Source organism: Chanos chanos, chromosome 2 (assembly GCF_902362185.1).
Source record: "Chanos chanos chromosome 2, fChaCha1.1, whole genome shotgun sequence".
NCBI classification, from domain to species: Eukaryota; Metazoa; Chordata; class Actinopteri; order Gonorynchiformes; family Chanidae; genus Chanos; species Chanos chanos.
Window position 1 is genome coordinate 15,987,707 of NC_044496.1, and position 143,565 is coordinate 16,131,271.

Sequence of the window (143,565 nt, forward strand, 5' to 3'; positions counted from 1 at the left end):
GACATGCATAGACGCACAGATACAAACACTTGTTGGGTAAAGTTCCGTTTTCTACAGAATACATTTATGTTACACACATGAACAGCATATACTGATAATGAATATACTGAGCATCATAGAACATGTTAGTAAGATACATTCTAGGGTTGTGTTCCCTACAGTTTGTTCATTCAACACTTTCACTTCCGAGAAGCAGCAGAAGTGTCACGTCACACCTTGGGGTTCAGCACAAAGCCCATTGCTCTCTGTCTAGCCATTACTGACCATTCTCATCGTCTAAATGCAGTAGTCAATACTATGGTTTCTACAGATATGCATAGTATCAGCTGTGCTGCCAAAGCTCAGGGTTGAGCAGTGTGTCATTATCAGAGAGCATTTTGCTCACTCCCTCTGTTAATTTCCAATTCTTACACCAGTTCACTCCCACAACAGTTTTAACTACTATTGTAGCTCTGGTCATACATCCCTGAGGCTGAAAGCAGAAACTTCACCATCTACCTAGCCCATTAAATATTCAAATAGTTTCCCTTCCTTGTACAGACATGTTAGCATTTCAGTTAATTCATTTTTCGATCTCTCTAATGTTGCAACTGGATATCATTTGCATGAAGAATCAAATATATTTTGTAATATTGGTTGGTGAGTCATCTAACTGAATTCTTCCTTCTTCCATGCTCTTGAATACACAATACTACTACTGAATACACTGGCAGAGACAACAATTCAGCACCCTCTCCTGGTTAAAATCCAAGAGACCACTTGTTTTCACTCCATTATCACAAGTCCAGGGCAAAACAGCACAATTTGTCATCCTCCAATGGCCAACAGTCATCTCAGAGATGCATGTTACTTTGGTTTGAAAGAAAGAAAGAAAGAAAGAAAGAAAGAAAGAAAGAAAGAAAGAAAGAAAGAAAGAAAAGAGTATAACCCTCCTCACACTAAGCAGGAAACCTGATTAAGAATTTTGCTGTTCAATACATTTCAGTTTCAAGCTTCTTTGCGAAAATTTCCTTGAACACTGTTTTAAACACAACCCTTCAGTTTACTTTTTGACAATTTCACGCAGGGCTATGTTTTGTCCTACTGACACATCATGTTACTTAGCCATGGTGTTCAGACAAGCTATGGCAAGATGAACAGCACATGCAGGGCAGACCTGGAAATATGTGCCTGCTTTCAGTTGTAGTAAGAACTGTATGGATTGAATAATACCTGTAACATGCAAATACATTTAAATGTTGCAAACACATTTTTGCAGCATAACGTATAAAAACTTTGTGAAATGTGAACTGCCTGAGCCTAACTAAATGTTGCTATAACATGTTTTTTTATAAAATGGTTATATGGTTAATGCAGCTACCATGTAAGGATTGTTACAAAGAAAATAAAATATAAAAAATATCATTCTTTATCATATTTATTATGCTCAGTGAATGTAAATGAAAGAAATACTATATAATGCGTATGTCACCTCTGAGACATTTATAATAATGCACAATATTGGAGAAGTAACAGACAATGTCTGGTAAAATGTTATTCATAGGAACATTAGTCATTAGTCATTAGTTATTGTGTTAAGCCAGTGTCATTTCTGATTTTGGGGAACTCCAAGCCACCAAAAGCATCTGAGTCACTTACTGAAGAAATCAGTAATATTAGAGACCACATATCATCAAGGAACACAACTGGACATTCTTCTCAGTATTTCTTACTAGTCGTACCAAGAATTGGGTTGTTATCAGTTTCAAGGAATAGAGCCAAAGATATGTAACCTACAATTTTTTATCTAGTCACAAATCATTCTAAGGGGAGGAAACAGGATTCAGCCAAAACTTAATGTGATTTAAGAAGAACTCTAGTCTCATTTTTTCTGTTGCTACTGCTAATTCACACCAAAGCCTTGATACTTCAAAGAAAAGCCTTCTGTCTCCCACAGAACCCTTGCCTGTGGTGTGACCTCTATTCTGAAGTGTTGAGCAGAGCACTTGAGATGCTATGTAAGACTTCATGCAGGATATACAGACAAGCTTGACAGACTGTCAATATCCACCATATCTCCAGCGACACACAGCCTGCCTAGCTCAAGGCAGAGTGCAACTATGGATGTCTCCAACTCTTCTCTTATTCATCATGATAACAGTGCTTATCCATTTGACTTTGAAACCTTGTCTGAAGAAGCTCATGCCACTTCAGATGTTAGATACTACAGTGCCTGCATAAGCCACCTTTTCAGTGAACTTCTCATCTGTCCATGATGGTGTGAGCATGGAGATATCACATTTTCTCAGATTCAGTGATTACAGTTTACAGGTTAAGAAACAGCCAAAGCCACTGAACAGGAGTGATAACCAAGGTCTAAATCTCCTGGGAAAGATTGTGAGAATGCCAGTGAAAGGGAAAGGCTGACGATTAGGGACATGATCAAAGCTCTTCATCAACTTCAGAGCCTCCTGCCAACCTCTGTGGCTTCTGCCGGACAAACCTGAACCAAGATAGAGGCTATGCATCTGACCACCCACTACATGATACTTCCATAGATTCAAAGTCATTCACACTTTGGATTCAACCAGGATTATTTGCAGCAACTACTTTCTACGGTCAATGTAGACAGAAAATAAGATTTAATGCAGTTAATCTCAGCAGTGTTCCTGAGACAAAGCTTATAGCAAACACAACTTTAAATTATGTACATAAAATGTCATTCATTTATTATATTTTTATACTTGAGAAATGTATTTATAGCACAGTTTCGGACATGTGGGTTAGAATAAACTACATCACATGTATACATTTGGATGTATTTTTGATTATTCCCTCAAGTTTCATTCATGTTACCAGTTCCATATGAATTTTACACAATGATATATATATATGTGTGTGTGTGTGTGTGTGTGTGTGTGTGTGTATATATATATATATATATATATATATATATATATATATAAACAATAATACAAACCAAATAAACCACACCACACCACAAACTTCCTGCATCACTTCCTACTCTCCTGCCAAATACATATGCATCCTGTCTTCCATTTGTGCCATCTGATTGTTTCTTCACCCAAGTCTTTGATCATGAGACAGTCCCTTTCACCAACTTTTACTAAACTCAAACTGGAAAGCTCACACAAGTAAGGAAGTTCATTGCAAGTCATTAAAGGTTTGTAAATGCATACATTATTGTTAGATAAAAGAAAGGATAGAACTCTTATGTCCTGAGTAAACTGATTGCATTGATGTAATGCAAAACAAAATATCAAAAATAAGCTGAGACAAAATAGAAGATAAATTATAATTCTGTACAACTGCATCAAATGTAAAGACATCTGTTAGACATCTGTTAGAAAATGCTGATAAAGACTATACTGAATCTGTACTTTTAAAAAAATCACCTGGAAATCTAAAACTGATTATGCCCGATATGGGAAACTTTGGGAGGCTGTCATGCTGTTTCTGATATGAGCCATTTCATGACTTCCTCCTTATTCTCGTTCACCCATTTTATGTTGGCTTTGGTTGTCTCAATGGCCTGTTCAACTGCCATTGTCGCAGAGCCAAATCCAACCTGGGCGTTTTCCTCCTTGAATTGTTGTAGCTGTCAATGGTAAGAGACAAAGTAGTCACCTAATTTTATACATTTTTAATACTGTAACACTGGTAGATAATAATTTCTCATTGATAATAATGACAATTTACAAATGAAATAGAACCCAGCTCAGCAAACAGACAGCACAGAGAGAACAGACAGTAATTCTTAAACTACAGGCTGATATTTTCAACAGTCACTTAAAACAACCCTGATCATTGCAGGATGAGATCATCACATGTTTTAAGCGATTAGAATAAATTCAAACTCACAAGTATTGCTTTTCAGCTTACCTGCTTAAGCTCAAATTCTGTGGAGAACCTTTTTGTAACACCGGTAATAAGCCTTCCAAATGAGAGTGATCCACCGCCGTAGCTAAAGAAAGGAGATAAAACATAAAACAAATTTGTGAATATATTCAAAATATCTTTTCATCATTTAGAGATTGCAGATTGTAAAGTAGCTCCAACTTACTCGCTAAAAATATAATCCCAGTTTGCTCTGATAAAGTCCCATGCTAATGGCTGTCCAACCACATTGCCAGCAATGTACACAATGGCGAAGGTTGCATCTTGTTTCCTTATTTTCGTTGGATCCAATGTGTAGTCCAGGTACCTTGACAAAAACATTTTTCATTGGTTTTGCAGGTATCATTTGAACTGACTTTTCTTTTCTTTCGTTTTTTTATAAGTGTGTGACTATAATGGCAGATTCGACTGCAAGAGGTCAGTGTGATTGTTTACCTGTTCAACAGCCATGGAACTTTAGTGCATGATAGCCCATACATCAGCTTGTCGGCCTCTGCTGCAATTGTAGAATTTTTAAACATCATCCAGCCAAAGTCCCATTCTTCTACACCACCAGCAGCAATAGCATTGCAGTAAACAGTTGATTTGAGGTTTGAATTAATTCTGAAAACCAAACCACACATAGGCAAGAATGTTTATGAAGGTTTGTGAAGAATTCATTAATGGGTGAATACAGAAGAAAAAGGATGTTGCACCCACGGGTTGCTGTCAGGGTTCTGCATCCATTCTCTGTACCATCTTGTTGTCAGATCTGTGCACTCCTTCAAACCAGTACTACATGCTAGTGAAATGGCATTTTCCTGGTTGTATCTGCGGATGACCAGACACTGAGGGTTATATATGTATAAGCAAGTACCGGATGATGAATTTTTAATGAATTTTTTAAATCCATTGTAAAATACCTAGCTCCAGTAGGTGATTTGTAAGGGGATGATGGTGATGCCATCCCCCTTGTTAGCAAAATGACCAAAAAGTATCACCCTTGTTAACCTGCCCTCCCCCTATATGCTCTATAGAGTAGTGTCAGTGACCATTGAGCCATCCCCCTTGTTAAAAAATAACAAATCACCTACTGCCTAGCTCTAATATAATTACTATGTAACAATAAACAAATAATTTGTGACTGTACCAGAAGAGATATTATGTCATTATAGCATTGTAGGGTAGCGGCTAATTTAAAAAAAAAAAATGACAAGAAAATGTTATTAATTACTGTTCAGTGTGACTTGTGGGAATATTTGTCCAGTTTGATGTGATATCCTTGAAGTGTTCAAATAAAGGCGAGACTTTTCCTTTGAGATAGTTCTGAAAAGAAAAGCTGAGCATCAGAAGTTGACTTGGCCATTTTAGGTTTCACTCATAGTGTATGCCTATGAAACCACTCAAGTATTTTCCATGTACACTAATAGTCCATTGAATCCCGTCCTCTATTTGCTCACAAACATTTTCTTTTCTTTCTTTCTTCAAAATGGGCTACATTAATGTCAAATGTCGACGGATGAGAGTCATCTCTTCAGAAACAAATCCCTTTTCTCAACAACCATAATAGAGGGGCTCTTTCAAATCATACCCATATGTGCTGCTGATATTGATAGTCACTGAAGGTTTCAATGGAGATAAAATGGTCAGGAAATTTATAGATTTTCCACCAAATGACCCTTTCTACCAATCAGTGTGCTGTATACATGATTCTGTAATAGGCCTAAGGACAAAGTGTTAAACAAGCTCCTGAACAACTGAACATTTATGATGAAATTCATTTAAAAACTGAATATTTAAAAGAAAGCATAATTCACAGCATCAATAAAGTTATTCCTTGTAGAGATGATGAAACTTTGTCTGCCACAAGCGTTTTCATACTTGAAACCTACATTGGACACGCCATTATACTGACCTGCATTGCCCCATAGACTTCAGTGCGATCAAACATAAGAAAGAAATAACCCAAATTGTCAATGGCTGATTCCCATGGCATGTAATCCTTCTCCTCAGATAAGTACTTTGTTGTACTCAGGGCCAGTGTTGTACTGACAATCTTTGCTCTTGAAAGAACAAAAAGAAAAGTCAAAAGGATTTACACAAGGGTCATCTGAAATCCTAGAGGGTATGTATTTGGAGCCTTACCTTGCTAGATTAAACGCATCATCTATTATTTGAGCTCTGTTGATAACCGGAATCATCTATATGATAAAAAGCAAGTGTGTTTGTAAAGCTGGCTGATAAGATGTTGAAATGTAATATCAAGGTGCTGACCAATTAAAACAAAACAAAAACCATAATGCAGGATAGCTCAGAGAATTACAGGTCAGAGGACATTTACCGTGTGGTCCGTGCTTAATTGTGTTAGAAGGCGCTGCCAGTTGCCCTCGTCATAGTTAACTCGGTAGTATCCCGAAACATTAAGATTGGCAAGAACCCAATCATTTGTTTTCATCGGGTCATTCTGAGCTGTGTGATTAATTACATCAGAGTAAAGGGACTGAAAACACAATCTATATGGGTCTTTAAAAATGTCATACTGACTGGATTGAATCAGTTTAATGTCATTTTACACAGATCTATCCAGACTGCCCAGTTATCAAAGAAAAAATGCTATACCTGTTTCTTCAAGCAGCCAGTGTTGTCCCTGATCCATTCCATTCTTCATCCATTTTATAGGCACAAACCATACATAGCTGAAGTAACAAATGACTAAAATTAGCACAGCAATACTTCCCACATACCTGATCATCTCTTTTTTGACAACCTAAATTGTTCAGCAAAATTGATATTCTGGGTGATACAATACAAACAAATAAGAACTATTGTGAAAGAGTAATGGAAAACATTTCAACCATACTTGTACTGGGACGGTCTGTCCACTGGCGAATCTGGGTCTAAGAGGAAGTGCTTTTGACTAATCTGTCCTGAGGCTGTGTTAATGGTGACGACTGGGAAGCCCATCTGGAGTATCCAGCGATTCATGATTTCAGTTACACTGCTTGGAATTTGCAAACCTGGAGTTGTGTCCACTGCCTTTAAAGTACATAAGACATTTTTGAGAATGATACAGAAGGGTCATTATGGTTTGAATGGAGTTACCACAATAATACAATTACATAGCACTGACTGACTCACATCTTGAAGATGCTTCCAAAGGTCTGTATAAACTGTGTTGCTGTAGGCAAACTGTTTCAAATAAGCCTGCAAAGAAAGAATTTAACACGTTGACGGCTGTAAAAAAAACAAACAAGGGGTAACGTTCAATGTGCTGTACAATCAAAACTCCATCAAGTGCAAAGGAATCAAAACTTACACTAAGTCCCTTGACAAAGACAGGCTCAGACAGAAATTCAGACAGCATTCTCAGCACAGCTGCACCCTGTATTTATGAGAAACACAACTCAGTACCAACTTATCACCCATCAAACACTATGCATAAGGTTAAAAATGATGGTACCTTGCTGTAGGTGATAGAGTCAAATAGTTCATTGATTTGCTCTGGCCTCATTATTTCATCTTCTGGTGAAGACAGTGGGTGCGAAGAGGCCAGGGCATCCACTGCAAACACCTTATGAACCTCATTCAGCACCATCAGGTCTTTCTGCAAGGGAGAAATGTACAATTTTGTTTTATCACATGACTGTTATAAAACTGAAATTTGGAATGAGAGGCACAAGATACCATCAGCATTAAATATGTAAGACTTACAATAGTCCAGTCAGGTTCAACATCATTCACCCCAAGATATGAGACATAGGTTGCAAAGCCTTCATTTAACCATAGGTCATTCCACCACCTCATGGTCACAAGGTTTCCAAACCACTGAGGACAATTCAAATGTAGTGTTAACACAATACACATTTTAGATATTCTATATAAAATATAAGAAGTGTAAATATACCTTCCACTCACCATGTGTGCCAACTCATGAGAAATCACAGTTGCTACCCACTCTTTGTCTCCATTAGAGGACATGTTGCGATCGTAAAGGAGTGCTGTCTCTCTATAGGTGATGAGACCCCAGTTCTCCATGGCTCCAGCACTGAAGTCAGGAAGAGCTATTTGGTCTGGTAAGGACAGAGTAATTATAAATTCTCCTCAAGCTGGTGAAAGACCTTCAGGTTGACTAATGGTACATAGTTAATGCTCTGTACAGAATCATAAGAGAGGGACACAGCCTTGCACTTGCTTTTTTAGTTTGTTTGTTTCATTAACTATGAGGAGATTATTTCAGTTAGCTTGATCTTTTCATGTATAACTAACCTAGACATTGTCTGTGTTCATTACAGTGTGGCGATAAAACCATGTCTCCCTGTAATAAAATATTAAACAAAAAAACATGGCGTCTGCATACGGGTCATGTTCATTGTTTACAAATACCGGCCAGGTGATATTGCGCCTTCTCTCTCACTTCCTCTACCTGTTGTGTCGCACCTGAGCGCTCCTGGCTCGCTTACATGCGTTGTCCGGACGCGCTCAGCAGGTTTTGTGTGTCCTGGAGACAGCGGCTTTTTGTCCATACTGCGGCGTTTTTTTTTTTAAAACACACCGGTAAGCTCCGTGTTAACGTCTCTGCTTCACATTTCAGCTGTGAATTGTTTGACCATTTTTAGCAGGTGACATGGCAGCGGTCTGTCCGATTTTGTACTTTTACCTCTTTTGGCCAGTCAAGTCGCTGACCGTACAAATAGCAGGCTGAAAGCCTAATGGGGAGGATTTTCTTTTGGGAGGGTTTCCGTCGGTTAATTGTTTTATTTCCTGCTTATTCAAATTTTTATCCTATTTTCTATTTTCCTTTGGCACCCGGGTTGCCCATGTATATTTCGCCGCTGAAATTAATTGTATTTAATTTAGTCCTGTAGCTGCGTTTTCCTTAGTATGTTCATTTTTGTTTGACATTGTTTCTGTTGTAAGCAGGCGACTCGAAGCGGACTGTGACTGAAGAACACTTTTTTTTCCTTTCCCCTTCCTCTTTTACTGCGGCTACCACAGTCCTTCCTCCGAGGCGGAGGACCTTTATTTAAACTTAAAGGGACTTTGTTTATTTATTTATTTATTTATTTTGCCGTTAACCGAACAAGGAAACACAATACAACACAACACAATCTATTGAACGAATCTGGTCTGAAAAAGTTTTTTTTAAGTAAATGAATTGTTGTGTTGAATAGTTTGTCGTGCTTGGTTTACTCTACCTAAGGCCAATGGAAGTATTATCTTATAATTTTATTCATCTATTCATTTATATATTTTTACCGCTCTGTCTGAGTGGCGGTGGATATCACCTGGCCCTGGAACGATTAAAACTGTCCCACTACCGCCACAACAGATTGGGTTTACATTTGGAATTTTGATAAATATTGGTCAAAGTTGACAGGAGGACAAGCAGCAGGTGACACACTATCATCTGGTGTGTACAGCACATTTTAACTTGAACATGTTAACTTGAGTCATTCATCAATATATTACTCTTCCCCACTGCATCTGTTCTCTTTTTCTTTCTCAGTACATGAATAAAAAAGTTGGAAAAATCCTCATGACTAATGAGTAATGCCTGACTCTCAATTACAGAAAACCATCATACCAGAAAAATATGCCATCTATTACTCATAAGGGAGGCGAAGGAAATGATACATATTTGGATGCCTTGTTTTGCAGAAGCAACTCCGTAAGTGACAGATTGAAAAATCTTCCAGTAAAGAGTAGTTACGACTAGCCAGTGTTACTTTTTGCTCTTCTTTCAAGTTTCATGAAATAAATAAATCATTGTGCTTGCTGCTGTCTTCATTTTGTCTCCCTTACCTGATTTTTTGAGAGGATACGGAGAATTGTAGTACTTTTCAAAAAATTTGAGAATGGGCAGGGTTTTACTGAGGGCGTATTCTCCTTGTCCAGCTGCAATAGCTTCTTTTCGAGCCCAGATTCGGATCTAGGAGGGAAAATATTCTCTCAAATTAATACCATCAATTCATTTTACACGGATAAATAGTTAAGTGCTTTTGTAAACAGACTGTACTCCTTATGAAAAAAGAAAATTGATTGAAGTCTTATTATGAAACATTTACCAATACTTCATCCGACGGAGGTGTTCGTATAAAAGTGAATTCGCTAACAACAAAGGCCAACAAATAGGTTGACATTTTCTCCGTAGGCTCAAATCTAGTCCGGGAAACCTCATGACCATCTACATTGATGTTTACGGTCTCTGAAAACAGGTAAACATAAATTATAGAAGATAAAATGATCAAGAGACAGATGCTTTTACAAAAAGTGAACTGCTCAAAATTCTGCTCAGAATTTAGGTACTCCTAATAAGATAAATGTAACACCAGAACCAGTTCAGCTTTGCCCGCATTATGGTGTGAAGAATGGCTAACTTACCAATCTCCATGCCATTTGCCAGAGCAACAGTTCCACGAGGGTGAATGAGAGTCAGGTGAAAGATGGCTTTCATTGCAGGCTCATCAAAACAGGGAAAGGCTTTCCTAGCATCTGTGGGTTGCATTTGAGTTGTGGCAACAACTCTAACAAAATAATAGTGATATCAGTTGAAAGCTGAATAGTATGTAACTGTCATAATAAGAGATACATGCTCTGAAGTTTGTGGTGTCATATTACACACTTTTGCTTGACTTTCATTTTTCCTCACCAAAAGTATCATATGATGCAGGCCAAAAACCTCATATAAATCATTATTATTATTTATTATCATTACATTTCTAATTTGTCAAGTATTTATACCCAAGCATTCCTTACTTTTTCTCTCCATTCTCATAGTATTCGCTCCTATAAAATCCTCCAAGGTCGTCAGAAAGTTCTCCTCGAAATTCCATGTAGAGCCAGTAAGATTTCCCAGTTTGTAATTTACCATTCAGCTGAATGACTAAGTACTGTGTTTTTTCCTGAAGCCACGTGCTATTGATGGTAGGTGCTGTTGTGCCATCCATACCTGTGAGCTGGGCATGGTGCCCCTCTTGCATGGTAAAATTCAACTTGTTAGAGTGAATAAGGATAAGGTCTGTCTCTTTAACACATCTGAAAGCAACACCAGATTCTCCTGTGAAGATGTACATGCCATGTTCATCCATTTGAAGCCGTGGCCAGAGAGTCACATTGTAATACTCAGGTTCCAATGTGTCAGGAAGCCTGTATTTGTCCCAAGGTTCATTGGATGGTGTCGGGGTGGTGGAAGCATGAGGTGATGGAGTGGTGGAGACCTGAGCAGTTGTCCCTGCGCCATCCGTAGGTTTTGGCACATTTTTTGATTTTTCTTGAGAATATACAACTGACAGAGCAATTATAGTGGCAGCCGCTGCAACTCCCACCACAGTGAGAACAATTCCCAAAGTCTTGCTGATGTAGAAGCCTTTCCCCATGTTGAGAAGACCCTGTGAAGTCTGAGGGAGAGCCTATGTCTATTGTAGAGTCTTTAAAGATATTCGTTCAAGTTAATAGTTGACTGCATTTGGGAGGGTACGTTCATGTCTATCTCTGTTGCAATAAAGTAGAAGTGATAACAGAGTGCTGACGATTCTAACCTCAACCCCTCCCATTCTTTCATTGAGAGATCCTGTTTTTAACTTCCACATTGCTCAGACATTATCATCATATGACAAGATACAGAGTTCAAAGAATCTTGTAAATGATATCTCATCCGCAACCACAGAACCATGTTGGATAGATCATTTGGTTTGTCAGACTGAAGAGTATCACTTGAAAATCATTTCTTTCATCAAAGTAAGTTTCCGTAGCTCACGTCCCTTATTTGTTTTGTGTGAACTGTGTTTAGGACTATATGTTAAATTCTTGTGTAGTCGCACATATCCCCATAACAGTGCATACATTTACAAGAAACAAGTTCATATAATCATCAAGATCAGTTGTTTGAACTCACTCAAATGACAACACCTGCATAATCTCGTGTTCATAATGATAAGACACATGGTTTCATAACCTTGTCTTTACAATAAAAACATCCAACTATCTTCCTAATGATAATACACATGCCTTCACAAAGACAAAAAGGGCAGAGCAATATCTTCCTTGAAAAAAAGAGTACCGAATAGGAATCTAAATCTAAGCTTCCATTTTTCTCTTAAAAAGTTGCAACCAGGAAAAACACCTGTGGTAAGGTTGTGTCCTGCGACTTTACTATGCTGTTATGGCCCATGTGTCTAAGAGTCCTTGACATTACAGTACATTTTGTGCAGAGCACTCCTATCAGCGTGTTGTGTTACTTAAAGCTGTGACACAATTTGCAGTGTGGGAGGATGTGGTGCCTGTGTTTGCACGTGTCTGTGGAAACGTGTCATGCTTAACTCTCCTTCATTCAGCTGGCTGTTTTACAAGACAGTGATATCAGAGACTATTATCAGAAGATTACCAAAAATGGTGATTTATAATAAACAGAATACAACGTCCAGTAACAAGTCACATTTCATCACAAAATGACTTTATTGCCAAATCGGTCTTCCAATTGATTTGACTTATGCTGTAGTCGCATAAGATTTAAAAAAAATCCAGTGTTATGTGGGCAAACATGAATCTAGTTAGTTTTAGTGTGTGTAAAGCAAAATATTCAGAATATAACCGACAACATTATATAAAAAAAGTAATATAGTAACCGCAATAAAACAAAAGAGTACAGGAAGAAATGTGTGTATAACAAGAGTGATGACAGTTTTCAAGGGTATACTGGACCAATCACCAATCATTTGTTGTAACAGATTAAGACAAAATAAAGGCAATTTTCCCGATGCCTTTGTAATAGCTTTGCAAAGGTCTCGAAAGACATAAAATGTTCTTTATGCCGATTCTGTGATAAACCACCGCAGGACCTGCTCCTTGTTAGCTGCCACCCATTTCATATTGACTGTGGTCTGTTCAATGGCTTGCTGTAGTGCCAGTGTCCCTGCAGCAAAACCCACCTGGGCATTGTCTTTCTGGAACTGCAGTAGCTACACGATAACACAAAAGGAAGAGGTACAGAATGTCACATTACAGAAAAATGCTACATGATTGTTTCTGTAGAAGTGTTGAAATGATTTAGATGTCATAACTTGTTCTAAAGAATAAGGTGGGTGTCATAACTGCTTGTGAAAATTCAATTTATTTCATAAGATTTTGGGATTTTGACATTTTTTTGTCACTCTTCTGTCTCTTTGTTTTGTCTAACTTTTTAGACTTAAAAGACTTCTAATTTTTCCACACTTCAGAATTGATCAGTATCTTCTTCCCCTTTATGTTCTTACCTTAAACAGTTCTTAATGATGGTTTGATGCATTTCGTTCATTGGTCATAGCTGAGTTTTACAATGCTAATATTATGAGCCTGAATATGTTTTACTGACTGACTTAGGTAGGATTTTGTCCCATTTCCAACCAAAATGGCTAACTGTTTTCACCTAGTTATCACTGTAAGTGGAATGTTTCAAAACTTGCTTTTATTTTAGTTGTTTTATTGTTTATATATCTTAAAGTGTAAATATTAATGTGGAAGCAGTGCTGAGAACAATGACATCACTTCCCTGCCATGTCAGCATTATGTACGTGTACCTGGTTGAGATCAAATTCCGTGGAAAATCTTCTGGTTATGTCTTTAATGAGTCTGGAGAATGAGAAGGATCCATCCCCATATCTAACAGAAAGGACAGAGAGACAACACGATTTTTGTATGAATGTTAAGTATGAATATTATATGAATTCATAAATGGTACACATGCTAATTTAGTTGCAAATACTTCACTTGAGTACATGACAAAAGAAGAAGGCGTATTATGTATTTTATGGCATTATACAGAACAGCCAAAGTAATTTGGCTAATATAAAACAGAAGGTGGTTTCTGTGTATGAGTGTAGGTTATGGAGTTCAAACTACTCTGGGACATATTTTATTGCACTTACGTTTTAAAGATATACTTCCATTTTGCTCTCACAAAGTCCCAAGCCAAAGGCTGACCAACAGCATTGCTTGCAATGTAGCCTATGGTTGATGTGGCATCCTGCTTGCGGATTTTATCAGGTTGCAAGGTGTATTCAAGGTACCTTTTTAAAGGATTCCAAGAATTTCATTACCAGTTCACTTAGGAATAAACGGTTTCTCATTTAAGTGTTATCAAACTCTCTATAATATGTTTAAATAGGAAAAGTACCTGTTCAGTAACCAAGGAATTTTGGTACAGGCAAGAGCAGACCTTAGTTTCACTGCCTCTGTAGCTACAGCGGCTTTTTTAAACATCTTCCATCCAAAGTCCCACTCTTCAACACCTCCTGCAGCTATAGCATTGCAGTATACTGTAGATCTCAGGTTTGGATGAATCCTACCAATCACAACATTATGCGTGAATGCTGGATATGAGATTTAACACATCTTTAGGTATCCAGAGGCCTCACCTCTATTTTGAGCAGTAACATGGCAGATAGGAGGATCTTGGCTGACTGATGTACTCACACATTGTTATCTGGATTCTGCATCCACTGTCGGAACCAGCTCCTGGTTAGTTGCCGGCACTCTTCCAGATGAGAGCTACATGCAAGTGACACTGCAATGATCTGAGTGAATCTGAGGATGCAGAGGAAATAGTAATGTGCAAATTACTGTTAGTCATGGAGAGGACAGAAAATGACAAATTTGTGAGGGAAGACTTTGATCCATTACTGGTCAGTGTGGCCAGAGGGTACCGTTGTCCAGTTGGAGGTGTGAATCTTAAAATACTCGAACAAGGGTTTGACTTGTTTCCTAAGGTATGCCTGGGACGAAAAAGTCAGTTGAAGTCAGTCTCTTGAAGTAGCAACACGTGGTAAACTTTGCTTTTGAATATTCACTTTGAGGTTGTTACCTGCATGGGTCCATAAACTTCACTGCGGTCAAACATGAGAAAGAAATAATTCAAACTTCTGATGGCAGATTCCCAGGGAATATATTCTCTCTCATACAAAAGGTATTTAGTCATCCTCAGAGCAAGTGTTGTGTTTATGAGGGACGCTCTAGGAAAAAGAAAAATTGTAACAACAACATGTCACAGAAAGAAGAGTCCTGGACAACAGAGGACACATGCACTGCATAGAAAAGAAAATGTACATCCATAGTTGTACATAATGTCTGAGCTGAACTCACATAATTTGGTCTGTCAGCAAGTATAAAAACAAACCTGTTTACTTGCTTCAACTTTGCTCCAGGAAAAAGATTAAGAAAAAAGCAGTAATAACAAGTGAAAGGCCCAGAGAAACATACTGTTACATTGTTCAAAATGAGAAAACAGCACCATTCAGGAAATGCTGTGCTTTAACATGACTTACATTAATGTACGTACCTAGCAAGACTGAGGGCATCATCCAAAATTTGAGCCCTATTCATCAGTGGGATTACCTGTTTGAGATGTACAGGAGAAAAGGAAGGGGAATGAGAAATGAACAGCAAGCCACAGTGAATTCATTATGCAGGAAGAAAGCCTCCAGTGTGTGTGTGTGTGCTTTTTTGTCCCACAGGGGCTTTCCAAATGAAATTTGAAAAGACACGTCCAAAGGCATGTGTACTCAGTTGTTCTCAAATAGATAACATTAAAAAAAACACACACTTCAGTGAAACAGTTGGTTTGACAGCTACCACCAATAACTTATTTTTTTTGACGTACTGAAATAGTTAAGTACGTGCAGTTAGCTTTCACTTAATGTGCTTTACCTTATGGTTGGACATTAGCTCAGCGAGAAGGCGCTCCCAGTTTCGAGTGTCATAGTTCACCCTGTAGTATCCAGAAACATTGAGGTTGGCCAGCAACCAATCATTTTTTACCTTCATTGGTTTGTGAACAGCTTTACAAAAGAGAGAAGAGAGAAAGCGTTTGTGTCATATAATCTACACATCCGCTCATTTTCACACCAACTGATTATTAGTGGGGGTTTTTTAATTTATTTGCACATCTTGGGATGGATCCTTCATCTTACCAGGTGCTTGGGTAGAGAAGGAAGGGGTGTTACAACTGGTTTGACATTACATACCTGTTTTATGAAGAAGCCAAAACTGATCCTGCTCCACACCTGATTTCATCCATTTTATGGGAACAAACCATTCATAACTAAACCAATGAATGAAAACAGAAACATCACCAGGTTTCATACTGCTATTAGCAACTCAACGTTGTCCATGTTCATTCTCGGTATGAATGGTTGTGTTTACAATCATACTTAAATTCAGAAGTCCTGTCCACCACTGAGTCTGGGTCCAGGAGAAAGTGCTTTTGGCTGACAGTTCCGGTCTGTGTGTCAATGGAGATCACTGGGAAACCCATCTGGAGAATCCATCGATTCATTATGTCGTGGATTTTGTGTGGCAGGTGTACTCCCGGAGTTTCCTGTACTGCCTGGTAGAGACATAATGAATTGAATCATTCCCAAAATTTCACAATAGGACAGAACTTTGAGCAAAGAGATCTACAACAGCCTAGAAAAACACAGTATTTTTTCCAATGTGGTGAAATTCCACCCTGTTTTGGAACTTACCTTTTCAAGATGATCCCAGAGGTCCGAATACACAGTGTTACTGAAAGCATATTGGCCCAGGTAAGACTGCAGTAAAGGAGAAAACATCATGTAGCAAGTACTGTTCTAAATAATTTTTATCATGATCTCTGGTATGTTTGACTTGTATGAATTTAGGTGATGGTAAGACTCACACTAAGTCCTTTGGCAAAAACAGGCTCAGTCAGAAATTCAGACAACATCCTCAGCACTGCAGCACCCTGTCATTACAGATGTTTCATTAACTAGTAGCACAGAGTAATATCACATCACTGAGGTTCTGGGTGAGATGCCAGTAACAGATGCTCCTTAAATGTTGTAGTAAAGTAGCAAAACATTGTAAATGTTGTTAGCAACTGAGCAGTGAATCAGCTGCAAAAGCAATCAAAAAGCAGCAAAGGTTTTCTGTGTTAAGAAAAGAAAAAAAACCATGAGCCTTTTGACGCAAATCTAAAACATTAGTTTTGTGTACGCTCCTGATACATTCCAGAACACACTAAATCATAAATGAACCCTGAGAGAAAACTTCAGGGCACATAGCCTGAATCGATAAGAACACATACTGCCAAATACGATTTGCAAACAAGCTGCTCCTCTCTTCATCTTTACTGACACTATCAGTAGTGTCTGAGATCACCTCAAAACAACATCAGAAGCAGTTAATGGATGTCAAATACTTCTTCCTTTATAACTGATTTTACTTTACATTATTATCTTGAGAGTTAGAGGATCTTTAAAAAAGAATACTTCACCTTACTGTAAGAAATAGTGTTGAACATTTCACTTATTTCAGCGGGCTTGTTGACTTCATCCTCTCTGCAAGAGAGAGGGTGAGAGGAGGCGAGGCTGTCCACAGCAAACGCCCTGTACACATCATATAAAATAATCTGGTCTTTCTAAGGAGAAGGGGGTCAGAGAGGGTGGGAGTGAGAGACAGAGCTGAGTTACCATCAGTAGCTATCAAAACACTTCACAGAGGAGTGGCTACATCATTTATTTGTCATATCATTTTAAGTGGGTCTGTACAGTTTAAAATGTGACGTCCCCAGTTTTTTTGTTTTGTTTTATTTTGGGTTTTTGTTTTTTTTTCCATTTCTGCCTGAAAAAGATGATCCTCTTACGATGTTCCAAGTTGGCTCTGCATGATCGGCACCAAGATATTCAACGTATGAGGCGAAGCCCTCATTTAACCACAGATCATTCCACCATTTCAGTGTTACAAGATTTCCAAACCACTGAAACAAAACAAACAAAACAAAATGTAATCAGCTATTTTGAGGAAATGATTCCTGGAAAATATGCCATTCTTTCTATTGTGTCCCACCATGTGAGCAAGCTCATGAGAAACCACAGTTACAATCCGCTGTTTGTTTCCATTGGCAGAAGTTTTGGGGTCATACAAGAGTGCTGTCTCTCTGTATGTGATGAGACCCCAGTTTTCCATGGCTCCTGAATTGAAGTCAGGAAGAGCAATCTGGTCTACAATGAGCAGAACAGATAATATGTGAGTTAGATCAGAGGGGCATATGTTCTAAAATTTATGTTTTGGAGTCAGCTGTGCCACAGGATAGTATATGTTTTCACCTGACTTTGACAGTGGATAGCCAGTGTTGTAATATTTCTCAAAAAATTCCAGTATTGGCTGTGTGATACTGAGGGCATAGTCCCCTTGTCCTGCATTGATGGCCTTTTTCCTTGCCCAGACTCGAACCTATTAAACAGTCAGAAAAAACAGAACATTTATGTCAAATATCATACTGTCAAGTCAGTCTGTTCTGATGGTGTAGTCATTATTCATAATTTAGTCTTGAATTCAGACATATGTAATGGAGGTGGACACTGAATTACCAGGACACCATTGCTGTCCTCTTCGGTCTTGAAAGTAAAGTCACTAACAATAAAAGCCAAAAGATAAGTCGACATTGGTTTTGTAGGTTCAAATGTTGTCCTGACAAGGTCAGCTCCCCCAATGTTGATGTTACGTGTCTCTGAGAGAGAGAATGAGGAGATACTTCATTGGATTTCTATAAACAAATTACGTAAGTACAAAAGTAAAAAGGTAATTCCTCATTATTTCCTCATAGTGAATAAATTCCATACTGGCACAGCAGAATACGCACTCATTCAGAACCTAAAACATTTCTACTAGTTTGTCAAGTTTTTAAGCACTTCTGATGAGTAGTTTAAACATCCTGTATCTTAAAACTACAGCACTTTTCACATTTTAAAACTACACAAACAGAATTTTTTAGCAATCATATTTATTCACAAAGTTGCCTGTATGACTAGAGAGTATCACCATAACTGTCTGGTCAATCACTCCCACTGTGGTAAATCACTAATCCACACAGCCCTGTGGCAGTAGTCGCAGTTCACTTGGAGAGAAAATACTCACATACTCACTTTAATTTCCAATTACCTATCAATATTTATGTTAATTTGTGGTGATGAAGGCCTTGTTTGATCCATTCTTGGACATTAAGTCAATGTGTTTTCAAATAGACAATAGTTTCTAACCAATATCCTGGCCATTTGATAAAGCAACAGTTCCAAGGTCATGGATGATAGCAATATGAAAGACAGCTTTCATGGCTGGTTCGTCAAAGCAGGGGAAAGCTTTCCTGGCATATGTCGCCTGCATTTGGGAGGTGGCAACAACTCTGGAAAACAACGTGAAAGTAACAAAGTCAAAGTAACACAATGAAAATGATGAGGCAATAATTAATAGATAATGATGTAGTATGAGATATGTATGCTAAAGTGAAATAAAAAACATTTTATATATGATTAAAACAAGGATGTCTATTTTGCATTTATTTCAATGCATTATCAGATATTGGTTGCAGCCATATAAAACTGAGTTGCATTGTGTATTTGTATTCCAAACACATAACTGTGAATTTCTCCTCACTTTTTTATGCCATCTTCAGTATATTCACTCCTGTAGAAACCTTGAAGGTCATCAGCAAGCTCTCCCTGAAATTCTGTGTACAGCCAGTAAGATTTTCCAGTTTGTAATTTACCATTCAGCTGAATGACTAAGTACTGTGTTTTTTCCTGAAGCCACGTGTTCTTGATGGTAGGTGCGGTTGTGCCATCCATAACTGTAAGCTGGGCATGATGCCCCTCTTGCATGGTAAAATTCAACTTGTTAGAGTGAATAAGGATAAGGTCTGTCTCTTTAACACATCTGAAAGCAACACCAGATTCTCCTGTGAAGATGTACATGCCATGTTCATCCATTTGAAGCCGTGGCCAGAGAGTCACATTGTAATACTCAGGTTCCAATGTGTCAGGAAGCCTGTATTTGTCCCAAGGTTCATTGGATGGTATTGGAGTGGTTGAGACAGGAGTAGCTGTTCCATGAGCAGACTTAGCTTCATTTTTTGACTTCTCTTTACTGTACAAAACAGATAATCCAATGATAGTGGCTAGAGCCACAGCACTCACGACAGTGGCTGCTATTGCCAAATTCCTGCTAATGTAAAAACCTTTCCCCATGTCAACTCAAGACCAAAAGTTGGATAATCAGTGAGTGTGCTGACTTTTTCTTGTTTCTTCTCCACCTTGTTAGTGATTGATCTTCTATACTAAGTCACAAAACATGTCTTTGGATGGACTAAAACCACCTATGTTGATAACCAACTATGTTGAAAAGAGGAAGAGCAGCTGGAAGGAAAAAGAGAGGCAATATAATTATTTCAGAGCAGTTTAAACTATGACCATCCTGGAGAGTATATTGTCAACATTTCCATTAGGGACTTCTGAGCAAGTTACAAAAAAACTAGCAAATGGAAGATGTTTCCAAATACAGCCAATGAACTCAGCTGTAATGTTACTGAGGAACTTTCTTTTATAGTCATTTGTGAACTTCTTGGCTATCACATTTTCACTTGATTTGATTTAGTTTAAGAGGCTGACAGAATGCAACTGAGAGTATGAGTCACCTATCAATACCAACAGCTAAGGTTTTTTATGTTTCACTCTGATAAGAACTTCAAGATTGGTCCCCATAAAAAGCAATATCAGACTTTATGAACTCGTTTATTTAGTGCTCAGCTAATCATCTTCGCATTCACAAGTAGATATCCATGAGTCTGCAATTCTGGATAAAAACAAGTCACTTTTAATAATACACCAAACCAAGATTTAAAGATTGCAGCATAGTGTAGGCAAATATGAATGCAGAATGTTGCATTACTTGTTGCAACCTCAAGTGTTTGAGAAATTATGAAAATGTTTCTTTTTGTCTGCCCTCCCCCTTGCTCTCTCTCTCTCTCCCCGTCTCTCTCTCTCTCACACACACACACACACACACACACACAAACACCTCATGCAACTTCTCAACACCCATTTTGTTCTGATACATGCAGAATGACGTTGCACAGTTCAAAGGTATTAGGAATGTCAGAGATAGTGCAATCCACAGGGTGATTATAAGTGTGCAAAGTCCACCCTATTTTACAGGGACACAAAAGCTGCAATGTCATTCATATAATGCATCAAGTTATAAAGTGGGTGAAACAGACAGTGGGTGAATGAATGAAGCTGTACAGTGTTATCCTCATGGGGTGCTGATGTTAAAAGCAGTCCTTATTTCAGGAACTTTAGAATAATGTTGTATGACTATACTGACACACTAAACAGCATGAATATCATATGTATTCATTCATGAACATTTAAAACATACAGTATATAGATGCATTCTTAGGGGCATGAGTTTTACTATTTGCCTGTTTTTGTTAAGACGGCAGTCGAAAAATTAAACACTGAGTAATGTATGGAGTCAGATTTCTCAGAAAACCACTACACAGATTTGTTGTAGATGTGTGTGAAAGTTCGGCACACAGGTGCAATGCTGAGAGAAACAGGCCCCATGTAGGGCCAGTTAAAGCATAATAAGGATTATACCAACAAGCTTCACGGGACAAGTCGTACTACATATAGGCTTCATTACTTTAACACTGACAAGCACGTCAAGCCCTCTGAACAAACTGGTTTCCCAAACACTCAAACAAAACATCAAGAAAAGCATGTTATAACGCTGTGGAGTTTTCTATGTCAGCATCAATGCTGGTGTATTCTAGAACTGTGGAAAAATTCCATCACACCAAAGACAGTGTAGTACAGTTTTTCCTCAGGAAAAGTATTTGACTTAGATTAAAAAAAAAAATTAATTGTGCTTTGTCTATAACTGCAAACATATGGACTTCAGCTGAGTAGCAAACCACAAGTAAACAAACCATCAAAAGGACTATTTCCTTCCCCCTCCAGTTATAGTCATTCTGAGAATCTCAGAAACTAGAAAGCTGCCCTATTCATACTCGACCCAAAGAAAAGTCTCCAAATAACCTTTCAAGCACTGACATTATGCAGCATCAATCTCATCAATCAAGGTTTTAGTAAAGTTCCAAATTATACTGGAATAAAGACAGTACAGTAGTACATACCAGGTCTCCATGGAGAGTGTACAGAAGAGTTAGTTTGTTAGAGACTTTTGTAGCTGATGAGAAACACACACATACTCACCCAGTTCCCATCTGGGATGGGGGCGGGGGCTTACTCAGGTTCTTCTGTCACACTCACAGTGATTTCTCTGAAATTTATCCTCAATACAACTGAGCAACGGGGGTGGGGAGCAGATGCTAAATTGCTTAACCAAATGTGTTTAATGTTATTATACAATAGTAGGGACAATGCTGTTGGTTTTGAAAAGAATCTGCAGGTTTGATACACCACACATTTGGAGATAATGATAAAGCTCAGAAAGTTGATTTCACTCTTAACGTAAGACAGCGTGACATTTTTGTCAAAACATTCCCATTTCCAGCAAAAGCTAAGATCAGTTGTCAGTGTTAAGAACAGCGGAACAAGCACACCACCAACATGACTCCAAACAGCGCACAAGTGGCAAGTCAACAGAAAGCCTTATCAGCCATCTGAAAGAAGCACTCATTTTCTTTACATTTCAGAATATTCAACTCTGTGAACTCCTCACAAACTCAGACTCAACAAAGGGATTCATTTGGATACGTTAAAAAGTACGCTGTCTTTTGTCAAAAGAATCTACTTAACGACTTCATAAATTATTGTTCTGTTTTGGGACTCTCAGACATTTTTCTAAATCTCTGGCGAGAATTAGAAAATAAATATGGGACAGACACTCAGGTTTGATAGTTTTGGCAACCATGTGAGATTTATCACAAAAAAAAAAGAAAATCATCCTACTTCAAATCAGCCAAAAAAAATTGCCATTTGTAGTTGTGTCTGTGTGTGTACCGCAATTATACTTTAAATACTGTGCTATGAAACAAGTCTAAATACAAGTAAAGCATGTAATCATAGTTTATTATTATATGCAGCTGAACCAGTAATGGATTTTCCACAAGAGGATTCCCAGGAATGCTGTCTGAGAGAAAACGAGAGAGGGAGAGAGAGAAACAGCTTCAAAACTAGTTTGTTTCTTCTGTCTCTCTTCAATGTTTTCATATTTTGTTCTGGGTTGTAATAAAAATAGGATTGGAGACAATTGTACTAACAGGAAATGAAAATTTGGTCTGTATAAAGAGGAAAAACTGAGCAAAATGTTGAAATATGTTCTGTGTAGACAGTTATCCTCCCCCAGCCAACCTTAATGTGATTGTCAAGAAGTTGGTACGGGTTGTGTGCAATAAACATCAAAGCCTATCAGGATTCTTGATTGGTTTTTCATTACAACAGAGTATTCCACTCTCATGTGATGGAAAGAAGTATGTGGATTTACATTTTACTCTCCACTGGTATTCAGAGTGAGACTGTGGATGCCTCAGGATATGGGTGCGATCCAGCCAAGCTGTGGCTAGACACATGGCTCACTTGCAAGCATGTCAGCCCGCCACCTAACAGCCAGAATAAGTTTCACAGAGCTTCTCTGAGCTCTTCAACCTCTAAAGCAGGACACAAAAACTCTGATATTAAACTGTAAGAGTGTATCATTAACAACACAATGTAGACATAGACACACACACACACACACAAAAGACAAGATATTCTAAGTGAATTACTTTGCTACAGCATAACACATATTGCATGAACATCAGATGAACTCACTTTCAATAACTAAAATGTCAGGCCAGGTTTTTATTGGCCCTGATATCATGTCCACTTTCAGTGTTTTAGATTTTTAGCTACATTCAGTGTTCAGCAAAATAAAAAGAACTCAGGAGTCATGTGACAGATTGCAGAATTTGTTTGTACAGTAATGCTTGCATAAAACAACAAACATGTTTTCCTGTCTCTTTTATACCCTTTCATGCTTCCCAATCACCCATTTTCAGACAAATTATTATGGTAAATATTATCATGTTTCCCAATCACACACTTTCAGACAAATTATTATAGTAAATACACTGATGTATATTATGTGATTAGTCAACCATAGTGTTTAGCTGGTCCATTTGAGCCCACCTGAAAAGAAATTTACCAACATCATAAATTGAGACTCAGTGTATTTTCTCTGAATCGTTCATCCTGCTCAGTTTAAATACCCAGGCAAAAACACACACAATGACATATGAATTTAATTTCCTGAGAGAAAATTAAAACAAGATGTCCTTGCAGGCCATAAATTGCTTTGCTCAGCCCTCTAACTTTCTAGAATGTTAAACAAAACACTACACGACTGCTCATGTGCACTGAGAGGCATGAGTAAAGGGTTTAACCCAGTACAGTGTCAGATACAAGTCCTTTTTCAGAAAAAAAAAAAGTTTTCTCCTGTCTAGTTAAGTCTTTCAAGAAGACGGGGGCGGTGATTATTTCTAAAAAAAAAAAAAAAAAAGCACTGACAATTCCCTTCTTATTTACCATATACTAATAGTGTATAAGCTTGAGGGGCTAGTTTCTATACAAAGTATAGGAGTAGACAAAAATGTGGAGGCATCAGTCAAATCATAAATATGTTAGTGCTCTACTCTGACTTCAAAGTAGCTTTTGTCCTCATTGGAATACTTTCTTCAGAAAAGAAGTTTCCAGCTTCCATGTCTTTAAGAGAACTCACAGAACTTTAAAGAACACATAAAGATTAAATAAACTTCAAAATAATGTTAAGAGCAGGCAACTTAAAATTCATGACCACAACTTCGCTCTCTACAAACTATAGATAGAGGTCAGTTTTGATGTTCTGCAATGAGCTGAGACTTTGTTGGCTATGTATGAAATTGTTAAATTCTTCAAGCCCAGAAAATGTACAATGACAGAGCCTGTTCACTTTGAGAATGTCTTTAATGCAGTGCAGACTATTCATACAGTCATGTTTAACCACTCTTGACTTCAGTATGTTTGTGTACATTGTTTCAAGCCTAAAGCAAAACAAAACAGCATGAGTAATTCCATTTTTCAGACAGACTATTTGAGCCAGTGTTTTGCTGAGTTTTTAGATACTAGCCTACCAACCAACCCACTCTGCCATTTATCTAAGGACCATTTTTAACAGATAAATATTTTTTGTAAGACAAGATCGCAATGTGGTTAACACTAGAATGAATCTAGGAATCAAACAAGTCTTAACCCCACCTTGAGTAATCTTCGATAATAATTCAATGCAAATCACAGCTTTTGCAGTTTCTCAAATGAACATACAAACTGTGCAGTTGCATACTACATTGCATTTCAAAACATTCAACTCATGAGTTCCTCTTAGGACAGATGCATACCAGTAGACAACCACATGTTCCATTCTTGTCAGCTAAAAGTAAATAGTGGTTAAATTGGGAATGTAATCACTAAGAAGAGACCATCAAGGTGTGGAGAGCCATTGCCTGCTTCAACAGATCGACGTTCTTTTTGCATCATACTATTGCTGAGGTCTTCATCTGACATAAGTACTAAGTGTCCACAGACTCCACCGGCCTGCTGTGAACGGGCACTGTAATTGCAGTAGTAATGTTTCCTGGCACACATCAGAACCTATGGTATCAACTGGGCAAAGTTCAAATGCTACAGCATATCTACACTTCTTATAGTTCAGCCTTCAATACACAGATACTTCCAGCAATATAAAGTTCCATGTGTCTGTAATGTATTCTTTACTTTAATTTTTTTAATACTCGGAGTATTATGCATGATACCTGCACTTCCACTGGAAACTGAGAAAAAGGTCAGAGGGCATTAGGTGATTAAAGGTTATTCTTTGACGATATGGTGTTACGTGTGCTTAATTACCTACCTTTCTGTACAGCAGGAATACAATGAATAAACACACGTGGATACAACTTCTGACTCCTGTATCACGAGTAACAATGCACATATTGTCTCAGAATGCTTTCATGAACATGACAGTGAATTCATCTTAATTGAGTGGCAAGAACAGTCACCCATCCCCAACTCAACACAGCATTTTTGGGATCATATGAAACTAGCTGATTGCAGCATGAATGTAACTATATCCAGCCAGTGGCAACTGTATGACGCCATCACATCAGCAAGAACCAGCATCCCTGTGGAATGTTTCCACCACTGTTACCACTCCCATAGCGCACTGTGGTGAGACAAGTTCTGTCAAATGATTTACTGTTAATGCTCTCAAAGTGTCACACTGTATTCTGTGATCAGCATATTGTTCTGGTGAAAAGATCTGATTTGCCTTCAGATTAAGCTCACTTGACACTCCAATGATGTTAATCTTAACAGGAACTAATTTTCGACAACAACAACAACAACAACAACAACAACAAAACAGTAGTTCAGTCCTGCAGAGAATTCAGCTACAAAATAGTCTAGTCGATATTTGTGAATTAGGCTTGAAATTCTTTCCCAAGACAGTTCAAATTATGCAGTGGTTGGTGACTCCATCACCTTTCCAAGCTTTTTTGGTGAGTGACCAAAATGCCCTATTTTTCTGTATTTTTTTTTTTTAAATGAAAAATTCATTTTATCAAAAGTATACTTTTACTCCTGCTTGATGACTGATTGAACAGCAGGGCAGCATGTGATCATAATATAAAACAGCTAAGACTTCTCAGTTTACTGTGACATTCTTAATTTCACAGAGCAAAACCGGTATGCTTTCTGTGCAGTAGCAACTACCCATTCTAATCTTCAGACAGAATCACTATCACTAGTGGTTGCCCAATTTGGAGTAAGCAGTTTTCTGCATTATAATCGTGAACGCACCATCGTGCGATGTGTTGCTTTCAATAAACGCCATAAGTCGTGGTGGATCATTCGTTGTTTGATGACTAACCTGGTGGATATGATATACATAAAACAATGGTGACATACGAACATAACCTCATAGCGGCACATAAAACATGCGCTGCTGTGTTGAATTGGGGCAAAAGTAATAAGAATGCAAATATGTGCCTGCTGGAGATACACAAAGCCTTGAGGACCATAGACGAGCATCATTTTGTAGCAGCTCGTTAAAAACATGCTAGCGTATGCAACAGGAGGAGAATATAGGCTAGGCCGGGACATTCTAACGCTTTCCTGAAAAAGCTTAACGTGGCTTAAGGTTCCAAAACTACGATCAGTGATCACCAGATTTCTCTTCGACATCTCTTGTCATAAACACTTCCACCTGTCAAAAAAATCAAAATCGAAATCCTATGAGTAGGCCTATAACGCGTTATCTTACATTAAGTGTTTTCCTCTCCATTGACGCCCATTATAAAGAAAATGCTTAACGGGGCTTAAGAAATTTACCCAGCTGTCCGACAATATCTGTTTTTCTCAAAATTGCACTTAACAAGAGACTAGCGAGTAGCATGAATATTCAGTTAAATGTTCCAAAATAGCGTTAAATGATCACCAAAATTCTCTCGGACATGTCTTGTCATAGACACTTCACCCTGTCAAAAAAAAATAAAAAATAAAAAATTAATCAAAACTAAAATCCAAGGAATATGGTTGTTTAGCCTTACTTGATGGACGTTAAGCGTTTTCGCTCCATTGACGCCGATTATAGGGGAAAAGCTTAGTACACCAAAATTACAATCAAAGATCACCAGTTACCCCTTTTACTGGATCGTAGTTTTTTTTTTTTGTTTTGTTTTGTTTTTATAGGACATAGTGTTTATGACATGTGAGTTGTTAGACCAATTTGGTAACCACTGATTGCTAATTTGGGACATAAAGCCATGTTAACCTTTTTCCTTAAAATGGGCGTCAATGGAGAGGAAAACGCTTAACGTGAGACAACAGCCATACTCATAGGATTTCGGATTTGATTCTTTGACGGGAGTAAGTGTTTCTGACAAGAGATGTCCGAGAGAAATTTGGTGATCATTGACCGTAGTTTTAGAACATTAAGCCACGTTAAGCTTTTTCACGTTAAGTGCTTTAGAATGTCTCTATTAGTGTGTATTGGAAGGAATGTACTAATCAACCTGTCATAAGCATTTCTCTAGTTGCACATGTATCACAGAGGTAATCATAATCATCAGTACATCATATATAATATAATATAATGCCTACTGTATATGACTTACTGTGGGATATCGCTTACATCTTATGGGAAAACAGAGACCATCATAGTTGAATTTATGGACTCGGTCACCCACCGCTGGGACACCTACACTGAACAGCGAAGAGGGGTTAAACCAGGGGTCTCAAACTCTGGTCCTGGAGGGCCAGGGTCCTGCTGTTTTTCTTGTAGATCAACTAAATAGAATCTCTGATTGGCTGAAGAGTGTCCACACCTGTTTTCAAGGTGAAAATCAACAGGTAACTAAGAGGTGAAAACAAAAATCAGCAGGACCCCGGCCCTCCAGGACCAGAGTTTGACACCCCTGGGTTAAATGCTTACACCCTAAATATGCAGGGTAACGTTTCAATGGTGAGTGGGGAAGTCCAAATTTGGTCATGTGCAATCGCCAAAACCGGTATGAAACACAAGTTGTACAATAATGTGCAATCACAGAACAAAGATAGCTTCATTTGGAAGAAGAAAGTGATCGTAGTTTTCTAAATCCATAATCTGCATTTTGTGCGTGCATCTTTCAACTTTTTGTCACTTTCTTTTGAAATGCTGAAGTGTTGACAAGAAACAAACTCTGTGGAGAACTATAGAAGAAAGTGCATATAACTATGGAGAATTTGTTATGAAGATCTCATTTGCTTATTCCAGAGTTAGAGCTGAAATCATAATCTGCCCAGGCACAGAAAATACAGTCAAACAATAAACAATTTATTTTTAAAATATCTTTATGTGCTTTAAATTAACTGTTTCAGATATACTCCAGTGTAGCTCCAGTATACCTTCAGTGGGCACAAAACATTTGACAGTTTATGAAGATATACCTAAGCTAAACGATCATCAATAGATGGTAAATATCCATGTTTACATACCTTACTGTAAAGTGTAATATTGCATTAGTTGTTGTCTTATAGATGGTTCTAATTTTATTTTTAATTTTTTTAGTTTCTTTCACTTTGTGGCAAATGCATAAAAATTGCCCTTCAGATGCAATGAGGTCAAACTGACTTTACATCACAAATTTGCCCTAAGAGTGAAAAAAACTATGGAGTGTTTATAAAGCATAGCTTCTATGGATTTTAACCATGACAAAATACTGAATCTATCGACAGCAGTAATGAATTGTGTTACTTTATGCTGTTATGATATAGTTCATTGTAATGGTTAAGCAGGTCTGCAGCACCAAAAGGCAATGACCTGAACCTTAATTTTAATGTCATACCATATCATTTGGGAACTTTTGCAGTGAAGTATATATTCACCCACACAAGTACATAAGCTCCTTTCCTTCAGCTAACCTAAAAATATCAGATACTGAAGGTTAATGCAAACCGTTTAGTGTTCGCAACTATGTCGTCATGGTGCTGTATGTCTTTTAATAAGTAATTCATTACAGATAATTCTTATAGCTGCATATCTTCATTACATCTCAAGGCCATCATTAACAGGATCCTCAGGGTCTTAAAACTGGATGGAAGAGATATTCCTGGAACAGGATACCATGGCACCTCAGTTTTAAATTCAGTTTTAATGCTTATTGTTTAGTCTTGCAAGATAAGCAGCTTAACTTATATTTGTGCATGAATGCCCTATCTATAATCCATTGATTTATGATTGCATAATTGATTTATACTTTTTAGGCTTAGAATACAGAAGTAGATCCTTCTAGCAGACACTATATTGTAACTTATTAATGGGCAATGGGCATTAATGGGCATCTCTGACGTACATTAGAGGGTCAGAAGGTGAGTTTGGCCTGGTAGCCTTTTCACTGAAAAGCCTTTTCACCGAAAAGTTTTTCAGAGCTCAAAGTTCATGATTAAATGTTTGTGTCTTATGGTCAATCTCACTGAGCCATCAAAAGAATTGTTGCTATGTGGCAATGAGTGTGCTAGCTGATTTTAAGTAGGCCACAGATCAGATATGGTGTGTTATTACATCACATGACGTGATAGTATTTTGCCCATTACACCATGTTATTCATCAGTCATACCATTGTATAGAGATTGTGTTTCAGATAAATAATATCACAGAAAATAATAGTCCTGTAAGTTTTATAAGTTCTTATTCAATTATCCCCACAATTATCTATTTTAATTCATAAAGATTTTAACACTAACCCTGGTCTTTGTGCATTATAAGGCCTTTCCCTATAGAGAATTTGCCTACAACATATAGTGCATACGAAGTATGTCTCAACCACTCCAACAGCCTTTATTTCTTTTTGTAACCATGAGAAAGACACTACAGAGAAGTCATGGGCAGGAGGGAACAGGAAGATATAGGGAAAGAATCAGCACTGAGTCCACAAGGTGAGAGGGAGTCCTCAGAGAAAATTGGAGACGTCAGAAAGTATTGTCAGAGCAATGCAATTGACTTGAAAATTGTGAACTGATGTTTATAAATGTAAATGCACCATTTTAAATATGTGCTGTTTCCAGAACGCCAGTTGTTATTATCAGTTATTATCAATTTCTTGGTTTTGATCTTGTATCCTTATATTTTTTGCTGGAAAAAGGTGGCGTGCCCCCTCCAAGTTGGTAGTGGGTTACTGCCTCAGATGGAGAAGTTCAAGTATCTCGGGGACTTGTTCATGAGTGTGGGTAAAATGGAGCGGGAGATCGACAGGCAGATCAGGGCGGCGGCAGCAGTCATGTGGTCATTGTACCAGATCGTTGTGGTGAAGAGGGAGTTGAGCCAGAAGGCAAAGCTCTCAATTTAGCAGACAATCTTTGGTCCAGCCCTCACCAATGGTCATGAGCTACGGGTAGTGACCGAAAGAATGAGATTGCGGATACAAGCGGCGGAAATGAGTTTCCTCTGCAGGGTGGCTGGGCGCACTCTCATATTAGAGATAGGGTGAGGAGCTCAGACATTCAGGAGGAGCTCAGAGTAGAGCCGCTGCTCCTTCGCACTGAAAGGAGTCAGTTGAGGTGGTTCAAGCACCTAGTCAGGATGCCTCCTGGGCACCTCCCTGTGGAGGTGTTCCGGGCATGACTAACTGGGAGGAGACCCCGGGGCAGACCCAGAACACACTGGGAGGATTACATATCCCTGCTGGCCTGGGAACGCCTTGGGATCCCCCAGGGGGACCTGGTGGATGTGGCCAGTGAAAGGAACCCCTAGGATGCCCTCCTCAGCCTGCTACCACCGCAACCCGATCCTGGATAAGTTCGGCATTGTTCATATCAAAACCAATAGAACACCTCACAAAAACAACCTTAAAGATACTAAAACCTAAATTTAGTCAGGAATGTCAACTTGGATGCCAGCAAATCCCTGAAAATATGAATATAACTCGGCAAAGCCTGCAACTCCCCTGATGATGTGATTGTACTGTACCTTGAGCTAACTATACAAGTATAGCCTATGTTCTTCCAGTTAGCAAGCTAGCAACTAGCTATCTTGTTGACGGTTCATGTAGCCTATAGAGCTCTGCATTTTATGCCATTAAAAATATACTTTTTCCATGCTTACTTTTTTCAAACATCCGCATTTGCTGCATGCACTGTAAGATTTTGCCTAGTTAGCTAACTGTCAGTACAGTAGCCTTTGAGTTCAGGCTGTAGCCAGTGTCTTTTTTTTTTCTTTCTTTTTGACTGCCTGTGTGTGCATGCTTGTGTGTATGTACACAGTGGACAAGTTCTTGGGAATGTGTGGCAGGCGATATGACACATTGAAATCATGTATTGCATTTCCTCATGTATCACATATCCATGTATGCGAAGCCTATTGTTCATCTTGCATTAAAAATTCAGACACCAAATGCATTATGATGTGTAATGTATCACCTACACATTCAGTATGTTACTTTAGATACATTTACATATGTCATATTTTAAAATTCTTTAACCCTTTGTTTTATTAACTTGTGAGTGTAACCTATTGAGTGAAAGAATATTTGCATTTGTGTTTGTGTGTGTTGGTGTCTGGGTATGTGCCAGCACATGTCTTTATTTGTGAAAAAGGCTCGTGTCTAGTATCTTCCATATTCTGACAGATTCTCTAACTAAGTAAGGGACTCCAGCCTCTCCATCCACCTCATCTCAACCAGCTCCAAGTGACCAACGTGACCCAGCCTCTCCATCTGCCTCATACCAACCAGCTCCCAATGAATAAGGTGAGCCAACGTCTCCATCTACCTCTTACCAACCAGCAGATGTAAGCGACAGGTCTTTTTCCCACGCTTTAATTGGAATGGAGATTGTTGAGTCTGTGGTGGATATTAGTTTATATAATTTTGAAAGAATTTTCTTCTGGTTGGTTATTTTTTTTATTTCTTCTACAAGTGGGGGAGGTAGTAAGTTGTTATTTGATAAACTGATTTTGGATTTTAAAATAGACTTTAATTGAAGGTATTGAAGGTATTGTTCTTTCCCTACATTGTAGTTTTGGACCAAATGTTGAAAAGTGGAAAGATTGTTATCCTGGAAAAGATGGTGGAGGTGCGTGATACCCCTTTGTTTCCATGTGTTGAAGATAAGTGGTGTCTTGTTGAGTAGAAAGTCAGGACTGTGCCAAATTGGAGTATATTTACAAGGTTTCATTTCAGATTTGAAGATTTTGTTAATTTTCTACCAGGCTGTCAGAGTTGTTGAAATTACTGTGTTATTAAAGCAGTTATGGTGTTTTATCGTGTTGCTGAGAAACGGGAGGTCGGATACTGAGATTTCTTTACATTCTGACTGTTCTATTTCTAACCATGAGTTGTTCTGCTGGTTTGGATATACTGTAGCTGATTTGCCAGATAGTAATTTTGGAAGTTTGGGGCTTCTAATCCTCCTTGAGTTTTGTGTTTCTGTAATGTGGCCAGTTTGATTCGGGGTGTTTTATTTTTCCAGTAGAATTTGCTTGTTATGGAGTTTAATGAGTTGAACCATTTAGTTTTGGGCTGGGTTAGAATCATTGTGAAAAGGTAATTGATTTTTGGTAATATGATCATTTTTACAGTTGCTATTCTACCAATTAATGAGAGAGGTAAATTTATCCAGCGGTTTAAGTCGTCTTCTATTGTTTTTATTAATGGGGTGAAGTTCAGATGGAACTACTCTGACAGTCTGGTGGAGATGTTAATGCCCAAATATTTAATGTTTCCAGTGGGAAGGGGAGGAGGTGCGTTTTGAGGTGCAGCATTCCAGTCGTCACCACATACGGGTAGAATTGTTGACTTGGTCCAATTTATAGCGTAGTCTTAGAGCTTGGAGAATGAGTTAATGACCTTGATGGCTTCTTGTAGAGAGTTAGATGGTTCTTGTAAATAAAGCAATACTTCATCTGCATAAAGGCTAATCTTGTGGTGAGTGTTGAGGGTTTGGATTCCCTTAATGTTGTTGTTTTGACGTATTGCAGTAGCGAGAGGTTCGATGAATAGGGCAAAAAGCGATGGAGAGAGTGGGCATCCTTGTTTGGTTCCCCTGTGCAGTGTGAAGCTCTGTGATGTTAACCCATTAGTAACAACTGTGGCCATTGGTGAACTGTACAGAATTCTTACCCACTGGAGGAATGACTCTCTGAAACCAAGTCTGTGTAGTGTTGCAAGTAAGAATGTCCAGTTTACTCTATAGAAAGCTTTTTCTGCATCTAATGACCAACTTCTAAACAATGGAAACTTAATGCTTCCCTCCTTAATGATAAAGAAATGAGCACCTTTATCACGACAGAGCTCAATAACTATTTAGATACTAATACATCACGAGAAACATCACCACTTATATTGTGCTAAAGTGTACATCAGGGGTCGCATCATCTCATTCATATGTGCTAAGAAAAGAAAAAAGGATGCTAAACAGTGGGAATTGGAGGATAAAATAAGGGATTTAGAAAAACAACACAAACAAACTGCCTCACCTAGTCTTATTAAAACTCTTAATGCAACCCATAGAGAACTTAACAGCTTGTTATCAGAGAAGACTGAGGGAAGCTTAAGATTCACTAACCAGTGATATTATGAGTATGGTAACAGAGCAAGTAGATTATTGGCATTCAGACTGAAAAAACAGCAATCATTTAACATTGCGCATAGAATAAAATCCAAGAACTCCAAAGTTTTACAAATCCCTATATAATAACTCAGACACTTGCTCTGGGGATGCAGAACTTGAAACATTTCTGAAAGACATAAAATTGACAGAAAGAATTAACAGAATCAGTGGCTACGGAATTCTGACCCAATAGAGGAATGGGAAATTAAGCAGGTGATCTCCACTCTGAAAAATAATAAAAGTCCAGGACCAGGTGGATTTATTAATGAGTTTTACAAAACCTTCAAAGACATGTTATCTCTCCCATTATGAAAAGCATATCATCATGCATTTGAGTTAAAGGTTATTGCCCCCTCCTGGAGAGAAGCAACCATAGTGGTAGTACATAAAGAGGGTTACGACCTCACTGAATGCCAATCCTACAAGCCAATATCAGAAGACATAACATAATGCCCCATCAAAAGGATAAGGAAAAAGAAGCAATAATCATATCACTAGATGCCCAAAAGGCTTTTGATCATGTACCATGGCAGTACTTGATTCAAACACTACAACGGTTTAAATTTGGCCCTAATTTCATAAATTGGATTTATTTAGATCCACCGGCTGCTGTCAAAGTTAATGGGTATAGATCAGAGAGATTTACATTAGAACGCGGATGTACAGGGCTGCTCTCTTTCAACCCGACTATTTTCCATTAGTATTGAACCGCTAGCACAGCTCATTAGAGATGATAATAACATAAAAGGAATTGAAATAAATGTATTAGATATGATTTGGCCCGATGGTTCATGCTCCCTCTGTCTCTACTAGGCTGTATTGAAAGCATACATATGAATGTTTTGCCCAGGCTGCTTTATTTATTTCAGATGTTACCTATTGAAGTCCCAAATTTACTTTTGATAATCATGATAAATCTATTTCTCAGTTCATATGGCAGAGAAAGCGCCCAAGAATTAGGCTTAAAACATTACAGCTGTATAGCCATATGGGGGGCTTAAACTTCCTAACTTAAGATATTACTTTTGGGCTGCACAGATGAAGCCCTTGCTAATGTGGATCCAGTGCATATATATGCTGGCTTAATATTGAAAAAGGAATGTGCCCAGAGCCCCTGCACATTCTACCATTTTTCGATGCCCCTATAAAAGAAATGGGACAATGTACTGCAGTTACCTTAAAAATATGGGAAATAAATACAGTCAGCATGTGGGCTTACCAAAAAATCTCATTGCTAACGAGAACTGGATATGTGAAGACCTCTATGCCTAACAACTTAGATAGAGGGTGTTAAAAATGGTCAGAACATGGTTTAACTAAATTGCATCAGATATTGAACAAGGGCAATCTTAAGGCATTTGAACAGTTAAAAAATTAATTCAATCTCCCTAGGACAGACTTCTTCAGATATTTGCAACTAAGACATTTTCTGATCACACACAAAGACTAGGGAAAACTCATAAAACCTACCCCAATCTCACTGAATTACAAACGGGAAATGGAGGGAAGAGAATAATTTGTAAACTATGTCAAATATTTTTGCCCATGAACCTAGATAGCTCCTTAAATATAAAGCAGAGATGGGAATCCAAAATAAACATGGGTATAACACAAGATACCTGGAAGGAAATCTGCACAGAAGCAAACCTAGTGACAAATTCAAACACATGGAAGGAATTCAAATGGAAAGTAATCACTCGATATTTCTGGATGCCAGAGATAGTGTCAAAGATGGGCCCAACACATACCAGTTCGTGTTAGAGAAACTATGGAGCACAAATTGGAAACCATACTCACATATTTTGGCTATGCCCTAAGTTACATGTCTTTTGGAAAGAGGTATTTGATGCTCTTTAAGAAGTGTTCCGGCAGAATATCCTACAAGATCCCATGGTGGCACTACTGGGAGCAATACCTGATGGTCTAGAGGGGAAGTCTAAGAAATATCTCCTAGGAATACTACTTACAGCAGCCCTGAAGTGTATTACAATTAAATGGATGAAAACACCCCCCCCCCCCCAACATATGACTTATGGATCCAAAAAGTATGGGATGACTACCAGATGGAGCAAATAACATATTTATTAAGTCTCCAAAAATGTATATTTATTAAGCAAGTTGGGCCCTGTCATGGATTTACATGGATTACAGTGAGGGATTTTTTTTTCATCTTCTCTTCTCTCACGTTCCACTTTCATTTGTTATCTCTCTGGTTTATAGCATATCCCTTGCTTATGTAGCTATTATTTTACTATGGAGTGGATCTCCTTTGTTGTCTGTCTTTGTTGTTTGTTATCTGAAATTCAATGTGAAGAATGTATAGATACAGCTGGAAAAGGAAAGGTGTCTTTGTATGAAATTATATTGTAATATTGTTTAAAACTGAATAAAAATTAAGTTAGAAAAAAATCACATATCCTGGATGTTTTATTTCTGTGTGATATTAAAAGCTATAAGCTTATGTAAGGTTTTGGGATACTGTTTTTACATGTATAAGTATTGTTGTTGTTACTGTTATCCTGTGGTGTGACACAAAATCACATGCACAATTAAATATATTTCATCAAAGACTTGATTTCAGTAGAGAAATTATTGGAAATTAAAATGTGATGTGTTTTCTTTAGAACAATATGTCCTTTTTACATTTTTATAGAATAAATGATCCGTCATGCCCTGACAGTTTTAGGGTTTATCCCAGAAAAAAAAGCATGAAAAAATTAGATGACACACAAAAAAGTAAATTATCATATACTTTTCTGAGTGGCTTAGAGTATGTGCAATGCAACCGTATAATTTTGTTTTTTCACTAAATTTTCATGTCATTTTACCAAAATTTCATTTAAATGTCAACAACCCTAATGTACCTAATAGAGCAGCTGCTGTGGTGAGTTGAATGGGTCCAGCTGTGGAAGATTGTGTGCCAGCTTCATGCAGACACAAGTCCTGCCACTTCCTGCCACAACCAGCCACAAAACAATTGTATTCTTATTAGACTGTCATCTATACCACTCTTTTGCTGTGGCTGGCTTCAGACAAAGCAGAAAAGGTGTGTGTTACCCTCATTATCTTAACTGAGGTACAGAAACTTACAAAACTTGTAAGATAATTTTAGCATTCCACATTATGGAAACAATAACACAAACAAAACTGAACTGAATTGAATTGAATTCATATTAGGCATATTACATTGAGTGAGGAAAATGACTAATCTATTTTTTTACACACATTGTGATATTGAAAAAGACTTTGAGACTAATTGTCTGTTAATGCTGGTTTGTAAAATGTGATTTCTGAATAAATTGCTTATGCAAAGCTATTTGCAAGCTGATGATGATTTGAAATTAGTTCTTTTTTGTAGATGACATATTATCTCGTAGCAGAATGTGATGTAATGTGAGATCAGTTTTTATTGCAGTTCTGTTTCAGTGAACTGTATTATGCAGTAAGATTATTTCTTTCAAGATGAGATTAAACTCTGAGATTGTGTATAACAGCAGTGCACATTTTATCTACATCATAAAAGTCCAAAGGTCTCTGATACTGATCAAAGTGAACTTCTTTAAACAGATAGTTGAGAACATGCCATTCTTTCCTTTACATAAACATAAGTTAGAAAAATTCTCATGTGTAGAAGTGTCCTGTGCCCATTTCAACAATATGTTATGTTCGGTATGGCCAAAAATCAAATCATAAAGAATGTCACAGAATTTTAGGTTCCTCTTAAGGTTCCTTCCTATGTCAACCAATGTGAATTTTTCCCTGCCATTGTCGCCCCAGACTTGTTTTCTGGGGGCTCAGGTCCAGCAGCCAACAGGCCTGAACTTTAGAATATTAATGGAAAAATATATAACAAGGTATCTCTGGAAGCAGTTGTGTTTTGAAATCTGGTAAGAAAAACTGTTAAATCTAGCAGTTTGCTCATTAGCAGCAGACTGTTGTATCCAACAGTTTTCTGCTCAAACATCTTACAGGAAATAGGAAAAATTCCAAACTGCCAATATCAACTCAACATGTCACCTGAGTATATGTAGTGCAGATCATCCAGCATCTTAAAGGAGCTTTTATTGCCACCTAGTGGACAGGAATCACAGAGGATATGCGTTTAGATGGTCGTAGTACACAAACTGTATTGAAAGCAGATGCTTCCACAAAGGTGTGGTCCCTAAAGTTTCAAAAGAACAGTTTGAAATGATGTTTAACGAGGTTTATGTTAAGGTGAGAAATATTTCATTATTCAGGCTCAACACATAAAAAAATATTTTATTTAGAAGTGCAAAATTCTTAGACAGTGATATCCATGCATTGGTTTAACACACAATGTAAAAAAGATGAGAAAATCTGGATCTGCTGACTGAAATATATGGATCATGAACCGGTGGTTTCACTCATGAATGTCCATTCTGAACTTCACAAAAAGAAACATTATGGTTAGGAACAAACTTATTTTGCACCTTAAAATGCATGTTTGCAAATAAAGGGTTGCAAAAAAGACAGACAATGGTCGGTTGAGCAATGGGAAAAGTCAGATGAGTCATCGTCTGAGTCATTCTTCACCTCAACAAGTGAACAAATCCATGCATATATGCCAAAAGAAACCTACAAACATGAACGCTTCTTCCCTGCAGTGAAGGATTCTTAAGGCTCTATTATAGTTTGGGGTGCATTTCGCTTGTAAAGTTTATTCACACTCAAAAGTATGGAGAGGAAGATAAACTTCAATAAATATAAAACCATTTTGAGTGGTCACCTTTATTCTGTGGTGAAATGGTCTCTCTGAGAATGTCAAACGTGAAAATGTTGGTAACCACATAGTTGTCTCAATCACCTGATCTCAACCCAACTGAACACTTATGGAAGATTCTGGAGACATACCTGAGGCAGTGTTTTCTACCACTAACTGCATAATGGAACAATGCTCTTGTGTCCCTGCCACAGAGTAACAGACACTTGTAGGAGTCAGCTGCAGTTGCCATGGTCATGGAAGCCATTCTTGCAGTTCAGAGTGGTCCAAGGGACTATTCAGGCACTTTATTTTGGGTTTCCTTTATTTTGTCGTTGCCTAGTCAGTTGTCAGTTACCTATTTAGTTGTCAGCTAACTAGTTTGGTAGTACTGAGACAAGAAAAAATAAGACTAGCCCTTTATTCCACACGTAGAATGGTGCAGTCTTGAAAGAATTTTGAAAACTTTTGAAAAACAAATACTAGTCAATAGTGTTTTATTTTAGTTTATACTGGTAAATGTTTTGTTTCACACTAAACACGTCTTAATCCCCCAGTGAGTTTCAGTTACGAGATGGCTTCAGTTTGTGACACATATTTGTATAGAATAACATGTTGTAATATAAAGATCATTTTTGAATATAAAGACTAGCCAAAAGACTAGCAAAAATTAGTCATATCAGACAAAATGTATCTAACTGCAAATATAATTTGTAATCCATATGTTCAGTGTGCTGTAATGGTTAATGATACCATGGTTCTACTGCAAGTTCATATAAATTCTTGCAGTTATGTTTTCACTTCATTTGGTGAGTAGTGCCTGCCGAGCATTTTTCTCCCAGGTCTCTAGATATTACTGATGGCAGCTGTTGAGATAATTAGGTCCTGATTTAAGGTGTAGTGAAACTGAGCTCTTTTTCAAAACCATAGGCTGAGACCCATTTCTCAATCTGGAATACATGTGGTTCAAGGTCAACACAAAGATTAAAATAATGTGGTCTCAGAAGGTGGAGCTAGACTACAAGCTCTTCACTTAAACAGCTGTTCACAATAGTATATTACAAATGCACTAAAACAATCATCAATTTCAGTCTTGTAAATATTCCATTGAATGTATATTTAAGGTGAATCTGGAGACGGAAAGCTAAGTCTTTTTTCGTGGTTTTGGTGTGAATAACATACCTGAATCTTTTCTTATGCTTCAAAATATATGACTGCTAAAGCATTCCTTTGTAAACGGTGACACTTTGATAATAGATATTGAGCGGGATCACATGGCAAACCTTTGTTATTCTGTTTGTTTCCAGTACATTTATACTTTACTGCTCTCTGAAGTCACACTAAAAATCTGTTTTAAAGCTCTGTCAAGAAAGTGAGCTATGAACTTGTTTTGGTATGTATGTAATATATGTTATCATAACTGTGTAACCAATTGTCTTTAAGGGGAATGTTATCCCCTTTTACAGCCTCATTATAAGGCTCCCTTCGGCATTTGTCTATACCTCAGACACTGTATGTCTCACCAAAAATACTCATTTCTGGTTTATCTAAAATATGGTTAAACCCCTACTGATTTAGGGTGTCTTTAACAGTCATGGCTCCATCAGTAGAGAATTTGAGAGTATAGAAACTTTAACTGTCACATGGGTAAAAAAAAGGGATATTGCTTTTCAGTCCTGGGTTTTCTGAGAAATGTGTAAACAGTTTGATAGCCTTGTGATTCATACTATCAAAAGGCAAGATGGACACATGACTTTTATGATTGACCCTTGTAAGGCTATTTTCACTCAGTCAATCATGCAATGAAATACTATTTGAATATTAAAATTTAAACTACAGCAACAACAACAAAAACAACATTGGATAAGTATTGGTCCACTCAAATAACATATCAGGGAAATTGCGCCAACAATTTAATTACGAGGAGGCAACTGTGAAAATGGTCCCTTTTGTCAATAAGGGTGAATTTCCTTGAATTACACAATGTTAGGTCAAATGAAGGCCTTAACCAAGTCACTATAAAATTGTTGTTACAAACACATAATGTTTAATAATGCTTTTGCATATGCTGTCTAGAAAGCTTGTCTTTAACAATTTTAGAAGTGATAGACTTGATAGTTTAGAAGTGACAAACTAGATAGTCTGTCATCTTAAAAATGGTTACTTCCATCTAATGGAAATCATTGAACACTGTGTTCAAGTGTTGTAAAATTCCTGTTTTATTTAGAAAACATATGTCACTGTATTCTGTAAAACTGAGAGTCTAACCCTCTTCAGATTCTTATTAATTAAAAAACCACACACACAGCTGAACACTGTAATTATAATTGACCACAACTGAGCATAATCAAAAATATGACCCCCACCCCCCTTCGTCCCTCAAAAAAAAAAAAATTAATTTCCAATGCTTTTGAAAACAAATAGCTGCTCATTAGCATGTGTGACCCACTGGTGGTAAACACATTTATGTCCACTTGAATGCACTAAAAGAATGTAACCAACAAAGACTGCTCGAGGTAGGTGGGCCAATAGAGTCTTTATGGGTCCATTTTATGAGAACTTAACAAATGCAAGTGGACAAGCAAAACATTCAGTCGGAAGTGAGGGGAGAGGGGGTAGCTAGTGTTTGCTGAAGGATGATTCTGTATTTGGGTGGCCACTGATGTTCATTGTGTTGTTCAATTTCCCCCTTGTCCTCTCTCCAGTAATTGTTGGAATGTGTCGGAAGCTTTAATGTCTTTGCCCGAGGTGAGGTAATCTGAGGCATTAAGATAATTCTTTCATGCTTGCCTCTCTATACTGATGAAAGAGGCTCATGATTCCAGAGATAATAAAAATTGCCATGTATTATTCCGTAGCAGAGGATCTTTCTCTCCTCAAAAAATGACAGACCACCAGTGTCTGACAGGGTCCTCTCCTCTGTTATCAATGCTCAAATTCTTTTTGACAAGGAAATTTTTAACATGGCAATCTGTAGCAGATAAACTAAATTTAGTTACAAATTTATATTTTAACTCAATGAAATGCTGAGAAAGATCTCACATGTATAGAATATTTAGTGTGGTGTTTCTTCTCACTTTTAGCAACAACAACAACAACAACGATAATAATAATAATAATAATAATAATAATAATAATAATAATAATGATAATACTACAACTACTACTACTACTACTACTAATAATATACCCACCAGCCTTGTTTTCAAAATAAGTCTAAAGTATGTCTTAAAAATTCAAATATATGTCCGATTATAACTTTTCATGGACTATGAATGTGGTACTTTGGTTGTGGTGAGAGAGCCAATAAAGTGAAAAAGTGACATTACCTCTGCAGGTTTTCATTTTTAATCATATATTTGTATTTTCTTGTGAGACCTGCAATTCACAAATGATCAGTGATAAAGCTGTTAAACAAGCAAACAAACCATTTACGAGCTATCACAAACAATTTAATTTTATAATTTAAAAAAATGCATCAACTACGAATTCCCTAGAGACTGGATCAGAATCATCTGATCCTTGTAGATCCATTCCGGTTTTTCCTCATGACTTTGTTAAACGTAACCTACTATCGGTGTATGTGTGTGTCTGTGGAAGAGAAATCGAACCTTGTTTACAGCGTCGCTGCTTCGGACCTGAACTGCAGGCAGAAGAACCTACACGTTTATCTGCTCATTGAAGATAACGATGAGAACGCAATGAAGATACTTCTGATTTGTCGATAAGTTCGTGTTCGATAGGGAAATGCAATTCAAATAACCCTCTCATCTCTTTGTATGGGAAAATTGGACAATAGCGTTATTTTTAAAATCTCAGACCAGGCGGTTTTGAGCTAGTGGTAGTGGGCGGGTGAAAGGGGTGTTCAGTTGGCGACACTATTATTTCTGTCGTTTCTTCGTGTACTGCACAGCCTTTGTGGTCTGAATGGTTTGTCCTTTTAAAACGTTTTGGCCCTTTCACCCTCTGAATAAATGAAAGCTATAGGAACTGGCCACGCATCTCAACCAAGGTCTCACTTATCTAGCCTGTGGACGCTAACAAGCTAGACAAGCTAACAAGCAGAGGCTCGGCTAGCCTGCGCCGAGGAGGAGCATCGAGCACCCTCTGGTTTTTAAGGGAATGGAGTCTGAAGATGCGGATCATCAACAGACTGAAATATGTGACTCGATTTACTGGATATTCGGACATATGTCGACAACCCGTTTTCAGAAATAGTAAAGACATTCTAATATCCTTGAAGCCCACTTGTCCCATGCAGAGGGAAAAAGAAATGCCTGGGAACTAGGTCGACAGGCAAGCTAATGTTAACTGGATTGAGATCACACTCACATTGGGCTCCCAAGAATTCCTTGCGTACAAGAGAAGGCAAAGGGCTAGCTCTCCAACTAGCTATTTTGTTAGCTCGTTTGCTGGTCTTCACTTTGCTAGCTTTGCGTGGCGGACCTTACCACTTACTTCACCAAGGAGGCACTAAGCTGAGCCAACCGGATAACTTTGATCACTTAACTGTCTCTGTTTTTGAGTGCTGTGGACAATCATCCATAGCTGTCAACATTTCTTTGAAAGGGTAACATTTACTTTTTAGCGAAACGTGCTTGATTTTTTACAGGAATGAGGTCTGGGAAAAAAAGGAGTCATTTGACCTTGTTTTGTGGTCTTCTGCTGTCCGTCTCCTCTATCTGCGTATGGCCCGCAAATGGCGAAAGTAAGTTGTAGCTGGCTGTGACACAGATGTAACTCTTGCGAAATTTGGATAATACTAGTTCTGTTGATAACTTAATAAAATGGCATGTCACTAATGAATTTAGCTCCTTGTATGACTATCCTATGTGCTTGTTTAACTTACTTTTCAGTTATCAAATAAAGGTGGGCATCGAACTAAAAGTAAGTTCTCTAGCAGGGCACTATCTGGTCATTGACCTACTAAAGTTTCTGTGGACAATTGTCTAGATAAGTTTACAGTAAAATTGGTTATTAATGAAGTTACATATATTTTGATGTGTGCAAAACATACATTTAATCAACATGAAAGACTTAATAGTTCAATTTATTGATCGTCGTGCCTTTTAGACAACTGTCATTCCTCCTAGGTAACTAGACTGCGGGAATAATGCCGAATAGTTATGGATAACGTAATTATCAATGATTGTAACAAAACTGATCTGATTTGCGATGTAATCTCACCCAACACCAAACCTTTTTCCTACCTTTTGCAGTAGCGTATTGAACCATTCCTGCTCTTTCAAATGGAATGCTGTCCTGGTATCTTAAACAATACTGTATGGTCATCTGTCTGCTTGCCAAGAATTCCAACCAGATTTAATAACAGTGACACTGAGAACTTGGACCAGGAACTAAGGCTAATTTGTGCTTGTAAAGTCTTGATGCTTCAGTACAGCAGAACTGAGCATTTTGAGCCCCTTTGGGTCTAGTTAATCCATCTCACCATTTTGATATTAGCTGTCTTTATAAGGTTGGGAAAACTAGAGTCAGTTGCACTTACAAAATAACTGACATTAAAGTGATTAGATTTCTACCCCCTTAATGGATTTTTACACAAATGGATTTGCCTGGTATTGTTAAATTTAATCACCATATGGCTCTCATTGACTGGATTTATCCTCATCACTGGTTGTGATTTTCTCACAGTGAGAGTGGTCCTCCAGATACACTGTCTGTAGCAGCTCAGCTGGTCAAATTCATTCATAACAACTAGTTGTATTTGCCATGTTTCCTTCTTCATAATAACAATTTATTGTATTGGCGCCTGATGCTTGTTACCATGCTCTTTCCCAAATTCCACAGTTTGCTCTTAGCATAAATCTCTCCTGGTGTTTTTCAGTCAAATATGTTCATAGATGTTCAGGTTCATAGGTGATGTTGCCCTCTTAACCCAGTATTTAGTACTTCAAAGAGTCCCTGCTCGAGGTCTTGTTTGTCGCACAACTGTGTCTTGCTGTATCTAAGAGGGCCTGAAGTTGGGTGACTGGAGCTAGTTTGCTGTGTTTTGGCATTTCCTATTAGCCTCACGAATATCCGTTTGTCTTCTGAGTTTCTTTCAGGCCAATGCTTTGCCCAACTCCAGCTCCAGCTTTAATGCTACAGAGGAACATGTTTTGCTTTTCAGGGAGGGATGCAGCAAACACTGTAATGATGTTTTCTTATACGCTGATCTTTGACATTAGAGGACAACTCTCAATTTCATAATATTGAGAAGGACTCTTTGACTTTAAGTTAAAACATATTGTCAAACTGCATTGGCCATTTTACTAACTTGCAGAAATGGTAAGCAAAACCTTCTGTTTATGCTGCAGAGAATAGACATACCTCCAAGAGCTTAGAACTATTTTGTAGCTGTCATATATCACAGTTACAGTAGTTATAACTTCTAAGAGACCACAGCAATCACTGATTCAGTTTTTTTTTGGTTTCAGATTTATCCTCACATTGCTTTGTTAGGTGCTTTTTATTCTCACAGATAACCTGGAATTTCCACTTGTGCTTAAATTCAGCCTTGTGATTTATTGAAATAATCATGCTAGTTGGTTTGGTAGACATGGTGTTATTATATTTTGTTTTATTGTTTTATATTGTATTGTTATTGTGTAGTGAACGAGGCTATTTAAACATTTACAAAATAGCTCAAATTAATGCCTTTTTTTGGCTGTATGACCTGCCATGTCAGAAACTCTGGTATGCTGCAAATGATAAAATGTATGATAGGCTGTTCTCACTCATAGTTATCTCCGTTCTGTTTTCATTTCCTTTCAGTTCTGTTGAGAGTACACATTCTTTGTGGGAATGCCTATTATGTTGGACCTTTTTTCTTATTTCAATAATGTTTTTTTTTTTTGTTTTTTTTTTAAAGCAGTTATACTCCCCTTCATGTTTCACCACCACAAAATTTCCATGTTTCCAAGTAAAATGCAAACAGGACTCACCGATTCATCCAATTCATCAAGAGAGAAAAAGCTAAGAGTTTTAAAATAGAATATGTAAAAACACCTTCTCTAGCAAAACAGACCTGGTTCTGTTGATTGGAAGAGTGAGGAGTTTGTGAAGTTTGTTTAATTTGGTTTTACTGTTAACCCAAGTGGTTTGCAGAGCAGCCTGGCACCTGAGGCTCAGTCAGAATCCTAAGTATAACCTGTCTTTGGTGCACAACAGTAAACTGACTCCTAGTGTTGCAAAATGTAGCTTCGGTTTTGCCACTACATATTACTTAGTGCTCAATATATTTGTCAGGCCTGAATGTTTCAAGATCAACATGCTGTTTGGTCATTTGTTTTTTTTGTTTTTTTTTTTAGCCTAAATCATATCCGCGCTTTAGGGTTCTAAATGACAAGTGATGTCAGATGTCTCTCACTTCATAAGTGTGTAGTTTTTTTGGTACTGTTTGAGCATGTCGGGCAGTCTTTTTTCCATGTTGAAGGTTTTACGTAATGCCAGCACTGATTGACCTATTTTCATTGCATCGGGGGAAAGGTGGGGGGGGGGGGGGGTTACCTGTGGTTGCTAACAGTGGCGGGACAGGATAAGGTTATCAGCTGTAAACATGAGATTTGGAGAGCATTCAAAGCAATAAAGATAATTCTGTTTGCTCAACAGTGTGAAAATTGGAGTCTAGAGGAAGGCTTGCAGCTATGTCACTTTCAATAGAGTAAACCGTGGTTTTGATGGGTTTTTTTTATGCTTTTTATTTTGCTTTGTTGTTCATCACCTATTCACAACAGTTGTGATTTTTTTGGATTGTTCTAGTGACATATGTAGGATGCTAGTTCTGTAAGTATTCATGAAATAGAGTGTAAAGACCAGAAATACAAATGTCATTGTTTATTTCTAACTGTGAAACAGAAATTGTCTTAGAGCAGAATCTTTAGACCTCAGATGGTCAGATCCTTCCCCATATGGTTCTTTGATTATTCCTTTGTCATTGTTTGACTGTCGGGCATGATTATGGAAGGAGCATTCAGTTATGAATAGTACAGCAGTGTTCTTTTAACACTGTTTTTAATGGTCTTTTCTGCTTGCCAGAGTATAGTTGAATCTGCTCTTCATAGACTGTTTGCATCAGACCCCACTTGGCTGAGGTTTTTTCTTCTGGTTTCATGTTTTGTGTTTCCCAACGTGTGTTATAATGGCTGTTGTTATAATTGCTGTTATGAACAGATATGTGGCATCCCTGTTAATATTTGATATGTGCTGTCCCACCCTGCACACATAAAAAACAAGACTCTGTCCCCTCACTTACCATGTTAGGAGTAAAGATACCTATATTGGATATATTCTTGTTTAGTGAAACAACTGTGTATCAATTTTGGAGGAGCAACAGGGAAGGTATGATGTCCCTGGCTGGACATTTGAACTAGACAGGGAACTAGGGTTGGTCTTATATGGTGAACAAAATGTTTTTAACTTGTAGCATGCTTTGATTTGTGGACATTCATTACGTTGCTTAGGTAGTAATATGACAGTGATGGAAGTGACAAATTGCAGTTCAGAATTAATACATCATTTCATGAGATTTATACAGAAGTGATGATTATAGTTTGGATACATGTAGCAGGATAAGTCAGAAATTAGTGCTGTAGGCTTGTATATGGGAGAGGGTTTGATGTCAAATATAGCTCTAAACGAAAATAAATACTTTTTTTATTTGCCTATGAAATCTTAAGCATTGCTGTGCTGTCTGTAACTAAGACACAACGTGTCAAACTGAACTGAACTGAACTGAAACCATCATATCAGTTGGTAGAGAACCCAAATTACAGGAGTCATTTTGCAACCAGAAACAGTTTACATTATTAAAGATCAACTAAAATGTCAGTAGGTGAATTGTGAAAGTCTTGTACAAAGATTAAGCCAGTGTGTTTTAAAGAATTTATGTACATATCAAATATCTGAATTTCTTTGCATTTCTAATGACTCTTGGTGTTTCTTCGTAGTTTGTGGTCCAGGCATTGACATTGGAAATGACATTAGTGAATTCAAGCGTTTGGAGAACTGCACAGTGGTGGAGGGCTACCTGCAGATTCTGCTCATCGGAAGCAAGAATAACAACAACCAAGAAGTCTTCCGCACTCTCAGTTTCCCTAAACTGACTATGATCACAGACTACCTTCTCCTTTTTCGTGTGTCTGGCTTGGACAGCCTGAGCACGCTTTTCCCAAACCTAACGGTCATCCGAGGCCGCAACCTCTTCTATAACTATGCTCTGGTTATATTTGAGTTGACCAGTTTAAAAGACATTGGCCTCTACAATCTCCGAAACATCACCAGAGGGGCAATAAGGATCGAAAAGAACCCGGAGCTCTGTTACTTGGAATCTGTGGACTGGTCTCTCATAATGGATGCTGAATTCAACAACGTCATCGAGGGGAATAAAAAGTCCAAAGAGTGTGGAGATGTTTGTCCTGGCATTATGGAGAACAACCCTCAGTGTATCAAGACCACCTTTAATGACATCGAAAGCCACCGCTGCTGGACTTCCAACCATTGCCAGAAAGGTAAGAAATGTCTGGTCACCACCCCACACTCACCTTGTCAGGGAAAGTCTTTGATATACATTGCTAAGAATTTGTAGCTTACTGTCGTGAGTTTCTGTATGTTCCATTAGATAAGAAATAGTTAGTGTTTCGCTTTCCTACAGACGTTCTTCTCAAAAGATTGTACCTTTCCCTAAGGTCCTTGGCTTTAGCTGTTGATGTTAAGATGAGTATGATGTTTTACTAATGCCCACACATTTACTCATTAGGTTGGTTCCTGTCAGCTTGTGCACAATGCTGGACAATTCGTAAAGATCTAATAAAGGTTTTCGGGACAATAATCTAGAGGTTGTACTTGCTAAATGTGTATTTTCCAGTATTATGTTGTGTTAGTACTAAGGAGCGGAAAGTTATTTGGGAAGTTGGCAAAAAATTTTTGGCTAGCCATGAGTGGCAGGTGCCCCCCATTCATCTCTCTGCTGGCTGCCATCAGGAGGGTGCGGAGGAAAATGCCACTTAAATGTCAAGTGTTTGAGTAAGATTATATGTGAAATTTGCTGAACTTCATATTGTTTTCCTTTTCTTTTTTCTTTTCTTTTCTCTGTCATCTCGCTGCTTGTTTCTGTTGTAGGGTAATTATGTTCTGCTGTTGATCTTACTAGGGAAGGCAAATTGGCATGGTCTTGTGACTGGAGTCACTTAACAGCTATATTTAAGCAGTGTCTAAGTCAGAGCAGCAAAGGCATGACTGTTTTTAATGCATTTAATTGTACTGACATTATCCCTGTAGGAACTACAGAAGGATAAATAATGCTTATGCTTTTTTATAATTGGGGAAAATTGTAGGAGCAGCATTTCCATCATTCCATTTTGCATCAAGCACAAAGAAACCTAATAGAAATGTCCTTTTACAGTTCTGGTCTGAATTTGCACTCCGTCTGCCGTCGTCCAGCTGAAGTGAGAAAAGTTATCAGAGAGGGAGGAGCACTGTGTGAGGAAGCACTCATCACTGCAGTGACCTGTCTCTGAGTGATGTCATATGTGCTCCCACAGGCCTGGGAATGTTCAACAGAACCAGAAACAAGGCGGCCTCCTGCAGACTGGAGCCTTGCTTTAATTATTGCCATTTATTAAGGCTGAATGTACAGACTGGATTTTTACCTCCCTGAGCAGTGTGATAGTATGGTGTGATGTCCTTTCCTTTTTTTCGGTGCTTACCTCTCCCACATGCTACTTTGACCTTTCCTCTCATTGTGATAATGCTCTTCCTGACTGGAGTATTTTCTGTACGTTTGTGTAGGAGGAAGAGTTGCAGTAAAATCAAGGTCATAGGTCTGTCTGCTTTTTTTTCCCCAAGCTTATGTCTGAGGAGATGTTTATGTATAAAAGCCTTTGTGTTGTGGGGGACAATTTTGTTTCAGTTTTGACACAAGTTTGATTTAAAGATTTCTGATTATGTATGGACTTAGACATCTGTAAATGACAGAGTAAGACTGCTTAAAGAGCAAATGATAGCCCAAGTGTACTTGTACTCAACCTTTCTCTTTTTTCTTTGAAAACTTTACCAGTTTGATAAGTTTGGATTCTTTAGTGTGGATTGTCAGTGTCGTCTTTTTTGCATATTAAGCTACTGCTTTGTTAATTGACAGTCACTTCCTACTCAGACACATGCAAGTATAGTTTGTAGTGCTATGTCTGTCTAATAATCTTTTTAATTGTGTTCTGGCAAAGAGGAAAAGGTGTTTGTCCCTTTAAACGGGCATATGATTACGCTGGAATTCCAGTTGGCTTAGTCACTGCTGTGTGGGAAGAATAAAGGGGAAAACATCTCTCTCAGCCATTACAGGGACCACTGGTTTGCTCTATCATTCTGTAAGAATGTGTGTGAAAATTGTGGAGGCAGGGAAAGAGTTGCAGGAATGATGGCAGAGGATTGACTCCGAGAACAGGCTGCGAGGTACATGGGCTGCTTGTTTAACCAGCGGAATTTCAGGCCTTTGCCCATACTTGTTATGAATGATCTAAGCTTTGGGAACAGGTGATGGTCGGGTGCAGGAAGTCTCTAGATCCCTATTTTGTGCTGTGCCTTGTCTCATTGCAGTTACCGAAATGTGTGTGAACAACAGATTTTTTTTTTTTTTTTTGGTAATCTTTAAAAATCCCGATTTTTTTCAGTGGTAAAATAAGATATAGTGTTGCAAAGGCTGATAATCGTTTGTTCATTATGGGACTAAATTTGTAAATCACTTTTAAAATAATCCTGGGATCAGCTACATTTATGAACTTAAAGCTGGCATGACTTCCAAAGAGTTGCCTGCAGATTTGAGTCCTTTTTTACAAATGATATTTGGAAACACTTCTGGAAGAAAGTGTCTGAATCGCCAACAGGGAGATGTGACTGTGTAAACAAGAGCAGGAGAGGAGTTAATGGCTGTAATTTGCCCCCTCACATCTTAGCTGGCTTCTGACGGCAGTTTCTAGGAAAATTAGGTCTAGAGTGAGGCTGCCTGCTAGCTAATGTTGCGGGGAGTAAAGATTCATCCAAGTCTTCAAGTGCTCATTCATAAAAACAGTCCTGTGATATGACTTTAAATTTAATGCACCTGGCTTAGCTCACTGGTGGCTTCCATACAGTCTGGACTGAATGGCTGATATTGTATTCTCAAATGTCATCGCTCTCTTGTGACATACGGCTACTTGTGCTTTTTTTTTTTTTTTTTCCATTTTTTCAATTTTTCATCTTCCATGGCCTTGTTCACAGATGCTTCTGCCAGTTTACATATTCCATTTTCAGATATCAAATACAAATGCAACCAACACGCAGAAGACCCCTTATCAGTTCTAATTTAGGGTCTTGCATAATTGAAGGCTTTTAAAATGACTTTCCAGCCAAGCTTTTGGTTTATTGCCACACCCTGATTCACCTATAGTGAATGCCAGGTTTGGTCAGCAGGCGGTATGCTCTAATCCATACTTCATCAGTATGACTGTTGTTACTTTGGCTGAAGAAAACTCTGCACTGTCCAAATGTACTCTCACTGCTCAGATCTGATGTTATGGTACAGAACTGTAAATTGAAAACTGCCATCAGTACTCGGTCAAACATGTAACCATTTGAAATAAGCAGGAGAAGCGATTGTTTTTGGGTGTCATGTAATTGTATAAATATGCACAAAGATATAGGGTAGTGTAACAAGCAACAAGTTCTTTGACAGGAGAGTGGCTTGCGCTTGGTATTTCCCCTCCCCCTCTGTGCAGACTATTAGATTTAATCCTGAGCCTCATTATGGCTGTCAGCACCATCCCAACTGGGCACAGGTGGCTGCTCCACGGCACTTTTTCTCACTTGGCAGACAAGTCTCTTCTGGCCTGTTAGATGATGTGGACCATTTTGTAGGAGGATCACCAAAAGTCCCTGTTAGGAAGCCAGGGAATCAGCCTGTGAAATGAATATTAGTCATTCAGTGCATGCAAGTGTGTGGCATAAAGCACTATTCTCCATCCAAAGAACTTTTTTGAAGCAGCTTGTCAACAGATCAGGTTGTAACTAAAGATTCTTTACTCTGTAGCTGCATGCCGATACTAAACCTGATACAGACTATAGACGGTAATACATACGGAAACGCAACCTGGCAGTGGAGGCATTTTGTAATTAAGAACTTAACTCAAAGCACTTGTAGGAGAATTAGGTGAAAGGGGGGGGGGGGGGGTGCTGTGACCAGTAAGCAGCCTATTGTCTGAGCCCAGCTCCTCCACAAGTGAAACGAAGCAGTTATGCGGCTAAAGCGGATGTGATAAGATACGGGGTGCCATCTTGCAACAATAAGGTCAGAGATTAATTGAGGATCAGGGAAGTGTTTATCATTCCATCATCAGATAAGAGGGATTTAGTTTTGGAGATATATATATATATATATAGCAAGGCACATCAAGTATAGAGCACATCATGGGTCTTTAAGCCCTCTAAAGCCTTTTCCATATGAACTTTTTAAAGCAATATAGGCTGCTGCTACTGGCACACATACACACGTAAAAGGGCTCCAAAATTAATTGTAGCTTAATCACAATTAATGTTTTGGCCTCCATGGCTAATTGAGTGCTAAAAGCTGCAATTAATTACACTATATCATTCATACACCTTTACTGTCAAACATCTCAGTCACAGCACACGTGATTTGTAGCCCAGCAGATCTTAGTTGAGTGTGCTGACAACACCACAAACACTTGTCACAGCAGAAGACCGAACTCTACTGACACTGAACAAGAACTACCAAAAAAACAATTTGTAACTTGGACCTATTTTTAAAATATTGGTTTTAAAATATTGTGGCACATAAGATTCAGAAAAAGCAAGTAAAACTGTTTATTAAATCCATAAATAAAAGGGTCATTCCGTGTCAGATCAGATAAGGTTGTTGCAGCTCTGTCTCAGATTTTGTTCAAACCTTGTCTATATCATGAATGGGTCCTAAAACTGAGGCCTGTAAAATATTTCTGTTCAAATCTTATGTTTTCCTGTTTTTTCAGCCCTTGATATTATTTCATTTTTATAGCCCCTTATCGGGGAGGCCATGTCTGGGCATTAATATCTTGAAATGTATTATTCCTAGCCTCACCAAAGTTTGTAGGATGGAAGATAAACATGTTCTCAGTATGACTGAACCATTAAAAGCCTCTACTACATGCCATTTCATTTTTATAAGGCCCTAAATTTGGAAAAAAGTGCAAAATTCCTAAATGAAAGTGATATTGAGGTACAAATGTACAAACCCACATTTTTTGCACCAATATGATATAAATCATTATTTTTTCTGCAAATACAATCTTTTGTTAATTTGATGCCAATATTTCAGGTCTGTACCACCCATGGGCATGAAGATATTATGAGTAAAACAAGGCCTGGTAGCATATTTTGGTAATTTTCATAGGACCAAAATGGTATGTGGGGTAGCCAATAGGAACATAAAAATGTACATGGAAATTGCTTGATGTATGGTTATTAAGGGCACAAAGTGCCAATGTCCCTCCGTTTTCCCTTCATACAAAAATAGACGCAGATTGGAGAGATATTTTACCTATGGCAGAAAAATGTCCATTTCAGGCCTACATTTTTTGCCTTAGTATCTCCATGAATATTGAATTCCTGTGTAAGTAATTGTAAGTAATAAAGGATAAGCATGTTTTCAGTACGTTCATTGGAATAGAGGCCATTTGAGATGGGAATTGCGCCCCTGGTAAGGCCCTGGATATTGAAAATAAGTGAAATATTTTGATAAAACCTCTGGTATAAGGAGGAATAAGTGGTATCCAAAATGCCTCTCTCATGTGAAGATATTGCAGTGGCCTTTGAGCACTTTCAAGCCCCCAATCAGCGAATAATGGAACATAGGGATTCCACTTACCAAGTTAACACCAAGCATGTACCCAGTTCAGTCCTGTTGTTCAAGTTATATGGTTAAAGGATAAGAGTTTTCATCACATGTGATTTCTAGTACATAATTTGCTGTATCTGCGATGGACTGGTGACCTGTCCAGGGTGTTTCCCCGCCTTTCGCACAGTGAGCGCAGGAATAGGCTCCAGCACCCCCCATGACCATAATTAGGATAAGTGGCTTAGAAAATGAATGAATGAATGAATTTGCTACATTGCGAATCATTTTCAGTAAAGTTATTTGAATTTTTTATTGAGTATCTTATTCTTCTTTAAATATGGGATATAAAATTTAATCACTCCATTGAATATAGCATGTATCAGAGTTAATGCCTTCTTCTATAATGACGCCCAGAGAGTGAAGAATATAGCTTGCATTAATGACATATAGTAAAAGGAGCCTACAACAAAAAATCACGTATTTCTTTGCTCCAACCAATATTTCAGAGGCTTGAACACACATAAACAGAGATAATAAGGGAAGAGCTTGCATCTTTGTTATGGACATTTTTTTCCTAGAAGTAAAACAATGCCTTTAACCATGTATATTTATTTATGAAGGGAAGATGGAAGGACATCAGCACTTTGTACGCTAAATGACCATTCATTAAGCTATTTCCACATACGTGTTCCTACTAGCTACCCCACATGTCAGTTTGGTCCTGTGAAAAATACTTCCACGCCTTGTTTTATTCTCAATAACTTCATGTCCATCAGTGGTAGAGACGTCAAATAGTGGCACCAAATTAACAAATGATTGTATTTTAAGAAAAAATAATGATTGATATCATATGGGTGCAAAAAAATGGGTTTATACCATCTATCACTTCCGTTTAGGAGTTTTGCACTTTTTTTCCCCCAATTCTAGAGCCTTATAGAAAATCAATAGCCATGCGGTACAAACTTTTAATGGTTCGTTCATACTGAGAACATGTTTGTCTTCCATCCTACAAACTTTGGTGAGGCTAGGAATAATACTTTTCAAAATATTAATGCCCAAACGTGGCTACCTAGGCATTTTTGTAGACGTAAAAAACATCACGGGTTAAAAAAAAACAAAAAAACATTGGAATTGAACAAAATATTTCACAGGCTTTAGTTTTTGAACCCGAACATTATATAAGCAAACTTTGAACGAAATCTGATATAGTGTTGCAAGTACTGTCCTGGATTCTGTCTGATTTGACACGGGATGACCCAAAAAGGTTAATCAAGCTGCTTTTATTAACAACTTCAGTTTGCACGTTGTCACATTATTTGATATTATGTCCTTTATTATGGCTTTTTGTAGATTTATTTCTGATTTGTTTTGCTATTTGTTTTGTTAATCTGCATTATATTTTGATTGATTTTTATTTTGTTTTCACAAATATTTTCTGCAATTCTGTTTGTATCAGGGTTCATTAGATATTTTTCTCCCAGTTTGATCCTTCATTTTCAAGTTGTTTCTGATTTACTCTGGTTTTAACACAGCACTCCTCGTCCTCTATACTGGACAGGACTGAAATATACATAGGCCTAAATGATGGTTTAATTCCAACGTTGCCATCATCTTACAAATGAAATTGTGTTGTTTGTTTTACAGTTCTCTTTTCATAAAGCATTGAAAATTCTGAAAATCCTCAGCCCTTTATGTTTACAAATCTCCAGAAAAAAGGAGAATGCACCGCTGGGCTCTTCATTTGACATGTAGACTGATTTTTCATGACTGACTAATTAGTGGCTGGTATGAATGACTAATCAATAAATCAGGTTAAGTGCCAACAATCACAAAAGCCTTAATGGATCAGAGCAGATCGACGTGTCCCGCTGAAATCAGTCAAGTGTTAGGTTGCTTTATATGATTTTTTTTTATTTATTTTTTTTTTATGCATTTTATTTATTTATTTATTTTTTTCATTACCTCTGCTTAGATTTCCAAATCTACATTTTAAGCCATGTGAAGATTTTAAGTCATGCAAGTATAAATCTCCACATTTGAGTCCAAAACTAGCTGCTTACATGTTGACGTGATAGCAAGCTTTTATTATTGAGTGTGTCAGTGGACTGTTGGGAACTGTATGCTGTTATTATAAAAGTACACTGTTAATCGGTGTAAAATCTTATTTACTAATTAACCCTCGTGATTATGACAGAACAAAGACTGGGAACAGATGGTTGTTTCAGATGATGTCCAGCCCTAGTCTATACCATACTTACAGAACAATGCAGCAGCAATTCTTTGCACTCTGTTTAAATTATTTTAACACATTTATTTTGATTTTAAAATGTCAACTGACAATTCAAAAATCTCCACAATGATCTCTTGATGAGTTGAATACTTTGATTCATGTCTGTTGGCTTGAAGCATTTAGGCAACATATTTGTGAAAGACTGCATAATCACTGGGTGGTGAATGTTTGGGAGTTTTAAGAGCAACATCATGTTTGGATTACATTTAAACAGTTTTTCTGAGGGCAAAATAAATTGACTAAGAGGGGCACTAGCCTGAGGTGTCACAGCTTTGTATAAGCAAATGAAGGTTTATACCTCAGGTGGCCAGTGACAACTGAAATTTTTCATTAAATTAGTAGAGGCATCTTCACAAAACAAAGATCTTATGAAAGTTAAAAAATATATTTAAGTGTTTTCCTCATTTTGTGTGACATTGCGGCAGCAGCGACGTGTCTGTGACCACTTCTGATCATTTTAGTAAGTGTATCTCAAATACCTCTTGTGCTGAAACCTACTGAATGAAAAGGACTGCACAATGTGGAGAAAATATAGAAAGAAATGTGCAGTAAACTTGTTGGCGATGTGACATGCGATAAAACATGAAGATGAAAGTGTGCAATCTCAGTGTGTCTCTGATTCTATATACGTAAATATAGACTCTGAAAATGAATAGACTGGGTTTGTTCTGTAATGCATTCAAAATATTTCCAACTATTTTTCAAGTTTATTGAACATGTTTTGCACAAAATTTGCGTTTGTGGATAGCCATCTCATGGCCTCGGACTGCTTTTTCAAGACTATTCATTTCAGCAGCTTGGTGCTTGACTGTTTTACGTGGCTTCTGTTTGTTTTTGTAGCTCTCTGCCTTTCTGCTCATCCCATCTGATTATGTCACCACGCACACAAGTCTATGGAGCGTGGACTTGTCTGTGGGTAATGCTAGAGAAGAGTTTTTCCTCTGGTCTCTGCCTCTCCCTCAACTTTCCAGCTTTATGAATCTCAGCCATTCTGACATTGCAGCTCGTTGCAATGTGTTTATTGTGGAAATTCATATCGTGACGACGATAAAAATGCATTAAATAAAGCAGTCCTATTACTGAACGAATGTTACTCTATAGTAGCACGTAACAAACTGCACCATGTACCCTGGCTGGATCAGTGCTTACTTGGTGACAGTAGATTTGAAAATACCCAAACTGTTCCCAGCCTGAACAATCTTCACAAAATCGCTTTAAGCATGTGGATGCTTTTTCTCTGGAAACACTGAAGACATGTCAGCTGTTTTGGTCGTATTTCCCTGTCAGATGGAGCAGAAAGAGTTAAACCATAGCCACACTGTGTGGTAAGGACAGTGATATCCCTTAGTAACACTAGCACTCTGTGTTCAACTGCATCTGTCTGTATACTCTAATTTACATTGTGTGAAAGAGAGAGTGAAACATGCATATTCCTTTACTAAGTTCTGAACTGTGAACTTAGAGAAAAACGTGCATTTATGTATGTATGTATGTATTTATTTTTGAGCGTTTTATGGCCACCTTTGTGATAGAAGTAAAGAGGTGAGCTCTCTCCTGCTTAACTAGCTTTTAAGAGCTGAATGTATCACTGTAAACAGAACTGACCAAGCTGTTGATTTTAAACATTTCACTCATAATAATATTAGGCCTATGAGCAAATTTGTTTTGCAGCCTTTACTTGATAGAGATGTAATCAGGAATAGCCACCTGATGGTTAACCTTTTCACATTCACATTAGAGCTGGACATATCACAAAATGTTTTCATTTTGACAATGGTAGCAAAAATTCCAACAATATATATATATTTTTTTTTCATACTTTGAGTCCTTGGTACACAAGTAGGCCTATGACATTTGCATAAGTGCAGTGACTTCACAGAATGAAGAATGACACGATTAGGTTTTGTATTTTTGCATAAGACAGATGAAAGCATCATGAACAGGTGCTTCAGTGAGCCATATTTCACACAGATTTGCATTAGAATAGGATGCCAAGTCTGGAAATGATCAGGTTCATGAAAGTCCTCAGGCGGTGTAGGCCCATGGCTATACTTTGTGTAGCATCAGTTTAGAGTCAATGTTACTCCAGCGCATCCCTTGTGCTAGAGTGCTTCAGTCGCAAGAGTGTTATGCCTCACTGAAAATACCAACATGTAATAATTATGTCCATAAGACATCCATAATGCTGATACTAGTGATACTAGTTTTTTTTTTTTGTTAACGGCCCAGCATCAGGGTCATGTGAACTGCAGTTCCATATATGCGCTGTAGTCAAAGTGAAATCAAAAAAAGGTTTGGGTGACCATGAACATGTTTTGGAAAACTGAACCAAAACAGGACTTTGCTCAAATTTGCACTCAAGGTTGCATTGCTAATGACTCTCAACATTAACAGTTCTGCTGGTTACAAACACGGGCATGCCTCTGTGTCCTTGTGTGTATGCTCATTTGCCCTGGTGAGTTTTACACTGAAGATTCTGTCTGTTTTGTGGATATAACTGATAGAAAGTTACTGTGTGCAGCAGCCAGCCTTTCATCTCTTTATCTGTTTATGAGGTTTGAAGACCTTTGAATTTCTGATCTTTGAGCCTCTTACACTCATTTAACCTGAGAAGATGAGTCAGCTTTTCCTCGGCACATACTTAACGCTGCTCTGTGCTCAGAAGTGAAAGTTTCAGATTTGATGTGATGTGTACATTTGGAACAAGAGGAATATTTTTTTCATTCGTTTTTTTATAACTTACTCTATCTCTCTGAAACAACAGCTATACACGGGGACAACCAGCTATGTGAATTTAGAAATCAACACATGAGCCATATTGAGAGTGCATTAACCAGATGTGTTGGGAGCACCTGAGAGTACAAAGTTGATGTAATCTCTCACTTTCTCTCTCTCTCACCCTCACTCACAGAGGTCTCTGTATACAGTGGTCTGTATATATATTTATATGTATGTGTGTGTGTGTTGTGTACTTTAAATATTCTTCTATTAAGCAGACTATTACAAATGTACACCACCTCTTTTGATTGGGTCAATTGGAGTTGCCGAGGTCAATTGGAGTTCTCTATTCCAATCGAGGTTTTTTATTCCAATCGAGCTATTGGCCTGATTATTAAGGCAGTACGTAAATATACCTATGAAAACCTTTGTTTCAACTAATGCTAGGCCTCCACACAGGGAAATACCTTGCGAATTTTGCCCTGCAAAATTTCGCTCTGGGGGCGTGGTTGTGAAAACAGCAAAAACAGCTTGCTCAAAAGTTCGAGTGCTTAAACGAAGGTCTACAGTGCTCTCTTTGCCCCAACCAGAGCTGTTGAGAGAGTTTTTTCTACCGTTCTGGCCCTGACTAAGTTCATGTAACATATAAACAACAACCCAGGTTGATGATTGCCCATACACACACAAATGATTGCCCATACATCTTTTAATCATATACATGTTTTCATGCTACATGTAGCCTTTAGCCTCCACGATCTTGGTCAGACTTTTTTTCTTACTCCCGTCTCTCCAGAGAACATCACGTACCAAACATATCATATGCTGAACTGATTGGTTCTCGCGTGGTACTCATTTACATAAAGTTGAGAATTCGCCATCTTAATTTCGCTTGCCTCGGCGAACACACTCCAATTTCGCCAATCAGAGCGAATTTCGCCCCCATTCAACCTGAATGTGAGCGAAGTGAAATTCGCTGCAGTGGAAGCGCACCATAAGGAACCTATGCTTCTTTCCCTCGTGTCTTTATTTTCTATTAGGGGAGTTGTAAATCTTCTGTCTCAAACAGTGAGTCAGCTACTTTGAAATTCCTACAAATCACAACACAAATTTTAAATCCTTGAGATGACTTCCTTTCAGTTGTGACATTAGGTCCTCACTTTGTTGTAGACAGAGCACACGCCTGCTGAAATTTGCAGTTCCTTGAGGGGCATGATTTGCAGCCGTTCAAAGAAGCACCCTGTGCCTCGTAATGCTCAAGCGTTTTACTGAGCTCTGCCCCTCTAATGTGACAGGCATTTCATGCATGCCTCTCATGTTCCAGACGGATACCGAACCAGTGCTGTATGGTACTTTAACACACTGCTTTTAAATATATGCTGGTGATCTCTGGTTTCTTCTCATTAACCACGCGCAGCTGCATGTAGAAGCATTAGTCTGGTCACTCTCTGCTTATTTAACAAGAGAAAAACAACGATAAATCCACCGACCAGCAGCCCTGATCTGGCAAGCTTTTCTTGCCCTTAGTACCTCTTCACTGAATTTGGAGTTGCAGAGAGTCTGAATTCATAAACTGATTATCCAGAGATACCACTGGGAAGAAATAACAATTTTAAATAGGTCTGTAGTTGTGAGGTCGTTGTCAGACAACGTATTTTCTGAGTGGGAAAAGTATACAGACAGTAGAGAAACGAGTCAGTCCATTTCTTCTCTGCTTTAATGTCAGACTATACGAATCAGTGGAACCAGCTAAGCTCTAAGAAAGGACCACTGCAGGATACGGTCTGTGTAGTTGTAATTTTTTGAAAGTAATTGCAGATACGGCAATACGCTACTAGTATACAAATGTTGCCCATTTTGTGAACACCCTTTCCTGGAACCGCCAAATAGCTTTGGTGGTTTCACTGTATTTAGCCCTGCTATATAATTACATCTGAGCATACAGTCTACATCAACTGATTGGGAATAACTTTTTTTTCATGTTCATATACCTTTGAGAGGGATCCTCCCTCTCTCCTTTCCAAGTCTGCGTTAAATCTGTCTCATAGTATTACATAAACTGTTTCTTTGTGAAAGTATGGACGTACAGGCAGATCCCAGTATAAAAGAAGGCATACCCAGTTAAATAGGCAGTGCTCTCTCTTCCTCTCTAACTTTTCTGTCTTTTGATCCAATCAGCTACTGTAGTATTCCCCACAATGCCCGTTTATCTATTTTAAAGCTTTGTATTTAGATAATGAAAGTCTCAGAACATCAGGCATATTTTTTCAACCACAGTTAGGCTACAGGAGGAAGTTGGTTCAGGAGTCCTGCTGTGTTAGTTGAAGCTGTGACCTATTCCAGCATCTTCGCTGTGAGCTGAGAATGTCACACACCTTCTACAAGTAACCTATTTTTTCTTACAAAACTTTCCCGTGTTGGCTCAGTGTTTTGTCTGTGTTTGCATAAATGGCTCGGTATTTTGTCTTTAAATATAAATAGAAGAACCATTAAGTATATTATATGTATTATGTTTCTGCATCAGGCCATTGCCTATGTAGATAGACAGGATCAGCACAGATCAAGCCGGGAACACTGTCATATAACTTAAATGACTTTCTGCTTCAGATTTTCTCTTTGAATTAGTGTTAGGTTTTTATGACCTGAAGAAGTGAAATGTTTGGACTACTACATTAGTTACTGTAAATCAGTAATATGACTTGATCTAAGATATACACACACAAGGTGAAACCCAAAAAGATGTTCTTGAAGTTTTCTGTAATTTGTAGACTTCTTCTAGCCCACACTTTGTCTTTATCATTTCCTCCACCTGTTCCTGCCCTCATATCTGTGTCTCCTCCAATACTTAAGGACAAGAAAGCACTGATGGACTTCTTACACTTTTGCATTGATTAAGCACTGCCAATGAGCATGGGAACTGAGCAATGCCATGTTGTAACTGAACACACAGAAATAGGATTTGTTTTTGTTGTTGTTGCTTTTTGTTGTTTTTGGTGGTGTTTTTTTTTTTTTTCTTTCTTTCTTTACTCTTAGACCTGTCACGTTGTTGTATATGTTTCCCGGTAGCTGCAAGATTTTTCCCAGGTTCTCAGTACGGGGCATTCCGGCCCATCTTTGTGTCTTTGTTAGACCACACAGATATCACATTGCAGCGTGAATAATGTAATGGTGTCATATAGACGCTGCTCTTTAGTGTGTCTGTACACTGTGTTCTCCACAAGGATCTTTCAGAAGGAATTCTGAGAATTCCTGTGTGTTATAACCCAGCCTATCAGATGAGCTACTGATAAAGCTGAGCCGCAAGAGAGTCAACTGCTTTTCCTCATCCTCAAATCAACAAAAAAGATGCTCAACAGCAAACCTCCTTCAGTTTCACCGCCAGCAGTTTTAGTGATCACAGAGATTTTCACATGCTTGTGTGTGTTCCTTGCCCCAGCACCCCCTATCTCCTATAAAAGGCTTTTTTGATTTGATGAGAGTACAAACACAAGTTTGTTTTCTAATTTCATGTATTTGATGCTTCCAAAAGTGAAACGGCTCACTCGCTCTATGGACATACTGTTTGACAAAAGGGGCGTTCAGTGTTTGTTGAGTGTGTGTTTACATCCGTTTCCCTACCGTGTAATTTCATTTCCACGAAGCTGATTATCTAGCCTTTCTCATCAAACTCGGCTCCCCTCTATCTCAAATAGTAACCAACCATTATGAACCTACAGTGCTTAGCACTGACGTGTTTACATTGGAATTCCAGGTTTGAAAGACACAGTGAATACATAACAGGGGATTTGTCACTTAGATTCCAGATAGAGATTTGCTCACGAGTATTGTACAGCCATTCCTGCTAGACTGAATGTTTTATGCATTTAACGCACACTCTTCATGGGCTGATTTAGGTGGTACTCACAGTTATTGTATTAAATGTTTAAGCTTACAAGATTTTTAAACCTGACGGCCTCTGAATCTAGCAGCTCCTCAAAGAAACATCCGCTACAGCCCTTTCCAGCTTTTCAGCCTCTCTCACGTGAATTATGCCTGTTAAAAGGCTCTGTTCTTCCCTGCTTTACACAGGCTCATTAACCTGGACTGTTCTTCCCTCCCCCTCCTCATCTCACACATGTTTATAAAACTGGGATGAGTGCTGCAGTCGCAGGGTCTCCAACTCAGGGTCGCAGAGATACCACAGGCAAATTTAGACCAATGGCTTGAATCAATGATGCTTGATCCTTGGCTTTTTAACTACTTTAAAATCTATTGAAAACGGAGGCAATCATTCCAGACCAGTCTCTCTGTCGCTCTCTCTCTCTCTCTCACACTCACACTCACACACACACACGCACACACACACACAGATGCACACACACATCCTGTGTGATGGTCTGACTGATCCCTGTTTTCCTGCTGGCTAACTCTGTGCTCACTCCTTGGTGAGATTTACGGCCCGTGCCCAAGCTGTAATTATTAGCTTGAAGCTCTCCGGTTCTTTATTAAACCCCCTGTCTCAGGCCCCAGAGCCTCTGGCATATACTTAGACTGGAGTGAGGCTCTCTTTGATGTACTTATAGAAAATAGGGTTCATTTTCAGCTTAATGCTTACATCTGTGACTTTGTACTTACATCTGTGAAGTCTCTCCTTTTCCTCAGGCTTTGATATTATCTACACTTACATATCAGTGGTAGTCATCTGAGCTTCCATTGTTGTGACTGATTAAATCCTCAGACACTTGGATCTAATCAAGTAGGGATGGTTGCGCTTACTCTAAAGAGATGACTCATGTCGTGAGCTTCCAGCAGATTTATCCGTTGTTGAACTAGACTGGTGCTCCGAGGAGCCGTTGGAATACGCTTGGTCTGGTGCAATCAAAGGATGCCTCATGAATTAGCCCAGAGCTCTTGATGGAGGGATTGGACATTTTTAATTTCGCTTTATGTTACAAGGAACGTTACGGTACTGGAATCGGTGACTTGTTATTGCAGAACGTCGATGCAGCAATGAACATGTTTGTTTTACGGCTGCAGAATGAGACTGTCCATAAGCAGAACTATCTAGTCAGACAGACCCAGTCTGGCTCTTCTGCATGGTATTTTGTGAAAAGTGGCATTCCTCACCTCAGGCAGTGATATAAAATACCTGCAGATTGCAAATGAAATTCCTGAAGTGCATAGCCACTCTGTTTTCGAACCCCCCTACACATGCTCGCACACACACACACACTTTTTATTTCTTCTTTTTTTGGTTTGTGCGTCTGTGTCAGTGTGCGTGAGCATGTGCGCATGTGCGCAACCCTCATGTACTGTAGGTAGTCCTGTGGAAGGGTGGGCTGCATGTAGGCGGATGTTGGAATTTTTTGTGTGGTACAGCAGAGAGTAGGGTGGGCGGGTACCTCATTCTTACAGTCTCTCTCTCCCTCTCTCCCTCTCAGCTTTGCCCACTCCCCCCTTTTCCCGGCCCCTCACCTCGCTTGTGTGACAAACAGCATGGCCTAGTTTCTCCACACAAACCCGACCTGTACACGTCTGCGCAGCGGCCCCCACAAAAGGCCCCGGAACTCGAATCACTTTCAGGACTTTTGAAACAGCCTTTTGTGGGAGCGCTGGTCTGTTGGCCACCTCTGCAGCGCGACTTGTCCATTAAACAGAGCCATATGCACACAGAGAACGCACCCTTGCATCTGTTCCCATACCTCATTATTAAAGCCCAGTATTTCCACTGAAAGGTTCTGTGCGAGCGCCTTCGTACGGTTTTCTCTCACGCCCTTTTCGCTGATGTTTTGCGTGGATTCAAATATATTTACTGAACTGAGCAGCTTTTGTCCATTGTACAAACCACATTGTCCCAAGTGTACAATTTGTGGGTACTTCACAAAAATTATTCAAATGAAATACATCCATTTGCCTTGTTTATGTCTCCCTCGTGGTCTTTTTATTCATTTATTTGTTTACTTTTCAAATCACATTAGTCTTTTTAATGAGCAAAAAAACGTATAAAAATTATATTTCATTTTGGAAATACCTTCTGTAAGGAGTTCTTTCTGTGTCTTCGCTTGTTATATAATGAGTTATTTTCAGCCACAAGACTACATTTCATTTTCTCCAGCTTTGTGCTAGCCATTAAAATTTGCCAGTACACAACGGTTACGTGATTTATACTTCAGTAACTTCAGACATTACCAAATACCAGTGTCTTCAAAACATCCAGGCTGTGTGATAAACAGACTGAGTATTACACCATACCAGTTACAGTTTGACTTCAACTAGTGAACACCATACACTGTACCATTTAAACTGAACAGATATCTCACGTTTACTGCTTGTGTGTGTATTGTTCTAACCTGCAAGGCAGATTTATCAGTTTCCCCTAGAATACATCACAATTAAGTTCACGTTCTTCAAGGAATCATGGTTGTGCAGAGACATTTAGAAGAAGGTGGCATAAAACCATCTTTGTTTATTGGAAAATATAATGGTGGTTTGTTCCCAGGGGAAAAAAAGCAAATGCCCTGAACAACAGATTGGAGAATGAAAACATCCGACAGGCCCTCCCTCCCTCCCCTTCATCCATAAATCCCCTGTCAGCAGCTGGAGTCGTTGAGCAGCCATTTTGTGAATGGGGGTGTGAGGGAGGGTGGGAGTATGTGTTTGGAAGGAACAAACTTGGGGTCAGGCAATGAGCTGTAGCCCAACATTACGTGTTGAGTTTTGCTGAGGTTCTTGTGCCTGTGTTTCACGGAGGTGAAGTGTTACCCGTCATTCACACGCTGTGGTTCTCTTGCTTTGAACTACATCTGTGCGTTTCTCCATCATCGTCATATTTTGCCATAGCTTTAAAGACCAGAACATTCTACAAGTCTCTCCCATTCATACTGATTTATCTTTGTTCCCTCAGAAACTGTTCCACATTCATGCAAAGCAGACAGTCTGCCGGTTAAATCAATATAAAATAGAACAGAATAGAGAGGTTCAAATCCGTTTTGTTTTTAGGCACATTATTGCTGAATTTATTCAGAGAAATATCTATGCTACATGGAAAGCTGGGTAACATATTCATGAGCCCAAAACATTAAAGTATATTTACCACATGCTGCATTCAACCTTCTTTTTTCCTCAGTCTTCTATGATTTCTTGATCTCTCAGATTTATCTAGTGCTTATTCTTGTTTAAAATGAATAGAAGGTGACTAAAGTTGCATGAATATTAGTATTATTATGCGTATTTTTATTAGTAGCATTATTTATTTATTTATTTATGAGTGAAATAGTTGTATCAGGAAGTAAGGATAGCATTTCATTCATTTGGGTATTGCTTTGCCAAAGGCCTTTGGTCATTTTGCCTGTTGCTGATAGCACATGTTCCTGTGGTGTCAACATGTGCTTTCAGAATGTTTGTGTTGTAATGAGAGCCTATACTGGCCACTCCATCAGTCCCTCTTCTGTCAGCCACTGACACGGTAAGCATGGCCAGCATAATCACTCACCACACTCATTAGACATTTGTCCCAGACCTGTTAAATGGCTTAACACATGCTTTGTTAGTACAGACTTCAAAATTACTCTCACTCATAGTCTGTAATAACTTAATGTGACTTAAAATAGCTACCCAGATAAAGTCATTTTAACCTCATTATTTCAAACAGTCAGACATTGACTGTTATCATTTGGGCTGGGGTTTTTTTACTCTCGTGTGAGGATGTGTTAGGGGTGTCTGATGGAGAAGTTATTGCTGGCCTCTATAAGAATGTTGCATGCTTATCTTCTCTTATGAAATGACAATGTTTTTTTAGTTGCTCGATTTGCACTTTTTATTTATTTCACGGCATACTTATCAGATAAAGCCGCACACAGAATGTCAGTTCTGCTCAGCTGGCACATTCATGTGTAACTGACATCCAGACTGAGCCCACAGACAAGGCTGTGAATTTAGCTGTTGTGTGTGAGAGAGACTCTGTGTGTACCAGGTCATAACTGCACGGTTATTACAGCAGCCTCACACACTGACCTGTCTCACATGCCTGGGTCAAACCTGTATAGTGGTAGACAAGCAGAGGAGGAAGAAATTGCGTTCTTTGTCGGATTTTGGATGATGGGAGCGCTGTTTGCCTGTGGTCCTGCAGTGTGGTACCTGTGCTAGTACAGTGATGGACGTTTGTAAACACACTCTATCTGAACACCCCTGTGGGAGTGTTATTGTGTTGACACCTGTGCACTTTCCGACAGTATTCATACTTCTTGTTTACAAAATGAGGCTTAGCTTAATAACTTTGGTCCAAGTGCGTAAGAGTTCAGTTTTGTTCATTTCGAATATTGGCTTCTACTTGTGCATGTAGGCTACTTGAAAAAGTATTATTATTTGGTATTTTTTTGCATTTTTAACCGCTAGGAAAAAGTATGGTGTACGTTATAGGTGCAGAAGTTGTCTTCTAAACGTGGGTGAAAAAGAGAGTGGATGTCGGTAAGAGTGATATTTCTGTTTCATGTGCTTTCTTGTGAAAATGAGGTTACTAAAAACAAAAAAAAAGTGCTTGCGCAGGTGAGTTCCCACAGTTGAGGAAGATGGAGACAGCTGATAAGGCATTATGCAGAGAGACATAGGGGAGGGTGGAGGAGATGGGGGTGTATGGAACATAGTTACAGGGTTACACTCAGACTGTTGCATATCTCGCTCCTTTCTCTGATGTCTTTTTCAGTGGTTTTTCTCTCCCGGGTTTTAAATTACACGTCCTTCATCAAGACACTCACATTCTCTGTTCTCCCATGATTTGCAATTTTTAGAGATAGATTAGCATTCATATTATGCAGTTTTTAAAAAATATATCATGACTCGTGAAATATCAAGCTATTTAATTGCACACAGATTGATTACTTGCAAATTACCAAGTATTCTATGAAAGTAGTACCAGAGTTTTCTGCATTGCCTCATAAGGAATCCAAATTCCATAGATGGAGTCTTCAGGACATCACCATAGCCCATCCATGTCTAAATCTTGGAGATAACGCTTTAAAAATGTTGACAACATTTTTTCTCTCTCATTTTATCTTCTGGGAACAGCAGCATCTGATAGTCAGGAAATGCTGTTAGGCAATTACAGTATTACATGATACACACACACACACACACGCACACACACAAGAAGTGAGTAATCTATGAAGAAAATGCATTCTGAAACAGTCATCCAATCAGTTAGGTTCATTTTTCACAAATAATATTTCTACAAATGTGCCAGGAATGCATATCTTGTCAATCTGTTATCGTGCAAGTCATTTGAGAAGAGTCTGATATTGTTGTTGTTGTTGTTGTTGAAATCCACTTTTCACGTGGTATGACCCACTTTCAGACGGTTCAGCTTTTCTGGTGGCTCAACAAACTATAGGGAACAGCTGCCTTTAGAATGGGGTGTTAGTCACTGTCTCTTCACCATGTTTAAGGTTAACTGACCTAGTTGAGATGAGGTCAGCTAAGCTTCCATTCCCCAGTGAGAGTTGGGGATTGCCAGCTCTTTGCTCTGTCTGTGGGCCACTCCGTAACAACATTGTGCTTCATAGTTGATGAGCAACATAGTTAAAGCTTCCAACAGCATGTATTATCATGGTTAGTGATAGTGAGACAAGTGTTAGTGAGACAATTCTAAACATGAAAGGGAGGCATGGATTTCAGCAGATATGCTCCTGCAAACAAACTTTACTGAGAAACCCTCTGGTGTCTTAAAAAAAAACAAAACAAAAAAAAACATGGAAGAGCTCACATAGTCTAAAAAAAATACATTGAACACTAACCCCTAGATCTAAATTTCATGTTGTTTGTAAGGGGATTGCAGCCTTTAAGATTTTGACGCCAGGATCTGTCATGTACAAAAATCAAATGAAAGATATTGCCACCATTGCAGGATCAGATATGTGCTTATCTAGTCACTGTCAGTCTCTAATCAGTGCATACAAAGAAGAGAGAATGTCTGGCTTGAACAGTTATATTCCAGTGTCCTGTTATCTGGCCAAGCTCCTGGATTGGCCTTAACTGAAAGGAGCTGTGGTTTTCTGACCACTCCTTCAGTGCAGTGTACTGGGACTTGTTTTACATCAACTCTCTTAGCAGGTAGGCTATGTCCTTTAGGCTTTTTCCTTTTTTTTGCCCACCCCCTTTCCCGAGTGACTGGGACATAAAATAGAAGAATTGTACGTCAGCTACTGTCGCCACCCCCCTATTGCATTTTCAGGTTGATTTTCTCCTTTCAGTTAGAGACAAATAATCCCCAGCGGGGCTAATCCCCCCGTAACCGACTGCCTGACTCAGTAGCGCACACCCTGCTCAAGCAGGGACGGAACACCTGTCTGGTACAGGGATCAATCCCTAAGATTCAGACCTGCTTAAGCTGCCCTTTGTTGACTCACGGTGCTACACTTCACCCTTATCGTGATCCCCCCCCCCCCCCCCCCCTCCCCTGTACCCTGTACAGCTCTGGTTCCTCACTACTGCTGATGCAGCCAACGCAGCATAACTGGGAAGTGGGTCACAACACGATAACCCGATTGTTAAACCATGATCAGGTGGAAATAGAGAATAAGAATCTTTAGCCAGTACATCTGATTTTCTTAGTGCACGGGTGGACAGTTGAAAGGCTTTGGGGTCTAAGACATGGTGCGGTTGTCTCTCCCAGATTAGTTTTAGATTACTGTGATGTGAAGCAACGTCTTTTTTTTTTTTTGTTCAGGTGGTATGCTGTAAGTATTCACCCACCTCAATCAGCTTTTCAGCTGTTGAATAAGTTTCTTCAAAAGGCTGAATACAAGATACAGGGCAACTATTTCACTGAACAACTTCACATTCATACTTTGTCAATATTTAAAGAGTTCAAGGATTGTGAAGAGTTTTCGTTATTTCATTGTCTCAATAAAAAAGAAAAATGTTTCTCAGAAAAAGACTCTACACCATAATTTTTTTTTTGTTTGTTTGCTCTTATTTGTAAAGATAAGAGTAAAAAAGCCGCTCTTTATCAGATTGTGAGTCTTTAAACATTACTTTCAGCTGTTACAGTATTAAGATTTGGCATTCATACAAAGCCTGTTTAAAGAGTAATTCACCTTGGCTAAAATTCCTGTAGGGCTGTTCTAGTTTGTTTGTCCCAGGTCTTGGTGATTTTGTTTCCATTGTAATGATCTCTGAATTGCTATGTGTATTCAATGAAATATCACACTGAAATCGATAACTACATTTGTTAACCTTCTTTTTCTTATGCGAGTAAGGAACACAGGCATATAGAGGGCTAAACCAAACTGTATGGTTCTTTTTCACGAAGAGAGAGTGTGAGAGGATCAGTTGTAGCTCTGTTTCATCATCAGCAGTGTGCTGTGGGAGGGGAGCCCACAGCAGCCCTGGCTTCCTGCCATGGCCGTCTTCATTTTCACTGATGACACCACTGGATGAGATTTCATACGTTGTGTTTGCTTTTGCCAGAAAGCCCAACATCAGCTAACCTTGGTGGATTGAAAGCTAATACACAAGACAACCAAAGAGTTTCAGCTGTCAAAGAAGCCTTTTGTTTTAATTAATGATAGTGTTTTGATTAAGGTTTGGTTCTTTTTAGTGACTCACATCTATTGAGTAACACAAATGTTATGCCAAGTTACAGTAACACTACTTAGCCACAATTGCAAAAGTAGTCAGTTCTCCCATGAAGAGCAGTTCCTCTCGGAGCGGTGACCACCGTGCAGTGTTGGACCACTGAATAAAACCAGTGGATGCACACACCAGCATGCTAAACATTTTGTCCCTACCACATTTTTGCATTTTTTCAAACAAGCATACAGGAGACAGCAAAGCAGAAATGACAACAGTGCACTTTAGGATTGCATGTCATTTGTTATGGAGGTGTTAATGAATGGGTTTTAGTACATTGAACAGGCTTGACTTTAGTTGTGCCCTCAGAGTGAATCAATAACCATCAGGAGAGTGTTGGGAGAACAAATTGCCCTACGCCACATTCATGTCTTTGGCCAGCTGTCTGCTATATGAAAACCAGGCACTCTTCCACCAGCTGAATGTATCCCAGTGTGGGAATGGTATCAACGTGTGCCTTATTTCCAGAAGTAAACAAAGTGTATGCTCTCTTGTCTTTTTTTCTCTCCTCGGGAAAAAAAAAAGATCAGCTAGAAATGATTTTTGTCCCTCCTTTTCTTTCTGTTCTCCTTTTTTCGTTGATACTGAAATGTGGTTTTAGTGGATAATGAAACACTCTCTGGTTCTAGCCGAGGTCTATTAGAGGTATCACCCGCATGTCCCTGACTGACCTGGCCATCGTGCAGTCTGTCTGTGTCTCAACTCATTAACACAGATGTGGGACTCCTCAGCCACTGCGCAGAGAGGTGGGAGGCATTGTGTCTCTTCTAGGCATGCTACTACACATTCTACTACACAGCAGCAGTGCAGGAGCAGCGTAAAGCCCTTAGCCTTTTTATAACGCTGTGCTAGCATGGCTTGATCACCCTGCTCACATGGAGGCTCTGTCTTGAGGGGAAGAATTACTATGACCTGTACCTGAAACTTCTGTGCGGAGTTCACTATTTATGTACTGATCTATCTGGAAACATGCACTGAAAATAGTGAAACAGGTAACATCTTAAAAATCTGTGTAAGCTAAATAAATAGCTTTGTCTAGGCAGTTATCACTGAGGTGACCAGTCATTACTGTTAACGGTGCCAACATCAACCTTTGCTGTTGCTTTGCTGTTAAGCAATAAAATCCTTGGAAAGTCAAGTTTCAATACCTTTATTGTTTGTACCCACTTCAGAAAGATAAATGAGCATATTGTTGTACCTTGTTCATTACCTCTCTCTCCCCCTCCCTTTCCCTCTCTCTCTCTCATGTTTTGTGTGTACACACTCACAGCATAGAGAATGACAAGTGAGAGAAAGAACACAGTGTGCCAGGGTATTCAACCTGTTTTTTTTTTTTGTTTTTTTTTTAACCCTCAGACATTCTGGTTTGTGGCAGGCAAGATCAGCAGTGATGAAACGACCTTAGATGAACTTGGAGTTTTTCCTGAATTAATAAGGATGAAGGCCGAGGTGACGATGTTGACTAAAAATAAAAGTCCTGAGGCGCCCTCTCCATGCCTCCACTGTCTGCTGCTATGTTCAGCACTGGGCTAGGCCTCTGAGTGTTCAGGGTCAAAGTGTACAGGCATGCCGACATCCACAATAACAGACAGGAGGGAGCTCGGTGCTCTTCCATGACTTATTAACATTCATATCGTCATTTAAACCGTACACGAATGTAAATCTAATCCGTGCCGGAGGCTGTCCTCTTCTCACCCGTCTACTGTAACATATATTTTCATACAGTGATCAGTGCCTTCATGTAGAATCCTTATAATTGGTTTGGAAAGTCTGAACACCAGTCATGGAAAAATCCATTCTGTCCGTCTCTTACATGACTACGGCGTCGGGGACCGCACACTAGTTGTTGCAGAGCTGAAAGCTGTCTGAATAAGCGAGTGACTTTCATATGAGCGATATTGCGAGCTGAGCAGTGAGAGACGTGGATGTGTTGGCCTAACGTATGTGTATGGGAAACAATAGGAGCAGCACGGCTGCTGCACCAGCCCCGGCACTGCCGGGTCTCCTGTACTGTTCTGACTAAATGCTGCTGATAGGAAATTCCATGCATGCCTGCACAGAATGATCTGTCCACCTCTCTAAAAACACTGACCTCTCAGTTTGGCCGTAAGGTTAAAAGTAAACAGGTCCATTCCCCCACTTCAAAGCACACCGATGGCTTCACAGAACGCTTTTATTTAAATGTAAATATTGATGAAAAAACACAATACAGTCTGTAGAGTTGTAGGAGTAGCCATTCATTTGGGAACTCGTATAGAACGGAATGTTTTGAACTTCTCCCAAGCGTTAAGTCGAGCTCGTTTTCACTGTTAGCATGCTTTTGTCTTGTATTAATAGTACTTTTCCACTCTGTATACTATAGTGCAGCTGTTGTGTTTTGTAATTTATCCAGAAATGTGCAGCACATTAGATCAAACCATTTATTTGTGTCCCTCGATTTGTGATGGCTTAGCAAACTTGGACCTGTGCATGAAGCAAACTGCAGATAAATGGAAACTGTCCTAAAAATCCTAAGAGCTGAGGTCGGAGACTTAACCTCTGCGCGTTCTGTACGTTGAGGCCTTGGTGAATAGCTCTTTCTTCATAAGGGCTTTTTTCAACATCCCCTGTGCTGGACTGAATTAAGGACTGATCGAGTTGCACATGGTTAGATGCAACAGGCCACTTTGATTACAAGACACTACACAATTGCTCAGTTAATGCCTGACTCAGCTGCATTAATGAAATTAGTTGAAAAAGATCACAACAGAGACTCTTGAGTAGACAATGCATCCAGTGGAGCCAGGGATCCTTGGGAGACCTTGCCAGTGTCTGTGAACTCAGTCTAAACTATTATGACTGTTTCAGTGACACTGACAGATAAAAGCCAGTAATGTCATCAGTAAGCAGATCAAATTTTATGAAATGAATGTTCAACACAAACTATCTCCAAATGTCTGGAATGCATTGTTTAGCTTGCCTCTAGATTTGCCCCTATCTGCCTATGATCTGCTGGAACTCATCACAAGGTTCTGTTCTTTTCTATTTTCTTTTCTTTCTCTCTCTCTCCCTCTCCCTCTCTCTCTCTCTCTCTCTGTCTGACTCGCTCCAAAAATGCATAGCTTGTAAACACCTTTTGTACATGCACTAATGATTAAAAGTTGAAGTATTTAGAGAAAAACATGGCAGTTAAGGTAATGCTTAATGACCTTATGAAATTCTTAAGAGTTGTGGAATACTGGCCTACATTTCCATCTGCTCTTATTGCAGGCTGCATTGCTAGCACATAGGCTAAGTGAGAGCAACTCTGCTCCTTTATAATGTAGGACAGTCTTGTTCTAAAGCTGGTGTTTTCCTTGCTGCTGCTCTGACCTGAATCAGTTTTTCCTCTCCCCTGTTACAATGTGCTCTTATTTAGAATGATAGCAGAGGAATCTGATAGAGCTGTACAGTGCGTGGTTATCTGTAATATCTGGAGTGGATTTTGTAGTGATGTGGAATCAGACTGAGGATAAAGTTGGCTATGGTTTGATTTCTAGTGCTTGTTTAAATTTGCTAATCTTCAGCATATTTACCATCTCTGTGTTTTGTGATCAAGTGTGGAACAGACGCTTGTCATATTTGGCATGTATCAATTTTCAAGTATTCTTTGTGGGCTAGTTAGCGGTTTATAATTTATTTTTATTTGCTTGTAGACAAAGTATGGAATGATGATGTTTGCCTGGTTTTCCTCAGTGATGCAGAGAATCAGGATTATCACGCTGTCAGAACCCTGAACTGCTAGTTTATGGAGTATTAAGATAGACAGGTTGTGCCCATGGACCTTACACATGTTCATAATTTAGGAGCGTGTCAGCATCACTGTTAAGGTCATTAGACCCTGAGGGTGTTTTTTTTTTTTTTTTTCATTTTATTTCCTTTCTTTATGAATGACCGAAGTAAAAAACAACTCTGTGTGTGTGTGTGTGTGTGTGTGTGTGTTTGTGCGTGCGTGTGTGTGTTATTTGCAGTGTGTCCTGACAGATGTGAGCACCGCGCATGCACGCCTGGGGGGGAGTGCTGCCACCCTCAATGCTTGGGCAGCTGCACCGAACCCAATAACGACATGGCCTGTGCCGCCTGCCAACACTACAACCACGAGGGCCGCTGTGTGCCCAACTGCCCGCAGGGCACATACAAGTTCGAAGGCTGGCGCTGCATCACCATGGATCTGTGCTCTAAAGTCCACCTGCCTGACTACGACCGTTGTTTTGTCATCCATGAAGGGGAATGCATGCCGGACTGCCCTCCAGGCTTCACCCGTAATGAGAGTCAGAGGTGAGGACAGGTTTTCAGTGAATGAATGAATGGCCTTTACACAGGTCTCCGGCAATCCGTAGATAGCTGGGCAAAGCAGCCGATCATTTGATAAGCATTAACTGCATGACACTGTGCAAGTGGTAAGCTCACCAGTTGGACTTGTTGACGTCTAAATGTATTAACAAGGTGTTTCAGCCAAATAGAATAGGTTTAAACATGTATAGTACTTCCTTACGGGGATTATAACTTCTCTTTGGCGCCAGTGAGCAGATTAGACGTAAGACAGTGGATATCTCTGGGGGGGTTTTTTTGTTGTTTTTTTTTTCCCCTTTTCTTTTTTTCCTTTCACTTTCGGCAAGGGTTTGGGTTTCCATTTTGTGGATTTGAGCAGGTTGCTGAGCTTTAGTTTTCATGTTCCAGTCTGTATTTTTCAGTCAGTGCTCAGCTGAAAGTGTGGTAAAGTAGTGTGGAAACTGAAGTGTGGCCCCTTTGTCCTGGCCCCTCTGCCCTGGTCCCTTGATTGGCTGTGTAACCGTTTTCTTTTGTCTCTATCTCTCAGCATGTTCTGTAGCGCCTGTGACGGTCTCTGTGACAAGATCTGTGAGGAGAAGATCATTGGATCTGTGGATGCAGCTCAGTCCCTCAAGGGCTGTACGGTTATCAAAGGCAACCTGGAGATCAACATCCGACGTGGCAGTGAGTACCAGCTTCTAACTCAGAACTCGCTAGCCTTTTTCTGTTCTCCAACGTGTATATGACCTATTCTCTCTCTCTCTCTTTCCTCCCCATTTTGTGATCTTTCATCAAGACAACATTGCGTCTGAGCTGGAGAGCTTCTTGGGTCTCATTAAAACAGTGACTGGTTATGTGAGGATCCGTCACTCTCACACGTTAGGCTCCCTGTCTTTTCTCAAGAGTCTGACATACATCCATGGAGAGAGCCTTTGGGACGAGTGAGTCTCAATGTTTTTTAAAATACTTTTAAAAAAATATTTTTAAACATTAGCATATATAGGATATGTTAGTGATTGTGAACTAAATAAAAGCAATTAGTATGTCTTATGTAATCCTGTAAGTACGCACTTAGGAAACAATTATGTTTTCAGAATGAATGCCAGTGACTCACTCTTTGTTGTAATCATTCTTAAGATCAAAGCTAGTTTTGTAATTATTTGAAATATTTTTTTGTTTGATGTGTTAAACATATTTCAGAGCAGGAACATAATCAAACAGCACAGTGTATACATTGTGAAAACATTAACAAAGTGAGATAAACAAGGAAAGCAAGAGTAAACAGTATTGGTCAAACAAATTTGTCTTTGTTTAAATGAAGGAAATTCCATAGCAAAGCTTTCCAAGTGACATATATGTGTGCACTATATTGATTTAAAACTTGTGTGCAAATGTGGTCTTACAACTAGCAAACAAGCAATGAATTAATGAGAGACCATGGACCAGTGCAAGACCCTCTCTTGGTCAAAGGAATTTAAGAAAAAACAAACGCCCATAATTTGCACAAGTAACTGGCACACTGCTGAAGTGAATTACCGTTATTGTTATTGCTAGTCAAGATATTTCCTCCTTTGCAGCCTGTATGCCTTCTCTGCGCTAGACAACCAACGCTTGCAGTATCTATGGGACTGGTCCCAGCACAACCTCACAATAAGTGCTGGAAAATTGTACTTCCGTCGTAATCCCAAACTATGTATATCAGAGATACACAAAATGTGGGTGAACACGGGCATCAAAGGCAAATTTGAGGAGGTGGAATTCCGACATAATGGGGACAGAGCAAGCTGTGAGTATAAGAATGAAACATATTTGAAAACTAACACATCCTTTTGGAAAGCCAAACACCGTCAGTCAACAGAAGGCACTAAACCAAAACTCCTCATCTGTAGATGTGATGTTTGGATAAGTTTGTCATATTTTTGTTCTGTTTGTTTTCAGGTGGAAATAAAACCCTAAAGTTTGTCTCCAATAGCACTTGGAGCAGCAGGATCAAATTGATTTGGGAACGATATCGCCCACCAGATTACGAAGACCTCATCAGTTTTTTAGTGTACTACAAAGAAGCGTGAGTGCTCTTTGTTTTTTGTTTTTTTTTTACTCCTGCTCTTTGGGGCACATTTATTTTTCCACACCCCTTTGAAGTTCATCTAAAGGCCCTTTGATGTGGTAGAAGTAATGTATCATGTTTGCCATAGGAGACTTTATTGTATGCTACATTAATCTTCCTCTGTGTTAATGACAGGCCTTTTCAGAACATCACAGAGTTTGATGGTCAGGACAGCTGTGGGTCAAATAGCTGGAACATGGTTGATGTTGACTTGCCACAGGATAAAAGTACAGATCCGAGTGTTCTCCTCAGCACTCTGAAGCCTTGGACCCAGTACGCAATCTTTGTTAAAGCTGTTACCTTAGTCGTGGAAGACAAAGACAAGCACGTTCTCGGCGCCAAGAGCGATGTGGTTTACATTCGGACCAAAGCCTCAGGTACATGACTAGACATCAGCCACCTTGACACCGAAAACAGAAATTCCTGCCATTTTTCCCTCCACTGTCCAGATCAAGGACCAATAACTCACGTTTCTGTATGTTTCTTTTCATAAAAACCAGTACCATCTATGGTTCTTGAAGTCCGCGCATACTCAAATTCATCTTCGAGTCTGCTGGTGAAGTGGTCTCCTCCTCTGCACCCCAATGGGAATAACACTCACTACCTAATCCGCTGGCAGCAACAGAATGAGGACCGAGAGCTCTACCGGCACAACTACTGTTCAAAAGGTCACTCTCAAAATTACGGGCCAAAAGCAACTCCATCCCCAAATGTGTCAATTTAAACACGTTTAGAAGCTGTGTGCACACACAAAGGGTTTATCCACTTATAAAAATGGTGAGCGAATTGAACCTTTTGTTTTGCTGTTTTTCCACAGAGCTTAAGATTCCCATCAGGTTCCCAGCTTCAGGTGTGACCGACATAGTCGAAGACCCAAAGGTCACCAATCCAGACACAGCCAGTCGGGACAAGGGTGCCTGCTGCCCATGCCCTAAGACAGAGGATGAGCTGAAGAAGATGAATGACAAGATCTCTTACCATAAAGCTTTTGAGAACTTCTTGCACAATGCAATCTTCACTCAGAGGTAAAGGAAGCCTGCCTGGCGTGACTTTGAGGGTTGCAAATACAAAATAGTTGTCCTCTTTCTCAGATATGCAAACCCTAAAAGCACCTTGAACCTTATGCATTAGCAGGGTCCTTGGATTCCAAAACTTAAGGATTTGTGCAGGGTTTCTTGTCAGAAATGGGAGTTCTGTATGTTCATTCAGTAACTGCTTCCTTTGACGGTGTTGTGATACTCTGAACAGCTGAAGCATCACCTTTCTTTTGAAACTGACAGAAGACCCCAGGAAGACAAACCGTCTTAGTCAGTGTTCTCAGTCACTGCTGCAAAGCCGCCTTAGTCACTGCTCTTAGTCACCGTTGCAAAATTTCTCGTTGATCACAAAGTTGCTGCCAACACACTGAGTGTTGTCTTCTAAAATGAGAAGCAACATCTGTGTCACACTGTCTTCTCCTCTGGTTTGAACAGCTAAAGCATATACAGACTGGATGTAATTGGTATGTCTGTGTGTCTGTGTATGTGTATCTTATGCGGAGAGGCTGGTTTTGCAGAAACTGGCACTTGTTATGATTGAGCAAATGTCTGATAAGCCAGAGCAGACCGTCTCCACTGCGACTCGGTTTTATTTGAATACTGTGTCAGTATTATTTTGGAACATAAAGTTGCATTGCATTTAACCTTTGCTTTCGGACTATATTGTTTTCTGTCTGTCTCTGTTTTTCCTGGGGTGTATGGTTGTTCAAATGTCGAGGAAAATACTCTTGCCAGAAATATGTCAGGCTGCTGAAGGGTATGTATAGTTGATCCCACACAGCCGATTTTATTGAAAACCGAGACGCTGAGGGAAGTGCCTTGCGTTCTCCAGACATTCAAGTTTCAGAGCTGTAGTGAAAGGGGGATGAAAAAATATGAGATTGCACCTATTTAGTTGTAGTAACCCCACCCTTACTCCCCTTGTTCTTTGCAATATTGCTCAGTGTCTTAGACCGGCAGGGAATGTGAAGAGTTGCCATGTGGAATGCGAATAAAACAAAAGGAATACCCTGTCCTTCCAGAGTATGCAAAGTACAGAGAGAGAGAGAGAATAAGACTGCAACACAGAAAGAGATTGAGAAGACAATGCAGTTTTTTAAATGCTATGTTCACTCTTCTCTCCTCTGTCTGTGCCAGTACAGCAGACTGACTCTCAGTCAGCCCATCTGTGATCTAAGAGCTGTGTGCGTCTGCTGAAAAATGTGTGTTTGTTAAGGAGAAGAACAGCTCGGTATGGCAGGCAGGGGTTCTGTGATGAAGTGTTCCAGTGTGAGGGTGTCTGGACTTAGGAATGGAGACCAGCTGTGGGTTGGATGGGGTAGGGGCAGAATCTTTGCCAGATCATCTGAGGACAGATGCCAGGGTTGCCTTGGCATAAACAGGTCCATGACTTTCTCCCAACCTCCTCTTTTTGGGGGAGGGGGTGGGGGGGGGGGGGGGGGGGGGGGAGCGGGGGGCAGCATAAACGCAGGCATACCCCATGCTTTGCAGCTGTTTATAGGAGGCTGCTGGACCCAGAGCATTGTTTGTAGAAGTGGATTGGTCTTTGAGAGGATTGGGATTTGGGTCTATGTCCGTTGGCTGAAGTCAAACTTGTGTGTGGTCATCCTTTAGGCTGGAAGCTCTGCGAGGATTATGTTTAAGGGACATTTTTTCCAATCTCAATTGACCGCTTAGGCCGATTTTAAGTACGGGTGGTAAAATCCAGTCAAAGGCAGAATGTGAACAGAGCTCCAAAGGAATATTTGTTTGATCTTTTATTTTGCTTTTTATTTTACCATGAGACACAAGCTTGTCCACGTGTTATGGTAAAATAGAGGCATGAAATGTTTTTCGTTTTTGGAAACGTGTTTGTTTTTACTTCACGCGTTAAGGATTCTGACCCTGGCTGCCCCCTCTTTGCAGGCCTCCTGATCGGCGTCGCAGGGACTTATTTGGCATAGCCAATGGCACACTGATTCCAGCTTTGGGGGGCAACACCACCGGCCTAGAGAGCAATGCAACTGAAAACGAAGCCGTGGAGAGGGACTACCCGTTCCACGAGAGGAGGGTGAAAGAGAGGAGCATTGAAATCAACGGTCTGCAGCCGTTCACTGTGTACCGCATCGACGTGCACGCCTGTAACGACGAGGTCAAACACTGCAGTGCTTCAGCCTTTGTCTTCGCCAGGACCAAACCGGCAGGTGAGAAAAGCAAAATCACGTTTGTGTTGTATGCAATGAGAATCCATTCGTTTGTCACGTGTGAGATGAACGCGTGAGGACATCAACTGTATCTTATCTGCAGAGAAAGCAGATGACATCCCTGGCGCAGTGAGCTGGGAGGCCTCAAAAGACTCTGTGTTCCTGAGGTGGCCAGAGCCAGTCAAGCCAAATGGTCTAGTCCTGTTATATGAGATCAAGTTCCGCCTGGGAGCAGAGGTGACTCTTACTTTGTTGTTGAGCACACATTTCCAGTTTCAGCTATTTTGACTTTCATTTTACCAGTTTGTGTCGCTTTTTTTTTTTTTTTGCACTCATAGCCTGAAAGACATGTGCATAGCAAAAAAAAAAGAACTTTGTTTGTGTGCGTATGTTTTTCCAGCCTGAGAAGCATGAGTGTGTGTCTCGCAAGCACTTTAAGCAGCATAAAGGTATCAGACTTACCAATTTGGGCCCAGGGAACTATTTAACCCGTGTACGTGCGACGTCCCTATCCGGCAATGGCTCCTGGACGGAGCCCGTGGCCTTCAGCTTGTCCCACCCTGAACGTAAGTAACTGCCTGAGATACTGATGAGATGAATGATGAAAACATCACTACAGTGTTAAGCAATACTCTGATGACTGTCAGTCTTAGTGTAATGTGTTGCTCTATGTGAACTCTTTACTTAATGCTGGTGAATAACAAAGGAAACTAAATTTTTTTTTGTAATGTATTTCCTTCAGCGTACGAAGGCTTCCTCTACCTTGTGACCATCCTGCCCATCTTTTTGGTGTTTGTTGGGTTCATGGTTACAGGTTTTATCATGGTCAACAGAAAAAGGTATGTATCAGTTAACAAGCTTGTATTCCTCACATCTGAAACCTTTTTCTATAATCAGGCTTTTTTAGACCGGGTGTGATGTAGTCTGGATGTGTGTTTTTTTTTTTTTTTTTGGGGGGGGGGGGGTTTTCGCTTAAGACGTTTAATAGTGCAGTACTAATGAGTAGCTTTGTTCACACTTGCAGTGCAGGCTTCAGGGCTTATTTTAAAATTACTAACTGTTTTGTCTAGGTAGACTAAGCTGACGTTTTTTAGGATTAGTATGTCAAAGAGGAAAAAAACAAAGTAATTGTTGTAAATGCTTTCCATTTGTTCTCCATTAAAGTTAAGCCTTTTGTTCAAAATGGTGTGTTATGTGTTTTCTCTAGGAGCAGTGACAGGCTGGGTAATGGAGTTCTGTATGCCTCTGTCAACCCTGAGTACTTCAGTGCAGCAGAGAGTGAGTAACTTCACTGTCACTCACCTCTAGCAACACGATTAGACCTTAGGGTCCTGTGAACCCTGTACAATGACTGCCTAGATTCCAAGTGTTTGTCTTAGTGTGGTTAAGTGTGTGCACGCATGACTGAATGTGTAGAGAGTGCACGCGGCATGGTAGTTTCTTGGTCTGACATAGCTCTCCTGGCCCTTTGTAGTGTATGTGCCTGATGAGTGGGAGGTGCCACGTGAAAAGATAACCATGTGCCGAGAGCTGGGCCAGGGTTCCTTTGGCATGGTATACGAGGGCATCGCCAAAGGTGTCGTCAAGGATGAGCCCGAGACCAGGGTTGCCATCAAAACGGTCAACGAATCAGCTAGCATGCATGAGCGCATTGAGTTCCTCAACGAAGCATCCGTCATGAAGGAGTTCAACTGTCACCATGTGGTAAGATTCTGCTGAAGGGATTTTTGGAATATTTCAGTGGAAGATCTGAAGGAAGGAAGGAAGGTTTTGCTGCTGAAGTGTGTTTTTGTTGAATATTAATTCTCAGTGAGTGACCAAGATGTGATGAACTTTCTACAACAAAGCAATTTGTAAAGCTGCCCATTTAAAAGAGACATTTGGAGTAGAAATGTATATATGCATTACTTTCTTCATATTGTGCTTGTTAGAATCATGTCAGTGTGGTCAGGACTGATTCTCTGCTGTGTTGTGATTGGTGCAGGTGCGTCTATTGGGTGTGGTCTCACAGGGACAGCCCACTCTGGTGGTAATGGAGCTGATGACACGTGGAGATCTTAAGAGTTATCTGCGTTCACTGCGATCCTCCGAGGTCAGTACCATCCTCCCTGTGAGTGCCAAATTCCTTTTTTCTTTACACTACACAAATGACATGTTGTTGATGTTTGGCAATTATACCCGACTGTACGCTTACTTCCAAGATGCATCACTTAGTATTTCACACACCATATTCTGTTTTGATCCAGTTCAAAGATTACAGCTGATAATTTATCAAAGCAGAAAAGTTTACTGAATATCCTTTCATCAGCTGTATGTTTAGGGTGTTATCTAAATGTTAGCAAATGTTTCTGGTGTTAACACATATTAAACGGGAGAATGTCAGCTAAAGCTCGCAAAATCTTGAGCAAAAACATGTAGTCACTTTTGCTTAGACAAATGCTGAGATCAGAGAGAACCGTACCCTTAGACACAGATGGACCATACAAGTAATCATGTCCATTCAGACCAAGTGAGACATTGGCTCCCATGGAAAGACGGGTCCTGTTTGATGCTCCTTCCCTGACACCCACACTTTTCTGTTCGCTCCTCAGAACTCATTAAGCCTGCTCCTGCCTCCACTGAAGAAGATGATTCAGATGGCAGGAGAGATTGCAGATGGGATGGCTTACCTAAACGCCAACAAGTTTGTCCACAGAGATCTCGCTGCCAGGAACTGCATGGTGGCTGAGGACTTTACTGTCAAAATTGGAGGTATGAGATTCAACAAATATTAAACGCAATTAATGAAGGGGGAAAAGATGCCCAGAATGTGGTAATTGTTAGTCAGTACTCTTAAGTAAATGAAACAGATTCGGTCATGATACAGTTATTTGTGTTCCACTCGGTAGACTTTGGCATGACCAGAGACATTTACGAAACGGATTACTACCGAAAAGGAGGCAAAGGTCTCCTGCCAGTTCGCTGGATGTCCCCCGAGTCTCTCAAAGATGGAGTGTTCACTACAATGTCAGACGTGTGGTGAGTTGGTTTTGTCTAGTCTGTTTCATTTGTTTCTGAACAGTTGTCATTACGTGTTGGAATAATCATTTTAGAACTCTACACTGCCTGTTTGACACAGCGGAGGAAACATGCTGCCATAGGTTGCCATTCTTTATTGTTCTCGCGCAGAACTTTTGTCATGTTGATAGCCAGCCTCAGAATGTACTCCCCTTCTACTCCCTCAAGCATGAACATTGGTGTTCTCAGAATTAAGATTCTGTCAAACTACTTTATTACGATGTCTATTGTAAAATAGGTAATAGCAAATAAAACTTTAATGAATTAAATCCACAGTATTCTCTTTCCAAGAGTCAATTTTGTAACATTAGTCAGCAGTCTGAAGACTTTCAGCATTGGTGGAGTTTTAATGAGAATTTAGGGCTGTTAGCTAACTTCTCAAATGTGGGGTCTAGGTGGAAGTTCTGTCAGTTTAGCAGCCCTCAAGTTAACACCTGTAAGAATCATAGTGTCTCTCTAACTCTGTGTCTGGATGTGTGTGCGTGTGCGTGTGTGTGTGTGTGGACATCCACCTCTCTGTGTGCTTGATCTCTGTGCAGGTCCTTTGGTGTGGTGTTGTGGGAGATTGCGACTCTTGCCGAGCAGCCTTACCAGGGGATGTCCAATGAGCAGGTGCTGCGTTTTGTCATGGAGGGTGGACTCCTGGACAAACCAGACAACTGCCCAGACATGCTGTGAGTCCTTCTCCGCTCTGTGCTCTTAACTAGTTCTATGTTTGTTTCAAACCCTTACAAAAAAGAACAAAAATGGAAGTATGCTCTCACAGGAATATTTGACCTTGTTGACAGGTTTGCTTTCCCTTATCTGCACAACCGGAAAAAGTGCCAACAGGCTTGAGTGGTCTGCTTGCCTTTATCTTAGGGCTGTTGGTTTGTGCCAGCCGAGTCATGAGACTGTTAGCTCTGAGCCGACTGAAAGCCATCACGCTGCTCTGGTTCTCATATTATAAATAAAGTCAAATGACATCAGATACTTGCAGGGCTGGCCCTCTTCAGGAAGACGAGGCTTACAGAAGGGATGACACCATTTGGGGTCGAGCATGGTTGACATTCCCAGGCAAACAAGGCCAGGGTTTTTCAGAAGTCAGAGATCTCAGATGTCACTTTGTTATTTCACCTCAGGATAACGCAGCGTTTTATTATCAAAGTTTTACACCGAGTTTAATTCATTTCATTTCCCAATTATTTATTTATTTATTTTTTTTCAGCAGTGGTAAGTTTTACTTTATTCGAAAGTTTGCGTATAGAATTTATTGTAATGTGCTCGACAACTCTGTACTGAGACTAATTTTTATTAAAATAATGTGTATGTTCCATAGGATATTCCCACCAAACAACATAGCGAAAAAAAAAATCTATCTGTGATCTTTTCTTTTTCTCAGACTGTTCTGGAATGAAAGCTATTTGGTTTTGTCTCTGTTATTGTTTTGCACCTCTGTCCTCACCTTACGGAGAGAGAGAGAGCTGAGTGTTTTTGAAGCTGAACCTCAGATCCTCATAGTTGCCAGAATAGGTTTGGTTTTGGCCCTGCACCGTGACATGCAGCATGTGCTACATTCTGCTGCTGCTCTCTGTGCTTTTAATGAGCTAGTGGAGAATTCCTGAGGGCTACAATGTCAAGTGCTGCAGAAACCAATCCTGCCATGAGGTGTATCACAGAAAGGAGGGAGACAAACACAGAGAGAGAGAGAGAGAGGGCGGCATGGATACATGGGATAGACGGGGGTAAAAGAAAACCTTGATAGCTTTTCACAGAGGAGAGTTTTCACGTTTTGTTTTACTGGTTATTTTAACCCAAATTTCACAGCAGAATGATGGCTTTTGCATATGCAGCCTGTGGTTAATGGTTTGATCTTACAGGTTTTTATGTTCCTTACTTGTAAATGTATCTTATACTGTCACCTAATCAATTTCTTGGAAATATATTTGATATGGTCTGAATATAGCTTTTTACGGTCAGGTACGGAAAAAGATTTTACGTCATTAACACCACAGTCAATCATTTGGGGAACAACAAAGGAATGAAAGTGAACAACAGCTTAAGAAAGGTTGTGTGTGTGTAAGTAAGAGAGGAAATAAGGTAATATTTAACTATGCCGGAAGGTGAGAGACTATCAGCACATGCATGCACCTGTGACACTGTACACTTGTGCTTGTTTTATTGGTGCTGCTTGGACCTGCACTTGCAGTGAAAAATGGCCCTTTAAGAATGTAAGAGCACACAGCAGCTGGACAGATTCCTCTGCAGTGCAGGCCTGAGCCTAATGCGCGTAGTCGATTTGCTGTGGAGGTCCTGGAAGCAATCTTGGCTCCCCCTCAATGGAAACTTAATAAAGTGCCATGCAGGAAAAACAAGCTGCCCATGCAGGGCATTGAGTCCACTCTGTGTGCCTGCAGTGTGTTTTACTCTGTGTACTGCTATTTGCAGCAGTTTGGAATGGTGTACTAGTATTTATGTATTGTGATGGTATTTGCAGCTGTGTATATAAGTTCCTTGGTATTTTCAGCTGTGTATGTGTGTGTGTGTGTGAGAGAGAGAGAGAGAGCGAGCGAGAGTGTGTGTGTGTAAATGGGCATATCCAGTCTCCCAGTGTTGTACATAATGTGTATTGATGTGTACAGAGTATTATAGGTAGCACACTAGTGTACTTGTTCTGTTTTGTTGCGTTTAGTGAGGTGGTAAACTCAGGCACATATGTTGTTACATATTCAGCGACATATCTGTCTGGTATTTTAAACAGTGCTTTGTCATGTGCAGTGTTGTATAATGTGTGTAGTGCAGTTTGTAAGAGCATGTGCAGCTGTAAGGAATTTTCAGCCAGTGAAGCTGGCAGAATGAGTACAGACGTCTTTATTTCAGAATGTTCAGACTCCTCTGGTATTCTTAGCTTGTTTGTGCATAATTAAAGGTGGTGAACTGGAATGCTTTTTAACATAACTTCTGTGTGCGTGTGTGCATTTCTGTCTCTCGTTTTACTTTTGTTAGTCTTTGAGTTTCAGAACGCAGGTGAAATTGACAGAATTCGCAGGTGATGTAGTATCTATACTTTTGTAGAGCTGTCATGCCAACATTTCATCAGGATTAGTATTTTTACATTAAGGTGTGATGGCTGAGTAATTTTCTTTCATGGTGAGTTTTCTGTCAGGTCGCAAAGGCTGTGATTACTCCAGCAGACATGGATTGTTTGAGAAATGCATTGCAGTGCCACCTGTTGTTCAGAGTGTGTAGTTGAATTTTAACATGCTGTCACTGTTATGTTGCACATTATTGAAGACAGAATTTTAAAAATGGAATTGAATTTTAATTTAATATGTCCTCTCTTAGTATTGAAGAATATTTCATTTATCAGTATTTTTGTGTTTTTTTCTGAGTAGGTTTGAGCTGATGCGGATGTGTTGGCAGTACAATCCAAAGATGCGACCCTCGTTTCTGGAGATCATCAGCAGCATAAAAGATGAACTGGAACCTTCTTTTAAGGAGGTCAGCTTCTTCTACAGCGAGGAGAACAAGCCTCCGGACACAGAGGAACTAGACATGGAGAACGTGGGGAACATGGAGAATGTTCCACTGGATCCAGCTTCCAGTCTTCAACCCCTAAGCTCATCCCTGCAGGCCCCCTCACCACAACCGGGCACCCCCGCCCCGAGTGCCGCCACGCCCTCCAGACCCACGCCCTCGTCAGCGCCCTCGCCCCCCTCCTCGCCCTGCTCCTCAGGGCTGGCTACGGACAAGCACTCGGGATCCGCGGCGGCTAACGGGCCCATGGTAGTCCTCCGCAGCCCATTTGAGGAGAAGCAGCCCTATGCACACATGAACGGGGCGCGAAAGAACGAGCGTGCCTTGCCCTTACCCCAGTCCTCCGCCTGCTGATGCACAGCCATCCATCCTCTGTCACAAGGAGCCTCTCTTCAGACTGGGAAATCCCAGACACAAGACTTATCCTTCTGATCATGGGTGTCAGTCTTTGTTATGTTCTCCAAGAGAAATGAAAATAAAAAAAAACAAAATTAATAAAATGTAGGGGAGACAAACCGTTGAAAATATGAGTAAAGGCAGTCAATATTTTGTCATACCTCAACGGACATGGTTTCGTTTCTTTTTTTTTCTTTTTTTTTTCTTTTTTGGATATTTTGTCTCATGTCAGTTGACGAGACAATAAACCACCACCTGTTGTTGCATCAGAGGTATGAAGATTGGTTTACTGACTGAAATGAGGATTTTCTGGGGACCTTGTCCCCCCCCCCCCCCCCCCCCTACGAATAGCCCAACTGTTTTATACTGTTTTTGTTACTTTTATAAATTTCCAAACAGGGAAAAGGAAGTAGAGGTCTGTCAGAATATGAAATGGTAAGGTGGCATTATATGTTACAGACGCTAGCATATCTTTCAGCAAAATCCAACAAAGAAGCACTTAAAGATGGTGACGTCTTTGTTCCCATAGTCTTTCCAAAGACAAACATCTGTGTGTGTGTACAGTGTGTAACTGTTAAGAGAGTGTGAGAGGGCTGTGTGGTGTCCTCCAGCTGGTTCTAGACATGGAGCGGTGTGAGGAGGGACGGGGGCGCGAGCCTCAATGCTTACTTAGAGATTTCGATGGATGTGGGGCCTGGGACCCATAGGAGCGACTCTGTGGCTACAAAGAAGGGGAGGGTATAATCACAAACCTGCCAAATTGTATTTTTCTCTCTCTCTCTCTCTCTCTCTCTCTCTCTCTCTCTCTCTCTCTCTCTCTCTCTCTCTCTCTCTTGTCTTTCTCTTCTCTCTTTCGTTCTGTCTTTCTGTCTCTCTTTCTCTGTCAGTCTGTCTCTCCATTTTGTGGTTTTCAATGAGTATGGACGCAAACTCAAATATGACACTCCATTTTTTTGTTGTTGTTGTTGTTGTTTTACTTTAATGTACATATTTTTTCCCAATTCTTTTAGTTCCTGATTATGATCAACAAAGAGGTATAACATTTATCACTCTGTTTTTGGCCAGACATCTGGCTTATGCATTAGTCTGGCAAAATACAGTCTACTTCCATTAGGTACACTGCATCCAGAAAGAAAGGAATACTCTCACACCAGGCAAAAATAACAGAGCGTCACGAAGAAGAAAAACAAACAAATGCAATGAAAACAAAAGTCACATATTAATCAGAAGGTATGCATCAGGAGGGCAAACACAAGCACTCAGTCTGAAAGGTTTCTGGATTTAGTATGTGAGGTATTGTGTGTAGTCAGTATTTTTGTAAACCTGTCATATTTCTGCGCCATACAATTCAGACACGTATAGATCGAGCTTTCAGTCATATAACACAGAGCTTACACATCATTATTCTGTGTGTCAATTTTGTACCTTTTACATGGTTCAGATGTCCGTATGTACATCTGTACTGAAAGAAGCTGCTATTTTATTCTCATTCTCTTTAGTGGTTGTAATATATTTGTGTATATGAGGAGATCCTTCAGGTTTAATACTCTCCCAGTTCCACTACAGTCTGTATTCTTATGCTTACAATACAAATGAAACTAATTGATTTCTTTTTGCCCATAAAAAACAAGATTTCTGCCACGTATTATTGTCTAATGCCTTCAATATTTTGATAGTTTTTTTTTTTAATCTAAAATTAGAATGGAAACCATTACTTTTGTTCTTTATCAAAATTGCTATGGATTGACTTTGTATATTTTGTGTCCCGTTCTGGGTGACACCATATGTTGTTTATCAGTAGTTTAGTGCTGGGTCTTGCATCTGATGGAGACACAGCTAAATCTCAGGTTAAAGTTTAGCTGTTTTTTTTTTTTTCTCTTTCAGTCTCTCATGATTGTCTTCCACCGGTTCCACTTTTTTTCCCCCCCTTCACTCAGTTGTGTTTTTTGGTCTTGCATTTAAAGCCATTTCTTGTTAACCAAGTAGAGGACTAAGTATTTTGCAACCTATTGCTTGTTTTGACGGTTGTGTCACCTTGCCTCCCCAGTGATAGAGACTGCCACCGTGAGACAGCGTCAGTGCATGGTTTATCCCCTCCTCTATCACAGCAGATTTAGCCAGTGTCACAGTCTGAAGGTGTGAGTCAGCATATCTCTGCAGAACACAGGAGACAGGAAATGTGCATTAAAAATGGTCTCTTGCATAAAATGAAAAATTATAAACTGATAGGTTAGACTAAGCGTGCCAGTTATTATTATTATTTTTTTTTTATTATTTTTTTTTTTTAAGTAATAATGGTCACTTATTTGCCCAACTAAATATTTTTCATTCTCATTATTTATTTTGTTTCTTCTTTGTGATATGTTTAAATCACTGTATAAATCCCCTTGACTTCATGTTACATTTGAGATATTTTTATATTTTTTCATGACTTGGGGACTCTGTTTTTTTTTTTTTTTTTATTTGTTTGTTTGTTTGTTTTTTCCTTCAAGCATTAATCTACCTCACTCTTTTTTTCTTTTTTTTTTTTGAATATATGTGTACCTGTATATAAAGAACGTTCATCTGACTTTTTTTTTTTTTTTCCATGAAAGGACAATATTACTGTTCTCTTAAATGGGGTAAACCTCAAACGCTACAAACCACAACCATGTAGTGGAGGAGTCATTCAGTTGTAGACATTTGAGTGAACTGGCTGCTGTCTTGCTCTCCTATTGGATGTCGCCTTGAAATTGTTTATTTATTAATTGGGGATATAATATTTAAACGTGAAAGTGCAGGCCTCGTTAATTAGTTAAATATTTTCTTTGAATTTATGCATCTTTTATCTTGTAAACATGAAAAGTCCAAACTAGGGTATATTAAGGCTTAATTGTAGCAGGGGTAAAATATTTTGCTGCATTTTTCTCTATTTTCATTGCAGTCTATATGACATATTTATCTTTCCTGTCATACCTCTGGCTATTACTATTTTGCTAACTTTTTTTTTTTTTTTTTTAATTTAAACGTTGTATCTATATCAGTATAAAACAAACCAGCCCTTCAAATCAGTGCCCATGCCCGAGTCCTCACAGAATCCAGTCCTGTTTTCATATGTGTAGAGTGTTGGGTGAAGATCAGTGGATCACTTTTTTGCCTTTGGGTTGAACAAAAAAAAAAAAAAAAAAGAAAGAAAAACAAAAGGACAAAACTAAACACTGTTGACATAAATGGAATGATCATTGCTCAACTGGAGGGTTGTGTGAAGATTAGATGGGTTTACTGTAGTTGACACATTTTCCAGTCCCCCCCCCCCCCCAAATCATTCAGCCCCAAGTTAAAATAGATAGGGTTTGGTTGAAACTGGTGTTCTGGAAGGTTCTGTTGTTTTAAATAGCAGCTTTCCCCTTCCTTCCTTATCGAGGCACTGAGCATGATAGACCAGAGCTTGACTTATATAACTGGAGAGTGAAGTGAATATTAAGACTTGTTTCAGGATGGTAAATCTAAAGCAGAGCTGTTGTTGGAGGAATGGATGAACAAAGCAGCATCCTTGAATCGAGCTAGCTGTCGGCTGACGTGGTACCAGCGCTTAAAAGTAGCGGTATGTGGAAGGTCATTGCCAGTAGCCTGTATTTTATTGCCTTTTTGCAAGCAGACCTAATAAACAAAATGCTTATTCCATCGTATAGTGCTATGCTCATCAACACTTCTCCAGCCATGCCTCTCCTTACGTCTCTGTTACAAGAACTACTGCCACAGACAGCTGTTTTTCCACTCATTTCTGTTGCTTTAGTTATGATAATATAACACACACACGTATACTCTCTCTTTCTTCTCTCTTTCTCTCTTTTCTTTCTACTCTGCAATACCATTCCGAGTGATGGGTCCTTCCCTCATACAGATCCATTAACTATGGGCTAGATTTTCTCAGGGCTGAAGGTCTTAGGGGGTCTGGGGACAGATGTTGACTGACCTACAACCCTCTCTGCTCTGCTGCTGATAATATTGCTGCTTCTTATCATATTGTGATGCATTTCTTAAGTCTGAACGTTACAGTGTGCTCTACGAGTACATGAGATTGGTGAGAGGTGTGGCGGTGTTGATAGGAAATAATGGCTAAATCTAAATCTATATATCAAAATGTCCAGTGCATTTTATTCCATGTAAGAAAGAAAAAAAAAACATTTACAACATGTCCTTTCTGATTTTGTTAGAATAAAGTATTGGATTATAAATGAGCTGTTGTGATGGGGAGTAAGTGTGATAGATTGTTTAACCTGTTCAACATTTGTTTAACCTATTCAAAAATTTGAAATGCTAAAACCCATGTGTTCATATAAACATTGGGGAATGTTAGAAAAAGGTTTGTGGTCCAAGTTTGATTCAAGCCTGGCCGAGTAAAAATGGGCACTCGTTAACATTTTTTCACTTTGTACAACAAATGTGCTCTGAGAACACGAAATGGAGATTTTGTTTATTGTGGCACATTGCTAGATTTTTTTTTTCTTTTTCTCCTCCTTTTTTGTGGTACTTGCTGAAAAATAATAATAAATCCAGATCATCAGTTTTGTGCTTGTGTTTTGCATTATGATCCTGTAATGTATTTTATATATTTTGCTGTTTACATTTATAAAGTTATAAATTGGCTGGTTATAAAGCTCTGAGTTGGTTGCAGTGTGAGCAGCAGTTTTTGTCTCTCTGTTGACTTTGTTGACTCACAGCAGGACAACCACAAAATAATTTGTCCTGTTGATTGCTAGTTGTCAAGTAAAAGGTCCATCATCGCAAAATTAACATTTAAAGTAGTTAATTACTTACATTGTAATGCCTCAAATAGTCTTTTTGTTTGTTCTTTTGTTCAAGAGGTTTCCTTTACAGCAGAATGGAAGGCATCAGTTTCATGATCCCAATGCCCATACATTGTTTATATGTGAAATATCTTGTGTTTAATAATTTTATTTTACTTACTGAAAGTACTGTCGTTTAGGTTATCAAAACAAGAAAATTTCCTCGGGCACGCAGTCAATAAAAAATGCCTAGGAGAAAACATGCAATATTTGAATATCAAAGCTTGAAGCTACCGCCGCACTCTTAATTTAAGGTGCATTACAACTGTATTACGACAGATAGAAAATACCAAAATACGTTACTTTCAGGCCTAAACTGTTCTAAATGTAATCGGATAATGACAAAAGGGACATCTGACAAGTCTGAAAATACAGGTCAGTTTTTCAGTGAGCAAGGCCTCTACAGTCACAAAGATGAAGACACCCCCCCCCCCCCCTTCTTTTTTTAAAATTCCAATTACATAAACGAATGAACGTAACATTAGAAGACCTCACTTTAAGAACTCCTGCAATCGATATTTAATTAAATTAATTTCATTTTCAAGGCGAGAAAGAGAGCATATATAGTTTCGGAGGCCTGTCCATAATTATTTACAATATCAGTGCCCACGCACATTAGAATGATAAGAAGACGAGAAGAGCTGATGTAGTTCCCTATGCGCTGAGTACATTTGTTGCAAGAAAACTACAATAACCAGTATGTCTGTATAACTTTCCCAGATGACGTAAGAGGTTACTGTCAAAAAACAAACAAACTCCTGATTCAACGCTGCCTCCTGGAGCTTCACTGTATCAGTGTTGGGAAAGTATATATATAATTGTGATGTAAGTTTACACATAATGTACCCCATTGCACATATAATAATGTTTAATGATATGATTATATCTGTCTATATTTTTCCGTGTGACAGTTGGTATACTAGCTGTTCAGTGTGCATAAGCAGTCTGTGCAGTCAGCTTGCTAACGTGAGTCCAGCAAGTAGCTAGGACAGCTAACTAGCCCAGAAGAACAAAGCTACTGTTAGCTTTGTAATGTAGTGTACTGCAAACTAGTCATCGATATCTTTCCTAACGACGTGTGAAATTTAAATTAGTTAATTTAATTAAATGCCAAATTTGTCAGTCATCTTGACAAGGAAGTGGTTTTATCTCCAATTTTTATTTTTACTTTGAATTGGCACTGTTATATAATACTAAGCTAAGCTGTGTTTCCTAACTTCGTGAAGTTAGGTAATAATGAACCACGTAAAAGGTTACTGTTCATTTTCGTGGTAGCGTTAAGTAATTGTTGGTGCGGACACCGTAGGCAATGCTAACTGTAGGTAACATTACTAATGAAACGCGACAATAATATCTAAAACGTAGCTGTCAAAGGCTAACTACCATTAACACGAATAGTCGGCTAAGTTTGTGTTAACCAATATTTGGGTAATGTCTTTTTTGTTGCATTCATTCTGTATATATTTACCTTATATAGGATTATCAAAAACTGGTCAGTGTACTTGTCGTTGAAATATGAACAGGACGTTCGCTAAGCTGGCATGTCATTCATTTGCCATGCACCAGCTCCCGAGAAGAGTTACTAGAAGATTTATCAGAAACTATTCATTTACCTTACGAATCCGTGAGAATGTTCCGTTACATGCAACACTGTATTATTCAGGACTGTACTAAGTCAGTATAAGTAGGCCTGCCTGGCTGGACTCCCACCATGACGGGTCGTTTCCTAAAGTATTTGATAGGTTGACGAGTTTAATAGCTGTAAAAATATGTTATACAAAATACTTTGCCCATATTTCTCGCAGGGACTGACAAAAGCTTCTTGGAGTGAGGGAAAGAACCCTTTCCTAAGAAGCTCCCCCATCGTAATGGCCTCTGAACTCCATGAGACCATATTTATGGCGAAACAGGAACGACACAAAAATCTGTTCCTGAACTACAGGAACCTCAATATCTTTCCTGTGGAGCTGCTGAAGGATGAGGGCTTACAGTTCTTAGAGAGACTTTACATGAAGAGAAACTCCCTCACTACCTTGGTAAGACATACTGGTAACTCAGAATGTATGCAGATTGTGTTTATCAAATATGATGTTCGTCTGGAAATGTCTTTTCATATGTCTCAAAGGCATAATCATCTTTTTTCTCGTTCAGCCTGATAATTTAGCGCAGAAGCTACCCAATCTGATTGAGCTGTAAGTATTTAAATTTCATCTCTGCCTCGTTTTGATGTGCCATGCTAAAAATGTTCCTGTAAGAAGAATGCAGCTACATGAGTTTGTTGATATACTTTTAAAGCTTAGTACAAAAATCTGTCATCTTTTTTTCTGGCCTTTGTTGGGTGAAAGAGCAAGACACCATCCAAAAACCACACTTGCAGAATTATCAGTCAAAAAAGAAAAGAATAAAAGAGGGAGCAGCCAGATAGAAATAAAAATTGCACAAACAGCACACATAACGATAACTTAACTATGATTGACAGGCAAGAGAAATGGTTATGATTGTCTTCTAGTCTGCCCTCTTTTGCTTAAAGAAAGCTGTAATCTTCCACATGTCCAGCAGATGTCACTTATGACATAGAAACAGGGCTTGAAAACCTGAGCCAGGTATCATAATTGTCTTAGAAAAGACTGCTGGATGCTGTTCTTTCAGATAGTACAGTCATGTGTTGACACAATGATATTAATATGATCAAATGTTTTATGTGTCACTACCAACACAGTTACAATTTTTTTAAGGTATCTGCACTCAAACAATATTGCCATTATTCCAGAAGGTAATCTGTTTTATAGATTTTCATTAATTTGTTTATTCTTTCAACATAACAATACAATACTTTTGGCTGAATAATTGACTGTGTAATTTGCCTACAGCTATCGGTAATCTTGCTAAGTTACAGTCCCTTGATCTCAGTGACAATGCATTGCAAGTCATCTGTCCAGAGATTGGTAAACTGCGTTCTTTACGACATCTGAGACTGGCCAACAATCAGCTCAAATTTCTTCCACAAGGTATGTATGTTGTTGTACATTTAAGGTGTCTAGCTGGTCACTCTCTCTGCTGTCAGCTGTCAGTACTGATGTAAAATATATTGTTCATAGTAGCTGATTGATTCTGTGGTGAGGTGAGAGATGAAAGCAATTAAGAATATTTATTTATATGATTCGTCTCTTATTCTGGCCAGAGATTAAGAGATTATATTTCTTTGTTTGTGCTGTAACTGCTGCCTAGCAGAGGGGTTTATCAGGTCCATGTGTCCTTGGCTGAGATTGATGCAGGACCACAGTAAGGCCCTTCAGATGGAGACCTGATTCACAGTCTGCTTTTCTAAGTTAGCAGCAGTTAAAATGAAGCCTGATACCAAATACTACTACTACTTTTACTTTCAAATTTGAGATTAGTTTATGATGTCAAGCTCAATTCTGTGCGCCTGTTGTTTTCCACTACATTCCTCTTTGTTTTGAAATCTGGTGTCACCTTTGAGTCACTCACAAACAGGTCCCAGGCCTTAAACATTGTTCCTCATTAGCTCAGCTAATGAAGTGCTGCAGGGTGAGCATTTCTGCACACACACAAAGTCCTCTGAGAGTGAGTGCCTCAGGCTCTCAGTGAGAGTTACTGCAAGGGCCTTTTAATCGTCTCACTTCAGATTTTTCTGCATTTTCCCTTGCCGTGCAGAAATTGGTGATCTGAAAGACTTAGAAACTCTGGACGTGTCGATGAACCTGCTCATGGCTTTACCAGAGAGACTACACCAGTGCCTGTCACTGCAGTGCCTGACTGCCGACCGCAACAACCTGCGCTGCCTTCCACGACAGCTCTGCCAGCTTAGCAACCTCAATGAGCTCTCTATGGCCGCCAACTGCCTGGCATCACTGCCCCTGGGTGAGTCGCAATGTATGCATACGCACTCATACCGGTCCATATCGAATGCTACAAGAGAATCAATCACGTTTCATTCATGCGGGCACAGTTGTAAATATATGGGTACAAAGACTGTTATGAGATGAAGCAGTTCAGTAGTAGAGCTATTCATCATACTTAAGAGCTTTTCAGAATACAGGCCACTTTCATACCAGTGGATACACCCAGCACATATCTAAATATCAAAACATTTTACTGTATGAGTAAAAGAAATGTTAACCAGCTATATTTGTAACTGAATGTAGTGGTTCACCACACAGGGAGTGGTGAAGCTAAGAGTGTGTTTGGCTTTATGCTGATGATTTATTCATCTCTGTCAAGCACTTGCTGTATGGGTGGCACTGTCTGGCACATTGTGTCTGGCCAAATGTGAGCTGCAGCTACATAGAAGTCCTACTGAATCTCTGAACAAAAATACACACAAATTCAGCTATTTCTAGAGCGCGGATGCCTACGCTAAAATGCTTGTTCAGCCATGCGTAGTACCCAAGCCTTAAATGACTATAATTAAGATCCTGCAGATTCCTCTCCTGACATGATAGCTGTAATTGCAGACAGTATCTCTTCGCTTGGTGCCCGGCTGATGGATTTGCTCCTGGATGTTAGGGCTGCCATGCTGGGTGCCCATACTGGGAAAACAGTTTTCAGTTGGGCTAACTGCCTTTGTCATGTGCTTGTGTACAGCTTGGAACTGCAGGTGTAGGGAACAGAGCACTTACTGTGAAGAACAGCAAGGGCCCCGGGGCACGGGGCGTCCCTGCTCCTGCTGGGTGATAACCAGCCCAGAGTGCTAACGCCGGTAATGCTCCTAGCGATCCACACCTTTCTCTCGCAAACTCCCCCTTCAGTCATGCTCAGCTTCAAAGCTGATTTATCTCCAAACAGACGCGATAGCATCTGTTCAAGTTTACCTCAAGGACAAAATACGTTCCCAGTCTCACATATTCTGCATATGGGATTTTGTTTTGCATGATTTCTAGTGTAAACCTCCCTGGCCAAGGATTTTAAATTTCAGGACTACAGGGTTGAGAAACATGCCGTGAGGATGTTGTTGTGGAGTGTGTTATATCCCTGTGGAGATAAAGGTCAACAAAGGCACCGTTCACTCACATCAAATGTATTGATAGTTGTCGTTAGGCACTATTCAAGTTTAGGATAAGTGTAATGAACGTATGAGGACTAGCAGTCTAGGAGCCTGTGTAATGTCAGGTAAGAAGACTGATACAAGGTTTGTGTCTGTCAGATCTTGGGCGTTCCAGGGAGCTGCAGTTTGTTTTCGTCGACAACAATGTCCACCTTAAGGGCCTTCCATCTTATCTTTACAACAAAGTCATCGGCTGCAGTGGGTAAGCCGCCCTCTTCTCTCTGCAGTGTGGTCTTATACCGTTTAACCTATCAGCTTCGACCCAGCTTGCAGTATCTTTGAGTGCATACTCACACTGATGTATCATACAGAGTGTATTTTTACATCTCTGTACATGCCAGTATCTTTTGAGGCTCCTCAGTGTGACGTGTGCTGGTCTCTTTGTGTACAGGTGTGGACTGGCAGCTCAGGTGCGTGATGTGAATTTACTGTCCCTGGCCCTGGGAGAGGTGTCTGTGCCCTTGCCAGCCGAGGTCAAGTCCATTGGGACGGAGGCAGAGCGCGTGGTGCCCCTGGAAGAGCTGGCCATGAGAGCCCTGCATCGTACCTACAACCGTCCCCACAGGGGTGAGTCTTATTACTGCGTTAAGTCATACTGCTCAGAACAAATACACACACTACATTTTAATGTGAAGGTACTGTCACTCAGTTGGACAAGATTGTTCTGTTGATTGGAATACTCATTGAAGGTTTACATCCAGTGAAGTTCTTATGTTTTGGTGTTTTAAATAAACACCAGAGAGACAAATTTGAGATAAGCTATCCCCAAGCATAATTATAGAAGGAGTGAATTATTCTGTTGTAGTGAAATATCAAGTATTATATCTCTGTTTATCTCTGATGTAGATTCAGCAAAGGATGCACATTTTCATTACTCCCAGTACATCACTGCCCTCAAGCTATACAATACACTCTTGCAAACACCTTTATCAGATCAGTCTCAGTGCACTTAAGTGTTCTCCTTTTTTCATCAAGGTCAAAACTGCAAACATAATGTTGTCTATATTCATATGTTTACATTCTTTTCTGTCTGCAGATCTAAAGTTTTTTCCACCTATACTGTTGCCCAAGAGCTTACTAGACCTGCTGCAGTGTCCGCTTGGCCACTGTCATCGCTGTAGTCAACCCATGTTCACCATTGTCTATCCCAAACTCTTCCCCCTGAGAGAGACTGCGCTAGCAGGTGTCCACAGGAGGTAGGTACCAGTGACCTCACCAGATCCAAAAACACACACTTACACATGAACTCGCTCACGCACTCACGCACTCACTCACTCACTCACTCACCCACTCACCCACTCACCCACTCACTCACTCACTCACTCACTCACTCACTCACTCTCATACACGCATAGCCTCAGCTAGTCCCTGCTTATCTCATTTTTCACCTTGTTCACTTCTAAAAATGATGAGGCAGCTGCCTGCTGATCTGCTTGTTATGCTGCCTGTCAGATTCCATTTGTAACAGGACACTGCTGTTTTCATATGGCATAATCCAATGAGCCCAGTTATTGGTTGCTCTAAGGTACTTGAGACACATTAAGAGATCTAATCGTTCTGGTAATTGCAGCTCATCCTGAGCATCCAGCTGCAGCTTGGTCTTGTCACAGCAGTTCTTTCTCTCTCTCTCTCTCTCTCTCTCTCTCTCTCTCTCTCTCTCTCTCTCTCTCTCTCTCTCTCCTTCTCTCCACACTCCGTCTCTCCGTGTTTTTGAGGGAGTATGATGTAAAGGAAGCGCAGCAGTAGCTGACATGGTTGATCTAATTCCTGCTATGACGCTGGTCCCAGATATTAGCAACCTGAATGCTAATTGAGAAGGAAGTGAGCTCCATTTGCTCTCCTGCGTGTGGCTCCACGCTGAGAGTCTCTACACCATGTCACACTGTAGTGGTGATTCGTGGTATTGTAAAAAAAAAAAATCACAGTTCATTCCTTTCTCATATTCCTTTTCCTTTGGCAATCTGCCACAGAAAACACATCAATCTAATTGGAAACCTCAATCTGTCAGCTCACATACAAAAACACAAGACTCTGGACAGGTCGAGCATGTCAGACATGTTGCTCTACACAGGTCATCAGCTGTGTGGTGCTTGATCTGTGTGTGTCTCTTCTGCAAATCATGTGCTGTCAGTCAGGGGCACTGAGCTTTAGGCTGTGAAAATAGGACTGTACAATCTCATCGGTTTGGCCCCTCCCCACATATTTTACATTCCTGATGTATGTGGGTTGTTCCATACCAACTCACCTGGGCCCTCCAGCTCATGTCATGGACTTCCTTGAAAGAAATTCATGTGAAAACGTCTGTTAAATTCATGGGACCTTGCAAAATCCTATAGCTCTACTCCAACTATTTTTTCAATTATGAATTTTTTAAGTCTGGCCCTCGGACCTAAATTTCATCATTTTTGCGATTCTTTGTAAGCCTGAACCCAATGAAAAACATGTTCAATAGATATCACACAGAGATAGAAAACCTTGAAGTCAGCATAGTAAAAATATCTACCTATAAAATAAAACCACTGAATGTAATATTACAGCCAGTGAAAAGTACAAAAAATTAGCTATTTTCAAAAAATAGTTAAATGATGAAGGGGCAATATTTTTTTATGCAGGACCAAATAACTTCTAGATGTGATAGAACTATATTAATACTACATACTACACTGGTTGCAAGAAAGTGAAAACTAGTGGAGATATTAATTTTTGAAAATGAGAGATTCTTCGTTTTGGTAATGCGTTTTTTAGATTTGATTACTGACATTCAGCAACAGCTATGTACATGAATACATGTTGCAAATTATCTTTCGAGGTTTTGTGGATGTTCAGTACAAAGTTCAACCCAATCCAGTTTACAAAGAATCGCAAAAATGATGAAATTTAGCTTTGAGGGCCAAACTTCAAAAATTCATAACTAAAAAGGTATTCGGAGTAGAGCTATAGGATTTTGCAATGAATTAAACAAAAGTTCTCACATGACTTTTTTCAAGAAAATCCATGGCGTGAGCCGGAAGGCCTAGGTGAGTTGGTATGGAACAATCCATATGGCATGTGGCTTAAGAACAAAAGTCTTCATTATATTTATTTAACATCTGCTATTAAGTTCATATAGTCTGGAAAAATACCCTGCTTGCGCTTAGACATGTTTTTTTGTTTATCACAAACTCATACTTTTTACCTCTCCTTAAATCTTTTTCATGCTTTTATTAAATGATGGATCTTTTTCACTTATCTTTGCCCTCATGGCATGTCTGTCTCTCATTTCTCTCGACCAGAACGACTGTGAGTTTTGTGGCATACTGCTGCTCCAGCCACTGTGTGCGGATGTTTGACCTGCAGGGCTGACCTTCGGAGCCGGGAGCATCTCCCTTCCCACCCCTCACGTGGTGCTCTCGTCGACGAGCCAGAGAAACATTCTAACCAGCTACATCACCTGTCCCCTGATTCTCCAATGGAAATCAGGATGCAGCCTACTAGCAGCAAGAGAGGACAGCACCACAGTGGAAACGGCAGAGATGGGCGCTGGATATCGTGCTTCTCCTTATCTCTTTGTGTCATGATGCATCATCAAGATTAGCAGCAATCAATATTTGATCTCTCTAATTACTTTTTGGACGTGTAAAAGGAAAGAAAAAAAGAATGTTAAGAACTTATCGAAACCGTTCCGGCGGGAACTCCTTTTCAGTATTTCAGAACTCCCCACCTCTTGAATTGTTCATCTCTGGACTGTACCTGCAGAGTGTGTCATCTCAGTGAAGGGTATTTTCAAAATTTCGTAGTAATTTTGTACTTCGAGGCCGTTTATAAGATGTTTGAAAGCCTTGTTTTCATATTTTGAAACATATGCCCGTTCCTGCTCATAAAAATCCCAAGGTCATCATCCTTTAGGAATGTAGTGAGGTCAAATAGCAACACAGATTTTGTGCAAATTGTGCTAATTATTTATTTTATTTTAATTTCAGTGCTTTACTGAATGTTTGTCAGTCATTCATCACACAGATGTTAAGGTCACAGTATGCACAACAAAATAAGATGTTTTTCTGTAGCAGTTTTTGAAACCTTGAATGTCAGAAGCAATATTTGTTAGTTGCAGGCTCAAATTGGTCTCCCCATGTCTCTTTTAAAGTGTCTGTGTTTGTCTTTTGGTCCACTAAGACTTAAACACTCCATGCTTGTAATGTCCAGTAGCAAATTGTAATGCTCTAATGACCAGTATTCAGATATTATAGTGTATATCTAGTTTGTGTTGTTCCTTTACTAACTCAGTTGTGTTTTGTGTTCTGAGTGCGTTTCATGATTCACGGACAGACGTATTGTCTGTGCAGCGTTAGAACACAACAATAAGAGCAAGTCATAGATCTTTAATGTCAGGCCATCTCTGTGTGTCTTATAATATCAAGCTGTTAAAGACTTTGCAATGAGAAAATGTAATCACAGGTTTGATTTGTTTTATGTGAGTCTTGTTGTAGGTATTCTCCAAATCCCATTATGTCTCACAAATCTTGAATCTGAAGGCAGCAAGAGGTTGCTGTTGAAAAGATATACACCATGACAGTGATTCATTTCAGATATAATGTTGTTTGAATATTTTCGGGGGGAATATTTTTCATAACCCCTAACATTTATCACTAACATTACCTAAGTACTGTGTAATGTTTTTTTGCACATGAAGGAAGGTAATGATTCTTGTGCAAAGTTCTGCATATTTAAATTGCATAGTGACAGTGATCATTCCTTCATACCACTGAACTTTGTACATTATTCTTATTTGGTTCTTTAGTTAAAGCTAATTTATGAAAGTGTAATTTTATTTGAATGAATGTCACTGGCAATAACAATCTTGAAAAGAATCTGCTGTTTGTGATTTCATTTGTGAATGTACATAGGTACATGGTCCTCTGACATTGACATCTGTCGCAGATGTTAGGTGATTTCAGCCTGTTTACAATTTTCTGAGTAACTGGATCTCTTTAAATAAGACAGACACCCTGTATATCATTCGGAAAGTTGTTCTTTATGAAATCCATCATTTTTGGGAAACTAATTCCTAGTTCCTGCGATGGACTGGCGACCTGTCCAGGGTGTTTCCCCGCCTTTCGCCCTATGTGCGCTGGGATAGGCTCCAGCACCCCCGCGACCCTAATCAGGATAAGCGGTTTAGATAATGAATGAATGAATGAATGAATAATTCCTAGTTCGACTATGGGAAACACCCAATGTAACAGGTCCTGAAGGGGAGGGCTGTTACAGATACTAAAACCTGTTAAAACGTGGGAAAAGTGAGCAGAGGGAGAGGATGCTACTCACTCTCTCAAGCGTTCTCCTTTTCTGCCCGAGGACACGGTTAGTCTGTGTCTGTCCCTCGTGCAACTAACACGCACTACAGAATGAACAGCAAATAAATGAAATAAACACTACACAAAGAAATGTGACGACACTTTTGTGTGTGTCACATCAAGTTAAGAGTACCGTCTATTACCTTTGTATAAGGTCAGCCACATAGGACAGAAATCCAAATATTTTGCTATAACGGTACTCCCCAGTTCTTCCCTTTGAATTTTCCCAGCAGTGCTTACTCATTCTCCATTTAAGAGAAGAAGAAGTGAAATGCAGCCTCTGCATTTAATCCATCCTAACACCAGTGAGCGCACACACACACACTATGAGCTAGGAGCAGTGGGCAGCCGCCGCCACCATCCGGGGACCAACTCCAGTTGTAATTGCCAGTGCCTTGGTCAAGGTCACTTGCAGGAGTACTAATCCTAGCATGCATGTCTTTGTGGTGGGAGGAAACCGGAGCACCCGGAGAAATCCCACGCAAACACGAGGAGAACATGCAGACCCCACACAGACAGGACCTGGGACAGCTGGGATTCGAATCCTGGCCAACAGTGAGGCAACAGTGCGAACCACTTAGCCACAGCGATCATACATAATAATAATAATAATAATCATACAAGTTTATTTAGAACCCAATATCACTGTTTATAATTTCAAAGGGTTTGGCATGTCCATAACAGAGTCGAATCAAAATTATATTATCCATAAGTCTGAGAAAATTAAGAAGTCTTTAGTTTGGTTTTAAAGTTATGAAGAGAGTTTGCTACCCTAATTTCTGTAGATAGAGTATTCCAGAAGAAGGGAGAGCGGTAGGAAAAGATCAAGGTATCAGATGGTATATGAAGAGCGGCAGACCACGAGAGCAAAAGAGTATTTTTTTTCCTGCTTTTACAACAGAGCTGCCCATGAAATAGTCGTTCATCTTAGATAATGGCATGGGCTGAGTAGTAGGAGGGTGAGTCCGAGTACAGTCAGCATACCGCGTATCTAAATTTGAACAAGATTCTCTCATAAACTGTTTAAAAAAAACTGAGGTAGTTTTCTTCCAGCACTCGTGTTGTTTCGCACACGTGGTTGCAGTACTGATTTCCCTGTCCTGCTGAGGCTCCGGGTAATCATAATGCGAGGGAGGAGCCCTGACAATAGGATGCCAGGGTTTCGAGTTTACTGAGACGAAGCAGGCATTACTTCTAAACAGAAATGATCGAGGATTATGTCCATTTGGCGCCGAATGAACTGAACTGGAGATATCTCTACAAATTAGCTCCGTTGAGTATCTGACGGAAGAGGGTAAGTGGTTGAAAGGAAAGTAATGTAAGAGCTGGATGCGTTTCTCAGTACTGTAAAAATAAAATGAATTAGCATGTCTATCTTTGCTCATAGATAAAATAGATTCATATATGAATATACTGCACATAACTTATTCTGTTGTTACTGACGATTTTGATTAGACTCAAATATTTAATATGTTTTGTTAATGTTTAAGTGCTTTTCAGTCATTCACATTTGGAAAAAAAACTGCGAAATCTAAAACCTGGAGCGTAGATAGGCTGTAGCAAAATCTATTTGGTATATGATTTTAACGTTTTATTCTACACTGCCAAGAAGGCCTTAATTAATTTCGTTAAGTAACCAAAGCGCTCCTCCTTGGCAGTAGTCTACGGTACGTGAAACGCGTTGTTGTGTGATCCATATTATTTAAGGTCAATGCTCAGTAGTTCTGTCAGGCTGCCAATCAAATTGCTATCATTAAAAGATTTTGAACATAAGCCTCATGTCCAGAGGAACACGTTATTAGCTGGACCGGTGTTACTCAGTTTCTTCAAATATTATGTGTCAGACAGCGTATGCTGGGGTCATTTTATCGTATTTGGTCGAAATTTCGCAAATGATTTGAATTTTTTATGATCTGCTGTGATGCGGTATTCAGTAATCCTTTTGCACAAGCTCCTATGGGACCGTAAGATACTTCGAATTCATGAGTCGTGTTTTACTTCGATGGCTTCCGTTGATTTACAGTTTATAGACATTTAAAACTGACAAGTTGTAAGAGTCATTGCAGGTGTCTCCTCACGTGTCTGTGAAATGCCACACTGAATGCTGAAAGTGCATTTTTATGTTATGGTTCTCTGAATTGAGATGAATGAGTCCATACATGTTCTGATATATCCATTTATAAAGCTTATATAGTCTCATATAGTCTCAATGCTGTGTGTTGAGGCAAAAGGGGGCAATCATGTTGCTATAAGAGCATTTGGCACGCTCTAAAATACATCAGTACCTTTGTTTCTCGATCTCTAATTTGTATGGATGATCTTACTCAACCGCACTACTGTCTAAGGAGGACAGAGGATATCAAAGTAAGGCTGGAGTACTGCCATCAGTCCACCAAATATGCCTCTCTAGAATTTCTACCAGTGTAACAAACCATAGAAATCCATGTCAATAAATATATTTTATATGCACAATTCAATCCTCCACTGATGTCCTGGTTGGTGCTGTCGTGAGATTTACAGATTTGCATGCATGTCCCCACAAGATCAATATCAATTTGGCACAAAAGACCATAGCTAAGAAATACGCATATTGTGGTGTTTTTTGGGGGGGGGTTTTTTCATTTGACATTCACAGTAACTTTGTAATCCATGCTAAATCTGGTTTAGGAGTATATTGGTGAGTGCAGTCCTTCAGTGTGATCCACAACCTACTGGTTCCCATCCTCTCTAACCTCTTAATGATAGACTATTTCTGGGCCTGGGATGAATAAAAACATTAACAGGTCTGTGGCAGTATCCACCCTCATACATTACATGTTGTGGAATAGTGTTTACTCTGTCTAGATCTCTACTGAAAAGCTATTTTTTGTCATGTCCAATTTTCTTGTCAGTTAAATCATATTAGAAGTAAAACTGCTGCCATTCTCCAGCTTCCAAATGTTGCACAATATGTGGCCATATCTTATGCATACTTAACAGTGTTGCCAGTGAAATATCATATGAATGAACAGAGTCATTCTGATGAAAGCACCACAAGGTAATGCCATTAGGTCATCTGCTTAGCGTCACCTTATGGGATTTGATATCATAAATGACTGTTACCCCTGGAGGGGTTTGATATGTAATTAGCGGGTCAAGCACAACAGATCTCAGATCTGATTTTTATTCTCTATCCGTATTTTGGTGAGTCTCATGCCAAATGTGATTGTTTAAAGTGAATCATGTTGTAGTGTGCTCTGTTGAAGATTACAAAGACCAATGTCATGTCCTCATTTTCTCCCTCCCTCTCTCTCTCTCTCTCTCTCTCTCTCTCTCTCAAGAGAAGAAGGAGAGGGAGGTTAACTATTCCTCCTACAAAGTTAAAGAGGTGGAGGAAGAGCACACTCATTGCTTAGTAAGTAAGTTTCTGCATTTTACCTCCACACAACTTAGAGGGCTGGTTTTCAGATAAGGAGCAACCTTAGGCTTTGACTAATTTAGATTCTCAGTGGAAATTTACCATTTAAAATGTAATCCAGCTATAAACTTTGTTTGAGATGTTTGTTTTGATCACACAACTTCAGTATAATATTTGTAAATGTTTTGTGAAATACATTAGCATATTTGAAAAGATGTTTGGTCTTGCTCATGTTCGCCATACTTTCTGTTGCAAAAAGTCAAATATTATCTTATAAAGCCCTGAGGGGCTTTACGTCAATGCCTCTTTCAGTATCAAATTTTAACACTATATGCAATAATTACCGAACATTTCCCACATATGAAATATAGATCAGTAACCATTTGATCAGTTTCACTCCTGAGTGTTTATCAGGATGTAATGAAAAAAAATCTCCTTTGAAAGCAAGATAAAGGCAGTTATGCTGAATACCAGTAATAACAATTGCATGACTCTTTTCATAGTTGTAAGGAATATGTTAAAATCTGTACCTCAACGATGATGATTTATCAGCTTTTAAAAATTCAGATAAAGACGGGTTCTGGGGACTGTTATAGGGGGGAAAAAAAACATAACATGTTAACTTTTTTTGTGGTTACAATACATTTTTACCACACTTCGTTTTTACATGAATCATTAGAAGTACTGGCACTTTGCATTCTGCATATAGCTTTCCATTTTGTGTACATTAACTAATTTTTTCTCAAAATCCAATGCTCATCCATACAGTTTTGGCATGCAGTTTGGTTTAGTTGGTTTTCACCCTTCCCAGGTTTACACATAAGCTAAACTCCCTCTTGCGCTTTTTAGAAAATTATATGTCTACTGATAAAGTCTATTGAGTAAGCAAGTGATTGTGACACAGTGGATAATCATGTTTTTAGGATGCATCTGATGCCTGTGTGAAAGAGACCTAATTTTTCATACTCTTGGTGCTTCAGTTCTTTTTTTTTTCACCCCTTCCTCGTTTACTGTGGCTGTTGGAGTGAATCCTAATTCAGTGGAATTTCAAAGTATTCCAGAGGGATCACCCAGCAATCAATGTCCAGAAGCAGTTCCAAACCAGAAACCTTTGGCTGCTTCCAGTCTGACCACCAGTCAACACATTTCATGCTAAATCAGTTCCCCAGGACTCAAAAACTGCACATGACAAACAAAGAAATCAAATAAAATTGTCTCCAAATATTAGCTCCTCAGTCTGCCTTCCTGTAATCTTATGAAACTGTCTTTGTGAAGTGTAAATAGAAACTACTGACATGCTCCAAATAAAACTGTATATTAGGTTTAAGACAACATGGGTTAGCTTTATTAGACTGACTGTTAATGTAGACTGATCACTTCCAAACCCAAAGCCTTGAGTCTGGCACAGGGCCCTGGCACCACCCTTGCAGACTGCTTTCACTCATTAGTGTGAGCATTAGCGCCTGGGTGACATTTAAGTAGCCTTATAGCAGCTGAACAACACCAAATAAAGCATTGATTTACTTAGTGAGCTATACTGCAAAGAGATCCAAAGCCCACTTGTATAACTGAAAATATTTGGATCTTTGCCTCTGTATGTTGTTGATGTGCTGAAGACATTGTGGTATGCACACACACGCACGCACGCACAAACACACACACGCACACACACATACACACACACACACACACACACACACACACACACACATCTGTGGGACATTTAGCATATTTCATGAATGAATATGTCAAACATGCAACAGAATGTTCCATAAATTTTACAGTAATATGTGGTAAATTTCGTGCTAATGTATTTCCTGCTTTGGTATTCCTTATCTATATGCTGACATATTCAAAGTACTTCAAACTAAATTAGTCCCTATTAGTATTATAGTATATATAAATGTATTTCAGTATGCAAAATTGGTGAAGAAGAAATAGAGCATCAATGTGGAGAGGTTTGTTCAGCTAAAAATGTGCTAGTTGAAATTTGTTTTGTGCTCATTTGTTCTCTGTTTGCTCTATGTAGCAATGCCTATTGGCTGTTATCCACTGATGGCCATCTGTCTCACATTTCATTCTTCTCTGCCATTTCAGTGTGGCCTTATTATAAAGGACCATCACAGACACAAATTCTTCAAGAATCACTTTAATCTACTTTTTTTTCAATATGAAATAGTTTTGAAGTTTCTCACATTATCTGTCAGGGTTGGCTTCATATCATTGTCATGTGACTTACTCACTGAAACAGACTCATTTTACCTCAGTTAGATTACCCTCATATTTACTACCTTGCAACCACATAAGGTCAGTGCTGGGGTTATGGTCTAACTCCTGTCACCTAAATCTCTCACTTAATCCTGATCAGTCCCCTTCTCTATCTGTTAAGGGCCTTTGGTCTTTAGCCTTCACCTTTTAAGGTCGTCAAGGCACGCTAAGCATCTCAATAATTCTTCGTAGTACTACAGGGTGGATTCAATCTGTGAATGCTTATGTTTTCATCTGTCAAAGAATGTCAGTATTATTTTGCCTTATACAGTAAGTGCCTATAAAAACCTGTTATACTCATTCTCCCCCAATATAATCTTATTTTAGAGTATTCTTAGCTCCCTTGACTTGTGTGCAAAGTTTTCAGTGAAATGGAAAAGAGGTACTTTAGTTAATAGGCATTTTTGATCAGAGTAAATTTAGAGGAAACACTTCCAGCAACCCCCAGTTCACCTTCTTTCTCCTTTTGCGTCCTTGTGAAAGATAATGTGTGTTCTGATAGTCAAAGCCAACATTAAATTTGAGTACAGTTCTAGAACTATCCATACGCTGTAGTACTGAAATATAATATAATAAACTCAAACGGATCAGCATGCTGTCAGTTAATGGACAGAAAACAGCTGAAGCAATACTGAGATTAACAGAGCACATTGCCCTTTATTTTGCTGGGAATGACATCATCTTTTTGGACAAAGGGTAGTGACTGCCTTTTGGTAAGTTGTCATAAAGGCAACAGGCCAGTAAAAAAATCCAACATACTATGCAGACTAACTGAATGTGCAGGTCATTTTCATTTTTTAAAAATTGTGTGTCAATGTAATGACATTTTTAATTACAGTGAATTCACGCATCTCTAGAGGGAATGCTGCCTTTCCCCGTTTCATTTATGATGGCTTTCTCACCAGCCACATATTGAAGAAACATTCACATGATGTATTATTAAACAAAGCAGCAAGTTCAGTTGAGGCAGTCTGTTCCATGGAAGAACCACAGACTGTAGTATATTCCCATGCCGTTTAGAACAAAGCTCAGTTAAAATGATTTAAAACGGAAAACAAGTCCTCATTAATGGGACACAGTAACTGTATGCATGATTATATCATGTCTCTTTGCTGTCATGGCCTCTTGGTTATGTCAGTCTTTGGGCCAAAGAACTCATTGTTCCCAGTGTTTCTACCTGCCAGGCTTTGCTTTTTGGTAGATGCTAACAGCTTTTAGATGACCATGTTCTTTTGTAACAGGGTTAGTTTTTCTTGAAAGAAAGCTTGACGAGAAAGATTGATATCTACCTGCCTTACCACTCTAATAGCAATAGCCATCCTGTCTGTCAGGCTGTATCCTGTTCACTCTAATAACAGTAGAGAACTGCCTGTCATTATCAGGAAGAGCCCCATAATTCAGTCATAATGGAGCAAAATGAGTGAACTGTAGGTGAACCATCATTCTTGTCAGATTAAAAATGGTTCTTTACATTTTTCACAATGAAGAAATTTAGGACATTATTTATGTTTATTTGTTCATTTATTTATGCTTTCAAAGCTCATAGACCACTAGGCTGAAATGATTGCTTTCCCCCTCTCTTTTATGACTTTGATTACACACTACATTCGTTCCTTAATGCATCTGAGACAGTCTTGTGTTTCATGCACTCTCCTCAGATGTTCACTGTAACAGGGGATAATGTTATGGCCTGACTTAATGTTTTGTGATATTTTCTTTTACCTGCTTGTGTGTAGGAGTGTGCGTGTGTGTAGACAGGGATAATGTAACAGAGTGAACTTAACCTTAAGTAACATCACATAGTGATAGACACTTGATTTTGCTTAGACACTTGATTTGATCTCAACAGAAGCCCTGGTGATTAAAAAGAGGAGGAAGAGGGTTGTAAAAAGGGAGTGAGAGTTATTCCTCAGCAGCTCTGCATCATTCAGTCAGCTTCACTGCTGCTAGAATAGGTACACAAGAACCAAACTTTCTATCAAGAAAGACGCAAGATGAGGAATAATCTAACATAGAGGAGTCTTCTGACATTAATGGCTCTGTTCTCAGTGATCCAAACAACAATAAAAATTAACTATTCAACAAACTTGTTATGACTCACGGTGTGTTTTTACAAGTTTTAAATAGTGTATTTCTGTTTTGATGTCAGTGAAACGATGATGATTATATTAGTATTAGTATAAAGTATGCCTGCCATATAGTATGCAGATATGTTGGATGAAATGCTGCTCTTAAAACCAGTTTGGGAGTATGTCCTTTTTTAATTGCATAGACAATGGTTATTTGCTCACTGTGCAGTTTTTGTGCTGAGGTGTCTCTAAACGTCTGGGGGAATCGAGCTGTTTTTGGACTTGCATTGTTGTTTCAGTCAAGTGATATACTGACTCCACCTGCTTCAGTAATCCAGTGGGTTTAAGATTACACAAACCAAATGAGATTAGGAGATTGCTCTTGAGCACACAGAGGTTGATGATTCTCTTGGTAATGTTCTGATTTACTCCATGTAATGATAGCATTTGATATGACATTCATTATGAAGAGAGAGAATGACACAGTGACCGGTTTTGACCATTTCTCCTAATCTCTTAATGGTTGGCATAACTCAGTTACTACCTTGGTTACTATCACTCTTTTGCATTGTCTTTTGTTGCAGATTTTGGTATGCTGTAGAGGGACGTAAAGATGAATTGACAATACCCAGTGGGGGATTTTCCAGATTGGCTGTCAAAGAAGCGAAGAAACTGAAAATGGGACGTAAGAAGATCCAGATCACTCGGATCATAGATGAGCGGAACAGGCAGGTGAGATGAGAGGTTTTTTAAGTCCCGCCGTCATTAATACGCTGCCGCTTTACTGCAACCACTCAAATGCGTGTAAGGTATACCAGCTAGGGTGAAAAAAACAAGACCAGGTTCTTTTATTTTAGAACATGATCTGACAGGTATAGAAATCATGACTAAGTTGTTGAAATTTTAACAAGTAAATTGAAAAATTTAAGGCCATTTGTTATTTGGTTTTTTGTAACAGTAAGAATCACCCTCTAAGGAGCAGCTCTGTTTAGAATTACAAAAAATTAAAATGTGTATCCATGAAACTGAGTATTTGAGTAAATAGACTTAAGTTAATGGTTATGCATTTACTTGGAAATAAGTAATACGTGAGTAAACCTTGACCAATTTAGCATGAAATCAACAAATAATAAACTTCTGTCCGGCTGTGGATGTGGTAACATATATATCTGTGTCTGTGAATGATGTGAGTATTAAAAAAAAAAAAGCAGAGCAAATCTTTGTTTACAGCTTTTACAACCAGTTTGGCCACTGTGACCATGTCACGTGAGGCAGAGTTTAGGTCAGAGGACCCCTCCCATTTAGGTCAGTCCCCTCCCATTTTCACTTTGCTTTTTGAATGGACCTACTTGCCTGGCTTTGGGGCCATGGTGCCGGGAAGCTGCCTCACACACTGCGTGGCTTGTCCTGGATCTCACTGGACCTGTTGTCCCTGTGGTCACAGCTGGTGGGGAGTAATTACAGTTCCGCTCTCCACATTACCCTCTCGTTAGCCTTTACGTTCGGGGGGCACATTACCCTCTCGTTAGCCTTTACGTTCAGGGGGCTACACAGTGCTCTTCTCAAGTTGAAGGCCATCAGTTAGAGAAACCTCAGGGCTCAGTGGTATTCCCCTAATTCACTCCTTCTAAATATAAACCCTCACATCAGTACTCCAAATCCCATACTTTCTGAAATGACTTGATGTGATGTATTAAATGAATGTTTGCCATTTGTTTTGAGGAACAACTTTTGCACGCTGAGACTTCTGATTTGTAATATCATAACCTGATATTGTTATTATAGACTTGCAACTGGCGCATATACCTTGTGATTTCATTTTGTTATGAGATGAATGATATGTTTGCTGTTTAAGGTCAACATGTTTGTCAGTATCAAGGCAATAGGTAACAGCCTGTGGCCTAACAGTTAGAGAAGCAGGCTGGTGACCGAAGGTCGCTGGTTCGATTCCCAGAAAAAACATCCACGACTGACGTGGATGTTTGGGCAAGGCGCTTAAGCCTCAACTGCCCCCTGGGTGCAGGTGTGCTGCCTACTGGTTGTGTGTGCTCGCTACTGGTGTGTAAGGAAGGGTTAAATGCAGAGGTCAGATTCACTGCTCACAGTGTGTGTGTGTGTGATCACAGAGCTTTAATCTAACTAATATAGTTGACAGGCTGGCCGGCCTAGGCTGGCCTAGTGGTTGAGCAGAAAAAGGTTCTGCTGGAGGGCCCTGCCATAGATGGGACTGGGCTTTTCATGTCTCTGTGAACAGTACCTCTCTGTCCTTCTGTAGCTGATGTGGTAGAACAGCAGTAAGATTTGCCTGTTTACCTAGTCTGCTTTCTCAGCCGCTGCGGTGGGGCCAACAGAGCGTGTAGAGGTCTGAGGACCCGACGCCCGGCCAAGCTGTCTGCTCTCTCACACTCAAACTTCTCCGCCTCTTCTGCATATCTGGAATGTCATAATATGAAACCGAGATTCCAGACGAAGATATAATTTGCTATGCAGAATTAATTAAGCTGTGCAAAAGAATGTTGGAAATGATTAATTAAATGATTGTACACAACTCTGTTCAGCAGACTCTGCTGAGAGGCACTTGAGTGCATGGAAGTTTGGAAGTTCTCGGTGAGGAGTGATGACAGACAGGGAACGTAAGGTAGTCTGGCAGAACTGCTCACGGGTTCTGTCAGAGAGGCCTCACTGAAATTAAGGGAACTGGGAATAAACATGACACTCTTAAGGAGATTATATGGACATACTGGTTCTCTAATAGGGGGGATTCAAGAGAAAGCATTGCTTGTATTTGTCCTGATAGTCTTCCTTTCAGATACACAGGCCTAAAAATAAACGTAACGCTCTATCTAATTTGTTTTGAAATATGAAGATCTATTTCAGATCAATTTTCTGACAATAAAGTTTGGCCAGGAATCTTTAGGATGGACTCTGTGTTTCTGTTCTATATGTCTCGTGCTGACATTTAATTATAATGTTGTTTAAAAACAGATTTTGCTGTATTGTTCTTTGTTTTTCACAAACAGGGATTTCTAACATGTCATTTTGTGTTACCCAAAATAATTTTTGTCTCTAAAAATATTTGCAAACCAGCTGTCATCTTTGACCACACAACACAGAAGACTAATTGATTGATTGATTGATTGATTGATTGATTGACTGGTTGGTTTGCTGTTTGATTTGTTGGCTGGTTGGTTGATTTAATTTCTGAAGCATATTCATTTTTACACTTCTCATATTTGTACTTTGTTGTCAGGTCACATTTACAAAAAGGAAGTTTGGACTAATGAAGAAGGCCTATGAGTTGAGTGTCCTGTGTGACTGTGAAATAGCCCTGATTATTTTCAACAGTTCAAATAAACTTTTCCAATATGCAAGCACTGACATGGACAAAGTCTTATTAAAGTACACTGAATACAACGAGCCTCACGAGAGCCGAACCAACTCTGACATTGTGGAGGTGAGTGAATGATCATACATTTATCTTTAAATTACTGTTTTACCAACTGAAGTCTTCAGTGCTGCCTTCACCTACTGTATGTTTAGACAAGACTTAGATGTGTGTTATATTTGTACCCTGAATTATGACAGTTCTCCCTGAGTGGATTCTGCCTGAATTTCCATTTGAATGTGTTATGTGGTAATGAAGAGTTGAGAGAGGTCTACATCCCAGTAACATAGCGAGATCTTTTGCTGGGTCTTTGTGTTCTTCACATGTTAAGCAAAGGAATATGTCTTGTATGTAATTGTATGCTATATGAATAGAACACCCAATGCTCACCCATGGATAGCAGTTGTGCAGATGGATGTTAGCGTCTGGGAATGCTGTCTGTGATTGCTTACTATGTGATGCTTTGCGTACAGTCCAACCTGACTTAACATGCATATGCAGCATTTTCATGTATCAAATGGTTTTGTCAGTAAAGGTTTGTGTTTTTTTCTCAGTGTATTCTGGGTCAGCACATCCCACCGGCTTTCATATATGTGCTTTAGTTACTTTCACATCTTGAACTCACAGTTCCTCTTCTCTTTCACAGTTTCAGATGACACCTAAAAACTAGAGGTTTTCACAAAATCAGAAGGACACTTTCATAACTCTGATTATTTACATTGTAAGACTGACTGTCGGTGACTTACAACATTGACTGGTGTGAGGCACAAAACGGTGTTTTGAGGACAATGCCAGCCCTACCCATGGATGATGGGTTCCATAAGAGTTACACAGACCATAGATCCAGGCAGAGATAGAATTGTTTTCATAGTATAATAGTGATAATGATAAAAGAGTTTGCTATATTTTGCAACCACTTCTGACCCATACTATTAGAAAATACATGACTCATGAGCAAAAAGTGTGTGCGTTTTAGTAGCATTTCATATTTTGGAATGTTTGATAAGAGACACACTACATTTGCAGACTAAGTTTTGTATTGAAATTGTTGGTATTCCAGCATGTTTTACTTAACTTCAATACATTTTAGGAAAGCAGTGCTAATTGGTAGTAGCTTTTAAAAACAAAGTTACAGCTAACCAAAATGCACATGCAGTAACTCGAGATGCTGTCGCTTAATCTTAATGACTTGGCACACTCATAGCCTTGACTTTCACTGCTAGCTTTTGGGCTTCTGCCAATGGGATACTGAGGAAAATGGCTTGTATGATAGAGGAGGACATTAACATATTTCCTCTTGTTAAGATTAATAGTGCTGATTTTTTTGGCTTGAGCTCAGTGAGTGGAGATCTCAGTGAGGTAAAAACTCAGCCATTCAGAACTGTAATACCTCTCGTACCTTCCTTGTCATTTCAAATCAACAAAAAATCAATTATGTCATAACTTTACAATTTGCCAAGTATACTGATACAGGTCCTCTCTTGAAATGTAATCAATAGCAAACATAAAATATAGTTAAAAGCTCCCCCACTAATATTTGTGAAATTCAAATGATTTAATAGAAATGCAAATGATTTGAGGAAATGAATATGTTTGTCCCAAAATAACATTTGGAAATATAGAATGCAATATTTCTTGGTTTTAACAGTAACTTCAGTTCTGAGAGCAGTTTATTCCTCTCAGCTGATGGACACTGTGATGGCAGGGCTGCCTTGGCTGATGAGATGCATGTTAAGACGTAGATTAGCGAGGATTAGTTTGCTTCGTGGACCAACAATCACCATGGGCTGTCTCCACAAATCCTACTCCTTCAGTATTTCTCTATCCAAATTCTCGGGGGTGCCTGTTAAGACATTATAGAGAATTGGAAATGAGAAATGGAAAAAGTTTCATAGCTTTATTAACTTTTAAACTCAGTCCTGTATACATCAAAGCAACTAAATATTGATTAACTGGGTATATTTTATAACATACTTGGTTCAGAAGAAGGTGATATTCTGTGTTTAACTTTGGCAATGATTTACATAGAAAATTTCTGCACTTGAGCAAAATACATTCAATGGGATGACTCCCCATTATGCGTTCCTTATCCTAAAGTCATTTCCTTGTTTATCATAAAATATGTTTGGACTAGACAGATATGACTCCATATTACATCAAAGTTGGGTGTGACACAAGTGTAGTTAATGTGATTCTGACACTGAGGTGCACAAGGTTTGTCAAGTATGGACTAGTCAAATTCAGATTAGGATGCTAATCTCCACCCTAATGCTCACCCTAATGCCTTAAATGCTCACCACTGAGGTGAGAATCCCTATTCTGTTTTAAAGGAAGGACCAGTAGTGGCAGTAGAGCGCCATCTACTGACAGACAGAGAGAGAGAGAGAGACAGAGAAAGAGAGAGTATAGGCAAGCTTAGAGGTGTTCAAATGAAAGCCCTTGCATTGTTTCCTCCTTGCCATGACTGACTGTCTCGCCATACGACCACTCACATGATTAAGAAAATACTATCACTTTATTCTGAAAACTGGGAGACAAGCTCCAGACTGCTCGCACTAGCACTGAGGCAGGTGACGCTTTTCACTGTTGCTCTGTGATGGAGACAGTGATGACATACTATAGAGCTTACAGATGTCGTGCTGTAGGAGCTTCCTCTAACTGTTTCTTTGTCTTGACTCTGCCTTTGATCTGTCTTCCACAACAGGCACTAAACAAGAAAGAACTCAGAGGCTGTGACAGCCCAGACCCTGATATGTCATATGTTCTCACCCCTCACACAGAGGAGAAATACCAAAAAATAAATGAAGAGTTTGATATTATGATGAGAAACCACAAAGCTGTAAGTAACATAAAGATTTGTCATTTTTTTTCTAAAACGACTCCTCTTAATCTTCAGATTTTTGGTTTTGGTTTTTATCTATCACCACTGAATCGCTTGCACATGTCAGTGAGTGCTGTTCACATGTAACCATACTCAGCCCTTTAGCAGGTTTCAGTACAGTCACTCGGGTGCCATTTCAAAATGAAAAACTCCTAAAAAACTACTCAACTTTAAAAACTACTCAACTTTTTTTTTTGCAGGATGAGCAAAACCACATGTGTTCAGCACACCCACTGACCTAGTCATTTAATACTGCACTCATAAGCACAGTTTTGACATAAGCTGCACCTCAGCAATATGCACAAAATATTGCTCAGAAACCGGCAATTCACGAACATGGCCATAAAATACGGCCCTGTGATGTCATCAGTGTTTTTTCTTTTTTTTTGTAATACTCTTTGAATATGAAAGTGCTTTGTGCCCCTTCTGTGCTGTTCTTACCTATGGGAGCTGTTATGTAATTGTCAAAGCTCTTACAGGGGGACTTACAGGACACATAAGAGCTTTCAGCTCTCTGTCCATATGCTAAATGATCCTTACTCATGCCTGCTTTAGTGGTCACATCTATCTGAACCATGTCCTATGGTTCTGATCCTCAAATTGTCTCTTCATCTATTTCCTGTAGCCAGCAGTCCAGCAGAGTTTCTCCATGCCTGTGACAGTACCAGTGTCAAATCCCAGTGCCCTCTCATACAGCCCAGGTGACACAGTGGGGACCCACACACCAGCGATAGCTACAGCGTCTCTCAGGGACAGTGACATGTCGTCCCCAGCTCATGCTGTCCTGCACAGGGGTTTATTGTCTCCAGCAGCTCCGCAGTGCTCCCCTAGCATCAGAACAACAGGTTAGTGCGAGTCCTTACCTCACAATGTGTAATTTGCATGATTCAAAATGTTATCCTGCAGGCATGTTTACAGAGTCCTGCTTTATTTTGCTTTGTGTGTTTTATTTTTGCACAATACCCGTGAATTGATTTGTCAAAAGTGTTTTAAATTTTTACTTTTTTTTGTTTTTTTACATTTTTTAATGTAATGTACTAATTTTGTTTAAGTGTAATGTGGTTACATTCATTCAGTGACACATTGGAAGACTGCTAGAGGAAGGAAGGAAGTAATAAGTTAGAAAGACAAACGATGCAAAGCAGAGGGTTTGAGGTGTCAAAGAACGCCTGACACTATAACACTAGAGTTTCAACACATAGTCCTTTACATCCAAAGCGTTCACGCGGAGTGGAGAATTAAAAGCCCTCATATAGTAGAACTATTTACAACTGACGTTTTGTGGCTGAAAAGACTTTGATTGGGTGCGAAATGTTTTTAACTAAAATGTTTTTCATGTTTAGGTGGTCTGCATGGTACGTCAGAAATCACAATGCCTGACGCGACTAATTCTTGTACGCTGGGTAAGTCTCCGATGAACATTCTCTATGGTGTTGCTGTTAGTTAATGATATTTTCTTTGTAAATGTATGAGCTATAACTAGAACTATAATCTTTTTATCCCACTTATTAATCTAATCATGAAACCAAAATCATATTAATAACTATATTAATTTAGTCACATACAAATGATAAGTCTTAATTACGGGATATTGCTGTCTTTACAAGTTACATAACATCATTCACAGTACTATGCAGTGCTGACCTGGATTCACATTTTGTGTTAGCTTCCTCTTGTGGCCAAATTGTGATCGCTGAGGTTTTTTTAACATCAATGTTTCCAGGCTCTGTGCTTTCAAGACATCCTGCACATTTACATGCAGTACACGGTATAGCATTATAGAGCTTACAACATACATAATAAGAACCCGCAGACTTTCAAAAGCAGTCTTATCAGGGTATTTGCGATTAAAAGTGCTAAACAATGCAGGGTCATATGAAAAAGCACAGCTGGTATGGATCCCTACTGGGCTTTTATACCTGTGGTGATCCAAGATTTTAATGTCAGGTGCACTGGAAGACAGAGTGAGACAGTTACCAAAGTCTGTTGTGTTGATGCTGATCAACTACTATGAAAAGCAAGATGTCAGTATGGAAATACAAGTATAAGAATTAGACTAGACTTGTCATTTCAGTCAGACTTGTCAAAAAAGCTACCAGGATGTTACCTTATATCTGTGGTATCCATATGAAGTAGGAAGCAAGACAATTCTCACGGTCTACTACCATGAGCTGATCTCTGTAAGGATACATAGAACTGGGACACTGGCAGATGATAAGGCCTTTCCCACTGCTGTTTCTTTCTCATGTATTACTGAGCACTTATTTTAAACCTTTTAGACAGAAGAGTTGGCCGAACCATGGTTAATGGAGGAGCCATCAAGATGATCTTTTGTTCACTGTCTCTGCCATTTGATCTAACGTAAAGTGGACTGCTGTTCAGGCCTCAAAGTCACCTTTAAAGCACCTCTGCTAATGATAATGGAATGAAATTTCTAGACACCATCTCAATAAATTATACAGAAGATGTAGCATGTTTGTCAGCATTTTAAATAAATGGCCTCTGTTTTTTTTCCCCTTTAATAACTGTTTCTATGGTTTATCCTCTCTGCTGTTGTTCTCATCGCAAAAGCCATCATTCTACATTCTGTGTAGTACATTCTCTCTCCTGTGACTTCATAGTGAATGGTTTTGTTGGCAAACCCAGTGGAAGCAGCTTGGGGAGAGTCACGCCAGCATTATCTCCATCACCCCCTGCTGTGAGTCTCGCTACCACCACCCACAAGTCAGACTTACGAATCGTCATCCCACCCACCAACAAACACATGACGTCCGCACTGGTAAGAGCTTCTTGCTGTTTACGTTTACACTGGGAAAGCCAAGGAGTCTCCCAAGGCTCCTCCTCTGTCCAAGTTTCCCAGTCACAACAGAACCATTTAATGAGTCTCTGAGACACTCACCACAGATGGTGATGTTTCCAATAGTGACAGATCCTTTTCCCTTGCTTTAACGTGGCATGCAGCTAGAGAATAGAGAGCAGCATCTTGTGAGTTAAGAACTCGCTGAAAGTTTCACCCTCTGGTTTGATTTGGCCTAGAGGATCCGTGTGATTTATATTATCCCCTGGAATCATAGCAAGACCAACAGAGCCAACAGTCTGGCTTCGGGGAAGAGTCTCTAGCTGACATGGTTATTAGCTTTGTTATTCTCTTATTATTCAATTTTGAATGTGTTATGAGTGGTTTAGGGTGGTATTAGACACAGGGGGTGTCTTATTCCTGTCTCTCAAGTGTGGAATGGACAGAAGATTCCACTCCATTCTCTGTCTTTTAGTGATTAATTCCCCCATTTCTTATGTCATTCTCAGCCAGGCCTCACTTTATCTTACATTTAAGCATTGCGTACAGAATTTCAGCTGAAAAAGAACAATTCTTGACAGGTTAATCTGGCTTTTCTTTGTACAGTTATCTTACTGTTGGTATGTGTTTGGATAATGGATTTTCTGATTATTACTCTGTTTACAGAACACTAAAAGGATAAACAGTCCCCAGTGTAGCCAGTCACTGGCCACACCAGTGGTGTCTGTGACCACACCCAGTCTGCCATCACCTGATCTAGTGTATTCAGCCATTACCTCCACCTACACCTCAGGTGTGTATCTTACATTTACAGTAGATGCTTTCTCTTGGTCTCAAGTAAGCTATTACTGTAGAAGACATGTTTTATTTTCAGATTCTGCTCTTAACAGTGCAGAGGTCAACAGCTTAACAGACTTCAGTTTGCCAGACAGCTTCTCTCTGGGCTCAGGGTCGTCATGGCAGCAGAGTCATCTGGGCCAGGCAGCGCTCAGCTCTCAGGGGTGAGTGAGTCCTTGCTCTTCACTCCTCAATGTGTTCCCCTCAAAATCAGTAAAAGCTACGGTCATTAATCCAGTTCAAAAGTAAAAACAATTCAAATGATCCACCAAAGTTCACTCAAGTCCATTTTTACATGTAAAATTCAACCCTTTTACCCTACAGTGTTGTGCATCACCTACCTCAGGGTTCCAGCTCAACTACTAATGCTCCTCCGGAGCTTAGCATCAAGTCTGAGCCTGTTTCTCCACCTCAAGATAACATGGCTCCATCAGGCTTCCTTATCCAGCCTCCTGTTCCATCAGCAACTGACAGCCTCAGCTCCTCCAGCAGCCTGCATGAGGAGAGTGACCCTGAAGACCAGCGTTCTGGTTCCCAGTCGTTTGTGGGCCCAGGCAGATGCTTGGCTGAGTCAGAGGCCAGGGAGATCCCTGCAGTCAAACGCATGCGTGCAGAGTGACCTAAAATGACTCGTTCAGTCTGAATTATGCAGTCATGGTCATAATGATCATTAAAATGTTACCGTTATTTATTACAATAATCATTATTGTTATTGTACCTTATTTTGTGTAGAAGCTGTTGTTAAAACATATCAAAGTTGAGGACATCTCATTTGTTTTAAAAGACAAATTAAATTCTAAAACAGTGGACAGTGTTGTTAGAAACATACTCAGGTACTTGACAATAGTTTGTACTTGATGTGATAAATTTTATATTTTTAGTATAGTTTTTTTTTTTCTTTTGAAGGACATAAAAATGGACTTCAGCTGTTAAATCGTAGTGTGAACCACAAGCTGACATAACCTCCTGCGGTTTAAACATAGTCCATCAACGGTAAGTTTAGTGGATAAAATGTGGATATCACTGTAAATTCTGAAAACAAACGCTCGCTAAGGTCACTGTTCTGCTCAGTTCTGTTCAGTTTTAACAGTGTAAACTTGTATTATGATACATTTGTTTCATCCTCTTCAAAAGAAATGGTTTCTGTCAGCCAAAAGTACACACCAGATACATTGTTCGTTCATGTATTTACGTGTATTTGTGTGTGTGTGGGTGAAAGCCAGAGAGAGAGAATCAGAAAGAGAGCATGAGTTAGAGAGCATTTTTCATAGTACAGTGTGTAACAAAAGCTGAAATCATGAAAACATTTGCTCATCATTAAATCTGTTCTAATCTTGTTTAATGCGTAATGCAAACTTATGTATGGTATTAGTTTGTCCTCTAGCTCCTCATGACTCCCTCATTGTACAATATGTTTCCCATCGCCAATATTTAAGTAATTCTTGTGTTTAATAGTTTTTTTTTATGTCAAAGAGTAATTTATCAACATTTTGTCCATGAGAAATAAGCTCATGAGAGCATTATTTGTTTTTGCAGATTGAGTGTGCAATTTGATGGCATTTGCTTGACACATATCTTAAAGTAACCCCCTATGAATGGAGACATAGAGAAAAAATGCTAATGTGAGATTATCACATCAAAGGGCCACTGAAGAGTGTTCCGACAGAATTTGGAAAGGAAGTGTAATATAACTAGTCTGTATTTATATGAGGTGAATTGTATTTGGTACTCAAAAATAAATATCTATAATGGAAATATAGCACTTTAACCCAATTTGTTCTTTCTTTCTTTATTTCTTTCTTTCTTTCTTAGGGTTTTGTGGTGTAATACATTGTGTTAAGATTTAGAGGCATATTTTCAAACTTTTGTCTGATACTTTTGTCCTCACCACTGACGTCTAGCACAAGCAAGTTAAACTGTGCCTCTAGCGATTGTCGATACTGGCGCAGCGAATTTGAGAACAAATAAAGATATATGCAGCATTTCAGAACTACTACATTCTCTTCATGACTTTAGCATAAAACGTCTTTCAGGTCATTCCATCACTTATGATGTGACCAAGGACTTTAAATACCTTTACTGTTACTTTATGGTATGGACAGGTGTATGGTAAGATGTGACCAGTCTGATGCAGTCGTATTTCCGCTAAACTAACTCCGCTCACACTGACCGCAAGCTATATGTTGTTCAGTAGTCTCTAGACCTTATAGTTTGCGTTATACGTTAAGTTTTTATTTTGTTCATTTGTTGTTGTCATGCATATTATTATGTGAATTTTCTTAGATGCTGATACCGTAAACACCACCTGAACATATTTAACCAGCAGATGGCATCCAAAGTGTTCCTGATCTTCCTTCTTATGAAAGAAATGTTGAAGTACATACTGTGGTCTGTCTGTTTCATCTTAACCTTGTGCTTCAGACCAGCGCAGCCTGTCGATGTCAGCAGCTGTAAAATCCCAAACGTTGCGTTCTAATTTTTTAATCAAGCCCTCTGTTCTTGTAGACTACTGTAAACTATTCACAATTCAGTTACACATTTGAGATATTTTATGGATACTGTTAAATAAATACAAAATACGCCCAAAACAAGAAAGAATGATGTTTTTGGACAGCTAAACTTACAAACTTAACCAATCACAACGAACCAATCACAAAACCGGGAGTTACGGTTGTCAAACTGAATTGAAAGTTGTTTCTGTTTGTGTAGATGTCACAAATGATCTTCTCAATTCTCAATATTAGTCAAATATTCTCAACTCTCAATTCTCATTAACAGTCTTCGGATGTCTCTATTTTTTTTTACTGTTCCTCCCACTATGAGATTCCGTGAGACAAGTTGACATACGACTTTAAGAACAATGCGAGTTTCATTTTAGATCGGCCAAAAGTCGTGTACCGCACCATCAACCTTTAAGTGATCATTCTGCTGGAGATTGCAGTGAAGAGGAAGTCAAGTGAAACCGCCGCCGCTGTTCACAGATGTTTCCAGTTGATTTAAAACGTGAACTTCTCGGTTGAAGAGGAGACTATATATTGAAAATGGATTAGGGATACAGTAATCACAGGTAATGCTTTTTAAAAAATACTCTTGATAAAACAAATATCTATCTGTCGATTCAGGTGCGCTCTTACTTTAGATCCCTACTTGTTAGGCTACCTGGACAGGGACTCTTAACGATCGTGCATAACTTACTGATGTTAAAATCACTACGTGTTAAACACTGCAGAAGAAACACGTGTCATCAAACTGTTTTGAGCCGACAAAAGTCATTATTATAAATGTCTATTAAATGGTTAAATGTTTATTACGCCAATTCTCAGCTACTATAATTTTGTTGTTGTCGTTGTTGTTCTTAAAGTATAGCCTATGGTCCACACGAATGAAATTTTAACACGATTTTTCCTCATAATGAAAACAAGTTACGTAGGAATGTTTTAAAATATTGAATGACCTCTCACCGCACTTCCTCAGTCGGAGGATCAAAGATTTCAGGTGTATTCCTGGGTAAGGTAAACCGCTGTTGAATTTCTATCTCGGCGATTGTTGTTGATCAGTCACGTGTATTCGAATTCTTCAAGGGGATCTGATTTCTAAAAGAAAAACGGTAATTAGAGCTTGAGATGGCTGTCAAAAACTATTAACTCACGATCACATCTTCAGTGTGTCAAAAATGACAAGAACATATGGTGCACAGTAGTCGGGAGATCTTATAATTCCTATTCCAATACATGCCTTTTCACCCTAACCCAAGTGATATAGCAGACTACCCTTTATTATCACTGAATGATTGTACTGTTCCAGAAACAGTTATTCTCAGATTCCTGTAAACAAGTGAAGCATTTGTAGAGAAGTCTTCCCATTGCTCTCAATCTGATTCTTTCTCTCTCTCTCTCTCTCTCTCTCTCTCTCTCTCTCTCACTCTCTCTCTTTAATTTCCTGTGTGGTCTGGTGGGTTGGTGGGCCAGTAGGATGATAGTTGACAGCTTGCCTGTGACTCATGAATCAGGTCATACAGATGACACGGAGCACGCATCATTGTGCTGTGCCTGTGCCTGGCTTTGTTCAGGATAAGTAGCCTGTGCATTGAGCTTAGTGTGAATGGTAAGGATGTGTGGCTAAAAGGAGAGTAGTCTTTTTTCCATTTGCTCAACTCAAGCTCAGAGCCTCAGGCCTTTGTTTATGTGATTGAGAGGTTAATGATTTTTCATTACATTCAGTGCTGTAGTTATTTATGAAATTAATGATTTATTTTACATTGATTGGATAAGTTGTGCAGAGTCTTATAAGTGAATGTGTTAATGATGAGAGTGCATTGTATCAAAGGAAGACTGGGTTAAGGACAACACGTTCTGTTTAGAAATAAGTGCTATTTCTCAGCAGTTTAGGCATACTTTTTTTACAAAACTCTGAGCATTAATCAGCTTCAGTGTTTCAACCAGGATGTCCGTGGCATGATTGAAATTTCTGGGTTACTCATTAAACATGGTCTCCCTGTTTGAAGTTAGAAGGTGATCTCAGTCTAACTGAGCTTTGGTGGAAGGATTACACAGGATGCTGATAGGGTAATAAAAGCTCACATGAAATGGTTTATTGCACACACATTCAGCTGCCTTATGGGCCAGATGTTATGGCTGCTGCCCATATTCTGACACAAGTGTGTGTAGGAGGTTTATGAGTTTTTATAATAGCTCTTACAAGTCCCGATCAAAACTTTCCAACTGCTCCATTTTTACATACACTACCAATCTTTTTTTTTTTTTTTTTTTGCATTTTATGATGCACGTTCATTTAAGATCGCATAGTAGAAATCGCTCTGTGCTCTTGGATTTTAATTCACAACTGATTTTATGTTACTGCTCCAAATGGAATGGTATTACTGGACCTGCAATGACTGATAGCAATCTATTGTTTTATCCTGTCAGCACTGATCTGAGGGTTTGAGTGTTACCTGCCATAAAGTATTGAGTATGATAAAGGAAAAGAATTGAGCTGGTAGAAGGAGTTTTCTGAAGAAGCAAAGCAGATAGTTACTCTGTTATAGAAAGATCAACAGACATAGGTCATGAACAGGCCAAAAAAAAGCTTAAGCTTGTCTTTCAAAGCAAGTTATAGATATAAAGCTTTGGTCAAGTAAGCTATATTCCTCTTAAAGCATTTTAGTGTGTTCAGTGTTAATCCTTTCATTCGGCTAAGGATTTTGGATGTATTATTTAGTTTTTACAAGGAAAGGTTGTTTTTATTTATTTTTGTTTATTTTTGTAACAGGATGCTCCATCATATGTGTTCCTGTTTTTCATGCATGCCTGCTTCCACTTTGTTGCATGTCAGCCTCTGAATGTAAAGCATATCACTTCCCCACACCTGTAGGAAGAAGTGCACTTAGTTAAACAAATGTGATTTACATTCTCTTTGTGTTGTCACCATCTGAAAACGTCATGTCAGCAATAGTCACTTTTTAAAGGGGTCATAACAGAAGGACGCATGAACAGCACTTAAAAGGCATAAGAGGCTTTTGCCAGAATGACATCTTTTTAAAGCAGTTCTAGCAGAGAGGCAGAGCAAGTTGTGCACAGGTGTTGTGTATAGCTGAGTTATCAGCCAGTACTCAGATAATGGAAACTAGGTCCTCTCTCCCTAAGTGCAGCTCAAAGGATTATCCTCTAACAGTCTTTTTTTTTTCCTCTTTTGGTCTATACACTGCACAGTGAACAACCAGTGGTATTGTGTGTTCAGATTTCACATGATAATGAAGTGCCTTATGTGTTTGATTCATAAAAAAGAGATTCATATGAAACAACATCAGCCCCCATGATAGTTTGCTTGTGTTTTTAAGGGCGTATGTGTTGTGAATTAGATATGACTAGGCTGAATGCACTTTAATTGGTCATTAGCAGTATGTGGTAGAAGGTGTGAAAGACTAAGTGTAAAAATAGACCATTCCAGGAAAACAATTGTGTGTATTTTCAGTTTTAGAATGTGTCTCAGCATACGTTGTTCCTGCTATTAGAATATGATTAAAGTTTTGTTTAGTTAAGTCCAGTTTAATTGTTTAGCACTAATAAAAATAGACTGAAATCAAAATGGCGCCACCCATACTCTCTCCGGGGTGATTTTGGCATTCTCTTTCAGAACTCATTCATCCTAATTAGATTCACGGGGATGCTGGAGCCTATCCCAGCGTTCATTGGGCGAAAGGCAGGGAAACACCCTGGACAGGTCGCCAGTCCATCACAGTCTCTCAGTACTCGACCATTTTGAAATAAGGAACGAACACCAAAAAAGATTAATCATTTCTACAACTGAGGATACTGTTGTGTACAATTCCTTTATAATAGGGTGAATCGTGAAATTGAGCTAGGACAGCACTGAACTTTTCTTTGTCATTGCACAACTGATACAAATAAATAACCATCTGAGCACAAGGTTTTCTGTGAGGAATTTGAAATAACCAAGTACTGTAGATGATGATGAGCAAGTAATGCTGATCAGAACTAGAGCACAGAAGAGGGAATTTCTTTTGTTTATCAATAGTCCAGCACAGCAACCATGCACTTCTTTTTCTCTGCTTATTTGGTTCCTTATTTGGTAGTACTGTAGTGATTTTTATTTCTTAAAGACATAAAAATTTGTTGAAGCGCTTAGTTTATCGTTTGTATTTTGTGTTTTAAATGCCAGACTTAGGTTTGGGTTTTCTTGGCTTGTTCTCTGGAGCAAGTCAGTGCATGTGTTCTACTTATGAAACTCTGCTAAACCCTTTAAAAAAATTTCCATCATGAATCATGTCTGTGTTTATCCACTCTTCCTTAATAAGTTATTTTCAACAACAAATGTTGTATTTATAACTTTGGTTGTCCCAGAAGTTTATTGGTCTTGATGTATAAAGAGCTACGCTCAGTACCTATTGCGGTCAGTTCATTATAATTTTATCAGAACCTCTGAGAGAAATTATCCCTGACGGAAACCCATTTTTTGGATCCCAGTTTGAAAACTATACGCGCATGTGGGCTCTTGTCTTATTGTCGGTTGTTTTTTGAATTTTCTAGCTCTCTGTCAGCACCGGATTCTTAGGAGACCGACTTTGGAGCACTCTTGTCACTCTTGGATCATGGAGTCGAAAAAGACTGTTTGGGGAAATCTGCGAAACAAAGCAAAGCCTCTGTTCCACATGGTACGGAGCAACAAGAAGAGTTCAAGCAAGCTGGAGGCCAGGCAGGAACGCATGCTGGATCAGAGGCTGAGCGCGTCCGTGCCAGACGTTAGACCCACGTGGCGCAATTCCAGCCCTCTGAACTCCTCACTCCAGCAGGTAGACTTCCAGAGCGCACTTTACAGCAACTCCACCGTTTCCAACAAGAAGGAAAGGAGAGGGGGCGCTATGGCGCTCTCTGACACACTGAATGTACCTGTGGACACCACTGATTGGGCCTCACAGGAGTCCATCGATAGAATTTCTCACACCCCACATGACCTCTCTGAGTGGCCAGAGGTTTCAGAGCACATGGAAGAGGGGCAGCACATAAGAGAGCCCACATCAACACACCCACGTGAATTCGCCTTTCTGGAGGAGCCAGAGGAGGTACGGTATAACTTCTCATTCTCCTGTTATTGAAAGTGACAGTAAGTTCATTTCGATTGGTAGCTATAAGTAGTTTGATTATTGCCTTGAAAAACGTGACAATAGGGCATTTGTCAAGGGAAAGAATGTACACACTTTTCCATATGAGTGTATAAAATCAAGTGTTATTCTCTAGATATTTGGTACTGAGCTGGTACTAAGCATGGACAGATTGTGCAAGATTATTATTATTATTATTTTTTTATCTAGCGAAGCTGAGAGATTATGGGCAATTGAATTTTTTTTCAGCATTTCATGATTAAAGTGGCAGCACCTGCTCCTGTAAAAACAATGATCAGATGACCTTTGATCATAATGTGTACAACGCAGTTATGCACTGTCAACAGAGCAAGGACGGAGTAAAATATTTGCCCCATTTGTTGACTCACCATCCATTACGGGATGTTTATGTATTGTTCCAAACAGTTTAGATTCTATGTGCTTTGCATCCATGTCATTCATAACAGCAGGAGTGTGTCATACCACTTTGAGCTTTGGTCCTTTCTAAAGATCTTCATATTATAAACATGGAATGCAGGAGGAGATGTATTTGATTACATGCAAATAGTTGATAAGTAAAGCTCAACCTAACACTACACTGAAACCCACAGACCACAAAGGTAGTGGCTCAAATGATCTATCTGCACAGATCTCTGTAAATAGTATGTGGTTGATTAAAAGTCAGGTTGTGCAAGTCATGCTGTTGGCAGTCTAGCCGACGTCCAGCTGCACTCTCTCTCTTTCTTTCTTTCTGTTTGCTCTTGTACACAAGTTCTCATTGTTTATGGGAAAAAAAAAACATTTTTTGAGACAAATCACAACAGCTATAGTCTCATAAACCACACAAGGTGGTGAGAGTGAGGGGAGGTACCGAGTTGGAGCACTTAGCCTTCTGGTGAGGATTTCACCAAAAACTGCTCTTTTAACCACTGTGCAGTTGGATGAAACAAGTATACTAAGTAAATAATAGGTAAGTCAGCAAGTAAACATTTGAGCTCGCTAACAAAACCTTTCAGTTGGGTCCTGTTATGGGCACACATGGAAGCCTCAGGGCTCCAGTTTGGTTTTTTTTTGCTTTTATTACTGTGAGTTTACTGAAATGACAATTATTTTGGGCTTTGTGTTCTTTACTATGGCTTAACATTCTTGATTTCCTGTGGTCATGGAATTTTTTTAATAAAGATGTTAAGAATGCTAGCCCTCAGTTCTTTTCCATAAATATGGAGAACTTCAAAAAACCTTAAGTAGTTTGTTGCAAATATTAAGACTTCCAAGAGACGCTGTTATAATATGTCTACTTTACAATTAGAGGGTTTGGTTTGATAGCAGTGCACTGAAAATCCAGGTCTGTATGTTGCCACCTATAGAATACAAGCGGCCCGCTTTATCCGCCGGAATATGGTTGCAGGACCACCCCCCACGGATGTGCAATAAACACTGGATGCTAAGGACACTCATATAAAATGATGTAATTTTATCCTACACATGTTCATAACTTGAAACCCCACCTATAGGTACTGCTGAGAGCTACTAAAACCCACGTAAATCATACTGACTACAGTATTCTAGCATGCTACGCTGCGTGCGGGAATTTCAAATGTTCACTATTTTTGAACCGTGGTTGGTCAAAACTGCGGATGCCATACCCACGGACAAGGCGGGCCAACTGTAATTTCCTATGATGAAAGAACACAGTGATACGAATCTCACTCTTTGTTCTTTTCCTGTTAAAACAGCAAAGACAAAGTCAGAATTTTGACAATGATCCTGAATCTTACACCCTTCACGATAGTGAAAGTAACAATGTGAGTATTACATTTGACTGTTTGTTCAAATGTTCACAGTGTGTTCTGTAGTTCGGACTTGGAACAGGTCATACATGCTGTGTGTGTAAATGCTGTGATCTTTGTCTGTTTTTGCAGGTTTAGCTCCTGGTTTTGTTGTAGTCAGTAGCAGACAGTGCAGACAGTGCTATGTCGATGCTGAGGCTCTGAATTCTGAACAGATTCATAATAGCATTCTTTTCACGAGCCTGTGTTTTGTTTGTAAATTCTCTTCGGCATGGTGCGTAACAGGCACATGCGTTCCAATGCAATTTAACTGTCATTGCACGGTTAATTATTAGAGGTGAATATAAACAGAAGTAGAAATAGTTGTGACGTTCTGCGTACTGGCGAAAAAGTCAGCTCTGTTTGTTTTCTTCAGATCATGGACATGGGAAATGAAGCAGCAGAAGGCCCAGAGAGTCTGAGGGAGTCTCAGAGAACTTACTTACTCACAATCAACTTGAAGGAGGGGCGTGGCCTGGTGATCAGAGACCGCTGTGGTAAGGCCTCCCTTTCAGTGTTAAAGCTGTGCCTCACCCACTGCTGAAAGATTTGCACTTTTCCTTAGATCCAACACGTCGTTGAGCATTGTCTTCAGAAAAAATGACACATCATTGGATGAACAGATGAGAAGGGATTGTGTTAAATTTGGTTTTACTGGGAGATGAAGGGTCACAGTTTAGATCTCATTTATCTGATCCTTCAAATAATTTCCACAAGCTGTTCGTCGACACTTCCTTACAGCATGGAAATATGATAAGTGTACTCAAGGACTTTGTAGAGTGTGCACATGCGTTTGCTTGGTTGTGCAATTCCTTTCCGTTCCGACCACCTTATCTTTAGTGCTTTTAGCTCAATCTATTGCTCCTGACAATATACTTCAAACAAACTTGAGCTGAATCTTTTCCTGTACTACAACAGTATCATTTCTACAATATGTTGTCCAAGATGACCAGAGAATGTATTTTGTGTTCAGGTATGTATTGATACAGGAAGAGTGAGATCTCCTTTCATGTGGCTTGCCTACTTTTGGTACTATCCGGCCAACATTCCACATGGCGTATTAAAACCTGTCTGAGACCACACCCAGTAGCCTGAAACACAAAACATCACCCTCTTACATTAGAAAGTTTGTCAGACCATATCAGACACGTCAAAGAAAATGTGGTTATTAGATGAAGAAGTGCAAGAAGTAAGGAACCAAATGGCAAATTGCATTACATTGTGTCAACATTGCATCAGCAGAGGAGGTTACATGCTTACTTCGGCCTGTGGTCTCTGTTTAGATCTGAGACATTCCTGAGTTGTGTAATATATTTATTTGGTCTTAACTGGGCTGATGATGGGTTACATTTATTTTCTGACCTTGGTAAACCAGTTTGAAAACAACAAGAACATATTTACTTGTTACAAACTGTGACTCTGTCCAAGAAGGAGGACAGAATTCTGCCATCTGTTGGCAGAATATAACAAGACAGTGTGAGATAGAATAGTCTGTGTACTTGTGTAATTTGAACTTTGTGGCTAAATGCATGCGGTTTTTACTTTGAAAATAGATGCGTATTTCTGTAAGTGTACTCTATTTGACCACAATTTTCTTGGAGTTTGACAACCATGAATGTTCTTCACCAATGAATGGCACCGCAGAGTAGAATGATCAGTGATAGGATTTGTCAGTGAACCACAATGGTTTGTAAAAAAGCAGTGAAGTGGGCATGTCTTAACCACATCTTTATCTGTATCAGGCTTTGCACCCATGGGTTGGAGTTGTTTTTGTTTGTTTTTTTAGAATCAACACCATTGGTCAATCATGCTTCAGAGCGCAGCTCCTGACGTTGAGTACCTATTAATAATTTCTTGATTTCTTAGGTACTTCTGTTACTCTTTTTAGGTACAAGTGATCCGTATGTAAAATTCAAACTAGATGGCAAGACTCTGTACAAAAGCAGAGTCGTGTACAAGAACCTCAACCCGACCTGGAATGAGTCCTTCACTTACCCTCTAAAAGACCCGGACCATGTACTGTACGTTAAGGTAAGAGTGTACACTATCACTGTCCTACATACTGGTGCACATGTAGTACATGGGCAGTGTGGGTCAGGAAGATTGCAGAAGTTGTCAGTTTAGCTCATATTTTAACTGCTGCTGATTTAACAGTGTATGTGATATACAGAAATGTTTAGAGAAAGGTTTTGACTTTTTTTTCAGGTTTATGATCGGGATTTAACTACAGATGACTTCATGGGTGCCAGCAGTGTTGTCCTGAGCAACCTGGAGCTTGACAAGTAGACATTTTAAATTTGAGAAGATATTTTTGATTGCACATTTACTGTTGCTCTCCTGTGTACTATGAGTTGTACCACTGTCCAATTGTCTCTCTTTCAGGACGACGGAGATGGTGCTACAGCTGAACGACAGTAACAGCCTGGAAGAGGACATGGGTGTTATTGTTCTTGACGTTTGCCTGTCTGTGCGAGATGGTCAAAACAAGACCAGTATGGTAAGGACTTGTGTAAAAATATACTTACTCAACCGGCGTGGACATATTCCTGGACACTTACTATGGCCTTTCAAAAAATGCTTTTCAGTGTTCTTAGAACCCCCTGTAATGCTTCTAATCTTAAAAAAATCTTTTCAATTTTCATTTCTTTAAAGAAAAGGCCTCACCGTGTGAAACGCAGCTCTAGGGTAAGGAAAAAAAAAACACATGGCTAAGAAAAAAAAAAAAAAAGAAGGAAAAAGGCGAAATGGGTTGAAAGTGGATCTTGACCTGCTGCTCCTCCTGTCTTTACTGTAGATGGGATCGACCCAGAACCGGAAGGTGTGCGAGTCTCTCAAGAAGAGTCAGATATGGACCGGAGTTCTGACCATAACACTAGTGGAGGGGCAGGATTTACCCGAGGATGGGCAGGGAGATGTTTTCGTGCGATTCAAACTTGGGGAACAAAAATACAAGAGCAAGGTACTGTACATCAGCCTGACAGTACCCTCTCAGTTGAGTTTTAACAACTCTATTAATTTCCTTTCCACTCTGAACTGAAAGCGTTCTCTTTGATGATTATTTTTAATCTCTCTTAAGCTGCTCTAGAAGAATCAGTCATTACAGCAATGTACCATTTAGTCTAATGGGCATTATAACAGCAAAATCATCAGGAAATGTTTCCTTCAGTATTTATTCAGTTATGTTAAATTGTGTTGTTACTTTTTTAGAGTCAATGTAAAAAGGCCAATCCTCAATGGAGGGAGAGGTTTGACTTCAGTCAATACCCAGATGGGCCCAATGTCCTTGAAGTCGAAGTCTGGTGTAAAGAAGGTCGGAAATATAAGGAATGCTACGGAATGTGAGTTTTGGCTGCGTGCTTTATATTAACACAACTCGTGTTGCAACTGTGAGTTTTTCGTCCGTTTCCTGCGGTCACAGTTCTCTTCAGCTTGTTTTATGATAGTATCTGGGCGATGCCTACACTTAAACTGCTTTAATCTGACAACAGTTATCGTTGCTGATTGTGTGTTTGTGGTGCAGGTCTGAAGTGGACCTGTCTGGACTGCCAGTAAACCAGTCTCAGTTGTACACTCAGTCTCTGGAGCGGGGCAGAGGCAGGGTGGTGTTCCTTGTAAATGTCAGTCCTTGCGCCGGAGTCTCCATATCTGACCTGTGTGCACCACCTCTGGATGAGCCCAGCGAGAGAGACAATATGCTGAACAAATATGTTAGTTCTCACTCCAATGTGTCCTGATAAGTTCCATTTGTCCTATGTATGACATGTGAAAGTAGTATATTTCCATTGTGTTTCATTCTGTTCTCTGTATCCACAGAGTCTTAGAAATTCCTTGAATAAGATTAGAGATGTGGGTTTTCTTCAAGTCAAAGTGATCAAAGCCACGGACCTCATGGCTGCTGATTTAAATGGTAATGTCTGTTTTTCTGAAAAATATTTCAATGTTTCACATTGTGTTTGAATGGGGTTTGATTGTGTTTTCTTTATGTTGTTAGGCAAGAGTGACCCTTTCTGTGTGTTAGAGTTGGGAAACGACAGGCTACAAACTCACACCATCTATAAAACGCTCCACCCTGAGTGGAATAAGATATTTACCTTGTGAGCAATATCATTTTGTTAAAATTCTGGATTCTTGCTCTTCTTAACATTATGTATTTACATTTTCTTCAGAGAAAAAGTAGTGACTGTTGCTGGTCTGTTTTTTTTTTTTTTTTATCAGACCCGTTAAAGACATTCATGACATTTTGGAGTTGACGGTCTTTGATGAAGATGGAGACAAAGCCCCAGATTTCCTGGGAAAAGTAGCTATTCCTCTTCTCTCAGTAAGTGAATTAGACTTGAGTCCTATTCAGTGACACAGACACCTCTTAGATCGCATATCAAGATTGGTCACTGAGGCAAACCAAAATGTTTTATCAGTTCTGTCACAGGTTTAATGGTTCATTCCCTGATATCATTCCTGTGAAAACAGATTCTCTGTCCACTGATTTATGTTGGTAATATTACACTTGTTTTTGTAATAGATACGTAATGGGCAGCAACTGGCTTACCCACTGAGAAAAGAGAATTTGGGTGGGCCTTCAAAGGGGACCATATACGTGGAGCTTGAAGTCATCTTTAATCCAGTGAGTAGAAAACTAGGACTGGTATCTAGAGGGCATGTATCATTCAGAGATCATGGCCTATCCCTGTTGAGGGCACTTAACAAACCCTGCACTCAGTATTTCACCCCTTCATCAGTGCAGATTAATCTGATTTTTTTAGTGGTCACATTGTTTTAATGCATTTTCTGTTTGGAAATGTGCTATCTGTATCCACCCCATGCCTTTATCTATGGGAAACATGTGGAGAATTAGAGAAAATGTTAATCAAATATAGAAGAGGTTACAGTGAATTTGTTTTTTTGATCTTTTCTCTCATCAGGTTAAAGCAAGCATCAGGACTTTCAATCCAAAAGAGAAAAAGTTCACTGAAGACAATCCCAAGTTTTCCAAAAAGGTTTCCAGATTCATTTACATTATGTGTATAAACAGTGTACTCAGACAAAAGATTTCTTGTTAATAACATAGTTTACTCAATCTTTGCTTCACAGCGAAGCTGAATTACATGTTCATCATATTGAAACGTCAGATCTCTAGAAAACTTAAAGTTTCTTGTTTGCTTGTTAGATCCTTACGAGGAATGTTGTTCGTGTGCGGAATCTCAGCAGGGCAGTGCTGCAAGTCCATCAATACATTAAGAGCTGTTTCCAATGGGAGAATAAAAAGAGGAGTATCATAGCTTTTGTGGTGAGACCCGCCTCCATTTCTACAGTGATTAAACTCTCTACCCTAATTTTGGCAGCATTCGGGGTGTACTCAGTGTTATGCTCCATTTTTTCCTTTTGTTGAATTAGTCAGGCAGTTTACCGCGTCGTGTAGGTGCATGTCTTTGTGAGTGGCACACATACACTTGAGACATTGCTGCATACTTTAATTTTTTTTTTTTTTAATTCAGTAGTTCAAGGTGAAACTGAGTAGAGACTTAAAATCTTATCTTACTCTTCTCTTATTGAAGAGCTAATTAAATGTTTCCTTTTTGGCTCTGTCAACTGTTTTAGACTTTTCTGGTCACAGTTTGGAAGTGGGAATTTTACATGTTGCCACTCTTCCTGATCATGTTGTTCTTGTGGAACTACATCCAACTTGCCACTGAGAGGGCCTACCAGGATTTCGTGAGTATCAGCCTGTCATTTCACCATCCCCTTTCTCAGTATTTGAAATTTTATTGCCCAAATTTTGTACCACCAACATCATGTGGTTAAAGCACAGGTCAGGTTAAAAAAAAACTGTGCAGTTTATTCCATGATAGTGCTAATCACCTTATCCCCACTGTTTATACTCTTAGGAGGTAAACGAATAAATGGAAACAACCAGTGAGAAAGGAATCATATTTTGAAGTAGTCACAATTAAAAAGGAATCTATGCATTAGTTCCATGTACATTTCAATCCTAATCACCCATGTATCTGTGCTTTAATAACATTTTTAAAATTAAAACCTTAATACCTGAGTTTAAAAGCAGTTTGACAGATCAAGCAGAGTTTGAAAGAGGTTCGATAGTTGGTGCCCAAACTGGAAAAGCTATCACAGAATGTCAACAGAAGCAATACTGAAAATGACTGTGTAGAACAAACAAAGAAACACGACGTCAGTGGAGGTAAAATAGTACAGCAGGGCAAAGTAGAACAGGTGATGCTGAAAACCACAAAACAATGGTCTCAAAAACACGTAGAACTAAATGTCCACCTCCATAATCCACAAAATGGACATTAATGGTAGGGGTGCCATTCAGAAAGCACATTTAACTGCGGTCAGTGCACAGCATCTCACAGCTCTGTGTAATGAACAGGAAACAGGACATCTGAGTTGCAAGAGCAAATAGTTTGGTCTTATAAGCCATCGTTTACTCATTTTGTTAATCTGCACAGTCTCCCATTAAGAGAAAGCTAAAGGAAGCCTTCAACCCACCCCTCCTTTTCCCTGCTTGTTAAACATGACTCTTGTGGCGTGGGCAGTCTTTCACTCTGATCGTTACTCTAGATAGTACATTGACAACCAGGGCATACAAAACAGTTTTGGGTGTGCAAGGACACCCTTTGAGGCAAATAATGTTTCCTCAAGATGTTCCCATTTGTCAAGATCTTAACATTTCACACATTGCTAGGCAAATTAAAGAGGAAAGTCGTTAGATCATTATAGAGTTGAGGAATCCAGGTTGTGAGGAGCAACTTTATTAGCCTCCGGGCCAGGAGTCACAGACAATTCACGAAAGCAACTCGGCAATATTAACTTTCGCAGAAACAATTCTAGGTCATTTTCTTGCTTCTCCAAATTACTCCATATGAATTCTTATTTTTGGTAGGTATAACAACACTTATTAAATACATAATGTTTCTCTATAAAATTGATCAAAATGAATGTCATTGCAAAAAAAAAAAAAACTCTTACAAAACCTTACAAAAAGATCACTTTTTGGGTAGATTAAATTTCTACTTGTTTTGACCACTGGGATGGACCATTCAAGGGTAGATTTAAAGTACTTGGCTTTTCCTGCATTTTTCTGTATGAAGATTGTTATTTCAATGCTCAGCTCCAAACATCTCTTTTCAGGACCAGATGGATCTTGGTGATGATGATGATGATGATGACAAGGTATTCCTCCTGGGTTTTTTTTTCCGCTTCTTTGTAAATGCATGAGTGAACTTTAATCCAGGCGGTATCGGATTATACCATTCGGCATAGTATAGAAGAATTCCATGTGGATAACTGAAATCTACTCAGACTGGAACATTCTGCCAGATCTCGACTAACCTTCGTTATCATCAATGTTACAGGAGTCAGAGAAACGAGGCCTGATAGAGAAATTCCACATGGTACAGGATATTGTCATTACTGTCCAGAACCTTCTGGAGGAAATAGCATGCTTTGGCGAAAGAATAAAAAAGTAAGCATGTGCAGTTTTACTCACAGTGCAGTGTATGTAATTATTTATGATGATACACTAATCACATCCTTAAGGATCATGTGTTACATAAAGCTTAACTTCTTGATGAATTTGAATTTTGGTGTCACTTTGTATTGGGTGCTCCCAGTAGCTTTATATTTGCATATTTGTACCACATAAAGTGACGAAATATATCAATTGATACAGCGCAATTCTGTATTTGCAGTATGTCAGACTGTTTAAAGAACAATTGTGATATTTACTAAGGGTGTCTATAGCTTGAAGGATGTGTGTGAATCCATTTTTGTTTATTTATTTGTTTTGTTTTGTTTTGTTTTCAACCCTTAATATCAACAAGCATTTTGACTATATATACCTATGCAAACGTTGCCAGGAACAACTAATGTAAAATGGATCTGGTAGATTTAACATGTCCATGTAATGTGTGATTGTAATATAATGTACTGGGTTATATGTTCTTATGTCACCATTCAGTGAGCGTTTCAGTGGGCATGTGCATGCTTTTCTAATCATCAGTCAGTAGTTGAACTTCTTCTTTTTTTTGTTCCCCAGCACGTTTAACTGGTCAGTACCATTCTTATCCAGTCTTGCTTTTCTGGTTCTCTTCATTGCCACAGTCATCACATACTTCATTCCGGTGCGCTACATTATTCTGCTGTGGGGTAGGATCACCATACATAACTGCTTGTAAACTGCTTCAGAATAATATGACATAAATGAGTATTGTTTGGAAACTGTCCAACAGTTTATTTAAACCTAGTTACTTTTTTTTTCTTTTTTTGTAGGGATTCATAAATTCACAAAGAAGTTACGAAATCCATATGCTATTGAAAACAATGAACTGATGGATTTCCTTTCAAGGGTGCCTTCAGACATCCAAAAGGTGAGTCTCACAGTATGAGTAATGTCACTGTAGAGATGAGACAAAACCATGAACATCAGTCCACCCCAAACCATTTTTTAAGAGGATTTGTGTGGGTTTCGTATATTGTTACCTCTCCTGTCCCTCCTCTCCATTGTGCCCCACTGTTGAATTGCTCGCTAATTAAACCTGTCAAACTCTATGTTCTGTTTGCATGGAAATGTTTTCCCTTGGCTGTGGTTCTAATAACTTCAGTCATCGTTGTTCATACAGGCTCAGTACACAGAGTTGAGAACCAGCAGCAGCCACAGTCCTATCAGAAAAAAGAGGCACACCTCATAGATCAACAAGGATGCCAATGATTAAACCCGAGTGTCATATCATCCTGCCCTCCATGTTAGATGTGGCCTGAATTACTACTCCAGAGTTACTGAGAATCAAAGATGACAGATATACTTTATCAAAAGAGGCACAAACAGCTTGTTGTTGAACTACTGCAATATCACATCCTATATCACTCTGTCCAAAGAATGTTTCATCTGGCGAGAGACTGCAGCATGGCTTACTGTGCTGTTCCTTCATTCTTTCTTTCTTTCTTTTTTTTTTTTTCTTTTTTTTGTACCTATGTTGTCTTATATCATGCCTTTTATTTCTTTTACATTCTTGTTTTGGGTTGAACTTATCACATTATATCAACTCTCAAAATGTCAGTGAGCTGAGTGACATTCAAACTACTGTGATATATGATCATTATTTACTGTTGAAGATTACTGATGTCTTTTTAATGCCTTTTGGCTCAAGGGGATGTATACATTTTTAGAAAGTTTGCTCTCATTTTTAAACAAAGCTGCAACTCATCATAGAGTAACCCTGTTGATTTTGCACATAAAGTTGGTTGTTTCTGTGTAGAATTTCTTTTGTCTGTCTACAGTTTCAGATAACATAATATATTTTATTGGTGTACAGTGTTTTTTTTTTCTAAATACCAAAAAGAGGGAAACTAAGATCATTGTATATTTGTGAAGAACATTTTTTATTACAGATATTTTCAGTAATACTGCAGTTGTAAATATTTTATCAGATAAGGCGTGCCTTTCACATGTTTTATGTTAAATATTAAAATACTGTAGATTACTTTTCATCTGCACTTATGTTGTAACACTTGAATTTTTGTAACCTGACCAGTTCAGTGATATTTCCATGAATTTGCTGTAAATTCTGGATGGTCTCTCTCACTGTGCAATAGTGGAAACAATCAAAACTGACACCAAATAATAGTCTGTATTGTTTCTCAAATATGTTAATACTGTACTGTTTCTGTTCCTCTGTTTCACGGTCTTAGTGCATGCAGTTTAGTCTTGGGTGAGCTTAGTTCAAGGTCAACAGTAACACATTTGAAATCCATTCCAAATTATTTTAATAGCTGAAGAAATAATATTTTTGGCTGTTTATTGCACACAAGTAAACATTAATTTATGGTATACAAGTAGACTTACATAACCATATGAGATATTTTGTAAGACTGTTAACATCTTGCAATGCAATAAACAACTGATATACAGAGAATTTCTAAGTGTTCAGTTCTTCAGTTCCTGAGAGTTGTGTTACTCATGTGTGGCAGTTGTTTTGTTTTTGCACTTAAATTGATTTTTTTTTTATTATTATTGTTATTTTGAACTTGTCACATAATTTAGAGTCTGTAATATCCCATATTATCCCATATTAAAGCATTCTCAGAATCAGGTGACATTCGAGCTCTGACAATATGGTCATGAAACTCTGTATTTTAAGAATTATATACAAGAGTGAAAATAGTGCAAGCAGCTGTATTTTCTGTTTTGTTAACTGTATCCAGTCAACAGCTGAAGGAGCAAAACGGTGTAGAGGTCAGTATATGTCAAAGCTCTAGGGAAGACGAGTGACCCACCTCCTTCGTATTGAAGAAAGTTAAATGGCTTGTAAGAATATGTTGCCACACGGGGGCAGTGTTAGACTACTGGTGTGTGCTCAGAATGCCAGAGGGGTTGTATCTGTGTGACAGTGGAACTTTCATGGGTCGGCACTGGTATGAATGCGTGTGTTGTATAAGAAACCTGATATGGGTGAGTTGTGTAGCAGTTTGTGTGCAGTCTCATGAGTGGCTCATCCACTGATGTTGGCTGAAAATAAACTAACAGCACCAACCAACATGACTGTGCCAATAATTAACAGTTAAAGTTCTCCCCCACACATTCTTACAGAGACTACGTCAATATGAATGTGGTGTTTACAAATGTCGTTTGATTTTCATTTGACTCTGTTTGATAAACACATTATAAGGTTTCTTCATTTCAGTATAATAGAAAGATGAATTGTTTAGCGTGAACAAAAACATGTTAACAGGGAAGATTTGGTCTAATTGTACCAATATATTACAAAAAATGGCATTTTACTCTTGGGATCTTTGACATGTTAGTAAATTAAAATTACAGGGAGCCAAATTAACCGCAACTATCAATATTTATAGGACTTCTAATACATATTCAGAGATTCTCACCCTCCTAACACGAAGATACACACCCTGTATCCACACTGAAACTGTACACTTAGTCTTCATGTCACGCAAACACTGTGTGTTTAACAATTTGTGGCTTGAAGTGCCCCCCTCTCCAGTGGACTGATGAAAGGGCTTTTCCAGTTTGCAGAGGTTGAAGCAGGCTTCTCTCTCATTACTGAATCCAGACACAAATCAGGGCCTGGCCTTCCCTGAACACACAAGCTGTGCCTAAAATGACTCCCTCATTCTCTCTCTGACTGGCACTTAAAACACAGAGATGTTAAAACGAGCGCAGTGTAAAAGCTCATGCCAAGTGTTTAGAGGTAGCCCTAACTTTGCTCTGCCTGAATGGTGATGATGATGATGATGATGATAATGACCTTTACTCTGATTATACAATCAGAAAGATCATACCTTTCTCCCTTTATCTCCCTTTTCTGGTGGGGAAAACAGGTCTGTAGAAAGCAGCAGTTTCATAATCACAGTGCTTCATGCTACAATGAAAAAAAAAACAAAACACCCAAAATGTTGGGAATTTATCATCCAGCTGAACCCGTGGCACTGACCTTTCCCTTACAGAAAGAACATATAAAAAGTGTGAGTCAGCCTTTGACCCTTTGGCTTATCTCAGCTTCATCCCCTTGTCTTTCTGAAGCAAACCACTAATTAGGCCCCTGCTGAGTCTCTCGCCTGTGGTGTGTTAGTGACAAGTCAGTTCTGGCAGTGGTCAGCGAAGGTGCCAGTGTTTAGAGGGACCACATATACACTGGGGTGGAGTGAACAGCTGTAATGAGTTCCACTGGGGGAGGGCAAGGCCCATGGCCAAATTCACAAACACACACGCATACACATACACATACACAAAAGCTCAAACCGCCACCTGATACCGAAACTGTAATGTTGTGAGAAGTGGGGCAACCGTGGCAGTCTGGCTGAACCATTTTTTTAAATTTGCCTCTCCTCTGTTTTTTCCTCTTCCCTCTCAATATTTTTATTATGTTTCATAATGTTAAAGCTATGAAGTAAGCGTCCCAGATCCAGTGTTATGTTCACTGACAACGTCAGTAAACTAATGACAAATGCATCATTTGATCATTTGCTGTACATCCCACCACGGTGCTTGTAAAACCTATTTAAAATAACAGTCAGCTCTCTGTTTTCAGCTACAGACTTGTGTGTAAGCCTCAGCTGTTGAAATCTTGGTTGAAGGTTTCTGGCGATTTTCTCTTGTCTCGGATTCAATCATTGATATAACCCTGTGAGTGAAGGGCTTAGAGGTTAGCGTACAAAATGTTTCTTTGTGTGGTAGGGAAAAATTTTAATATTCACAGTGCGTGCAAAGTGATCAACACAATTAAGGAAGCATGAGTGGATTGTGTGTAGTTAAATAGGTGTGTTACTTCCTGCAAGAAGCATGTCCTGCCTCAGGGCACAGAACAAATGTCAAGTTGTCCAAATATTTGAAATATAATATCAGGTGTCATTTTATCAAAAAGGCACCAAACATTAATCAGCAATATGATGAAAGGATGGATTGACAAGAATGAGGAATGAGAGAAGGCAAAATGAACAGACAGACACAAAGGAAGAGGGAGGCTTGTGGTACCACAAAGGACTAGCGGCAAAAGTAATTAATTTGAAGAATTAAAAAAGAGAGATCAATAGGGAGATGTATAAAACAACTACATTGTGAAGGGAGTTCCACTGGGACCTCATTTAGGCCCCAAAGAGCCCTAACCTTGCCCTACCCCTCTCCACCCCCCCTGAAGTCTGACTCCTCTCAAGACACAGGGGAACAGATGGGTCTTTCCCCTGGAGGAAGTAGATATGACAGGAATGTGAGAGAGAGAGAGAGAGGGAGAGAGAGGGAGAGAGAAGCAAGGTTGGTAATATTCCAACAGCCTCAAGCTTATTCCTCTGCCTCTGCCTCTTTCTCTTCAAGCGAGAATAATGTGGGCCAGAGAAAGCAGGAGGATGCAGAGAGGAGAAGATATAGTTACCAGTGGTAAATCAGTCCTTGAAATGCTGATGTGTTGTCATTGGCACCAGCGAGCCATGCAAAATTCATCGCTTGCAATCCCACAAATATTTATTCCTTTAGAAAGTCAGATCATGTTCTTCCTGGTAATACACAGGATTTCTCTGGAACTGGTGAATCAGATATGACTAAGTCAAAAAAAGTTCCCATTACACTCTCCATGTAGGTATAATGCCATGTATTAGAGTAACAGCTGATGCAGTATATATTACCATTACAAATGTATTCTGTCTGCTGCAGCCTACACCCTGACACCACCCCAACAACCAACAAACAAGGGCCTTGTAAAGACATAAAAAAATACAGTCTTGACATTGATACCTGTCAACTAATTGAAGATAAAACCTCACCCCTTTAGTTCCAGGCCAGTGATCAATCATTTGAAGTGGACTCTGGTTTATTTCTGTGTTTAATGTATGAAAGCACATTCCTCTGATGTTTCTTTCCTTCCTTAATCCTGGCCACTTTAATTATAACATGCTGCCCTTTGGTCTCAGTGGGACTTCTGGCATGAGGCTGTCGGATTAGAAGGTTTTTCTAAGGACAGTGCCTTTCATTTCACTTATCCCATGTTATATGAATCGCTCCCAGCACTTACCCCTCCACCACAGGTATTCCCACAAAGCCTCGAGACTAAGGATGATAAGAAAAATGGGTGTGAATCAAATTTATTTCATTCATTCATCAACATGTTGACTGTGGGTAATGTTGTGGTCTTTTGTGACTCATTATACTTTATTGAGTCCTGTGGCCATTTGTGAGAGTTTTGCTACAGTGTCTTATGTCATTTATTCAGATATAATTGAATCATTAGCAGTTAAGAACATTAGAGCTAAGAGGACATTAAACTGAACACACCTGTCCAAACCACCTTGTCTAGACATAGTAGTGTCCGTAAGCTTTCAAGAATGTGTATATATGCTTATATTTGCCTATCTATCTATCTATCTATCTATCTATCTATCTATCTATCTATCTATCTATCTATCTATCTATCTACCTATCTGTCTATCTATCTATCTATCTATCTATCTATCTATACAGCATATATAGATACATGTATATGTATATATGTGTATGTGTATATGTAAAACTTTGTTTGAACATGGCAAAACAAGGGAAACACAAGAGTCCAGGAACAAAACACAGGGTTGACAAAGGACATCTCAAAACTCGCAGACTGCATGATAATCAGCACAGACATCAGGTAATGACACTTCCACAGAAAGAAAATAAGAGTATTTATACCAACTAAGAACAAGACTAGATTAAATGAAACAGTTTACACAACTAATGATTCAATAAGGTGAACTAAGGGAAACCAGGAGGTAACTAAAAAATCTATTGTAAAGATGTCCAGCAGAGGGGGGGAGAGAGAACCAGGGTGTGAAAATGTGTACATAAATTACATAAAACTAGTTTTAAAAATAAAAATCATTATACAACGCTATATTGCTATTTCTGGCCAAAGACAAAAACAGACAGATAGACATAGCCACAACAAAGTCACTGTTTGGAAATAAAATCAAACTCTCTCTAATTATTTGTGGGTGGACAAGAAATGTAAATTATGGAACACTTCAAGAAAACAGCTTTCATTGTAGATCTACAAAAACCAATACGTAAATTAGCAGTAAATCATCAAAAAAAGGATCACACAATCACACTCCAACGAGACGCATTTGAATGGTTGTCATGCGAAAGGCAAAGCCAAAAAAAAA

The 143,565-nt window shown here is 39.2% G+C and overlaps 5 protein-coding genes and 1 pseudogene across 6 annotated transcripts; 4 read left to right on the forward strand and 2 right to left on the reverse strand.

The window, feature by feature from the left end:
- Window positions 1-3,445: 3,445 nt before the first annotated feature.
- On the reverse strand, window positions 3,446-11,252 carry LOC115804294 (aminopeptidase N-like). The gene is made up of 20 exons (XM_030764660.1): window positions 10,633-11,252; window positions 10,240-10,400; window positions 9,942-10,084; window positions 9,679-9,805; window positions 7,792-7,946; window positions 7,588-7,701; window positions 7,337-7,480; window positions 7,193-7,258; window positions 7,015-7,080; window positions 6,737-6,912; window positions 6,496-6,572; window positions 6,218-6,345; window positions 6,022-6,077; window positions 5,792-5,939; window positions 5,111-5,202; window positions 4,597-4,707; window positions 4,333-4,500; window positions 4,064-4,204; window positions 3,883-3,964; window positions 3,446-3,598 (listed from the first exon to the last, which is right to left on the reverse strand). The coding sequence occupies exons 1-20, from the start codon at window positions 11,250-11,252 to the stop codon at window positions 3,446-3,448; spliced, it is 2,928 nt and encodes a 975-aa protein (XP_030620520.1).
- A 1,428-nt stretch (window positions 11,253-12,680) lies between these two features.
- Window positions 12,681-19,892, reverse strand: LOC115804304 (aminopeptidase N-like; annotated as a pseudogene).
- Window positions 19,893-43,158: 23,266 nt separating this feature from the next.
- igf1rb (insulin-like growth factor 1b receptor) lies at window positions 43,159-86,557 on the forward strand. Its single transcript, XM_030766875.1, has 22 exons — window positions 43,159-43,252; window positions 47,493-48,053; window positions 74,003-74,309; window positions 74,851-74,987; window positions 75,100-75,244; window positions 75,881-76,089; window positions 76,242-76,368; window positions 76,546-76,787; window positions 76,911-77,078; window positions 77,228-77,435; window positions 79,353-79,630; window positions 79,734-79,867; window positions 80,031-80,196; window positions 80,373-80,469; window positions 80,838-80,908; window positions 81,105-81,334; window positions 81,615-81,722; window positions 82,222-82,381; window positions 82,519-82,648; window positions 83,227-83,361; window positions 86,062-86,303; window positions 86,412-86,557. Exons 1-22 carry the CDS (start codon window positions 43,159-43,161, stop codon window positions 86,555-86,557), a joined length of 4,095 nt encoding a protein of 1,364 aa, XP_030622735.1.
- Window positions 86,558-92,196: 5,639 nt separating this feature from the next.
- Window positions 92,197-101,314, forward strand: lrrc28 (leucine rich repeat containing 28). Of its 2 annotated transcripts, none has more exons than XM_030766002.1 (10): window positions 92,197-92,253; window positions 93,234-93,464; window positions 93,580-93,620; window positions 94,164-94,201; window positions 94,299-94,436; window positions 95,104-95,310; window positions 96,593-96,695; window positions 96,885-97,060; window positions 97,530-97,689; window positions 99,766-101,314. In XM_030766002.1, the coding sequence occupies exons 2-10, from the start codon at window positions 93,297-93,299 to the stop codon at window positions 99,833-99,835; spliced, it is 1,101 nt and encodes a 366-aa protein (XP_030621862.1). In that variant the 5' UTR covers window positions 92,197-92,253; window positions 93,234-93,296; the 3' UTR covers window positions 99,836-101,314. The 2 variants fall into 2 exon arrangements, with proteins under 2 accessions (XP_030621862.1, XP_030621861.1); XM_030766001.1 differs by lacking the exon at window positions 92,197-92,253 and adding an exon at window positions 92,721-92,746.
- An 8,924-nt stretch (window positions 101,315-110,238) lies between these two features.
- mef2ab (myocyte enhancer factor 2ab) lies at window positions 110,239-120,079 on the forward strand. Its single transcript, XM_030765110.1, has 8 exons — window positions 110,239-110,292; window positions 112,811-113,014; window positions 115,650-115,784; window positions 116,452-116,671; window positions 118,448-118,605; window positions 119,290-119,416; window positions 119,498-119,624; window positions 119,785-120,079. Exons 1-8 carry the CDS (start codon window positions 110,239-110,241, stop codon window positions 120,077-120,079), a joined length of 1,320 nt encoding a protein of 439 aa, XP_030620970.1.
- A 2,382-nt stretch (window positions 120,080-122,461) lies between these two features.
- Window positions 122,462-138,269, forward strand: mctp2b (multiple C2 domains, transmembrane 2b). The gene is made up of 23 exons (XM_030765026.1): window positions 122,462-122,527; window positions 126,507-127,039; window positions 128,815-128,883; window positions 129,284-129,404; window positions 130,796-130,938; window positions 131,113-131,189; window positions 131,290-131,399; window positions 131,621-131,655; window positions 131,702-131,866; window positions 132,115-132,245; window positions 132,428-132,614; window positions 132,721-132,814; window positions 132,899-133,001; window positions 133,123-133,225; window positions 133,427-133,528; window positions 133,827-133,901; window positions 134,072-134,191; window positions 134,503-134,616; window positions 136,054-136,095; window positions 136,278-136,387; window positions 136,961-137,070; window positions 137,194-137,291; window positions 137,544-138,269. Exons 2-23 carry the CDS (start codon window positions 126,569-126,571, stop codon window positions 137,610-137,612), a joined length of 2,649 nt encoding a protein of 882 aa, XP_030620886.1. The 5' UTR covers window positions 122,462-122,527; window positions 126,507-126,568; the 3' UTR covers window positions 137,613-138,269.
- Window positions 138,270-143,565: the final 5,296 nt, after the last annotated feature.

What these genes read in the sequence shown, in the direction of transcription:
- lrrc28 (XM_030766001.1), top strand. An exon ending in CTACCCAATCTGATTGAGCT is followed by an intron (nt 93,621 to 94,163) that starts GTAAGTATTTAA and finishes AATTTTTTTAAG; the next exon opens with GTATCTGCACTCAAACAATA. An exon ending in TATTGCCATTATTCCAGAAG is followed by an intron (nt 94,202 to 94,298) that starts GTAATCTGTTTT and finishes ATTTGCCTACAG; the next exon opens with CTATCGGTAATCTTGCTAAG.
- mctp2b (XM_030765026.1), top strand. Translation starts at nt 126,569, where the DNA reads ATGGAGTCGAAAAAGACTGTTTGGGGAAATCTGCGAAACAAAGCAAAG. An exon ending in ATGATGATGATGATGACAAG is followed by an intron (nt 136,096 to 136,277) that starts GTATTCCTCCTG and finishes TCAATGTTACAG; the next exon opens with GAGTCAGAGAAACGAGGCCT. An exon ending in TTTGGCGAAAGAATAAAAAA is followed by an intron (nt 136,388 to 136,960) that starts GTAAGCATGTGC and finishes TTTGTTCCCCAG; the next exon opens with CACGTTTAACTGGTCAGTAC.
- igf1rb (XM_030766875.1), top strand. Translation starts at nt 43,159, where the DNA reads ATGAGGTCTGGGAAAAAAAGGAGTCATTTGACCTTGTTTTGTGGTCTT. An exon ending in AATGCAATCTTCACTCAGAG is followed by an intron (nt 77,436 to 79,352) that starts GTAAAGGAAGCC and finishes CCCTCTTTGCAG; the next exon opens with GCCTCCTGATCGGCGTCGCA. An exon ending in CAGCTTGTCCCACCCTGAAC is followed by an intron (nt 80,197 to 80,372) that starts GTAAGTAACTGC and finishes TATTTCCTTCAG; the next exon opens with CGTACGAAGGCTTCCTCTAC.
- mef2ab (XM_030765110.1), top strand. Translation starts at nt 110,239, where the DNA reads ATGGGACGTAAGAAGATCCAGATCACTCGGATCATAGATGAGCGGAAC. An exon ending in CCCTAGCATCAGAACAACAG is followed by an intron (nt 116,672 to 118,447) that starts GTTAGTGCGAGT and finishes GTGACTTCATAG; the next exon opens with TGAATGGTTTTGTTGGCAAA. An exon ending in GCAGCGCTCAGCTCTCAGGG is followed by an intron (nt 119,625 to 119,784) that starts GTGAGTGAGTCC and finishes TTTACCCTACAG; the next exon opens with TGTTGTGCATCACCTACCTC.
- LOC115804294 (XM_030764660.1), bottom strand. Translation starts at nt 11,252, where the DNA reads ATGGGGAAAGGCTTCTACATCAGCAAGACTTTGGGAATTGTTCTCACT. An exon ending in TTTGGAAGCATCTTCAAGAT is followed by an intron (nt 6,913 to 7,014) that starts GTGAGTCAGTCA and finishes TGTACTTTAAAG; the next exon opens with GCAGTGGACACAACTCCAGG. An exon ending in GATGCGTTTAATCTAGCAAG is followed by an intron (nt 5,940 to 6,021) that starts GTAAGGCTCCAA and finishes TGTTCTTTCAAG; the next exon opens with AGCAAAGATTGTCAGTACAA.